We start from the raw sequence: 108233 nt of genomic DNA, 5'->3' as shown, positions 1-108233 counted from the left end.
GCAAGCCATGCAGGAGCACGTAAGGATTTGGATATGCACATCAAACATGTGCGGTTCATCTGACGTTTGCAGGGCGGCGGGGGAAATTGGGTGATGTCACAGCCTGGGCTCGGCATGTATTTCCTGTGCGGGCTTTGCAGGCGGAGGGGAGGGCGGGAGGAGCTGTGTGCGCACAGGGCTGCCTGCAAGGGGGCAGCTGCTCCCAGCTGGCGTGGGTGCAGGCAGGAACATGCCGGTTCTGCTTTAAACGGACCTGGACCTCAGCGGTTCCCTGGGTGAAATTTAGCAGCGTCTGGCTGTTTTCCTCATGTGGATGGAGTTGCCAAAAGGTGAGCAGAAGCTTAAGTTAAAAAAACCCACCAAACAACCCAAGCCCCTCTACACCCCCAACTCCCAGCATTGGTACTTTTGGTACATCGATGCCCTCGGCTCCCGAACCGCTGCTGAGCACAAGTTTATAAACAGGGTCTGCACGGGGGGAGAGCACTTTGCTCACAACCTCTCTGTAAGGTGCTGGAAAAAAAAGTCACCGATCAGCTCCCCCCAAACCCCAGAATTCCCCCGCAAACGCTCCCAGGGCGGCGCCTTCCTGGGAGAGGACCGCAGATATTTGCAGATTTTCCCGGGAAGCAAATCCTCTCTGTGGATAGCTGCTGAGAAAAGCTGCTCCCTGGCCTTGAAGGTGTTTTAAGCGGTGGCTGGGGTTTTTTTCAGACCCTTTCCTCGCCGTCCCACGGTGGGTGATAAGCTGGGCTGCGTGACATTGCGCATCGGCGGGTTCCCACCGTGCGCAGACGCGAAGCGGCTTCTGGCCGAAAGCCAGTGGGATGGGACAAAAGCGTGTAAACGTTCGCCTGGGCAGGGTGTTTGCAGCTCTGCTGCTCGGGGGAGGACGAGGAAGGTGCATCAGCCTCTGGCTTCCCCCTCCCAGGGCTTCTGCCTTCCCGGCGGGGCGAGGAATTGGAGTCGCACCGTGACCGGGGGGTGCTGCGCTGCTTTTCCAGCCAGGAAAGTATCATTTTATTTATTACATATGTGACAAAAGGCATGGAAGTTACTACCAGGAAATGAAATGCACTAAATCAATAGAATGCAGTATTCGTTTCCTGCTGGGTGGGGGAGGAAACCATCCATAAATGGTCCTTGACTTTCCTGAGGGTGAATTCATGTAAATTTGTGCTTTGCCTTTATACCTTAAGAGTTCTCTGCCCCTTTTCTGATTTGCTTAGTTAATTTACTTCCATTTCAACTTGTCAGACAGTGATTCCTGAAAGTGCTGGTCACTTGAACCAGCCTTTGCAGTCAGGAAAATGGGTTTTGGAGTTCCAGTTTTTCTATGTATTAATACTAAATAGATGTAGATAGATCAGATCCTTCCTGGTTAACCTCTTAATGTTGTGAAAAGTTTGGGAAAGGCTTCTGGTCAGGCAAGGTCTCCTAATTGCCTGTGGAGGCAGGAGGGATGAAGGTTGGCTTTCTGTCTCATTCCAGGTATCAAATCAGGGACTTCCCAGGACTGTGTGTGTTGCTGCCATCCAAAACTGGAGGGGAATGCCCATCTCTGCCTGCCTGCTGCATTCTTCACCTGAAAACATTGCTGGGGGCTGGCTTATTAGGTAACTTGTAATAAATTGCAGATAACATTTGTAGCAGGAGCACCCTGTGTTCTTTCCTTGGTTCTCACATAGACCTGGGTTCTCACGTAGACCTGCAGGACATCAAATGTAAATGGTGAGGTTTCACAGTCTAATAAACCAAGATTTTCTCTTTATTAATTAGGTGAAGACCGTGGAGCCCTTAAAGTATCAGCCTGTCCTGCCTAGTACGTTTTGTCAGCTGAACTCAGAGCATCCCACACAATGAAGGCGTTGGGCGTTGCACCTCTCCCATCCTTCACTGGCATCCCTGGGCTCAGGTGAGGAACATCAGAGGTACGGAGCCCTCCCGGTGACCCTCATGGAGCCCAGAGCTCCCAGCCAGCAGGAGACATCGACCCCTTCCAGCACAGAGAGAGCAGAAGTCCTTGCCCGCAAGTTAAATACTGCTGTGAGGGACAGTAATGTAGAATATGTGCTGGAGCTGCTGAAGGAAGGGGCAGATGTGAACTCCAAAGCAGAAAGTGGCTGGACGCCGCTGCAGAGCGCCGTGCAAGCTAACAATGAGGAGCTGGTCCGGCTTCTGCTGGACAGGGGTGCTTGTCCACATGCCAGGAAGGACAACGGTTGCACTGCATTTATTGAGGCAGCGATAGTGGGGAACGTCAGTATACTGAAGCTCCTCCTTGATTATGGGTTAGATATTAATGACCATGACGACAACGGCTTTACAGCTTTCATGGAGGCTGCGTGGTATGGGAGGGAGGAAGCCTTGGAATTCCTGTATAGCAAAGGAGCAGATGTGAATTTGAGGAGAGCAGTTAGTGAGGAGAATGAGAAACTCCATAAAGGAGGTGAGACAGCACTGATGGACGCCTGTAGGAGGGGCCACCTCTCAGTTGTAAAAACTCTTGTCCAAGAAATGGGGGCTGATGTGAACATTTGTGACAACAAAGATAGGAACACCTTGATCCACGTCCTCAGAGAGGGTTGTGCCAAGAAAAGGTACGAGTCGGCAGTCTCCATCGCCCTTTTCCTGCTGGGCCCTGGTGGTATTGATGTGAACAGCAAAGATGAATGTGGGAAAACTGCCCTCATCCTAGCTGTTGAAATGCAGAGTGCAGATTTGGTGAAAGCTTTATTGGAGAAGGGTGAAATAGATATTGATGATGCGGATGAGGAGGGCAACACGGCGCTGATGGTGGCTGTAGAGAAAGATGATTGCGATATAGCAAAGTTGTTGTGTGAAAAAGGAGCAAGGACCGATGTTGGGAACCTTATCGCTGTTGCGAATAGGAACCACGCTCACGACATGGCAGGTCTTCTTCGCAAGTATAATGCTCGGGTTCTAGAAACCTTCGAAGACTGGGAGCCAAACAGCAAACGCTGGAGGGACCAGCTGAAAAAACTTCATCAAGTCTATCGCCCTATGATTGGCAAACTGAAGACATTTCAATACATCCAGCAGAGGATCCAGAACACTTCCCAGGGTGGCATCTACCTGGGGCTCCATGGTGGGACGGAGGTGGCAGTAAGAATATGCCGCAGTACAGAGGGTGACAAAGAGAAAATGTTCTTTGAACAATGTGGCAAGTCTGAACACCTACTGAAGCTCTTCCAGTTTGAGAAGGCAAGGGGCTACATGTACTTGTGCTTCCCCCTCTGGGAAAAAAACTTTGAAGAACATCTGCAGGAACCAGAAGGCCAAGTGGATTACAAAGATGCTCTGAAGATGATCTTCCAGGCAGTGAGAGAGCTCCACTCCCTTGGATTTGCTCACCGGGATCTGCATCCCAGCAACTTTCTCACAGGTTATTTTTTTTGCTTTCTCAGTGTTTTAATTTTGCTTTCCTGTTGCCTGTAGCGTAGAGAAGAAGATTCTTCATATCTGTCTGTAAAACAAACAAACAAAACTTATATAAAACACCACTGCAGATGCCTTTATGCAGAATGAGGTGTCTGTGGCATTAGATCTGCTCTTTGAATAAATATAGGTATGTTCACAGACAGCCACAGAGATATGAACAGAACAGCTTTACATGTCTCATTAGATCTGCCCTCCTTTCCAGGGCTCTGCATACAGATCAACCCACAGCAGATCTCTTCAGAGAACTGTTTTCTACAGAACGGGCCACCCAGAAGTCAGTTATAGAATGTATCGAGGTTTTCCACAATTATTTGTTAACAATTTTTCTTATTTCCTCAGATTTAGGTGGCAAAATTTACTTGGCGGACTTTGATAATAAAAGAACGTTGATTGAAGGCAAAAAAGAACTTGTAAACTCAGATTTAGAGGTAACTTCCCTGCAAATCAACGCATGGCTTCAAATTTCAGGATCGCTTGGATATTTTCCGTTGCTGTGAATCCTAGGGGAAGCCTTTCTGCATCCTCAACCAGAAAACACCTTGATTTGTCGGAAAGCCCATATAAGAATAGATGCTGCATAAGAGTGATAGTGATCAGGATGCGAGGCTGTGGCTGGTGCCGGGATATGCACAGATACCCCGTGAGCATGGTTATAGTGCCTGTCTCCTCTGTCTTTGTGCACGCAGCTTCAAGGTTTGTGTTTCTGTGTATCTGTGTGCTTCTGCACAGCCACAGGTGTGTGTGTGTGTTCACAGACAGGCTGCTCGTGTAGGGATATTGCTCCTCTTCCATTTGGGGAGATGTTTCGTGCATCTGGCATTGATGTGTTTCTTTGCAGGCCCTCGGCCGGCTCGTGCTGTATGTTTTAACAGGGGGTAGTAAACCCCTTCAGCAAGTCAGTCCCGAGGATTTGGCTGCTGATTCCCCAGATTACAACGAGGCTCTGGACCTTGTAAGTAGCCTGGGCTCTCATGATGATCGAGGCTTGGAAGGTTTGAGCAAACATCCCTATTTCTGGAGCAGACAGACGTAAGTCCTGGGAGTCCGAAGGAAGAGCTTTCAGTTCGGGGTTTCCCTGCAGTGCTGGGAACAGCGATGTCCTGTTGCAGCTAACAAAGCTCCTTGTTCCACAGCAGGTTCAAGTTCCTGAAGAGCATATGGAATAAAATCAAAGATCTCCGGGACCGACAAGCTATCTTTGAAGCTCCTAATATTACTCAAGGTTTTCCTTACCCATCATGGACCAAGGCGGTAATCCTGTTCTTTTTGGATTGATAGGAGGTTTGAGTGAGGCATGTAGGCAGAAGCTTGTCCTCAGTGTTTCACAGGCCTTGTTCAAAACCACAGCTGGTAAAAGTAGCCCCATGCAAATACAGATAAATGGGGGAAACAAATCTAGGCCTTGTAGTCAAAATACGCCAGGATAAAGACATTTATACTGAGGGGAACTTCTGTTGAGTGGGTTGGTAGTAGGAGATGGTTGTTATAGAATTAGCTGGCAAACCTTCAGGGGTGTTTGTTGGTGACCCCTTAAGATAAGGACCTCTGGGCCTTGTTGCCAGTACATTTCTGGCCAAAGGTTTTGGTTAGATTGGCTCAAAAGCAGTGAGGCCAGTCCTAATATGAATGCCACGCCTTGGCAAGGCAGGAGAGGGAACACTTAGCAGAATTGGGGTGGTCTTTGTGTTGCATGCCCTGCAAAGTGAGCTTTTCTGCTCACGTTGGGAAATATGCATTGAAGGGTAACAAGATTTATCCGTGCAAGGGGATGTCCCTGCAGAAAGGCAGCGGCTGTGGTGGGTGGAGGTAGATGAGCTGTTTTCAGAGTGCATGAGAGGCGGAGAGTGATCTCTGTGCTCTTTTTCAGATTGACAAATATGTTCTGAAGATCATGAGAAATCCTAGGAAAGGAATGTCTTTTACGTACTATGATGACGTCACCGAACTACTGAGGTTCATCAGAAACATGGATGAACACCCAGATAGGAGGTACAGATTCACACCCTTGCCTCTGCCACCATTGTATCACAGGGAGCAGCTGGGTATCTGCAAGTGTCAGTGAGTCTGAGAGCAAAGTCTTCTTCACATGGTTTTCCAGAAGGGTAAACACAGCTGGGATGTGGGAGAAGGTCCGTTAAAGCTCACCTCATTAGAGGAGCTATCTCCTCTGGCAGTGCAGTAGCATGTGAAAAATTGTGCATCGTGGCACAAGCAGTCTGGAGCCAGCCCTCAAAATCACCTTCCTGAGGGCAAGAAAGGGAAGTGAGCTCACAGGATTAGACCTCAGGTTTTGAGCCAAAATCTGCAGGCTGGTGTTTCTTGCCATAACTCCAGGAAGGTTTTTAAATCACTCTGAAATATTTGTATTATCCTTTATACCTTTAAAAAGCCTCCTTATCTACCTTGCTAGTATTTCCCAAGTGCTGATGTTTACTGTGCTGAAGTGCTTTGAGATACAGATCAGGAAGCACCGGTCCTGTTAGAAGGTCTTGACTCCTAAAGAGCTGTCAGAGTCTCCCGCCCTCCATGGTCATAGACATTTACGTGTGAGGTTAGAGGTGGTGCTAGCTCCTAATGGTGGTTTCACTGATGCTGGTGACCAGCGCTGCTCTTCAGTGAAGATGCAGGTGGGATTAGGCAGATGGAGGTGCTGGAGGATTAGTGAAAAAACTGGAGTGAGGAGCTTAGGGAAGGTCTAGAGAAGTTACAGCTCAAAGATTTGTAGGAAGCCTTCCTGTGTTGTCAGAAAGCTTCTGGAATGGCTTTTTCTCTGTAAGGGAGGAACTAGGGCATCTTGGATGCTTGACTCCTTGGGAAAGCTTTAGAAATCCATTTTGTTCTTGTTTTCTTTCAGGATCACCAACAAAATAGGAGACCATGCTGAGTATTTCTTGAGGCTTTTCCCAGCACTTACCATTTATGTCTACAACAGTTTACGCCAGCAGCCCGAATACAGTCACTTTGTAGACATTCAGGACACCTCTCTGTAAGATGTCATATCTCGTGTCTGATCCCACCATCACTGCCACCTTTTATTCCCTGCTTCTTCAGCTGCAAAAGAGTTGAAGAAAGTGGGTAAGGAGCTGGGAGAGAGCTCATGCAGGGACAGAGCATGGAGGAATTACACTGAAAAATGGAAGATGCTTCAGAAGTGTTTGGTGTAACAGCTATGGCCTTTGGAGAGGAACCAGGTTAAATGCCAGCCCAGGTCCTCCTTGGCTACTTCTGTCCCTCTGGGCTTATCGACCTCTGTGAGGTGGAGATCAAGGCTCTGACCCTTACGGGGAGCAGGGAGATACACCCAACGCATCTAGGAGGCAGGAGAAGACCTCAGACATTGCCAGACGGCGTGGGACATTCTGATAAAGGAAAAGGAGTTTGAGCTGCTTGCTCGGGCCAATATTCCCTACAGGTTGCACTGATGAGCTGCTCATCTATCCCTAGAAAGACACAGATTTTCTCTTTTCAGTCTTTTTGAAACACAGCAGCCAGAAAATGAGATGCCTAGGCGATGGTCTGGCTGCAGAGCTGCCCTTGGCCTGTTATCCCTCTGACCTGGTCGAGGAACGCTCGGCCTGGCCTGCTGGGACCGGAGGGACTTCTGTTGGGGGACGGAGGAGACGTTTCCATGAGGAAGGGATGTAAGGAGCACAATCTCGCAAAACGCTGCTCCTGTGAGTAGTCCTGAGTCACCTGAAAAAGGTCGCTGATGTCGAAGGGACTGCAGGGACCGGTTCCTCCTGGAGAGGACAAGTTCTGCCCTGGCTGGCCGCATCTGCGGGGCCGGGCTGCGCGCGAGCACTTCAAACCCAGATTGACGGTGGTTTTGATTTGCGTATGGAGAACCAAGCTTGGAATAAACCTGCCTGGAAAACTGACTCTACGCTCATTGATGAACGATGTCCCCATCCCCTCTGCACAGAAAGAGATAGCACTATAAAACACCTGACAGGCTGGGGTTTCTGGCCTCTCTGGGCAGGTGCCCCTTGGTTGTTTTGGTAAGGTGGTGGTTTTGTCACTGCTCAGATGAAGTGCATCTGGGCCATATGAGTATCTTATAGGAAAAGATGTTAGGAAGTACTGAAGGCTTTCTGTGCTCGGAAGGACATGGGAAATAACGGGCTGAATGATGGGGGGTTCGCACTGTTTCTGTGGAGTCAGGGTGAGGATTTCATGGACGAGTTTAGGTGTGTAGGTGAGCATTAATGCTTGCACACATGTGTTTGTGTACATGTGGAGAAAATGCAACCAGGAGAACGCCGACTCCTCCTCTCGTGTCAATATTTTTATTTTTTCCTTTCCTCTCTGCTCGTTTTTTCTTGCTCGTTATGTGTTTCTCATGCCCAGAAGGCAGGAGGACACCCAGAGATGCATGTCCAGGTCTCAGCAGCGTGGAGAGCAGGGTGCTGCAGGGAGCACGGTGCTTCCATGCCGCAGCAGCACATTTCTCCTCTTGCACAAGGAGAGGTGAGGCCACGGGCTGGGCTCCTTCAGCCTCTTGTGAAACGCCTCTTGCATTGCTCTACTGTTACGCTATAGGGCTGTGACTTAAAAGACCATGGAAACGCCTTCCTGAAGGCAGAGAGCGCTCAAGGATGCCCAAACCAGGGCAATAATTAAACCCATGAAGCTGTGACTGGTCTCTCTGGGGCCACTAGATGACTGGGAGGAATTTCCGGGGAAGGCTTGTGTGGTTTGCATGGCTGTGTCCTGCTTTTCGAGAAGCCGGAGGTGCCGGCAGGCTGGTGTCAAAGGAGGAACTTGATCCATGCACAGCATCTGCAAAGCTTATTGCTCGCAGAGCATCAGGCTCCCCATCCTCAGGAAGAGGAGGGGATGTGGTTCTGGGACCAACGCTGGAGAAAACAGCAGGCTGGCCTCTCCTCCTCGCAGGACCGGGGAGGATGGGTGAACAACCAGTGGCAAGGACAGCTGGGCGGTATTGCAGACTGGGTGGTACGGCAGTGCCTGATGTTGCAGCCCGGGGGTGAGGATGTCGTGGGCAGCCAGGAGCAGAGCTGGGGCCGGAGCCAGCTGCCAGAGTTAGTGCTGCTAGACATGCTGCTGGCTCCCAGCACCACTGACCCTCTGGGAGGTGCCGCCTGCCTTTCCCTTGTACAGGGGCGCTTGCAGACCCTTCATGGTGCCCAAAGGCATGCTGATTTGGCCCTACATGCTTCATTCTCCTGCTGTCGTGCCTGTATTTTATGCATTCGCTGGGCCTCTGCCTTTTTGCTGTGCTGCTGACCCCAGGGGCTCAACCCGATGTTCTGGGATCAGGTGCTCCCCATCCTGTCACTTGCGTGCTGGGGACATGCTTGTGTGCACAGGGATGGCCCCAGGATGATGTGTCTGGTCTGCTGCGCTGGAAAAAAAAAAAATAGTCCTCAGAAGAGTGGAGATGGCTCTTGGCTGTGGCTTTGCTGTGATGAGCTTCAGGCACAGCTGTGAAGCCTTCCAGGGACTGGGATCAGCTGGGCTCAGACTGTGGAGCCTGAAGTGTTAGTGCAAAGCACACAAAAATGCAGCCAGCTTTTGGGGCTGAAAGCTTTCGGGGCAAAATCAGGTTAGAGCGCCAGGGCAATTTTGAGGAGCTGATGCCAGTCCTAAGTGCCTCATTTATAGAAATGTTGTTGGACTTTGGATTCGTTTCATTGTTTTTGATCCTCCAGAAGCAAAACATTGATAATCATAACTGACAGATATTAATCATGTCATCACCTGCCTTAAATGCACCTGTGTTATTCCCAGGATGCAGTCTTCTAGGATCTGAGGGTTGAAAGTAGCTAAAAAGAGCTCAAAATTACACAGCTGAGAGCTTGTGAGGGAGCTGTCAGAGGCAAATGCGATAAAGGTCATAGTCTTTTCTTTGTGAGGTCCAAAGAACATATGAGATTTCTGCAGCTTCCTGGTGACTTGGTGAAGCCATTCTGTCTCAGCGTCACCTGGGAAGATGAAGGTCTTTGATATTATTTGGTTAGTGCTTTGTAAACACACTGGCTTTTAAAAAAAGCATGCTGAGGCCTCAAGTCAGTCACGAGCTGATTTTGATTGGAAAATCAGGCTCTGGCAAGGCAGGCGCCATCTCAGCACTCAGGGACAGCTGAGTAGGAAACCAGGTGGGCTCTCAGCCTTGCCACCCACAGGAGGTATTTAATTTTTATGGAAAGTGCGGAGGGGTGAGGAGGTGAGATAAGGCTGTAAGTCATGTTGGGCAGAGGAAAGCAATCCCAGTCCTTGGGGAGAGGCATGGTCCTTGCATGGCAGGGCTGGAGCATCTTCTAGGGTTGGGTGGTCTTTGAGGAGCCCCTTCCTTGGGCGAAGTATTTACTGTGGTTGCTTTCTGCTTTAAGCACCTTCCAAATGTCTTGGGAAAGACCTCAAAGGTGGTGTTGTGTTGTGCACCCTGTGTGATTTATTTGCTGTTACTGGGTCCCAGCTATGGGCAATGCAGTCTCTTACAGACACGTGTGAGGAAGGAGGCTGTTGTGTGGACAAGGGTATATTCTCAGGTGGAAATGCACGTCATGACGTGTCCCTGTGATAGTTGCAGAGGTGCAACCTGCTGTGCTATGTTACCAGGCAAGCTGGAGGATGCTGTGAGTTGCTTTATTTTTAGGTCTGTAAACTGCAGGGTGTCTGGGCTGCTCAGCTTCCTTGGACCACAGCCCTGTCCTGCTTGGCATGGACAGTGTGTTGGGAGGTCTGTTCTTTCTTGGAGATCCGTCTTTCCCTCAGTGCCTGCAGGGAAGAGAGAGATGTTGCATCGGTGGCTGCTGCTGATGGAGCCAGGGTACGGGTGATCAGGGATGGACAACACGGGTGTGTGCTCCTGGGGAGGTGTTCAGGGCATGAAGAGCTGCAGCAACTGGGGTTTTTCTGTGCATGTCACTGGAGATGGTGACCAGCATCATCCTGCACAGAGCCACCCAGCTGGCCTTTGGGTTTTAAGGGGAGTCTCCTGCTCCAGGTGCTTGTGCTGGTGTGGTTTGAGGGAGGTAAACGGCCTCTGTGACCACCTACCTGCTCTGCAGGACGGGAGGCAGACTTTCCGAGTGAGAGCCTTTTCTCAAGGTTTTTACCTGAACCTGGGAAAAACAACATGTGTAGACTTCACATCATGGACTGATGCAGGGAGCCCTAAAGCCCAGCTCCCCTCCCAGCAGCTGGAGCTCCCCTCGGGAGCAGGAGAGCTCCTTCCACCACTGCCTCACCGTTGCGCTCCTCCGGTGGCTGCGGTTTCTCCTGGGGCTGCGGCGGCGTGATCTGCGCCCCTTTTAGGAGTGTAAAAACAATGATGGTGTGATTGTCCAGCAAGGGAGATGAGATGAAGCCATACTGTGGGACAAGCGCTCCGGTGGCAAATGAGAGAGGGCAGCAGGACATGTTGTCCCCTTTGAGTCCCATGGGGCTTGTACAGCAGTCAAGGAAGGGTGGTTGAGCAAGGATATGAGTTACCCACATCTCAACTGCAAAGCTGTTTGGGGGCTGCAAGGCAGGGACTGGCATGTCCCACCCAGCTGTCCCCATACACAGATGTGCTCTCAGCTGCATGGGTGGCTTCTCCCCAGAGGAGCTCGGTGCTTATGCCCATGAAGATGACCTTTGAAGGTCCCTTCCAACCCAAACTGTTCTATGATTCTAAGTGGGGTGCAGGCACCGTGTCCAGTTCTGCAGGACCAGCCCTTCTGCTCCATGTAAAGGCACAGACGGTGCCACAGTGACGCCTGGTGATGGGAGATGGATTCACATCTGGCACCTTCCCAGCCATGCATGCACCGCGTGTGTGCAAAGCAGCGACCCTCCGAGCAAGAGAAATGCAAGACGTGGGCCATAGGAGGGCTCCTCTGGAATTACAGGTATTTTTGCCAGCAATTTTAGTGCCTTTTAAAGACAACAGAACCAATTTTTCCCAGCTGAAAAGCAAGCTGTTTATCTAAAGGTCAGAAAAGCAAGATGCTTTTGCATTAAAAGACCTATGTTTGAGAAGGCCCTAGAAGTGCAGTGAGGCTCTGTAACAAGACAGAGACTCCAGCTGAATATTCCGCGTTTTTCAGGGGAATGCCCAAGGTGTGGGGTGGTTTAAGCCAATAGACATGGCTTGGCAGTCTTGCAGCACACCAGCACAGGGGTGTCGTACCCCAGCTCAGCTGTGGAGCTGTAGCTCATGCACCTGCCTGTAGGTATCAAAATCTTATAACTCTGCTGATATTTTTAACCAGAACTTGACAGCGATAAATGACAGAGAGCAGAACACCAGCTTGCTAACACCCACTCGACCGTCAAAGCAAGATTAGTTTGTGCCTATTTTGCTTTTGTCTTTAATAAAAAATCAATTAGACAATTACCAAATGAATATTCAGCCAGGGAGCTGGGTTGTCAGGCAGACGTACAGCACTTGAATATTCAGCCAGGGAGCTGGGTTGTCAGGCAGACGTACAGCACTTAGCATCGCTTTCTTTATGTTTTTCAGCTTGGAGTTATTTGGTGTATTGAAACTAAACAAGTGGATGAGGAAGAGAAAATCCCTTTCCCCAGAGATGTCCTAGTGTCACCTCAAATCCCAATGAAGTTTATTCTCCATTCCGGACGTTCAAATCATCCTTCAGGTAATGCCGCTGAGCCTGGTGTATGGTTGCATGGTTGTTCTCCTTTTCCCGCTCGCATCTGACTTGCAACCCAGAAGATAAGTTGCTTTCTTTCTGTTTTAGGGTGTGTGCGAGGGTATTTTTAACTTGTTTTTTGAAGTAAACAAGAGTTATGCAACATCCCTTTGCTCATGAAGTCTCTGCACTCACTTCCCTGTTCTCCAAAGAAATGTTTAAAAACCCACTGGGCAATTTGGACTGAATTTAACGGGAAGGAGTGGTTAAAAGAGGCTTCATTTTTCAATTGGCCTGTACCACGTACATTCTCAAAGCTTTATGAAGGAAGGAGTTTGGCTCTTTTAAGTGAAACCTCGTGGGACATCAAAAACCAAGGTCTGGACATCTCTGTATTGAAAGAACAAGCCTAAGGACAAACGTGGAGCAGGGGGTCAGGCACTCGGCTTACTTGGACTGTAGTTGTCAGATGATTCGGAGGCTTTTCTGCTGGTTGAAGAGGCTGACACCCTGTCCTTCCTGGGGACCTGAAAGCTCCTCATCACCTTCCAGATGCAGTACCTGTACAAGAAATAGTGAAGACAGCAAACGTCCAAGCAAACATCTACAGCTGAGCTCCCGGGGAGTGTCTCATCTGCGTTTTCATCATGTCATAGGAACAGATGGTTGGAGAAAGAGGCTGGGGTCCGCAGAGCCTCCCCACCTCAGGAGAGAGGGGATGGGTACCTTCTCCAGTAGTACATCAGGATGGGGAAGATGGTGACCTTGGCCCTATGGTAGAGGACACGATTCAGTAGCCCCTTGGAAGCTAAACTCCAGATGAGATCTCTGTCGTCCTCAGAAATGTTTACCTGCCCACAGAAGAGACCTTGCTTAACCAAAGCAGTTTGTGGTGCTCCTGTTGGGCCCTAGAGGCGTGTTTCTCTTTTCGACCCCACCCTGCATTTCAGCAGTCTCTGGGACAAGATGCTAGTTACGTCCTGGCCAACTGTCCCAGATACAAGGGTGAGATCTCCCCTGTGTTTCTGTGGAAAGTACTGTGCTCTGCTCTCCAAAGAGAAGGTGGGCAGAGCCATGGCTACTACAGGGGAAGAAGTGGATGCAGTAGGGAGGTGATGATGGTGATGTTGACCTCTTAAGAGTTAAAAGACTGAACTGGTGGAGCGCAGCACCCATCTTGGTGCTTCAGCCCTGGCATTTCTCCAGCAGGCAGGAGATTTCACCATCTCCTTGTCCACACACTTGTTCCAAATCCATCCGAGTCAAGTGCTAGTGTGGGTCTGGTGGTGGATCAGTTCCCATCCCGTGGAGCCCAAGTGAAGGTCCCAAGCTCCAGAGCATGCTCTTAAGGTTCACAGCATGCTTGGCTGGAGCAGATCCAAATCTCTGCTCGGTTCCCTTTTCCCCACAACTGCTCACAGCTGTGATGCAGTGGTCTTGAGCAATGAGCAGACAGCAGCTCTCAGCCTTCCTGGGTGGGTTCTGTAGTCTTACCCGCAATTTGGGGGGAATATCAGAGTTCAGGAAGACTTTGTTGATTATGGCGACTTTCTTTTTGAGAAAGGCAACTTCCTTTTCTGGTTGCATGTTGCGATCTGCCAGAATGTCAAGTGAATCAGCCAGCTTGGAAAACCTGCAAAGGCATGTGGGGTCTTGCTCTGAGACAAGCACTCTTGACTGCTAGACTAGGCAGTAGTGTTCTTGCTCAGCTCTATTTACTGGGCCAGAAAAAACAATCCGCGAGGTGTCAAACAGTAAAACAGGAGGGTTGAAAAGCCACTTCCCTCTTCTATCACCCTCATGGTCATGGCATTCACCTGGGGATGCGATGTTTGCTCTTTTTCAGGAAAAGAGGGGAATTGAAACATGGTCTCATGCAGGTGGGGGTGTGCTGACTGTGGGGTAGCATGCATCAGCCATGGTTTGCTCTTATGGGTTTGCCAGGGAATGGGACAAAATCAATGGAGAAATGCTGCAACCGGCAGGTCAAGAAAGGTGTAGGCAAAATGTTAGATTGCTTGGGACTGTCAAACCAAAAGTACTTCTAGGATACCCAGACAGGAACCCTTAGTCAGGGGACATTCTCTTGCTGAATTGCAAGGTTTTGTGGGCTCCAGGGGCAGGTAACCATGAGCAGATTAGACGCAGACAGCTCCAGGGTGAGACTTTGGTTGTTTCACATGCTGCAGTGTGGTGTCCAGACACTGGCCTTGCAGAGACGTGCTGACAGGGCTTTAGGGCTGGCAGCACAGACCTTAGTGTGTACTAGTGAACCCGTGGTCCAGGCTTATTTTTTTTCCCTGCTGAGAGATGGGCACTATGCACAGGACGGGAGATTGGTGGTACCCGAGCACCCACTGGAAAGGGAACTTACTTGTCAATCTCCAGATAAAAGTGGAGGTCGTTGACGAGGAAGTTGATGGTGATGAACTTGGTGTTAAACAGGCGACGTCTCACTAGTACCACCTCCTTCTCTGGCAGGCTGCTGGGAGAGGCTGTGCGGGATTGGGAACTGCTCCCGCTGCTGCTGCTGCGCTTCGAGCCAATGGGCGAGTCTGAGAGAGGGAAGAGCTGTTGTGTCCTGCTTCTCCCAGCGCTGGCTTCGAGGCCAGCTGGGCGTCTGATGCTGAGCTATACCCCGCTCCTTCACCTCGCCTGTACTTGCTTTGCCTGCATGCAAGTAATTTGTTGAGGGTTTTTCTACCTACGTGGACTACAGCCTTCCTGCAGCCAGGCTCTCCAGGGAATTTGGACCCATCCAGTGTGCAGCTTTCCCCCTAGCTTGGTTTCTCCATCCATCCTTCTCTTTACACCCATGGAGTGCTTATGTTTTCATAAGGGATGGCCACAGTAGATCAAAAGTCTACCTGTCTGTCTAGCCGTTATTCTGCTCTGACAGGGGCCACAAGTAGATAACTAGGGAGAAGGAAAGGTAAAATCATCTGTGTTACTTCCCCCATATACAGTATTCTCCAGCTTCCAAACATTTTCATTTCCAGGGACTTCTTGACCTAGATGGGGTTTCTGTGTATTTAGCAATTTCAGTGGATTTCTTTTCTAACAGCTTTTTCAGCCTCCTCTTGATCCTGTGTGAACATTCAGCATTTACGTTCTTTGGAAAAACACTCTGTAAGTCAGCCCCTGTTGCATAGCAAACAATTTCCTTTGGTTTATTTTTTGGCCTGTATCATCTTAGCTTCATTTAGTGCTTCCCATTTTTTGTGGAAGGGATGCAAACTTGCATATACGTTATCGCTTGAGAGACATGCAGCAGCATCATGGGGCACCCGTATCAGAAAACCAGATACTGCATGAATGTGTATGTGTGCATGTTGCCTGTGCAAAATTCCAGACCTCATCTCCTGACTCCAGCACCCAAGTGTGCAGGTTTCTGCACAGCAATATCTGGCATCCTGAGGTGCCTGCTCTTCTGGCTCTTTATATGCCTCCAGCAGAGAGAACTAAGTCAGCATATGGAGATGGGAGATGAGCCACATGTTTCCTCCATTTACTTCTCTGTCTAAACCTAGGACTGGCTTGGGGAGGGAGGGAGAAGGGGTGGAAGGAGTCCAGCCATACTTTCCTCCTCGTCTCGTAGCTCCTGCCGGAGAAAGTCCTCAAACTCTGCACGGCATTTGTCATCGTACATCTCTTTCCGGAATTTGCAGATGCTCCGGACAATGTCGCGAATGCCATACCAGGCAGACCGCTGGGGAGACACGGCACAGCTCACCTCAGCAGCTGCAGGGCTTGCTCCCAGACAGAGCCCTCCTGTTTGGACCCACCACTGGGAGCTGGACCACCAAGAGTCGAGCCTTGGCAGTGGGATTGGTGACCCAGCCATCACCTTTGCTTTCTGGTGTTTCTTGGTTTCACTGGTGGCCATGGGTGATTGTGTGAATCACTTGGCCAGTCCTGACCAAATCTGATGGAGTCTACATGGAGCAGGACTCCAGAGCCTGTAGGAATGAGGCTTTACCTATCAGCTGCCTTTTTGCAACTCTCCATGTCTGACCCTCCCACCCCATTTATGTGAGCACCACTTGGCCTGCAGCATCTCCTCTCTTTCTTGCCTGGACAACATCCCCAAGCCTGCTGACAGAGAGGATCTTTCCTTACCAGCTTGCTTGTCTTGAAGTCCCCCATTTTATACTGCAAACGAAGGCTAAACTTAGGTGTATCACTTGGGGGGAACAGGTCCTGGTACTCCTTAAACCTGCCAGGTGGGAGATCAGAGAGAGAGAGCATCAAGGGCAGCCAGGTGCATGAGGAGGGCAGTGGTTTGGTGGGAGGGTGGCTGAGTATGGGGGAGCAGCTGGCAGGGATCACCCTGGAGTGAGGTTGCAAAAATGGACGGGGGCTGGATCCTTTCCCTTGGGCTCTGTTCTTGCATGTAGCAGGCTCGGGAGTGCCTGTTCTGCTTATCTCTAGTATACGTCCTCCTCCAGCCCTGCACCCAAGCCCAGCAGTGATGACCTACAGGACAAGCCCTGCCAGCCTCACACACAGAAACACCTCAGCAGCTGCAGCAACTTTTTTGCTGGGGTGAGGGTCTGGGTGGGATTTCAAAGCACTGGCCGATAGTTTATAGGGAAACATAAAAAAAATGGGGAAGAATTTTTTGACACTGAGGGTGGTGAGAGCCTGGCCCAGGTTGGCCAGAGAGGTGGTGGATGAACCATCCCTGGAGACATCCCAGGCCAGGCTGGACGGGGCTCTGAGCGACCCGAGCTGGTGACGATGTCCCTGCTCATGGCAGGGGGGGCACTGGGGGAGCTTTGGAGGTCCCTTCCAACTCAAACTATTCTATGTAACAGTTGGTGCCTGTCACTTTGGGGTTCCCATGGGCAAGATGTGTTTGTGTAACCACTGGGCTTAGGAACCACCTCAGCCCAGGTCCTCACCATCGTTTTTCCATTGCCTTCTCGACAAAGATTTGTGCTGTCATCAACATGAACGGGCTGACTACTTTGGCCTCACTTATTTCTTTGATGATTGCAGTGTGGCAGTCCAGCTGCTCCTCTGGAAGAGAATTGTGGTCACTGTCTGCCCCTGTCAGCCACCCCCGAGCCACCATGACATCTCTTCCTACCCTCACACCTGGAAGTGGCACCTTGTTCCATCTCTCCCTGACCTGTTTGCTGAATTTGGTTGTCTCATCCCTTTTCCTTTCTATACTGTGCTAATTGCATACTTTGGGAGTGAGACTGTCACTCCAAGAGCTCTCCTCTATCTTGTATCCAGGTCAGTAGATCCTGTCAAAGAAGCAGGCCACCTTCCTAGAAATGTAAGTGGCAGTAGAAGGCCACAGCAAATAAATGTTCCACTGGATAGCAAAGGAGAATTGGCAGGTCCCTGCAAGATGACATAAAATCTGCAACCAGCATCTAGCTCAGGGAAAAGAGGCTTTCATCACAAATGGAATAAAGTGTAGCGTGGGAGGGCACCTACCAGCTGGGATTTTGCCACGGAAGTAAGTTTTGACAATGTTGTTAACGAGGATGCTCTTTGCCTTGGAGTTGGTCTCGGAAGCTAGCTTCTCCACAGCCATCCAGAAGCGCAGCGGTTCATCTGCACTGTGCTCCTCGAGGAACTGCTTGAAGTACTGCAGGTGGACAGGGTTGTGCAGGACTTTCACAAAGTGCCTGCAGAGGAGGAGACACCAGGAGATGGGATCTCCGTGCCACCTGTGACCTGGAAAATAGCCAGCACCTCTGTGCTAGTTTCTCCAACAAGAGACACCCAAAGAAGATCTAGAAACATGTGGATGAGTATTGAGTGGGATCTGTGAAACAGATGGGCCAGTAACGGTACTGGTGGAGCACAGCCTGCCTTGTCTGTCCTGCCCATCCACCGAGCTGTTGCGAATACAGGGGGGAAATCTCATGACAAGTTATTTCTTTTCTGCCATAGGTGCACCTGCCCAACAGCTTTGCTGCCGTGTATCCAAAGGAACTGGTTTCAGCCCAAAGAGGAGGCTTCGCCCAGGGAGTCAAGAAGGAGACAGGACCTAATGTCCGTGCTGGAGACCTCAGAACCTGCAAATGGAGTGGGGCAGCCCTGCAGAGACCATGGAGGGAGGCAGGTAAGGATGGGCCACATGGAAGGACTGGTGGGAGGAGGAGGTTGTGCTCCCCTCTGGTGCTTGACGATAACGAGCAATAATTTGCCACTGGATGGCAGAGAACTTCATGGGTTTGGCCATGGAGAGGGTGTTCTGGAGTGGAAAACCCTTGCCACTTGCAACTGGTAGGTCAGGAGATTGTAAATAGACTCAAGCCATAGGACAGCCACATTGTGAAGATTCAGCAGAGCTTTGGAAAACCAGAGCTGGGAGTGGACTGGGATTTTGGGTCATTAATCAGATTAGAAAACCCTTATTTGAAGATCCGTGGGCAGGGTCAGATGTTTTCTTTTTGCATGGCTCCTGAGACTCACTTTCACAACAAACTATAAGAACTGCTCCTACTCAGGACTTGTGTCCTGGTTACCATTTATATCCTGATGTGGAGCTGCGAGGACTCATGTCTGGAGGTTTCCCAGGAGGTGAGTCATGAACCACAAGGACATTCACGCAGTCAGTGAGGACAGAGACTTACGTGTGGCCACAGAGTGGTTTTAAGTGATTTTTTTCAAGAATCTGAGAGCTGCTTAGCTGTGGTACAGGCAGCATGCCAGGGAGGGATTGAGGATGAAGTGCATGAGATGTGCACAAGATGTGAAGAGTAAATGTAAATGATGAGATGGTGGATGTGTTAAAACATTTTTCTCCTTTCCCTGGTAATTCTACAGTTCAGACCCATGGGCCACCCATGTCCACATCTGAGAGGGCCCGATGATGAAGCAGGGAGCACTGGGAAAAATCTGTCTCCTGAAAGAGTGGAAGAATCAAAAACCAGCAAAACCCCGTGCTACAAGGTGCCAGACCTGGGTCTTCTAGGCAGCTTCTCTGCTGAAACAGTGATGGACTTCATGGTGCTTGATTCCTTTTTGCTCACGGGAAGTGTTGTCGTCTTTATTTTCTCACGTTCAGCAGCTGTGGGGACAGAACGTGGTTGGTCCCTTCCACAGGTAACAGCCAGAGCCTGCTAACAGCTGTCCACAGGGCAGAGCACCCCAAAGAAACACAGGCTTCTCCAGAGCCACCATGCTGGTGTCTGCATGGTGAGCCCAGCTCAGGAGATGCTGAAGAACTCTGCCTCTGTGTGGTTTGACCACCCTGGTATCTGCTTCAGAGAAGCCCTCCCAACCACACCCTCGCTGGCTGGATTAACACCCCAGAACATATGCCTTTCAAGGGTGGCTTGGCCTCTCATTCTGGAGATGTTCTATGGGATGCAAGTAGGGAAGACCCCTGCTTGTCCAGTCCCCTAAGGGTATGCTGGAGCACCTCCAAGGGCGTGATGGTCGAGAGCCCACCCTGCTTCTGGCCTGCTTTGACTGGACTCACCAGTTGATGGGGTTTTGGGACACACAAGCTCATTTTCCATGTTTGGGCCATCCCCAGCCAGCAAGGGTTTCTGAACAGCCGCCTTATTTGATATCCACTTCTGGGATCCTTCATCTGAGGGAGAAGAGGGGAGAGATCCAATGTCCATTCCTCCTGGCTACGACAGCACTTGCCCTGAGTGCTGTGTGGTGATCACGCCTCGCCTTTCCTTCCCCCTTCTCCGTCCCATTCCCATGACCTACCTGCGACACCGCATTTCTGAGCTACGACTGAGGCCCCACAAGCTACCTAAGGGTTGCTACAGGTGACTACTGCCACTCTCAGTGCACCGGCAGGTGCCCAGAAACTCCATGTCATTCTCCAAAAATGATGTGAGAAGACAAAGCTCAGATGTTACACCAGCGTGGCCAGTCCCAAGGTCCACAGGAGAAGGTCAAGTTGTGGAAGTGGGGTGACAGTGGCTGTTGCTGGCTTTGGGTTTCAGTCACTTCGCTGCAGCCTCCATTTGATCTGGTGACCCAGGCCAGTGCAGGGATGTGGCATTTGGTGCCTCTGGTACTGGCAGGAGGGAATTTGGCCCATAGGTCACTGCTAAAGCTTGGATTACAGCTGTTGGCTCCTAAATACCCTGTCCCATCCCACTCCATGACGTTCATGCGCTGCCAGCAATGCACCAAAGCCTGTGTGTTAGGGGTGTTGGTCACAAGTGCACAAAATATGCTTTATCATCTTGAGCCAACATGAGCCCTGGCAGAAATCTAGAGTCTTCTCTTACCAGTCCTGCACAGGAGAGGTTCCACCTCTGCCTGGATGGAGCCCCCTCTCTGGATGTCCCAAGTGGCGATTAGTTGCCAGTGCTCGGAGGAGAGACCTTCCAAATTCCTCGTGCCATGCAACGCCTGGCTCAGCTTCAAGGACGCGTTTATCCGCTGGGACAGGAGGAAACATTCATTTTTCCTGACAGCATGGCCTTGTGTCTTGGGCATCGGGACATCACGCTGTGGAGACTATGGTGAGAAGAGCAGAGGGTGACTGCACAGAGCACATACCCCATCCAAGGAGTTGCCCTTGCCCTGTGCCCAACAGGCTAGCTGCATGTTTTACTGTTCATTGGAGTACAAGCCTACCCAAGACAGATCTCTGCTTTTGCCTCAAACCATCTGGAAGAAATCTATGTGAGCACAAAGCTCAGCATAGACCTTGATCCCACCCATGCAGCTGCTTCAAGCTGGCCCACATCTGCCTGCAGCTGGGACACACGGGGGACGTGCCACAGGTCCAGACAACGGCTCGCTAAGCAAAGGCAGCAGCTTTCCTCAAGAGGTCAACATCCACCCAGGGGGCTGAAAACAACCCCTGGCAGACAGGGAACCTCATGTGCGTTTTTGGTTGGTTTGGTTGACCCTCCTGCAGGCTTTGGGCCCTCCACACCAGTCAGCAGTTTGCACAAGTCACCACGCAGCAGCGTCAGAGTGGCTGGTTTCTGACCGAGATACAAGCTGCCGAGAACAAGCACCAAAAATAACCCTGCTAAGCCCCCGAGCAGTTCCCCCGACATCCATGCAGCGAGACCCAGGAGGAGTTTGGCTCAGAGCATGGTGCCTATGGAGAGCATGGCCTCGACACCTGCTGAACCGCTAATTGCACTCCTGGAGCAGGGCTGTGCTCTGAGGGGCAATTTCCTTGACAAGACATGCTTAAAAACCCAGGCAGCTAATTAACTTGCAACCAAGAGCATTGAATTAATCAGGGTCAGGAGCTGCCAGCTGACTTTTCCGAAATGCTCGGCTCTCACCGACTGAGATACTGGCATCTCTGTGCGCCAGGTCTTTGGGGGCACTAGCCCTGGTGGCCTCTCCTTGCCATTTCCAGGATCAGATGCTTATTTTTACATTGCAGTTTGGAGAAAAGCCCAATGGTTGGTTTGAAGAACACTGTCCGCAGTGAGCAAAACTACCTGCATAGGTTGTGCAGGGACCGAAGCAGGTGGGATGCTTGGGGGTTTCAGTTTGCGAGGAGGTTTTTGGGTGTAAGGTTTGTAATTTGGGTGTTAATAAACATGAGGTATTAGTGAGATTTCTGCTGGCAGGAAGGATAATAGTCTGGGAAGATGACTGTTTGTGTGACTCAGCTTTCTTAAATCATTCCTTTACACAGAGGAAAAAAAAAAAGTGCAAAGCTTGAGCACAATTGAATCACAGGCTAAAAGGCTGCGTGCCCTCTTCCCCTAGTGTGTCAGCCAGCCGCTTGTGCTGGGACAGGAACGTATGCATGTGTGTCTGCACAAGTCACATTTACAGCAGGGTTTGCTGCAAGGATAAAAGGGGGAGAGTGCATTCCCAGAAGTGTTTTGCCCATGAGGCAGTTACCCAGTGTGCTGCCTGCTGCTGGGCTCACCCCCGCCTACCCTGGAAGACTGGTTTGAAGTCTCCTTGCTTTTGGGCTGGGTCGTGGCTTGTCTCGGGGGAGCTCTTGCAGGGCACACCTGCAGTGCTGCTGACTTACGGGACGCTGCGGTGGAAGAGCTGAGGATCATTGCTCAGGACAGGCACAGGGGACACCATGGGATGGGTTTCTCCTCCCTCCCTCTCTGCAACTTTTCACATCCCGCTGCTGCCTGCACGCCCCACGAGGATGCCCGTGTCCCCTGTGCGTCCCCTTTACCATGAACTGGAGGAACGTCCTGTCGTCATCAGCCAGAAATTCCTCATAGAAGAAGCAGAGCACCTGCGGAGGAGCAAAGGTGGGTTGTCCTCAGCCAGTGCTCCAGGAGCAACTGGCACCCCCCAGCCTCGCTGTACCCTGAGGTTGCAGCGGTGATGCTGTGGGCAGGTTACACTTCGCTGAGATGCCCAGGACAGCTCTGCTGGCAGCTGTACACCTGGTTGGTTTGTTGGGTTGCTCAGAGGCTGCCAAAAAGTGTTTGGGCTATAAGTGTGTTTTACTTGTGTTGTGCTGGCACCAGTGACCCAGATGTGAAAGAACAGCTGCTGCCCTGCCATCCCCTGGCCATTGGCATGTGCATCTAACAACCGAGGTCACCATCTGCTAAATGACCATTTGCCTCTGCTCCACTACCCAGAAAACCAGCAAGGATGTTCCCCACTGGCCTGGCACATCTTGATCACTGGTTCCAGCCCATGGTGGCTTGCAACTGCAATTTTTTTCCCTTCCTAATCTCTGTTCATGTTCAATTTCCAAATACTTCTTTTCTTAAACATGCTTACAGCCCTCACACCTTCCTAGGGGTGCCAATGACAGCTGTACCTCCCAGCCTGACCACTGCCAGCACCTTGCAAATCTCATTCTGGACTCTGAATATCCAGGGGGAGAATTCTCCAGACATCAGATGGTACCGCAAGCTCCTGAGAGTCCTGGTCTCCAGGGGAAGCTGATGAATAGTACCCTCCTCCAGGTAGGTCTTGCATATCTTCTGCCCAATCAAATGACGTAGGAAGAAACTGTTTTCTCTGCTGGGGTCCAGCCCCACAGGCAGAAATTCCTCCAGGTCATGCCACAGGTCCAGGAGAAGAGCCTCCATGGAGCAGTTCTGGCGCTTCAAGAAGTCCCTGAAGGGCCGTCCCGCACAGGTCTCAGCGCTAAGTGCCCAGGGAAGGAAACACAAGGTCTTAACCGGCTCTTTCAGGGATGGCAGCTGGACAAAAGGTGTAGAGGAAGACAGGTTAGAGAGGACTTTCTCTTCACAGAGGTCTTCCAGACGAAGGACCTGCTCTGCATTGGGTCTAGGTCTTTTGGGAGAGGCTGCTCCTCCTTTGCCTCCAAAGGCAGTGTTTGCAGGATGCTCTGACTGCGGAGGAATTGGTCCCAAAGCATCCTTCTCCAGATGTGATTCCTTTGTGCTCTCAGCTGGTCCCGGCTGCCTTTCTGGTTGCACCCAAAAACTGGACATCTTCATTTCTTGGGTGTCTCTTCCCTCCTTGGCCACAGTCCAGATCTCCGCTTTGGCCTTCTTGCTGCAGTAGGGCCCTGACAAACCCTGGCTCCTTTTAATATGCATCATGAAGAGACTCTCCGAAAAGCCTGAGGGCTCCTGCGAGTTGGCCCATAATAAACGCTCCTGATACTCCTGCAGCAGAGGCCAGCACGACTGATCTTCCTCCATGCCCTTCTTGCAGTGGATGAAGAATTTAGGGAGCCAGTAACTCTGAATCATAAAGAGGGCTCGTTCCTGCATCTTGCTTAGGATCTCCCTCCTGGTGCTGGTGGGCTGAATGTGCTTGGCTTTTGGCAGCGACCCTGTAATGGATGTAGGGGATTCTGATGGAGGGATGGCTCCATGCAGACCATTTCCCACACAAGCAAAGCTGGTGGTGGTATCCCATCTCCCTGGGAGCATCCCGGAAAGGCCACCTCTCTGGAAGGGCACTGCTCGTTGTCAGCTTCCATGTTTCTTACCAGCCATGGTCCTGCAGAGAGTGACGACGCTGGAGCCTTCACGCAGGTGAGTGGCTTTCAGTCTGTGGAACAAGGACAGGTAGAGGTCTCTCTGCCTCGCGTCTGACTCATCAAGCCCCAAGAGCCTTTCGGTGGTGAGCCAGAAGTTGGTCAGTTCTTCCCCTATGGATCAGACATAGGATGGGAGTTGGAGGGAGTCCCCGAAAGCCCCGCTGATGAGCAAAGCAGCCTGTGTTGTGGGTTTTGTTTGTTTGGTTGGCTGGTTTTTAAACAAAAGGAAAGAAGAAAAGATCACCTGGATGAACTGGGGAGCGGTGTAGAGAAGAGCCAGGGTTGTGCATCTCCCTGGTGTGCAGCGCCCATGCTGGGGCTCTGCTGCTGGCTCATCTTCCAAACCCACGTCTGGGGTCACAGTGTCTCCTGTCCCACCGCTGCTTACCTGTGGCCCCAGCTCTGTACCGGTGTCCCACCGGGCATCTGGCCCGTGGCTGGCTGAGAAGGGGCTGCGGAGCACCCTGTGCCCACCTGCCATTCCTTGGATGAAGGCCCGAAAATGCCACATGCCCTGGGTCCCGCTGATGAACTTCTCCAGCAGCCACTGGTCAGCACTTTGCCAGTTCAGCAGTTTTGCTGTCAGAGAGTGCAGAGCATGGCATCAGGGGGTGCATGCAGCAACAGCCCCCGCAAAGCCCTCCAGACCCCACCAGCACCCCCCAGCCCCCCGACACAGGCTGCTGGAGGGCAGCAGTGCTGTGAGACCAGCAAATCGCACTGAAATGGGAGTTTTGGCCGGGATTGTGGGATGCACATGTGGTGTTTGCAAGGATGCAGTACAACCCACTCCCATCAGGGGTGGGTATGCCCAGCTATTGTGCGTCTTCCTCTTGCAAATGTCCATCTTTTTTGCCTGCATTTGGGGCTTGCCCTCAACCTCCTTGAGCTTGAGGTTCAACCTGACTGGTAAAAAGGCAGCAATGCATTCAGAAACGGCACTGGAGTAAGCCTGGATGAATTGCTTATTTTTCCGAAATGAAAATCTGCATCCCCACTGCCATAGCTTTCTTTCCAGTGGCTTTTCCTTGTGTTGACACATAGGCTGACAAAGCAGTTGGCTGGGCTGACATGGCTCGTTTTGGGTTAAACTGAGCACAATTCAGACTTGTTGCCGGCAGGACAGACCGCAGCATAGACCTATTTTCCCAGGGCTGACAGGTAAAGCCTCGCTCATCCTGTGCAAACCCTGAGATCTGCCGCATGTCTAAAAAATGGGATGTGCGATGCCTTTTTAACCCGGAGCAGAGGCACGACCCACTGGGCAGGCACCCGGTGGTGACAGCCCCGGGTGAGAGGAAGCCTTGCGGTGGTGACGACGACGAAGCTGCTCCGATTTCCTCCAAGCTGCGATGACTCACCTGCTTCCCCCGACCGAATGAAACCCAGGAGCTTCTGGCAGAGGACGAGGTGGAGGCACAAGCTGGATTTGCAGAAGTGAGGCAGACGGTGCTTTTCCAGCCACGCCAGTAAAGCCGGGGGGCTGGGATCCTGCGTTGCACCCCCCCATGCCCAAGAAGAGGATTAAGCTGTGAGCAAGGAGCCGTCTCTTGCCTGGGGATTAGGGTAAGTAACGGGGCCCTGCTATAGGGGAAGGAGGCAGGGGAAATCACCCTGTTGCTAAATGGCGATGCAAGTCATCCCCATGCAGTGAAATAAGGGGGATTTTTGAGCTATAGCCCCTGCCCGTGTCCCTGTGAGCTCTGCCTGCAAACCTGGGAGACCCGGCACTGCAAGGCTGCCTCCCCTCGCAGCCTACCTGCTTTCCCCGAGCCCAGGCAGGGAGGCACGGCAGCTTTTTGGCAGCACCAAGAGGAGTTAAGTTCTCTTTTGCAATGGGATCTGAGCACCACAAACAGCTTTTGTGGCTATGGGGAAGGGGGATGTCCATGGGGAGGGCTGAGCCAGTTTGAGGATCAACAAGACCTTGGTTCCCAATGAACTGAGGAGGAATACAGGACACACATGCTCTCCTTAACTCCAGCTATCAGTGTTTACTGACCCCATAACTTGCCTGTACACCAGGACTTTAAATGGCTTGTGTTCCTCCCAGAGCTGAAAAACAAAATACTGCCTGGGTTTGAAATAATCCCCTGGCTGCATGAACAGGGGAGCCAAACAGTGGCCTTGGCAATGAGAAACTGGCCCCTTCTGTCTCCTGCCCCATGCCCTTCCTCCCTCCTCCTCACCCTCCTCGCAAGGTGCATTTTCTCACCAGGTGGCTCGGCAGCTCTGGCCAGAGGTCCCACCGGCCCGGGCTGCTGATGTAAATGGGTGTTTGGCCAAAAACCTGCATTGAAAGGAAAGGGGAGAGCTGAAAGAGACGGAGGGTGGCAGGGGAGCCCAGAGCCCAGCTGTTCTAGTTAGTCCTCACTACAGAGAAGCATCGTCTTTCCCTTTCAGACCTCTATCTCCAAGCTGAGGTCCTCAGGTTTCCCTCATTTTCCAGCCTGTGTGTGGTGTATTCCAAATTTTCCTGGGGCATCTGACACTACAGAAGCTGAAAGTTCACCTGAGAAGAGCTCAGAAAGGTCCTGGGTGCTTTATGGTGCAGAGTGGACTTACGGGAAGATTCAGAAATGTGTTGAAAAAGTCGACAAAAACATCATCTCTCAGCAGAAGCCCCATGTCCGTGGAGGCTATGGTTGCTACAAGGGGGAGAAGAGAAAGTTACCTGAGCTTTGTGTTGCCAAATGTGATATAAATGTGAACCAAAGGATGAGTTTTGAGAGGGACGGTTCTAGGGGATGTGCAGTATGAGCTTGTCCCGTGCACACATAGGAGGATTTGGACCTGCGACAGTCCATGAAATTTGGGTCCCAGTGCACCCATGTGAAGCCTAACCCTGCTTTTTTCCCTGCTGTCCCCTTTGGGGTCTGCTTAGAGGGGCTGAAACCCCCAGCAAAGGTAACTCACCCGTGGCCATCATGCTGCTTTGTCCCAGGGACATGTTCTAGAATGCCACGCTGCTTGTGACACATGTGTCCTGGTGATTCTTCATGGGGGGCTGCAAGGGCTCTTGAGGACCACAGTGCTCTCAGCACCTCCCTCTTTGCTGTCCTTCAGGGAAACAGCACTTTTCTAATCACCAGCCCTGCAAAAGCACTTGGGCATTCCCAAAATGAAACCTTTCCCTTCTCCGCACTTGGTCAAACTTCTTGCCTTCAAACCGCGTTCTTGGTAGCACCTCAGCACTGCATGTGGCTGCTGACAGTGCATCTGTGCAGGCGGTGATGGAAATTTCACAGGAGCCCCTGCTATAGCTGTCCCAGACAGATCAACCCCAGGTTTCTTATTAGCTCTCCTGCTTCATCAGATCTGGGGCTGAAACCCAACCTTGGAGACCCTCCAGTGGGAAAAGGAGAAAGAAAGAAAGAAGGAACCGCAACTGTCTTGCAGCAGCAGTCATCTGTTTCCCTGGCAAGAGGAGGAATCTGCTCCCCAGGTGGGTATTTGATCCCCTGGTTGGTAATGCCGTGGTGTCAGACCTGGCAGGGCTGCTGGTGCCCTCCATGTTTTGGGCACCATGGTGCCTGGGGTCCCCAATGTGCCTTGCAGCAGAGAAGTGTGTCTGCTTGTCTGTGGCTTGGTAGGAGAGGGAAGGGTTTCGTGGCCTGTGGAGAGTGTGGAGCAGAGGTTTTGAGGCGTCTTCTGCACTGGCCATTTCTTCTGGGCTTGCCTAAGCGGGGGGCTGCAGGATAGAATCTGCCAACCTTGTGTTTCTGGGAAGCCCTGAGCTTTCTCGTTCTGACCATTAACAAAATGCAGTTGCATTATATTGAGGGTCATGTCCCCTTCTGTCGCTGTGGCTGCAGTCCCTGTTAGTGTCCCCTGCGTGGGCACGGGCAGGTTAAAACACATGTAAGGGTGTGCGGCTTCCCCAGAAGCACCTTGGTACAGGCAGCGGTGGGTGCAGGCAGCTGCCTGCACCCCGCAGGGTCCCCAGGATGGGGACACCTCACGAGGTGGCGCTGTCAAATCAGGAATGCGAAGCCGTCCCCAGCAGCCACAGGGCTCCGCATCTCAGCAGCGGGCTTGTGACTCCACAGCAGCAATTAGTACAGGGGTGACTCCTAATTAATTGTCGGGCTGGTGCTGGGGACCCCAGGGTGACAGTCCTGGGCTGCTGGCACTGGCGCTCTCCATCACCCTGAGCAAGTCAGCTCATTTCTTCATGCACAGCTGTGCTGCCCCGTGCAACTTCACATGTGCACACTTCATTACTGCCAGTGGTTTAAGCTGTTGGGTGTAACAGCAGTGGGTGGCGTGTACGTCCTCGTGGTGACAACGTAGGGATGTTGTCTTTTGGGTGAGCAGCTCCGACCACAAATTCATAAAGATTGCTGCTGCTAAGCCCAAGAGAACAGGGAGTAGGGATGAGCTGGTATGGCTGTATCACACAGGAAAGGCTCAAAAGTCCTTAGGGAAAGGCTGCAACTGTCAAATATGTATATTTTCCAGTTGTTGACAGCAAGCTCTTCAGAGGCCGGTGTAGCTCCGCTGGTGCCCAACCGGCTCTGGACTGACCACAGCGCAACTGTGCTGGTTTCTGCTGGGAAAGGACCCGGGTTGTGAGCAGGAACAGCCCAACGCAGTTACTGTGGGAATGCAAGGGGCCGTTTCCAAATCCCTCCCCATGAGGTAGAATAGAATCACAGAATTTTTTAGGTTGGAAAAGACCATTAAGATCATCAAGTCGAACTGCTAACCTAAGTCTGGCAGGACGGAGCACCGCTCAGCCCGGCTGCACCTTCCCGGGGTTTGCTCGGTGCGTCCATGGGTATATTTACCCTCTTTGTTATGCTGCAACGGCTCCTCACAAAAGGAGCTCACATGAGCTGTGTGGCTATTAAACAACAAAACAAAGCTTAATAAAAAAGAGGCTTAAAAAAAGAGGTGAACGCATGAGCACAACTCACATTTAGAAGGGGGCTTGGAGAGGAGCACGGAGGGGTTGGACTCTTTGTACAAAGATAAGGGCCAGGTTGCAACACCAAACATGTCAGAAGAGCTTCACTCGCCCTCAGTCCGAGCCCAAATTACCCGTGTCCTCCACCCCACTGACATGGGGAGCAGCCCACCCTTGACAGACCTGAGGTCACCCCTGCCAGTGGCAGAGCCTTGTGTTCCCGCGGTGGCAGAGGGGACAGGGCTGGGTTTCTTATCCTTGCCCAACATAAACTGGCACGGCTCTCCACGGCGGCAAAGTCCAAGCCTCCCCATCAGCCCAACCTGTTCTTTTCAGTGCCGTGGGGGGGATGAGGGTTGTTCCCCCTGAAGCTGCGGTTGGTCCCCACTGACCCCCGGCAGCCCCAAACACCCTGGCATTGTTTTTGGTCTCAGGTGATGGTCCACAGCCCCTGCGAGCTGGGAAACTCCAGCGCGAGGGAGCGGCGCAAGCACCTTGCTGCACAGACCTCCTCTCCTTCTAGCATAAGTGTCATATGCCCTGAGTGAGCTTTTGGGGCAATACTGGGTTGCTGGTTTTTTTCTGCCCTACATCCAGCCCCAGCCTGTTCTCATATAAATAGTTTAGGATGTTTCAAAGACTGTCAGCAATGAGTTTGATACTTTTGGGCCCGTAGCACCTTAAAACTGGAATTGTCTGAGGTCTCAGGTATGGCAGTTCAGCTTTAAATATTCATTCCTTTCTTGAATATATTAGGATTACTCTTTTTAATGTGATTTTCGTGCTCAGTCTCCTTTGCTCAGCGAGGATGTCTCTGGTGTTTCCTTACATTAATTAGAAGTATTTTTGAGCCTATTGCCATCTGTCTGTAGTTTCCTTGCTTGGGATTTAGGGTGAAGGCTGGGCTCCAACCCGTTACACCTGACAGCCCTTGCAGCAAGCTCTGCGCTTGCTTGTCTCTTCTCCAGCCCAAGTGAAATCGCTTGTGTAACCTTATACGTGTGTCTGGGTCTGTTGACTTCACCAGTGCAGGTTGGGCATGTGCTGCGGCAGGACGGGGACCTAATTCAGCCATAGGGAAGGGACACAGACAATAGCGCTTTGCTAGTTACCTTTTATAATTTATAAGGTTGGGTCTGGATCCTACTATTGAACCCACTTGAGCAGCGCTTTGAGGATTTCTGCACGCTCACTTACGGAGCTGTGAAGGGTATTAGGCTGAAATTAATCTGCCAGCCACAGCTAACACTGCCGTGACCTAGCTGGGAGCGCATTTAGCAGCATGAACAGTCTTAATTAAAAAAAAAAATTAAAAAAAAAAAAAGACAAAAATCCCCAACCCCAAACCTGCCAATGCACACTGTGACCAATTTCCAACTGCAGGGAAAGGCATGTGCTGAGCGCTCCCTGGGATATTCTCCACCCTTGCACAGCGAGCAAACCCAGCCAAGTGATTTCTAGGTCTCAAATCCCGCCTGCCCCGACGTGTTCTCATCTTCCAGCTTCCCCGGGTCACTTTTTGAAGGCGAGCACGTGCTCCTCGGCGGCGGCCCCGGCTCGCTGAAGACGCTCGGCCTCTGCGCAAGGTCTGCAGGTGTGCAGGGCAGAGGTAGGTGCTGCTTGCCAGGGTTGCTGCCAGGCTGTCCCCGAGCTGGCAGCAGCTATGTCCCTTCTGCAAAGAGCCCTCCCCTGGGGGGAGCCGGGGAAGGGGGCTGCTCGGGGACGATGCAATGCCACAGTTCGCCGCGTGTGGTGGCAAGGTGGGCATCGGGCATGGTGACCAGCACCAAAGGTGGCTGAGAAAGGGGTGGAGAAGCAGTTGCAAGCAACTGGGGAGGTTTGCACGAGGCTGCTCTGTTCCCAAGGCCCCTCTTCCCCAAAATGTGTCATGGGTGGGTATTGCAGCCCAGCTGCATAGGGAGGGTGTTGGTTTGTTTTTTTTTTTTTCCTTTGTGTGTGCCTCTGCACTTTTTTATTAATTGACTTTCCTAAATTGCTCTTCTGTGCAGCCTAGGTAATCAGCTCAGCCTCCAAAAGCCCTCTCTGGCCACCACCCCTCCACTAACCTCGACCCTGGCAGCACCTTCAAAGGGAGCATGGCTGTGCTGCGGAGCGTGCAATGTTTGCTCACTTATCGGGCCAGCAGCTACCGCCTCCCTGCCCTGGGGGGTTTCGTCAGCCTCTTGCAACGCTCCGGGGGAGACCGGTCGGCCACCGCTGCTTGCACAAGGTCAGTCCCGGCCCAGTGCAGACGCTTCCCCCACCCGGCGCCGAGCTCCCTGTCCTCAGTTGGTGACTGCTCTTAGCGAGGCAACTTGTTAATTAAGGGCTTGCTCGTTGTGCTAAGGTGTTAGTTCATTTTTCCAGTCCTTGCTAATCATGAGCGCTGGTCCCAGTGGCGGTGGGCATGCTGTGGTGGGTGCAGGCAGAGGCAGCTGTGCGCAGTGGTGGGCAGAGATGGAGCCAATGCACCGTCAGGACATCCAGCCCATGCCTGGTCTCGCTTGGGTGTGTTTCTCCTTATCCCAGACCTTGCAGCCTAAAGCGCATTCCTAGATGAGTCTGAAAATGGTGTATTTGAGTTTGGGAATGTCTTAGCTGTTGGGCATGGAGAGATGCTTGTCCTTGGTCCCTCCCAGCAGCTCTGCCATTGCTAGATGTTGAGGCATTTTGGGTGTATCAGACCTCCTCCTAGGATCTAACTGGTCACAAGAAAGTGGACCATTCCTCTTCCCTGTGTGCCATCACAGTTTTAAAAAGAAATCATTAATTTATATTCAAGAAATTGCATTTAGTGCTGGTGAAAGGCAAATGAGTACCCAGGCTTAGCGGACCAGGTCTGCAATCTGCTGGGGCGGAGATCTCAGGGATGGCCAGCTCTCCAGCTGCAAGGTCTGCAGTAAGGAGCCACCCTTTGAGATGTCCCCAAGGTGCTGGGAAAGAGTCCGGCACTGCAGGAGCAAAGCCAGTGGTCACCTGCCCCAGGACCTGAGAAACAGGGAAGATTCATATCTTGCCTTTTTAACCCTTGAATTGCTCCCTCCCTTTTTTTTTTTCCCCCATTGTGGTGTGGCATTTCTGCATTTTAAGACATTCTCAAACTAATAAGATTACACTTTCAGAGGGTCCCAGCAGCCAAGCAGGGGTGCAAGGGCCCTGTGCTAAGAGCAGGTTGCCCGAGGCAGCTGGGGGGTTGACATGGGGACAGCGATGGGGGGGACATGCGGACACGAATGGGTCACAGCAGCCCCAGCAAGGCACGGTGGGAAGGGAAGCCACGGCCTCTTGTTGCTGCCTGGCTCCTGGCTGGGGTCAGAAAAAGAGGTGCCAAGGTGGTGTTGGATTGGGCACACATAAAAAAGGGCACGTCTCATGCTGTCCCCTGGTTATGTCCTGTCCCTGCCAGGTTTGCCTTGCTGCCTTGGAGGCAGAAAGCTGCAAAGTCCAGCCCTGACCGACCCTTCCAGCCCACCAGGCACTTTCCAACCCTGGCAATTCTCGCAGGATGTAAACTGTGCCGGAGGGAAGTGTCAGGGCAGGCGAATAAAGGTGTTCCCACGAATTAAAAGGAGGGAAAAAGAAAAACGTGCCAGTTGGGACTTGCCCCTGGAGCGCTTCATTGTCTCTGGCCGGCTCACTGCGCACTTAGCACGGGGCCCTTTGAAGGCTGATTTAAATCCACTGCCGGGAGGTGTCACCTGTTGGCATCGTGCCTTCCCCCAGCTCCCCCGTGAGGTTTTTTGTCTCGTCGAACGGCTGGTGACAATAAGGGTCACTGGAGCACGCAGCTGGGCAAAAGCACAGGCTGAGCCGTGTTTCCCAAAAAAACTCCAGCAGCCTGCAAGGGGAGGAGGGGAAGCCAGGCAGTAAACAAGCTGTCGGGAGCTCTGCGAGCCGGCAAAGGGACGTTTCCCTCCCCGCCGGGTTCCCGGGAGAGGGCGCTGGCCCCGCGGCTGCAGCGCCCGGCGCGTCTCGCTGGCTCGTAAACATGTTGTGCAGGGCGAGGGCATGGGGCTGTCACCAAACCTCCCCCGGGGCAGGGGGGACATCCTCCCTCTCCCATCCCAGCCCTGACACCCTTGCCCATGCCGGGGGTTTCTCCCTGGGCAGGGGTTTGCTAGCGGGCATGCATTTATAGGAGGGAGAGGAAATGTTTTATGTTGCAAGCTGCTTTCGCTCCCCGCTTCCCTTCGGGGTCGCTTGGAGCTCAGCGGGTGAAACGAGGAGCTGCTCGGATGGGGTGAGGGTCACCCCACGCCACAGGGACTCCCTCACGTAAACACCCCAGGCTTGTTTGCAGCCAGCTCTGGTGCCCAAAGTTTCTGGAAAATTTGGAGGTATCAAGCACATTTCCAAGAACTGGGAGCTATGAGAGCTGTCAGTGTCCCGATTAAACAAATCCTCTCTGCAAACCTAGGGAAAAGGGTTGATCACGGCTTTACATTGCCTGTGGCTTGCAAGTTCTTCTTTATGGGAGCTATTTTGCATCTCTCCTGACCTGGCTGGGTCTCGGCATCAGCTCCTGCCTCCTTTTTCTTCGGCTGAGCCGTTAGATTCAGGTGACTGCAGCTGCACTTGGTCTGAATATGGGATTCTGAGCTAATTTGTATAGGTATAAACACAGCATTTGTTTGAAATTAGTTTGAAACCTTTGCTATGTACATAGGGTGCAGGAACTGGGGTAATGGGGAAGGCAGTTTGTGTTGTATGTTTGGTGGCTTTGACTTGCCCAAGCAATGTGAAGAGGTAGAAATCACCTGAATTTCACCTTGGTCCTGGACAGCCTCGGAGGATTAACACACACTTGTGGCTGCTGTGAGGTTGTGGCAAAGAATGAGCCGGCTTGTTCCCAGAGGCAGGCTGCTGATCCAGCTCTTGAGATGGGCAATAAATCAAGGTGAGGCCTTAGCCAGCACTTCCACCTCCTCCTGGCTGAGGATCCAGCTCTCCCTGGCCATTTTCTACCCAGCTTCTGGCTGTGCTGAGGCTGTGTCTTCAGTAGGGCAGTAGGTCAGGAGAGTGTGGCTTCTCGAGGAATAGCAATTTTGGTGTCATCCCTCCAAGGCTGGCATGGGGCAGCCCAGGATCCTGTCACCCCTAGACAGGTGTGTGGGTGGCATTTGCTTGGCCTTGTGTGTTTGAGTGTGTGTGTGTGTGTGTGTGCAGGCGTGTGCACACAGGCAGCAGCAGCTCCTGCTAGTGCTGGCATCGCTCTCCCACCCCTTGGGTGCAGGCTGGGAGGGTGGAACAGGAACTGGGGATGGGACGGCAAGCCAGCTGCTGGGGTGGAAAAATACTGGGCAGTGCCTGGAGTTTGCTGGGTGCCTCTGAAGTGGGTGCTCTTGCTGGGTAATTTCTCCTCTGGTCGTGTGACAGTGACTGATCCTGTGCCCTGGAGCGAGGGTCTCGGCTGCAAATCCAGGTGCTGAAGCCTGTTTAAGCTGCTGCAAGGGGGCAAAGTGGGGCATTACAGAAGCACTGCTTATTCCCCCACCCCCCAAAATATGCACCAAGCCAGAGCCTGGGCTCAGGGCTTGCCTGGGGATTGCTCCCGTTCCTCTCTTGCCCTGCTGCCCTGTTTACCCAGGGCAGCTGATTACCATCCCTGTGAGTTATGCAAAGGCAGCCGCTAATGTAAACGCTGCGGAAAGCCCTGGATTTGCTCCCGCAGCCGCTCTCTCAGAACTATGCGAGGCGAGGGGTTGTTTTTTTACGGGCTGGTGGGGGGGGGCGGAGGGGTGGGTTGCAAAATGGACCTCAGCTCCCCCTGCCCCCCCTCCCTTCGCTCTGCTTTCTGTCCCCTCTCCCTCTGTGCGGAGCGAAGCGGGGGCTCCCCTCCCTTTCCCGGGGCCTGGGGGGGGGCGGTGACAGCCCATCCGCGCTGCTGCCGCCGGAGGAAGCGGCGGAGGGGGCGGAGCGGCGGCCCCGTGTCCCCCCCGGCCCCGTCCTGCCCCCGGGCCCGGCCGCCGCTGCCCAATCAGTGCGGCGGGGCCGGCGCGGCGGCTCCATAAAGCGGCGGCGGGCGCGGCCCCGGGAGCCGAGCGTGGGAGCTCCGCCGAGCCCGCTCCAGGTAAGGGCCCCGCGGGGCTGGGGGTGCCCGGGGTCGGCAGCTGCTCCCCCGCCGCCGCGGCCCCTCGGGGCTGCGGGAGCCGCTCCGCCTTGTGCCAGGACCGGGGCTTCCCGGCGGCTGTTTGGCCAGACCTCGTAGGGGAAGATTCCTGCTTCGCTTTTTTTTTGTTTTTGTGGCAGGGGGCGTGGAGAGGCAACTTGAGTTTTCTCTTGAAAACAGATGCTTTTTGCACTTTTTTTTTTTTTCTTCACGAAGCTCTCTAGCTGCTTGCTTAAATACGGGTGCCTTCCTCCCTGCCAGCAGATGTACGCGTGGGTGATGCTGCTTGCGGTGGAGTGGGACCTGTGGGGACCCCCCGGGCAACGCACGGGAGCCCCCCATAGCAGGGTGGGCTGGGGAGGGCTGGTCCGGGCGGCCCAGGTCTCCCTGCAGAGGGGTGTAGGGTGTTGGAGTGACTTTTCTAAGTCGCTTCAAATTTTCAAATAATTTGCATTTTGCGTGGGCCCCAGGCTGCCGTGGTCCTGTCACATGTGGGCTGGTTGTCCCTAGGAGCTCAGCTCTAGGCTCTCCTGGGCTTGGCAGGGATGCTGCTGGTTTCCCCAGAGCCCCTTTGGCCTCCCCATCGCTGCCTGGGTTGCTCAGGGGTTGCTTATGTTCCTTGTTGATTGCTTTTTTGCTGCCTCCTGCCTTAGACAAAGTTTGGATAACATCAGCTGATCAGAGAAGGCAGCTGGGGCTGGCAAGCCCTCCTTGCTGAAACAAGTATATTAAGAAAGCCATTATCATTATTATTAAAATGTATTAAGAAAGCTTTCATTGTGCATTAGCCTTGCTCCAGAGCAGCGGTGAGCACAGAGGTGAAAAGTTCCCATAGGGCAGAGGAGCACTTTTGAAGGCTGTTGCTTGGTGGATAAGATCTACGTTTTTGGCAGGAGTTTGGGTATTAACGGGATGCTTTGAAGGCATCGCTTCTGGAATAGGGCTTTCCTAGCTGCCTGAGCTGCTGTGTTTGCTGCCTGCAGAACGGCATGGGACTGCTGGAGATGGCAGCCAGCCCTGTGCCGAGCTGTCTCGTGCTCCTCCCTGGTTTGAGGGGGTGAAAAATCTGGGAGCACGATGAAGGGCTGACGATTTGGGTTGTTTTTTGTATCCTCCCTTGCAGGAACCCCCTTGTCCGCTCTGCAGCCATGGCCACCTCGGCGAGCTCCCACCTGAGCAAAGCCATCAAGCACATGTACATGAAGCTGCCACAGGGGGACAAGGTCCAAGCCATGTACATCTGGATCGATGGGACGGGGGAGCACCTCCGCTGCAAAACCCGCACGCTGGACCACGAGCCCAAGAGCCTGGAAGGTGAGAGGGCAAGTGCAGGATTCGCTGCCCCTTGACGGGTGGAGAAAGCAGCTGTGCTTGGCTGCTGCGGAGAAAGGATGCCGTTTTTCTCTCTTTTTCATGGCAGAAGGATGGTATTTGGGGAAGGCACCGCTCCTCACCCCCTCCCAGTTACCTCCTTCCCCAGATAGCCCAGGGGAATGTTCCCAGCTCTCCAGATGTGGAGTTTCAGTGAGATGCCCAGGGGTGGGAGCCTGTCCCTGGCGCTGCCCCTGCTGCGGAGGGGGCTGTTGGCAGGGGCTGGGGGCTGTTGGCAGGGGCTGGGTGGCCCATTGACTCTCAAGTGCTCATTTTGGCCGGAAGTAGTTTGGCAGAAGAAAGTGGAAGGGAAAGAATGGAGCTATCCGGTGTAATTAAGAGCTTGTGTCCCTCAGAACAAACAGTCCCAGCTTACACAATAATAGCATTAGGATTTTCCCCAGGTTGCCATGGTGCTGACTGGAGACAGTTATGAAATGAAAATACTGTGTGCGACTGAGCAGAATTATCTTTTTTTTTTTTTCTTTTCTTTCCCCTACCTCCTTTCCCCTTTTCCCTCTAAGGGAGTGGTTGGCACAGCTCCTTTTAAATCTTTGTGCTTCCCATCCTCCCACTTTCCCCCCAGGATATGGAGGAGATAACATTCCCGGGTGGAGTTCACCGCTGTGCTTTGACCTGGAGGGCAGTGCGGAGCCAGGAGGGGTCGGCAAAGGGACCGAGCTGCCCATACTCCTCCTCCATATGAGGCCCCACATGTGATATTTGCTTTCCCACCTTCTCCAGGCTGTACAACGTGGATAAGGATATTTTGTGGTGCCCCTCGTTCCTACAGCTTGAAGCTGTCTGGTGCTCTGGCCTCTCCCAGCTTGCCCAGGTGTCTCTGCGAGGGGAGTGGGATCTCTCCTCATCCCCCTGGGTTGTTGCGACATGGAAAACATCCCTAGTGCTGCTCGGTTTGCATGGGCTTGGCCAGCAGCCCAGCTCCTTGTGTTTCCCAGGGTGGCTGGGGACGTGCACTCCCCTGTTTTTTACTTGTTTTGGTTTTTTACTTCCCCCATTTGGAACAAAACCAGCTGAGCTGGGATTAAACCTATTGTAGGTCTGTTCTCTACAAGCATCTTCCCCTCTGTAATACTGGAGGGTGGTGGGGAGCCCACCCTGGTGACCAGGGACCCTCGGTCACTGTGCCTCGTTCCTCTCTCCACTCCAGATCTCCCTGAGTGGAATTTTGATGGCTCCAGCACCTTCCAGTCTGAAGGCTCCAACAGTGACATGTACCTGCGACCTGCTGCTATGTTTCGGGACCCTTTTCGCAAGGATCCCAATAAACTAGTTCTCTGCGAGGTCTTCAAATACAATCGCCAGTCTGCAGGTGAATGGACCTTCGCTCTTCTCCTGGTGGAGCTGGTGTTTCTGGGGAGGGGAAGGGGAGACCTGTCCAAATGCCGTTCATGCCCTCGGTGTTGTGCATGGCACAAAAAAAATCCCGGCCCTGAAAGTTAAAGGGCTGGTGGTGGAGAAAGTGCTGGTGGTAGAGAAAGGGCTGTTCCTGGGATTCTTCACCAATGCTGCTGGGACTCAAACTGTAGAAAAAGTGGAAGGAGGGAGTGGAGGTGGAGATGCTAATAAGCCTTGTGTCGTCTTTTCATTCTAGAGACAAATCTCCGCCACACCTGCAGGCGGATTATGGATATGGTGTCCAACCAGCACCCCTGGTTTGGGATGGAACAAGAGTACACTCTTCTGGGGACAGATGGACATCCGTTTGGCTGGCCTTCCAACGGCTTCCCTGGACCCCAAGGTAACCTCTCGGGGAGTCTGTGCTGGACCAAGTCAGGATTCCTTAGTGCCGTGATTGAATTGTATTCTGTGGGATGCAACTTAACTGCTTTGGGCAAGCTGAAAGATTTGAGGTGTTTCTAGAACTGAGGGTGGACAATAGCAAGCAGGATATTGGCAAAAACTAACCTGTGAAATTGAGGTCATTGCGGAAAGGTTGAGATGGTGATTTGCCACACACAAATTTGCTGCTTGGTTTGTTAGTCTGAAGGTGATTTAAAAACTTGGCTAGCATGAGCAGAACAGATTACAAACCCAGACTGTCAGAGGGACCCTCTCTCCATCAGTGCTCTGCTAGTGCTACTGTGAAAAATGGATTTGGGGGCTTTTCTACGCATCACATGCCTTTGGAGAGTTTTTCCTTGTGTGTGCTCTGTTTTCACTGAGTATGAGCCTTTTTCCTTTCTGGAAACTCATGTTTTCCTTGCTGTCCACCTGTGCCGTTGCAGGTCCGTACTACTGCGGTGTAGGGGCAGACAAAGCCTATGGCAGGGACATTGTGGAGGCCCACTACCGAGCATGCCTGTACGCTGGTGTGAAAATTGGAGGAACCAATGCAGAGGTGATGCCAGCCCAGGTAAATTGTTTTAGGTGCCTCGTGGAATGAGACAGAACAGAAAAAACCCAAGCAGCGGGAGCGTTTGGGTCTGAGCCGTGTGGTTTTGTCGACAATCAGAGCATAAGGGGGTGGGAAATGTCCCGCTGTGGGTTGTCTCTGCACCACTGAGCCAGTGACTCCTCCTTCTTGTAGTGGGAGTTCCAGGTGGGACCATGCGAAGGGATTGAGATGGGCGATCACCTCTGGATCGCACGCTTCATCCTCCACCGCGTGTGCGAAGACTTCGGTGTCATCGTGTCCTTCGATCCCAAGCCCATCCCTGGGAACTGGAACGGTGCCGGCTGTCACACCAACTTCAGTACCAAGGAAATGAGGGAAGACGGAGGTCTCAAGTAAGTGTTTTGAGATGGGCCAGCAGTATGCGTTTGCTAGGCAGCAGGCTGGACATGGTGGCAGTGAGCTTTTTGCAGAGTTTTGGCTACATGGGAGACATCACTCTGGTGCTTGGTGTTATGTTTGAGCCTTTTCTTCTGGATTTTTTGGTTTTTGATATATAATTTTATATAATGATAGACTCCCATCTTGGTGTTGGGTGGGGAATTCAGCCAGTGTTGATGGAAGCATGGGTGGCCAAGATGCAGCTATTCATAACAGGCTGCCCAGCTCTTGATCCGCCGTTGCTCAAAACAAATAAATTCAGCATAGGCCTTTTTTGCATAACCATGATGAAAGAGAAACACCATTTGCTTCTGTCTAGGCCAGGCTGTGGAAGCTAATGACATGTTTTCTTAAACAACAAGATCCTGGAAATGTAAAACACTAGTTCCCTTATGGGATTGATGTGCTGGGACCTTACAGCACTGGGTTGCAGTGGAGCTTCATGAAGGGATTCTTCCTGGCAGCGGTGTTTTCTTGCCTTATTCTTAGTGATGCTCTGAGATAATGAGCCGATAAGAGCAGGTTCCTCAGGGCAATGTGTCTGTGGGATTTGGCCATGGGTCAAACTGGTGGTGTCCCACACACAGCGCTCCCGAGGGATCTTCTCAGGCCATGGAGATCCATTTCCAAGAAGCAGCCTGGGTCAGGAGTAGGAGTGAAGAGAATCCTTGTGTTGAGATGGTCAGAAAATTGGGCTGTAGGGCGCAGTGTAATAGAATAGAATCATAGAATCATTTTGTTTGGAAGAGACCCTCAAGATCATAGAGTCCAACCATTAACCCAACACTGGCACTAAACCATGTCCCTGAGAAGCTCATCTATGTGTCTTTTAAACCCCTCCAGGGATGGTGACTCCACCAGTTCCCTGGGCAGCCTGTTCCAATTCCTGACGACCTTTTCTGCGAATAGATTTTTCTTAAAATAGGCTTCATCATGAAGTGGTTTGGGGACAGCCATGAATCTGCTGTGGCTTGGATGCAACAGCCAAGAGTGGCTCAGCTCGTACTGCCCATCCGACACTCACTGTGTCTTCCCCTCTTCCTTGCTCCCTTCGCAGGCACATTGAAGAGGCCATCGAGAAGCTGAGCAAGCGTCACCAGTACCACATCCGTGCCTACGACCCCAAAGGGGGGCTGGACAATGCCAGGCGCCTGACGGGCTTCCACGAGACATCCAACATCCACGAGTTCTCGGCTGGGGTGGCCAACCGTGGCGCCAGCATCCGCATCCCCCGGAGCGTGGGCCATGAGAAGAAGGGCTACTTTGAGGACCGCCGGCCTTCCGCCAACTGTGATCCGTATGCTGTGACAGAGGCCCTCGTCCGCACGTGTCTCCTCAACGAAACCGGAGACGAGCCTTTCGAGTACAAGAACTAAGCGGACTGCGCCCACAAACGCCGCCTTCCCCCTGCGATTCCCGCACCCCTAAATCTTCCCTTCTAGATGTAATCCTGAGGGTACAAGATAACACATTTTTTGTGTCTCAGTAACTCTTGTTGTCTTGAGGTGGGGAGGAGGGCAAATTTAGTTTTATCCATGTCTGTTTGTCATTGACTCTTCAGAAGATGAGAGGAGGAAGAGGGTCTTTAGAGAACTTTTAACCACTGTTTTGTTTTTTTTTTTTTTTTTTTGTCTAATTCATATGTACATCTGATGGGATCCAGTGGCTTCCAGGGACAGACTGCACACACAAAAAAGCCAGTTGGCAAGTGGAAAGCTTAAAACTATAGCTGACTCCCCCAAGAGTCAGGTTTGGGTGGTTCTCTAAGGTTGGTTCCCTGCTGCGGAGAAGGGAGGATGGAGCTGTGATGGAGCCCTGCCTGCTCCTGCTTCTGTGGTGTGATGGGGAGATCTTTACCCTCTGAGGTTTCTGGGAATCTTCTGGCATTGAGCTCAGCGTAAGAGCGTTGAGAACTCCCGGTTCTGTCACTGGAAGTCAACTGATCTCTGGCTCATAACACAGAGTGAAGTAGTATTTTTCTATTTAAATATAAAAAAAAAACACCAAAAAAATTGTATACGATAGTGTTGTTTTTTTTTTTTTTAAAAAAAAAAAAAAAAAAAAGAAAGAGATGATGTTCCAATGACTCGCCTGGCTAGAGCAGGCAGAGCTCCTGAGGATGCTGCCGGGGGGCCTCCAGGTGGGACCGAGGGTGAGCTTGGAGGGCTTGGTGGAAGAGACTTATTTCAGAGATTTATCTCAGCGTGGAGTTTGCAGGAGGCGGTTCCCCGACCCGGGAACCCCGCAGAATCATTTGTCACTGTAACTCGAGCAGCCGCGACGCGCTCGTGAGCGCGTTCGATCGAGGTGAGGGAGGTGTCCTGAACGAGGAGTTGACCGCTCAACTTAACCACATTCTGGACAGAGCTGTGAGTGTTTTACCTTTCCAGCGGGGCTAGCATGTCACTCAAGCAGGGCTGTTGATAAAGGAAAAGAAAAAAAGATTTAGATTTTTTTTTTTTTTTTTTTTTTTAAATTTCCGTAATGTTCTTAGTTGCTAAAACGGAATGGTTTTACAGAGACCGTTGGTGTCACTGTTGTGTCCTGGCTCTCGGGCTGCCTGCCATCCAGCTGTGATGGGGGCTGGGAGAAGGGAGAGGCCACCGGTCCGTCCCCGCCAGCCCTGACACCTCCCAGCTCATGCTGGGGGGTTCAAACGTTCTGGGATTTTACACTTGGGTATCTTAGATGGTGCCAGTTCTATTCTGTTGTATTTGGACTTCTTCCGAATAGGGTTTTTTTTTTTTTTATAATTAAAAAAAGCACAAAACCTTAATTCTGACTTCTGCCTCCTTTCTGTGATGACTCCTGTCAGCTTCTCTTGTATGTGCCTTGCCTTCACCTTTTGAAGGGAGTTTTACCCTGATAGTGGGTAGGCTTTGGCTTTTCTTTAGTGGGGTGAGGTTTTTTCGGGCAGGGGTCTTGCAATCCCTGTGGGCTCTCCGGGTTTGTGGTGGCGATTGGTTTGTTTCTTTGTATGTATGTTTTTTGTAGCTGCCGTTGATTTTCTGGTGGCAGATGGTCTGTGACTGGAATTTGAGGTTCTCTCCATATGGGAAAGGGACTGGGCTTGTGGGTGTCCATAGGGAGGGCTATGGGGTAAGCACAGGTGTTTGTGCATCTCCTCAGCCGCCTCCACAGGAATTCTACAGGATGTAGAAATCCCACAGAAAATAAAATTCCAGGAAACTTCACAAAAAAAGGGGCTTTGTGGAGGAGGACCCTTTCTTGTTCTCTATGTGGAAAAAAATGCTGCTCATCCACCTTTGGTATAAAACCAGACATTCAGAAAAGTAAGCAAGGTAGTAGAAATGTGTTACGTTGTTCACACCGTCCTTTATTTAGCTTGCGGTGCTGCTTCCCAGCTCTCTGAGAGATCCTTTCTTCATTCCCATCTTTAGATATGGATTAACCACACAGAAGCATCCTGCTGGGCTGATGAGGCTGTCCCTGCTGTCACATTGGGGTGGACCAAGTGGTCTTTTGCATCTCCCTTCTGGGGAAAGTTCAAGACAGCACTTTTCACACCATGATCCCAAAATTACCCTTTCTGTGCCCGTGTGGGGTGGAGTGTCACCGGAGCAGAAGTGGACACTACGTCCTTTCCTCCGATTGTGACATGACCGGGAGGACTTGGTCCTCTGGGCTGGAGGCAGAAGAAACTCGCGGTGCTCCGGAGTAACTCATGAGCCCAGAAACATTGGGGTTTTCTGCTAAATTTGGGTGCAGGGAGGACAGCTACTGATCTTTCTGCCTTACGAGAAAATGTTGCAGAGGGGGGAAAAAAAAAAAAAAAAGGATTATGCCTAAATTAAGGAAATTTCTGTAAGGGCATTTGCACAGAAGGAGGGACAAGACATGCCCATCAGGGTGATAATGGGAATAAGTGTCAGTTCTTTGCTTCTCCAGCTGCATTGAACATCAGTTTAGGACAGGAGCTCGATGCTTAATGGTTCCTCTTGTTCTCAGCTGAGAAAGCATTTACCCACTTGCTTCACAATTACCCAACTGACAACAAGATCGAAACAACATTGTGCTGCAAAATGGCTTCTCACATAATTATTGAAAAGATATGTTAAAAAATATGATAATGAATTAGAAGGAAAAATAATCCCTCCTTTCCTCTAGACATTTTTTTCCTGACTTTTTGCCTAAAGGCTCCTTGCTGCGTCTGCTTTGCAGTTACCTAAACAGCATTTCCCAACTATGCAGGATGGAAAGGCCTCCTCTTAAGGCTGTGGGGCTCTTCAAATTGAGCCCAAAACCTTCAGAAGCTGAATTTACTGCTTATGTATGTACAAAACATTTTGGCTTTTAATCTTAGCCTCTCAGGAAGCAGCAAATCCCTTTTCTCTGTTTACTCACACATCCTTAAAACGTGAATAATGATATGGAAATGTTTACTGAATACAAGAAAATGCAAGTATCAGCCCCAAAGCGTTTGCTAGGCACATTGCTTCATTCAGAGCAGCTCCTGATGCTCCAATCAAAAATAGCACCAGCTTTTTGAAGTGCCTGTTGGTTGTGCTCCCTTTTAATCAAACACCAGCTTAGGAAACAAGGCTGCTCCAAAATGATTAATATATCTGCTCACAGGCCATGTTTTTTCCCTGTAACTGAATTTTAAGGCAATCAAAATACGATTAGCCGCGGCTCCCTTCAAATATAGCCTGCAGCAGATGAGTTAATCAAGATCACACTTGCAGCATCTTTTACCATGGGGCTGTGCCAGCCCAATTACGGCGAGGACATGGGGACTTTCCCTGAAAAGCCTGAAGAATCAGGTGTGTCTGGTTGGGTTTCTTCTACCCTTTCTCCCTTTGAGTGCCCTGGTGCTGCTCCAGTACCCACATACCGCTTCTATATTTTTTTTTTTCTTCTATGTGGTTTTTAGTGCTCCTCGATCTTCCTAGACGACCCTTTTTGGTAGGTCAGCATTCACATCCTGGAAGCCTCCAACCCTGGCGGTGACCACCTCTCCCTTCTGGAACGTGGCTTCTGGAGCAGAAATCAGCCAGTCTTAGGTGGGTACGGTTTTGCTGAGCTGTCTTTTGCACGCCATTACCTGGTGGGGGGAGAGGCAAAATTGTTTTAATTTCTCCGAGTCTGTGTTTTTCTTTTTTCCTGGGATGTTGATATTGGCCCGTTTCTGCCTGCGGAGGATGGGAAGGGATGGTCCCAGGGAGGGAACCAGACGCAAACTGCTGAGGGGGTGATTTGCCAAGCTCTGCAAGATCTTGTGTTACCAGAGCAGCCCCGCTTTGCTCTCTCCAAGCGTCTCCTGGAGGTCCAGCATCTCCTCCGGTGTGGTGTTCAGAGAAGTCCTGGCTGAGACCTACGCTTGCTGTTCATCAGCTGCGTTGTGAACTGGTGCAGAGATGTAGAAGAGGGGCTGGAGGTCCTTTGTCCTCTCGAAGGAGGCCACGGCTTGCTCTGGAAAGGTGCTGGAGCCCAGCCCACTGGGAACAGGTCAAGTGTGGCTGGTTGGTATAATAGTTTTTTGTGTGACCCAGATGCGAAAGCTGGTGGAGTCGGGAGGGGAATCCTGCCACCATGGATGTTGGTAATTTGGCTTTAGCTGAGCCAGTATTTCATCCCGCTTGTTCAGTTACTGATTAAACTGAGGACAGTCGCTTAGGAAGTAAGTGGAAGCTCTTGAAAGGGAAGATCTCCATAGGTCTGCCTGGCTTCCCTGGCCAGCTGGATGCAGAGTCAGGACCGGGGCGGCTCCTGAGCGGGTCCTCCACCCACAAGGGGTTCACCTGGCTCTTCAGCTGGGACCGACCACCTGTGTGCAGCGCCCGTTTTCACCATTCTGGCTCCTTCAGCTTTGGAATTGTGTCCTGACTCACTCTGCTTGCTGATAAAGAAGTCAGTCCATCTGCAGGATTTGCATTATGGAGAGACAAATAGCTGTTCTTGAGGTCACGTAGATTATGGCAGGTATCAGTCACCCATCTGTATGCCTAAAAGCGTCACTTGTTAATTGCCTGGTTCGTGAAGAAATGATGATGTCAATTTGCTCCTTGTGACCCTGCTCTGAGCCAGTGCCGGGTGTTTTGGGACTGTCCCCTACTCTTGTGCAATGACCTTGGATGAGAAGGTGTCCAGCCCTGCTGCTCTCTGCACTGAAGTGTCTCCAGGATCTCCATCCCCAGTGGGAGATGACGTGGATCAGAGCCTCTCCCAGCTGCTCCTGGAGGTGCCTGGCCTGCATTTGGAAGGAATGAGATCTGGGGCTGGGTGCTTCTTGTGGGTTAGTCCCCCAAAACCTGTGGTGGCCTTGCATGCAGAGCATGCATGGCTTGACCTCAACAGGAACCTGTCTGGATGAGGAGAAACCCAGGGGTGGAGGGGGAATCTGGGTGGGGAAATCCATGTTCTGTGAATTCTGAATGAGCACCGGGGCTGCTGCTCTTCATAGTCTTGTAGGAGGACCCAGCCCTTTGCCTGTCCCAAGCCTTCTCCCTTGCTGCTCCTTTCCTCCCATCCCTGGTGAGATGGTGCAACACTTCTGGGGTAGCAGTGCAGGGGGGCAGCTAGGCTTTACCTCAGCCAAAAAATGTATGTTTTTCCTCCATCCTGGCCTGCCCACAGGCTGGCACAGCTGGGTTATTTTGCTTTCATAAGCTGCATTATGTAAGCTCCGTCTTGAGTGGGGCTGCGGTGCCAACTTGGACTCCGCAGCGGGAAGGAGCCGCATTCCTCTGCCACTGGGTTTAATCCCTGCCTCCAGCCACGGTCGGTTTGCTGGAAGGAATCAGAGAGCTGTGCTGAGGTTTCTAATCCCTTGCCCCAGGTGGAGCCAGCTTGTTTGTCCTGCTTTCCTTTTGTCAACAGGCTGTGGCCACGACTCCTCTTAGCAAGCCCTTTCTTGGCTGCCAGGAGGGTTGGCCCAGGCATGCACACCACACCTGGGGACCTTCCTCTCCAACCCTTGTTTGCTGAACTCTCTGTGCTCTGTGGCTTAGGTTGCACTTGCTCAGAAAGGCCGGGGATGCTGGAGAAAAATGGAAGTGGAGACTTGTACAATTCTAGCCCCAAAAAACACAGCGGCGAAGGTGGGTTGCCAGGCTGGCGTGGTGAGCAGGTAGGCTGCAGAACTCGGGGAAGACCATGTCAGTGCCAACAGCTTCTCCATCTGTGCCACCACCGACTGCCCTCCCAGGGTGCCATGTCCATAGGATGTGACCATCAAAGATCTGGGGGAGCCCTGGGGGCCCTGCACCCCAGGGGTCCTGTGGCACCAGCCTGGCTGGGTGTAGGGTGCAGGATAGCAATGGGTGCTTGGCAGGGCGCTGGTTGCTTCCCCAGTAGAATTTATGATCTCCAACACCCCATTTGGCTGGGCATAGCTCAGGTGGGTTCAGAAGGAAAGGTCCTCTTTCTCTGCTCGTGTTTGAGATGAAGCTGACAGCGGCAATGCCTGGCTGTGTGTTTTCATGTCCCGTGGGTGGATAAGGCACTAGACTCCACAGTTTTTGCTGGCAGCTTTCCCCACTGCCAAACATGCTGTTAAAATGAGAATTATTAATCAGATACAAGTTTGGGCTGTTTTTTCTTATCACAAAGCTGGGTGGCTCAAGCCCTTCCCCATGGCTGATGGAGATGCTGAGCAGCTGGCTGAATTGCCCAGCTGCTTCTGTCCTGAGCCGAAGCTTGGCCAAAATGCCTAAAATATTGGGAGAGACAGTGAATAGGATCCTCCTCCCCTACTGAGCTGAACCTGTTGGATTCTGGAAAGCACGCTGGCCAGCAGGTATTTGGTAAAATGCTAGGATCAACATTTGCTTCAACCACAAAAAGCAATCTGTTCAACACCTCTCCGTGTTTAGGGGATCCTGAGCAAGCCACCAAGTCTGAGGTGGGAACAGCCGTGCCCAGCGCTGTGCTGTCTGGATGCCGTTTCCATTTAGGAAGCTGCCTGGGAACAGCTGGGCTTAGAGCTGGGCTTAGCCTGTCTCTGAAACTTAGAGGCCAGGGCTTCAGCTGGCTGCATCACCGAAAACTATGCGCTTGCTCTGAAATACAAGATATTTTCAGCCTATTTTCCACCCAGACAGATAACACATGCAGGGTGATTAACTGGCTCCATTTTTTCCAGCTCCACTTGCGGTTGGCTCTCCTGGCAAGATCTCCTTCCGCTCTTTAAAACGCTTTCCCCGTAACATGGATGCCTTTCCTGCTGGCACGTAATCGTGCCAGTGCTCAGTGGGTGACACCGTCACTGTGGGCTGGAGAGCTATGAGTAAGCATTTCATTAAGAGAAGAGATTGCTTCGGTGTGTTAGCTTTTTATCTGTAATCACTCTAGGATGAAGAAAGCTGTTTGTGAAGCTGGCTGGGGAAGGAGGTGGTCTCTGGCAGGGCTGTCTTCTGCATCGTTTGGGGGCTGTGACCCATGTACAGGAGCCAGGGACACTCCATGGATGGCGGTTTGGGACCAAAGAGCATCCTAAAGGTCTGCGGCATGCTGACAGTCAGTGCCATGGAAACGTTCTGGTCAGAGTAAGGTGTTTCATCTTGGTCATTTGGTCTCTATTTTCATGTGGAGGGAGGGAGCACAGAGTCTGGGCTTGCTGGGTGAGCTGGCGCTGGAGAAGGTCCTGAAGCTTGAAAGATAGGAGCTTGTGCTGGAAGATCTGGTCTTGGTAAAACGGACATCTCTTTGTGAAGGTTGAGGTGGGGGAAAGGCGCTGACTCCCCGTGGGTTCTGCAGAACACCTGCAAGACCAGGGTGAATGGGTTTCTAACGGGCTGTAGCTGAGCTGGATCACTCCCAGCGTGTCCATGCAAACAGCGTGACCCATGGGACATCTTGGGTGAGAGCTCGTGACATCCTAGCCCGAAGACGTCTCTGACACCCAGCAGCTCCCCCTGCTTGCCTCTCCCTCCTATCCAGCCAGTGGGAGCTGCTCACATGAAAATGCTGCAATACTTGTCCTTTTTTTGCTGTGAATAATGTCAGGCCTTTTTCTCTGTGCGCTATTGAAGCAGCAGCTGTATTTCAACCAGCTGGCAGCTCTCTGGGAGGAGACCAAGTGTTCTTAGCAAAGTTGTGCCAGGTCTCTAGCTGGTGGAAATCAGTGTAATTCTGAGCTGCTTTATACCAGCTTTGAACTGAGCTCCCAGACCAAGGCTTTGGGGGATTTTTGGGGGGAGGAGAAGCGCTCTTTGTAGAGGTGAAATAGTTAGGTGTGCTGTTAGTGGTGTCTGATGGAGGAGGAGGATGAGCAGTAGCTGCTGCCAGACAGGATTTCGGTTGTGTGGGGAGGTCTCTGAGCACTTGCTGTTCTTGTCCTCTTCTGAAGCATGCAAAAAAACCAAACCCCGAACCCCAAAAAATACTCTTCTGTGTTTGGAGCACCCGGAGCTGTGTATGTGTGTATTGCTCCACTCTGCTCCTGCGTGCTGCAAGACCAGAGCACCAGCCCTGCCAAAACATCCAGCCCTTCTGGGAAGCATCCATGGCACCGTGTGCTCGTCCCGTGGGATGCACAGTGCCTCCTGCTGCCAGGTACCGCGGGGCAGGCGCCAACCCTTCCTCCGGGCTTGGGAACAGCTTGTTTTGAACATCAGTGGCACGGAAAGCAGGAGCAGATGTGGCTGCGGGCACTGCTGGCCCGTCTCCCTGGCACGGGCAGGAGTGGCTCCTCTGGCACTGCTGCCTGCAGGGACCTGCCCCGGTGCTGCCGACCCCCGAGACGTGCCAGGCACCCCAGCTGCTCTGTGTGCTGGATTCGTTAAAACAGGGTCTTCTCTAGATGCTCAGCTCATCCCTTCCACCCCTCTGCTCTGTCCATCAATGGGTAGCTCAGCATGGAAGTGGGATGAGAAAGATGTGAGGGACCAGAGAAGGCTGGGAGGAACTGGAGGGGAAGGAGCATGCTTGGATGAGAGGCGGGTTTGTAAATTTTTTTTTTTTTTTCTTTTTCCTTTGGGCCATTTGTTATAGTCTAGTAATGAGGAAACATGCAACCTTGCTGAGTAAAGAAACCCTGGTTGTTTTTTTTTTATTATTTTTTATTTTTATGTTGCCGTTGTTGCACCCATGTCCTTGTTAGAGCCCTTTCCTGTTACATTCAGAGATTTGGCTCTTAGTCCTGAGGAATCGTGGGGACCTTTGCTGACAGAGGCACTGTGTCTGTCCTCCTGCTACCATCAGAGCTTTTTCTCTGCTTTGCACCTCACTCTGCCCCTCATTGAAAGAACAAGCGTCTGTGTCCCAGCTGTCGCAGTCCCCATGCCGGGTAGGTCCAGCTTGCTGTGCCAGCGAGGACTGAGGTTGCTCCTCTGAAGCAGCACAGATGTGCCCTCAATGCAGCGGCAAGTGGAAACAGCAGTGATGGGAGCAGCGAGGGCGAGAGGAAGGCACTGAATAAATCATGCCCGTGGATGGCTTTTTCTGCCTGACTTGGTTTCTTTCCACTAGGAGCTGTGCAGAGTTTATTTTATTGGACATTTCTGTGCCATCTCATTTTGTTGGGTGTGCTGGGCTCAGGACTCATTTGCATGGGTACGCTTTTCCAGTGCTGTTGATATCTGCCGATCTCAGATTGCTTTCCAACCATTAAACCCTATGTGGCAAGAGAGAATTGAAAGAGAGGAAGACACCTCATTAATTTTTACTCCACCCTGCGTCCTTCCCATCTCTTTCCTCTTGCGGAGGCAGGGAGGAATATTGTTTTTTGTCGCCCTAGGGGGAAGTGAGATGCAATTTAATTGCCTCCCAGCACGTAGCACGGCTGGTGGAGTCAGAGGCTAAAGGATGCTGCGCTTGGCTGTCCCTGCATGGCACTGCAGGTGGGATGGTGTGCCCTGAATTACAGCCTGGCCTCTGCCAGGGCTGCTGCACCGATGGAAGTGGAGTGGAATTCGGGCAAGGTGCTGGGTCACCTCCCTGAGCAGCCAAGTCCCCGGTGTCGGTCACAGTGAGCCATGGCTCCTGTTTCTGCCTTAGGGCAGAGCCACCAGCCTGATCTACCAGCCTGCTGGGCAGGCTCCCAGTTCAACCTCCTGCCTTCCTTGGTCCCGGGGCTTGCAGGATGCTCGCACAGCGGCCAGCCCAGTCCCAGCTGTCCATCCCCGTGGGGGTGGCCGGGTGCAGGGAGGTTCCCAGGGGAGGAGGAGGATGGGGAGCCACCGAGTAACGAGGCAGGCGAAGGGCAAGCTCGTTTCTGTGGTCTGTCATCAGCGGGAGCGATGGAATGATTAACTTGGTGGGGAGGTCGGGGAAGAGAGGGCGCTGGGAAGAAGTTTCTTGCCCACTGCTGGAGTGATCCTATGTGAGCAGCTGGCTGTGGGCTGTGGTTTTAACCCACGCTAGCACATGGCGCTCAGCCCTTGCTCCGGCTTCTCCTGACTACACATCTCCAGGTTGGCAGCAACCACCTCCTCCTCACACCCAGCTGTGTGTGGGGCGGGCTGAGCCCCAGGCATCCCCCTGCAGCCATTTACAGCTTTGTGTAGAAATCAGCCTTCCCAGGGTAAATTGTGCCCTAGCGGGGCCATGTCCTTTGCTTTTTGGTGTTTTGATTTGTTTGTTTTGTTTTTGAGTCTGGTGTTATTTCCCAGGTGCCATAGCAGAACATTGCTCTGCAAAGCTTCTCTGTATTTAAAAGCAAAAGCGAGGCATAGGGCACACTTTTTAGCTCCCCAAATACATTGAGATCAAAGGCAGTTTGCAAGGACAATGATGGTTATTGCCACCTCCCAGGGTGCCAGCGCAGCCTGGGATCAAACAGCCACATGGTGCATGACCCTGCTGGGTCCCAAGTTGGCTCCGGCTGCTGTCCCAGGCGTGGGACAGGGATGGGGATGGCCAGGAACTCGTTCTGGTGGAGAGGCGTGAGCTTCCAACCCAGCTCTCAGCTTCCAAACCACCTGATGGTGCTGAGAGCAGCCAAGCAAGTCTCGGGCAGCAAAGTCCCCCACTGATGAGCATCTACTTTCCTTTTCAGTGCCCCCAGCTGACGTTTTATAGGAGCTGCAGATGTTTAATATCCAAGGGCTTTGTTGTTTTTTTTTTTTTCCCAGAGTGGGCTTTTTTCTAAGGGAGTTGAGAAGGTGAACAAAAAGCATGATGATGCTCTAAAAGTGATTGTATTTTGTTGTAGCTAAATCTAGCTGTTGTGCCAAGCGGAGATTTATTTCTCAATGAGATCATCTGCAGGAAGATGGATTGTGCTTTCCGAGCAGTAGTGGTAGTATTGTGGTTGCTGGGCTGGTTTCAAGTGATGGGCAGGGCAGTGTTTGTCAGGAGACGTAACGCCTCTCTCAGATGCAGTGGATTGCTGGGAGAAAAACAGGCAACCTGCTGGCACAAGGGAAAGAAAACACAAACTGTATAAGCAGAGATGTGGCCAGCTTCAAACTAGGTATGCGGACTAGCTTTGCTCCTGGTCCGTCCTCGGTTTGAAGGTTTCTTGTTCAGACATAAGATGGATTTGGGCCAGCATCTTTTTGGGGTTTTCCTAGCTGTCTTGCTAGAAGATAACTCCTTTCCCTGCTGACTTTAAGGACTTGACACCTGTAGTTTATCCACCTTAATTTTCCCTTTGTAAACAAGGCTGATAAAAGGAGATAAAACGTGTACGGTGCTTTTCCTAGCTTCCCACTCCACGGTGCTGGGGAAGGGGCATACTGGGTGGGAGGTGACCTGGCTCTTGGGAAGGCAGGCAGGGATGGGGATCTGCTCCAGGAGGGATTACTGCAAACACCTGGTCGAGCAGACAGTGGCCAAATCCCGGCTCCTCTGCTCCGCTCTTGGAGTGACGTCTGGGAAAAGCGGGGAGGTGATGAACCCGATCCTGCTGCAGCGACGCAGCGTCCGGGAAAACGCTCCTGGGGGTTTTCTGTGGAAAGGTGACTCCACTTTCTGTAGGTGTCACACCAGGGTGAAGCAGCAGCAGCAGACGGAGGAACAAAGGTGCCTTTGTGAAGGTTCCCCTGCCCTGCAGAGCTGCCTGGCCCTGTGCCTGCCAGGTGCCTGGCTCGCTACCGACACCAGAGGTTTGGGGGAGGCTGGCTGAGCAGCCACCAGCTTCCCAGAGCCGAAATTTCGTGGTAGATCTCTCTCACCTAGAGATGCAGCAGCCTGATGGGGCTCAGATGGGGTAACGCTTGACATTACCAATGAGGCCAGCACCTTCCCTCCTAGCCCACCTCGATGCAGCTGAGATGCTTATAGCAGGATGGGTGGCCTCTCGAGGTACCGCGGTGCAATAGCGGGGTGCAGACGTGCCCGTGTAGACAGGCTGCTTCTGAGGATGGGGCAAGCATCTGTGTGGGGATTTGTGGTGGGCAGGTAGGCACGCTGCCAGCTCAGCGCTGCCGCCAGTCTCTGACCTCGGGCGCCGATGTCCTTGCTCCCTCCTGTGACAAACTGACCTCCGCAGGGTCACCCCCACGCTGGGCTGAAGGGAACGCTCGGGGACCCACGTGCACGCGTGTCAGGACTGTATACTTTGCTCTGGAAAGGGAGGAGATGAGTCCCTCCAAGTCTAGAATGCACCCTTAGAAATGCCAAATTCTACCCCAGGGATGGAAAATTCCCATCCCTTGGGATCTCCAAGCAGCTTGTTCCACCAGCATGAAACCCATTTAAAATCCATCTCCCTTTTTGGGGGTAGGAGAGGATGCATCGATCTGTAAGCACAGGTTTTTTTTCTCTGGTTCATTGCTGCAGGGCAGGTGGGGAATCAAAACCATCTCAAACATCTCCCCCTTCCCTGCGATGCTGTTTGCATCGCAGGTTGTTGCCCCTGTTTTGGAAAGCCCCTGGGACTGTGAGAGTTAATTCTTCGTCCTGGCTGCTTTCCTCCTAGACCTCAGCAGGAAGAGGGATTGTGCTAGGCAAGGGGCACCACTGCGTAGGGGGAGGAGAAAAAATGTAAAGCTTCGTGTTCAGACCTTTTACCTAATTTCCAGAGGTTCAGACCTGAGGGCCATAGCAACGCGGGGTGATTGGAGGCACCGGGCTGTGCTGGGCTGCCCTCCCAACAGCATCCTCACCGCTGGGACCAGTGTTGGCTTTCTGCCTCCCCCTCATCCACGAGACGAGCTCCAGGCTTGCAGTTGTGCTGCTTTTTGTTTGGTTGGTTGGTTTTTCTCCCCAGCGGATTTGTCTTTGCTTGGTTCAAGTGTGTTTTCCCTGATTTCTAGGAGTTGCTTTAAAAGTTCCCAGCACTTGTGAAATCAGATGGCATCTAGGAAGGACTGTGCTTGTGAAGACCTACTTAGAAATTAATAGGGTGGTTAAAAACCCAGAGAGCTGTCCTATTATGTTTGTATAGCCATGTAGAAGTGAGAGGGGGTGGCACTTTGCAGTGAGGGAACAGTTTGGCCTGAAGGAGCCTGAGTCCAGCAATACTTTACTGAGCTCAAATAAGCCTTTGCAAAAATATCAGGGATTCCTGCAAACCAGAAGCAAAGACATGACTTTAGGCAATAAAAACTGCAAAACATTCTCGTTTTGCCTATACCTTGCTAATTCTTCTTTTGGATTGATTAGTTTTCTTCAACTACCAAGATCATCTCCAAGTGCAGTCAATCTTAGAGAAACATCACACAGTGTCAATGGGGTAAAGACCCAATTAAACTTGGATCTGCTCCCTGTGGGTTTGCTGAGCAACAACCACTTGCTCTGGTGACACTGTCCCCTTTTATTCCTTGGTAGTACACGATCTGGTTGAAGATGTCCCTGTTTATTGAAGGGGATTGGACAAGATGAGCTTCAAAAGGTCCCTTCCAGCCCAAACTATTCTATGATTCGATGGTGCAGCCATGGGCTAAGTTTCTGCAGGTCATTGAGATCAAATCACCCGCAACACTTCCACAGCTGCTCTTCAATGCAAAATTACATTTTAATCCGAAGATGTGAGCATTTCTGACAGTGCTGAATCTGTTAGGGCAGCAAGTCACTGGGAAAGGAAGCAATAAAAGTGGTTAGAAGCAAAAGCACGTGCTAGGGAAAGGGTGGGTATTGTGGGAGCAACTGTGTTGATTTAAATAGAGCTAACCTGTATTTCCCAGATCTTCAGGATCACTCAAAGCTTCAGCAGAGCAGCTATGTTTGCTTGTGTCTGTGTTATGGTTCTTTTGTGCAATAGGCAGCATCTTCCTTTGATCCTTGTTCCTTGATGAACCACAAGTTTAGCAAAGCACATGCTTAAGCAACTCACTGGATCCACTCAATTCCCATTATGATTCCCTTTTTCAGGGGGAATAGTTTTTCAACACAAATCTGGCTGTGTTTCTGTTCTTCCCAGCCCGTGCATGGCAGCCTGGGTTTACGGGTCCTTTCCTAGAGAGGAACACATCTTTCCGTGTGGGTTATATATTTATCTTTGAGTCAGAATTAGTATTTAAGAAAAAAGAAGGTCGATATACTCCAGACAAAGCTATCTTCGTGTTTTCTGGAGACTTGCTGTGCTCAGAAGCTTTCTGTGCATCCCTGTAGCATTGGAACCCTGCCACAGAGCAGTGAAACACAGTTTATCCCTGGGGACCTGTGTGCAGAGAGGATTAGCTTCCCTGGGATTTTAATAAGCCACAGAATTGGGTATTAGGCTGTCTGCATTATTCTAGTACTGTAATTTGTGTATAAAGAAATCTGCAAGTTTTATTCCATTCATCTCAGAGCAGAGCTATGGTTATATTTCTATTCCTATGTGTTCTTTGAAATTAAGATTGTCCCTTCAGCCACATCCTACTCCAGTGCTCATCAGCCAGCTAATGGTCCGATACAGCAGCTCTGCACAAACGCATAGCTCTGGATTTGGGGCTGAATAGCTTTTTTGGGAGGAAAACAGTTGCAGGAGAGCTGCTGTATGAAATGACCTTGTGTCACATTATTTGGGAGTGATTCTCCACCAATTTTCCTGTCCTAATTTATAGGGTATTTATCATGCGCCACCAGATTTGTGCAGAAGAGCCTTGAAAGCTTGGAGCATCTCTCTTTTCCCAGGGGTCTGAACCTGCAGATGCGTTTCCCTTGCAGGCGACAAGCAGCCAAGAACTGGATTGCTCACTTGCATTCAACTTTCTGTTCTTGAGGAATCATTGGAATATGAATAGGATCCTTATCAAACCAGGTTCATCCAAAGGACAAGGCCATATTAATTGTTTGCAGAACTCCAGCAAATAACACAGCATTCCTCCCGATTCCTTCTTTGCCTGCTTTAAAGTCCAATGGCCAACTCAAGCAGAGGCCACAGGGCTCAGCAGCGGGGGGTGACAGCTTTTGGCAAGTGTTGGGCTGTGCCCAGCTTCCCAGGTGGGATGATCAAGCACTATGGAAACAACTTCTGTCTGGAGCCTTTAAATTATGTCTAAATGGAGAGGGGAGACCTGCTGTGAACAAGGCTTTTTCCTTGAAGCCATTTACCATGCTCTGGAGTAAGGTGAGGAAAATTGATAGCAATAACAGTTATAAAATAGAAATGTGGGGCTTGGCTCCCTTCCCAGGCAAGGACTGGCGGCTGAAAGGGAGTACAAGAGGCCAAAAGCTGTAATGACTTTCTGTGCCCCAGATAAAAAAGCAAGTGACACAGGGCATAGCCAGAGCTCTCAGCACCTGACGTTCTTAGGGACAAGGTTTAGTGACAATGTTAGGTTAACAGCTGGACTTGATGATCCTGAGGGGTTCTTCCAACCAAAATGATTCTATGATCTCCATTCTTCTGGAAAGTCCTCTTTGGTCAAGCTGGTCATCTGCCCAAAGAGGAGAGAAACATTTGCAAGTATCTTCTTTTGTCTCAGTGCACACTAGCTGGCCGAAAACCCTTGTTATTCCAACCAGACTGCCTTGTCCAGCCATCGCTGCTCTCCAGAGCACTTCTGGGTGCTTTCTTTGCTGATGGGCATCCAGGGATCTGCCCCACAAGGCACGTCACTGCTGCGGCTGGAGGCTCGGAGCTCACAGGGAAGGGAAGGCGGGTGCTTGCTCCACGTGCGGCATGGCAAAAGCTGGTGTTGATGCTGGCCATGCTGCTGGCTCACCACAAGGGCTCGTGTCTGCAAAACTGCAGTCTAGGGCTAAATTTAAACACCAGAATGTAGCATTTATAAGCCCAGAAAACAGCCCAGCCCTCGTCTCCAGTGGCTGCCTCTAGCCAGCCCTCCCTTTGCCGAGGAAGGAGCTTTTGTTTTCCCTGGTTTTTTGTTTTCCTTTTGTTTTCCCTTTTTGTTTTCCCTTTTGATTTCCCGGGCCAGATTGGAATAATAACACCAGCGAAACCCTCCCTGCCCCAGCACAATGAAGCAGCGCTCTCCGTTCCCAGATGTGCAGGAGGGAAGTGCCCAGCGTGTCTCCTCCTGACGTTTCCCTTCCAGATGTGAAGCGGCAGGGAGCCGCAGGCAGCCCATCGTCAGCCGAAGGAGGACTGGGGAGTGCAGGCGGTTGAGTTTGCTTCTGGAAACTCTCTGGATCTTGCTGCTTGTGCTCAAGGGAAGCGGTTGGGCTGCCCTGCCAGATGTTCAGTTGGTTTGCGACACCCTGATGGGCTCCTTCTGTGCTGCAGTGAAGAAGCACTCCTTCAGCAAAGGTGAGGATGCCTTCCCTCCCAAACACATCTTCCTCCTCAATCAGCCCTTGGTCCCCATCTCTTCCTCCTCAAACATCCCTTGGACCTCGTCTTCTCCTGAGCAACACCAGTGAGGCCAGACTCTATGAAAACCCCTGCAAACAACTTGATGGGACAAAGCCCCATCACCAAAAGACCCATCACTTCTCAGCCCTCGTGTCCCAAGGGTGGGGATCAACGTGAAACCACCTCATGTGTGAAGCCTCGTGCCAAGGTCATGACAAGCAAGTCCTAACTGAGCTACGAGCCCCGTGGGATGAATTTGGAGATTGGAGCCTGCCCCGCTGGGCCAAGAACAGGAGTGTTTGGGGTTTGGCTGGCCCACGAAAGGTGCCTTTATGGGGCCGTGGCCCAAGCAGAGGGATGCAGGTAGCGCAGGACGGGGCGGCCCGTGGGCACAGCTGCCTCTCACGGTGCTGGCGGGCGATACAAACCAGGGCCCCCCATCCCGTGACCCGGTTTGGCTGTACCTACCCGGTGGAAAATTCCTGCCCATGGGCAATGTCCTCCTGCCTTTATTTTTAAGCAGTTCGCTAAGGACGTGGCTAACACACAGAGATAATAGGTGCTGACAGGAGCCTGGCTGTTAATTGGGTTTTTTGCCTGGGCTTACATGATATTTGTAATTAAAGGCAGGTGGGAGTGGGGGTTGGTAGAGAAAAGGGACCAAAAAAATTACAGATCTGATGGAGAGATGGAGCTTGCAGAAGGGTTGAGGCTCTCAGAGAGAGCGAGAAGGGATGCTTACACTGAAAATCAGCATCAAGATTACTCATACCCACAGCATCAGCATGGGTCCCCTCCCAAAACAGTGATGTGTCAGAGAGGCTGGGGACAGGGTGTTCTCATATGTGGGATGGAGATCCAGACCCCGCATGGTGTCAGAGCTGATCCATCCCCATGTGGCAACAGTGCTGAGCAATGGGAGAGGTCACCTTAAATCTGGGGGGGGGTTCATGGCATTTTCCTGCTGTCCTTCAGAGGCTCTGCTCTTCCTTCTCACAGCCTTCCCTTTCTCTTTTCCTCCTATTTTTATGCAGCAGTACTCACTACCCATGTTCACAGAGCCCACCCAAATGGGGTCGATGCTGTGCTAACCCTTTGCAAATAAAATAATTTATTTCCCAAGCTTTTTCTTTCCCCAAATTGAATTTTCCACTGGGTAGCAGAGGTGCTTTGTTTGGCTCTTTGTTTACAAGGGAAAAATGTACACCAGGGAAAAAAACCCAGTAGGTGTAGGTTAAATTTCAGCTTGTTTCTCTTGCCATGAAGGAATGGTGCAGGTGTCTCAAGCTGAAGATGTACACGAGTCTCTGCAAGATTAGATCTTGTAGTTTGTCTTCCAGAATGTGTAAATGTATCTAAGGGAAACCTTTGCCCTGGTGGCAGCTCAGGATCGTTCCCAGCCTATCTCAAAAAGAAATATTGAATAAAAATAGAAAGATTTAGACATGCAAAACCCTCCAAAAGATGTAAACAATATGTCTTGAGAAGGTATGTTTTTAGAGCAAATTGGTGAGCAAGCGGGAGCCCTGTGGAGATGCTGGACATCTGAAATCTCATGCTGGAAGACGTTACACAGATGAGCGTAATCCAGGTGGGGCACCAGGTAAAGTTTAACTGTGGGTGATGCTGTTCCAAAAAGGGAACAGGATCCGCGTCAGGGAACGGGTGAACATGACACAACCGCTGGCCTGTAACTCAATCGGCTCCCTGCATTAGCTGCTCCCTGCCCGGGGACCTCGCCAGCCTGACGGCTTCTCGGGGTGTCACTGCATGGGACGGCGTGTCCCCGGGCATGGGCCATCGCTGGCGGAGGGATCCAGAGTGACGGGAGGGATCAGAGGAGCTTGTACCACGGGTCTGGGGACAAGGGGAGGGGTGGATATTCCTCGGGTGCAGCCCAGGTCCAGCTGCTGCTTGCAAACCCTCTCTGGCCTCAGCTTCAGGCTCCCAAATCAGAAATAGCCACTTGGCTGAGAAGCAAACATCTCCCCGACCTCCCTGTGCTGGCTGCGGGTAACAGCCTGCACCCATTCACAGATAACACCGTGTGTCCTGCCAGCATGTCTGCCTGCTCGCAAAAATATATCCCGCATGGGCTTTTTGCCCCCCTCCCTTCCCTGCCGCTCGGGGGAGGTTGTTTATTGCTGGGCGTAGGGAAACCGTGACCTCCGCTGCCTGCTGTCGTCTCCGACGTGTGCTGGCGTGCCGCCGGGGACACGATCAGGGGACACCCACCGCTGTGCGGGGATAACGGCAGGGCAGGACGCCGGGGTCCGGGTCTCACTGTGTCCCCCGATGCAAGGGCAGGGGTGTGGGGAGGGGATTTTGCAATCACAACAAGTTATATGTACGGATGGCTTCTGCTAACAACCTTGAGACGGGGGCTGAGTATTGATGAGCCCAAGTGTGAGACCTGGGGAGTTAGGAATGGGGGTGAAATTAGTTAATATGGTAGATGAGATTCTCAGGGACATGGTTTAAAGGTGGACTTTGCAGCGTTAGGTTAATGGTTGGACTCCATGATCTGAGAGGTCTTTTACAAGCAAAATTATCCTATGATTCTCTAAAGCTGCGAGGTGAGGATGGGGAAGAAAAGCTCCTGCTGCTGCTTTGGTGCTTGTCTGAAGTGGCAGAGGAGGAGATGACGGGGACCCCCTGAGGGTCAGGTGCTCTCGATGGGTGGGGATGGGCTCCCCATGGCATGGGGGACCCCTGTGTCCCCCGCACCCAGCCTGGTCTGCCTGCAGCTCACAGCTTTGCATGGGAGTGGCAACAGGATGCTCAGAGGGCAGACAGGATGAGCTTGGCTGTCTGGCTTAGCAAAGCAGGGAGCAGAGCCTACCCCCGCATATATTCTTCAGCTGAGACCATCGAAGAGCAGTTTTTTTTTTTTTATTTTTTTTTTTAATCCCAGGCCATCAGTTTAATTTCTTTCACAAAGGAGGACACAGCCAGGGGAGGCAGGGCCTGGCGCAGCCGCCCTCTGCGGGAAATGGGGTGGGTTTCGTGCCACCCGCCGGTTTATTTGTATTTTTAGAGCGTGCCGCAGGCAGGAGGTCACCAAAGTGAGTGAAATTCCACCCCGGAGTGGCTCCCTGTCCCACTCCTTGGGGACAAGCTGGAGCCAACAGCTGAGCCCGGGCTCAAGTGTCCCAGCAGAGGGAAGGGGCTGGGGGCAGCTGGCTGGCTGGGTGGAAGAGCTGGGGACCAGCAAGGCGGTGAGCAGAGGGCAGCCCTCCCACCGGTGTCATGCCTAAAAGAGCCCCTGGGAGCCAGGGTCTGGCCGTGCCACGTTGGAGACCCCGGCCCAGGGTGGCACGGGGTGCCCGAGGGCTCTTGGCGCAAGTGATGTCAGCGGAGGATTCGTTTGGTAGAACGGTGGGTGCCATTCCCTGAGGGATGCTGAGACTGGGACAAACTGGGGAGAGGTGGAAAATGTCGAGGAAGAGGCCAGGGTGTATCCTGCTTGCTCAATGGAGTGATGAGTTGGCAATGTGGCGAGTCAAGAGCTGAGAAGTGGGAGAAAAAACCTAGCAAATGGGAATGTGTGGGGGCTTAAAATGGCACAGCACATCTCCTCAAGAACATACGTCAGGTATCTTCTTCATCATCTCCAGCAACAAGGGATGTATCTCACTAGGGCTTGGGCTTGACAGTGAGTGAGTCAAATAGAGGAAAATCGTCACTTTATGACCTAAACCTGAAATAAAGAGAAAAACTGTCCCCTGGGATGCTGACCTCACCAGAAAGGGTAGCAAGAGATGCTCCAAGAAAGAGCAGAAAGTGTCAGATCCTCACTTTTTAAGGCAAACAATCTGCATAGCAATTAGGGCAAGAAGTGCTGAGAGTCATTTTTTCTGAGAGCTGCTCTTCGGGAGGCGGGAAACATCTTTCTCTGCTTTTTCTGCTGATGATCTAGAAGATGGTTTTTCTCTGCCTGAGCTACCCAAAAGTCTGGACTCACCCAGTTCAGGTGGTCAGAGCACTCAGTCGCTCAACTGGAGTGAATGCGCCATGGTGCAGCACTGTTTTTATAACTTTGTAAGGTTTTGGTTTGGTTTTAACTGGCTTTTCTTTTTTTCTTCAGTCCATTGAAGGGAAGATTTCCAGGCCTATAGCAGTTTGCTCAGGGCTTCTTGGAAATTAGGCCAAGCTGTCGGTCCCTCGGATGAGGGATGAAGCAGCGTGTTTGGAGGCAGCAAAGCTGACAGTGCAGCACGTGGCCAGAGGAGCTGGTGAGCCTTAAGGACACTCTTACTGCTTCTGCTGGGCTTTTCTCCTGCTCTCTTTTGGTCTCAGACTTGGGGACTCTTTTCCAAGACGTCTTTCCCTGGGGTGGTGGCACAGGATGATGTGATAAGGAGATGGTGGCCTGGTTCTGCTGGGCAGGAGATGCCCCTGGGTGTGCTAAGCCCCTTCTGTCTGTCTGTGCTGGGAGCAATGTGTGTTTTGTTCTTCTCTTCTCTCTTCTCTTTTTCTTCTCTTTTTCTTCTCTTCTTTTTCTCTTCTCTTCTCTTCTCTTCTCTTCTCTTCTCTTCTCTTCTCTTCTCTTCTCTTCTCTTCTCTTCTCTTCTCTTCTCTTCTCTTCTCTTCTCTTTCTTCTCTTTTTCTTCTCTTTCTTCTCTTTCTTCTCTTTCTTCTCTTTCTTCTTTCTCTTCCTTTCCTTCTTTTTTCTTTTTCTTTTTCCTTTTTTCCTTTTTTCCTTTTTTCCTTTTTTCCCTTTTCCCTTTTTCATTTTTTCCTTTTTTCCTTCTTTCCTTTTTTCCTTCTTTTTTCCTTTTCTTTCTTTTCTTTCCTCCCCCCCCACCTTCTTCCCAGAAACTCATCTTTTTTTCCCCCAAAGCAGGCTGTTTCCCTAACAGCAAGTGCCCAGCAGCCAAGTGCTCACTTGCTTTCCCTCCTGCACAAAACTTTCCGCTTGTGCTTTTCATCTTTCCAGCAAGGGAAGCGCCTGCGGGAAACGTCTGCCCTCCTGTGTTCAAAGTCCCTTCCAAAGAAGAGCCAAGGGTGCACTGACCTCACAGAGTAAATATTTTCCATGACATCTCCTTCCGACATCTCCTGTCGGGCTCTGTACCTAGAGCTGCCGCAGCTCCGGGTTTGCAGCCAGCCTGCCTGATGTGGGGAACGGGGCTGCATTCTGCCCTCTCCTTCCTTCCCTACACGTCCCCAGGCAATGTCACTGCAAACTAATAGCCTCAAGGTTTTAATAACCCCTCTGGGCCCCGCTCCAGGGACTCTGCTGGCAAACGAGGTGGCTCGTGGGCCAGTGCTGCTCCCCATAGATGCTGAATCCTGCCGGCTTGCTTGGATGGTTTCTCCACCACCTCTAAACCACGGCTGTGGCTCTGGGCTGCTGCCGAGCCAGCCGGGATACTGGAGCCAGCAGCCTTAGGGCAGGTGTGAAGCATCCGTGGGCCAGAGATGGGATGCAGGGAGGTGGGGTTTTTTTATCAACTGGGAGCAATTTGTCACCAAGCAAAGGTAACCTCGCTGCTCACCCCTGAATGGAAGGGGGTGGATGACCCAACAGATATTTTCCACCTCAAGCCTCTTACCGTTCTTGCTGTGTTGTTCCCCCACAGGCTTCTTCCTCTGTTTTTCTCAAGGGGACAGTCACATCTGGCACTGATCAGCAGCTGGATTTACAATGCAGATACTGCAGAGCTCAGGGCTCTTCATGGTCAAGGTCTATTTTATTCGCAACCATAAAAATTCAGTGGTTTTCCCCCACTATTTCTTCACTAGAGGAGATGCTGTGGTCGTTCTCCTGCCAAGGCTTTTCAAACCACGTGCACAGTCTCTGGAGAGGAGCAAGGGCATTTCATATAGGATTGGATCCTTCCCACCCTCCTCTTGTGGAACATGGAGAAAACACAATATACTGCCAGAACTCATGCCAAGCACGTGGCACGCACCAGGCAGTGTCAAAAAAATGCTCACATCTGCCTCACAGGCAGCCCTGTGCCTTCTGCATTGTCTGTCTAGCGAAAATTACCCCAGCAGTTTGCTGTGGGCATTTCAGAGCCCTTTATTTCTAGGGCCACATCTTACCTACAGGTAAAAGTGCCTCTGCAGGCGCAGCAAGAACAGCTGTGCCCTTGCTCTTGGTCCCTCCTCTCCAGTTTGTGTAAGAGATACCAGTGTTTCCCAGTTCTTCTGCATGGGAGAAGTGATATCCTTATTTATAGAGTTACTAGTGCTGGAGAGAAAATTAATACTAAATGTCTATTAACCTGTGCATCAAATGCGCAGGCTGCTTTCAATGAGCTGGAAAAGAGGATGACCTAATTTGCCTGTGCATTGAAGATGCACATGTTGCTGGCACATTTTTGCATGTATTTTTGTCTGTTCTTTGCAGGAGACGTATTCTGGCTCTTGAGCAAGTGCCGCGCTCCTCCTTGCAAACACCGGGGTGGATCTCTGCTCCTGGGAGGATGTGTAGGCTGTTACGGCGCATCCCACCCGAAGGCGACAGCTCAGCGTTGAGGGAAATGGGGCTCTGCTGGACATGGCAGGCTTTTGGGGGATGGTGTTGCATCATATTTCAGCGGCTGACGCTCATCTGGATGTATAAATTTTGGCTCTCCTGGAGGCCTGGGGCTTCCCTGGGGCTGCTGCTCTGGCTCCTCACATTTCTGGGGAGAGGAAGCTGTGGCCAACCTCACCGTAAACACAAATTAGCTGGTTTTTTTGGTTGCTCTTTTTTCTTTTTTTTTTTTTTTTTGGTTTTGTTTTGTTTTGTTTTTTTGTGTGTTCAGTCTGAACAATAAAACATCTGTCCCTGAGCCCAGCAGCTGGACCAAAATGAAATGACGTTAGCATGAATTATCCTCTGGGATGGGGCGGCTGACGGGAGAATGGTGCAGATTTTTCTTAACACTGAATAAGAAATGAGAACAACAGCTTGGTTAGGTGCCTCGTGTTCCCGGAGAGGCTGCAAACAACCCACCTGCTTGAGCAGTTTGGGCTGTTGTACATCTCTGCTCCAGGTACCAAACATCAGCCGTGGGGTGAGTGCGGGATATGCAATAAAATAAACCCCATTTTTGGTGGAAGCACTCATGGATGCTGCGGCAGCAAAGATTTTTTTTTTTTTTTTTTTTTTTCCTGAATGCACCAACCCAATACAAATACCCTGATAGAAAATGAAAGCACTTTGTTTTTGGGGCCAGCACGGAGAGCCCCAGCTGGGACATCATCTCTGGTGGGTGCAGGCAGTGGGATGGGATGATGCAGAATCACATTCCCTGGGTACAGAAAGGGGCTATTAATGGGGAGAAAGGAGAGGGAGCGATGGAGCACAATGGCTCTGAGTTGTTGGCAGCCGTGACCTGCAGTCCCTGGCAGCACCTCAAAGCAGCTGCGAGGTGCCAGTCGGTGGTGATGCTTCGGCGCGTGATGCGGCCGCCTGACCCTGGTGTCCCCAAAGCCATCTGCCCTGCTGGGGGTCAATTTTTACCTCCTACAGGGCTGCATACACAAGAAAAATAATCCTCTCATCCCATCCTGAACAAGCTCACGAGAAGAAGGTTATTTCCCCACGTCCCGGTGGTGCAGAGAAAAACTGTGACTGTGGGAAAACACATGGAAAATTAATACAGAGCATCATTTTTTATAAGTTACTTTATATTTGGTTGGTGCATAAGTAATTGCAGTTTCTGACTGTGAATTTTGAATCATGGTAACTAGGCTCAAACACATCTCATTCAGCACAATAGGAACTGTTACAGTCAACACATTTTTTTGCCAATAAGAACTAAGTTTGTTTATTCCTGTAGTGTAAAAATCCCTGCTTCAGGATTCGAGGAACTCTTGCAAAGCATTTTCTGCATCCTGGTGGTTGTGGAAGCGTTTTCCCTGCAAAAAGAAGTTGTCAAGATGCTTGAAGAAGTGGCAGTCAGTTTGCGAGAGGTCAGGTGAATGTGGCAGATGAGGCAAAACTTCGTAGTCCGATTTGTTTCACTTTTGAAGCGTTGGTTGTGCAACGCGTGGTTGGGTGTTGTCGTGGAGAAAAATCGGGCCCTTTCTGTTGACTGATGCCGGCTGCAGGTGTTGCAGTTTTTGGAGCATCTCACTGATTTGCTGAGCATACTTCTAAGATGGAATGGTTACACTGGGATTCAGAAAGCTGGAGGGGATCAGAGCAGCAGTGACTGTGACCTTTTTTGGTGCAAGTTTGGCTTTGGGAAGCACTTTGGAGGTTCTTCTCAGTCCAGCCGCTGAGCTGGTTGTCGTATAAAGCCCACTTTTCATCACATGTCACAATCCGATCAAGAAACGGTTGGTGGTTGTTGCATAGAATAAGACGACACTTGAAAAAAACCGACGATTTTTTTTAAAATTTTATTTTTCAGTCACCTCATGAGTCACCCACTTCTTGAGCTTTTTCACCTTTCCAATTTGCTTCTAATGCCGAACATCTGTAGAATGGTCGACCTTGAGCTCCTTGGCAGCTTCTTGTGTAGTTGTAAGAGGATCAGCTTTGCTGATTGCTCTCCATTGGTCATTGTCACCTTCCCACGGCCGCCACTACACTCCTCATCTTCAAGGCTTTCGTCTCCTTTGCAAAACGTCTTGACCCACCACTGCTCTGTAGGTTCGGTAGCAGTTCCTGGGCCAAACGCGTTGTTGATGTTGTGAGTTGTCTCCGCTGCTTTACGACCCATATTGAACTCCAATAAGAAAAAAAAAAAAAAAAATCGCTCAAATTTGCTTTCTGTCTAAAATCATTTCCATAGTCTAAAATAAATATAAAATAAACAGCAAGTAATAAGTCAGTAGTAAAAAAAAAAAAAAAAGAGAAAAGCACATTAAAATGATTTATAACATAACCACATTTATTTAAGAATGTATTCCAGTATCAAACAGCCAATTTCAACAATGCAAAAAAAAAAAAAAAACGCAATTCCTTTTGCACCAACCTAATACCTGCAGAGTCAGCTGCCTGAATAACTTAATGCAAGCTTTGGGAAATAATTTGGGCTGCCGCAATTTTTGAAGCCTCAAAAAATAGCTTTCCTGCTCCCTGAGGAGCTGTGAATTTTTAGGCCTGACAGCTTCCAGCACCCCACGGGGGAGGAAAAGATGCTCCTCACAGAGGAGCTCCCTATGGGGCAGGGATGGGGGAAAACAGTGCTGGTGGGGCTCACCAACCCAAGTGATGCTTGTCGTGATTCTTGGAAGGCAAGTGAGGGTTTGGGGTGAGCAGCAAGGGAGAAAGAGCCCATTTAGGAATAACAGCTTGTTCCAAAAACCCGACAGTATCAAGTGACCGTTTCGTCCGGCTTCTTCCTTCAATGTCACGGGTACCACCATGGGACAATGTGTCCGTGATGGGCACATGTCCTGGTCTCTGTTCGCTGCACATCCGCACTCGAGCGCCGTGGCTCTTGTGGGAGCATCACACATCACTGCTGAGAAAAACCCCTTGCTTGCCTGAGCCGTTTTACTCTAATCCCTTATTGCCTTTGGCATCCAGCCTCAGTTAAATCAACAAGTCATCCTGGGCCAAAACCAGCCCAGGTGTCACGTCCGATGTGCATCACCTCTCAGCTCTGAGTCTGGGCTCCGCAGGCGCTCCTGCCCTGGCCTCTCCTACCAGAAAATGGAATCCAGATGGGAAAAATCTCCAGAACGTCACTCAGAGGGGACTTGGCAGAATTAGAAGGAAGTTTTAGCTTTAAAAAGAAAAAAAAAAAAAATCACTTTGTCCCAAAGCAACTGAACTTACCCCAGTACGTCTATTTTTTTGTAATTTCATGTACTGTACTTCAGTCTGTTTTCTCAAGCCTTACAAAAGTGAGTGTGTCGTCATTCTGTTTGCTTGTCCCTTCCCTCGGTAACATGCTGAACTGGCTGATTTTGAGTAAGTCTGGCAAGGACATTAATTCCTGGCCAATATTCAGGTTTTTTCTGGCAGCAAGGGGAGTGATCCGGCATGCCCCGAGCAGGACAGGGACGGACGACGGCCTTAATAAGAAAAGCTTTTCCCCACTCCAAGGCTGGATTAGGGAAGAGTTTGTCAAGCAGACACAAAACTTGTGAATCCCCCTGTTTCGGGGTGAGGAGGGCTGTGCTGAGAGCCCCGGGGGTACCTGCGCGACGGGGCTGCCACAACTCCGGGTATTTCATCCCCTCCCAGCCTGGAGACAGCAGAACCTTCTGGTGCATGGAGATCTGGAGGGATGGAGATGCGATCAAGCTCCCTGCACCTTGCCCGATTCGCTGCTTCTCTCTCCCTTTCTTCTTTTGACCCAGTTTGCAGTGGCCTGCTTTTCCCCAACTTGCTTCATAATCTTAAATAAAGGGTGTTTCAAAAAGATAGCCCCAATCACTATACCTCTTTTTCTTGTCAGGATATGTCAAAGACTGTGTTTTTGTGCCACCATTAGCGACTAATCTGTTTTACTAAAACTTGATAACTCATTATAAACCATTTATAATTTTTTGTATAACTGTAACACACCGTCGTTGTGAAATATACTGCTTTGAAAATGGGTTCGCCTTTTTTGAAACACCCTGTAATAGGATGCAGATACCTAAACATCTCTTGAGGAGCTGGACCTTCATCCTCACATACAGCACTGACGCTCTGGCTCCCTGTAAGCCGTCTCACGTCTCTCGTGCATCACCCTCCCCTAGCCGGGGCAAAAAGTGCCTTGAAGAGCACGGAATGATGGGGAACAGCGTGTTGTGGTCACCAGGCAAGGAGCCAGCAGGACAAGGCTGGGATTTTTTCACAGCCATCTATGGGTCATCACCCAGAGGCGGCTTTGGAGAGCCAGATGGGACAGAAGATGCCGAACAAGGTGCAGGAGGAGGACGAGGCGCGTGCGATGCATCTGTCTGCCTAGGAAAAAGGACGTGAGGTAGGCGAAGAAAAGGCAAAAGCCCACCCTTCCACCTCCGGCTTGTTTGCACAGCTCAAAATGTTCTAAGCTTTATCAGTGTTTGCACTTTTGCCACTGTTTGTGCTAGTTGCACTTTAAAGGCAATAAAGTCAAGCATTGTTTGCTTACAAGGAAACTTTTTTTTTTTTTTTCACCCTCAGACAAACCAGCACTTGCCCTAAAACATGGCACCAACCACCCCTGTAAGCCCTGGGCCTGCTTGGGCTCTTGGGGACAATGTCCCGGGAAGAAGAGGGGCTTTATATGTGCAAACACATTGGGCTCATGCTGTGTATCACCCCACAGCTCTGCCTGCCCGGCTTTGCACTTCTTGGGGGACTGAAGCCAGCATCCCCCCCCCCAACTTTCACCTCTCAGCCGGTCCCCTGAAGCTGGTACTGAGATATCCTGGGTCACACAGCCCCGGCTGGCCCTTTTCCAAATGAACTGGCATTGCCCCCAGCAAACCCCCTTCACCCCACTACGTCCCGGGGCTTACGGGAGCAGCGCGGGGCCGGGTGCTGCTGGCGGCACCGGGTGATGCCGGTCCCACCAGTGAGGGGAGGTGGCCTGGCGTGTGCCCGGCCACCCGCTGCTGTCCCCGCGTGCTGACACCACCTCCCGTGTGCTGCCTGCGACAGGCTGTCCCCATCCAGTGGGTTAAACATTAACGAGCTGGAGCCAGGGCAAGGCCAGAGGAGCCTCAGGAGTAACTCGGGGAAGGATGCTATTTCTGGAGAAAGCAACGCTAAACGAAAGCGCCCTCCCCTGTGCTGCTCGGTGACCCTCTCCCGTGTGGCTGCTCCTCCATCCCTGCTCATAGAAAACCTCAGAAAACCGTCATCCTCCTTGGCTCCCCACCTGCTTTCTCCATCCCTCGATCTGTTTGAGCAGGGGCTTGCTGAGCTGCTCAGCAGAGTATTCCGCACACTGCCTACGGCTGCCCTAGCCAGGAGGTGCTGGAGGTGCCTTGGCTGCAGCTCCCGTTTCCATCCTGCCTCTCCCAAGCAGCAATTTCCCACCTCCTGCCTCTGCCAACAGCTCTCCCCGGCTCACAGATCCAGGCCAACACTCCTTGGAGTCCTCCAGGCTGTGGCAGTGCTAATATCCCTAAAAAACCGTGATGCCAAGGTATTGCAGGCACCGCAGCACGGTGCAAGCCCATGGGACTAATCCTGCCCCAGCTCAGGTGGGAGACATGCTCTGGTCCCTGTAACGCAGCCCAAAGCCTGCAGGCAGGGAGCACAGGGCGACACAAACATCCTCGTGGTGCTAATTGCCGCTTGTAATCCCAGGATTATGTTTCACTGCTCGTTATATCCCTCTTACAGCTCCCAGCTTCGTCCCCTGCCCAGGCCAAACCAGAACACAGCAGGCCTTGGGATCCTCCTAATTAAAAGCGTTGTTGTTGTTGTTTTACGTTGCATTTTTAAATGCAATTTAAAACACATGACATAAAGACACAGAGACCCACGACTTTCTGCCTCCCAGCCTCCAGTACACCCAACGTGTCCTTTGGTGGGCTTGGTCCCTCGGGTCCCCCATCGGGCTCATGCTAGACCCCCTCAGCACCATCACCCGGGATAGGTATAAAGAGCCCAATTTGGGGTGCACCTTGAGCTGCTGGGGGCCATCCTGCAGCGCTGGGCTTGGGCAGAGCAAAGCCCTGCTCATCCCATCCGCGGCATCCATCAAAATGCAGGCGCCTCCTCGGGAATGACCGTATTTCATCCCTGGATCCGGAGCTGTTTATAGAATTACCAGGGCTAGACAAATGCTAATTTTTGTTTCAGTAGACACCCTGCACTCTGGGCACCTTGTGGGAGACAAATCGATGACCTGGTAATCATATTTCTCTTCCCTCCTCTCTGCCTGGTTTCAAATAAATGAGTTTAAACTGGTGCCAGCTCTCTGAAGAGGCGATGCTGAGAGATGGAAAGAAAGGGCAGCAGAAGGCTCTCCCAGCCCAAATTTTGGAAGGTTTCACCATGAAGCCAGGTGCCTCCAAGATGCTGCAAGGGACTGCATCCGCTTATGGTCTTCCCTCTGCCCACCTCCATGACAGACAGAGAGAGGGTCGGCTGAGGCCAAGGAGGTGGGACTGGACAAAACCTCTCACCAGCTCTTCAAGTTCTTCTGCAAACATCTTTCTGGCACCAGCAGAAGCAGCCAGCTCTAGATTTTCTGCCTGTAGCTTTCTTGCTTTATTTGATTTTACTGGACATTTTTGCCCATTATGTGGCCAGTACCCAGAGCAGCTCGTTTGGGAGGATGCTTGATCCATATGCAGATCTCCATGGACAGTACAAAAGCATAAGGGGACTTGGGGTACATAAATGTGGGATTTGATTTATACCCATGCTGTGGGCAAGATTTTAGGATCTGTTCAATACAGGCTTGGAGGCTTTTAAAAGGCTATTGAGGGTGTCTTTCCTGCAGGTCAAGAGTCCTTCTGAGCTTTGCTTTCAACAGAGCAGAACTCATCAGGAAACTGCAATGCAAAGTCACACAAATGTCTCCCTAGAGTAGGGGTTAAGTAGTGGGGGCTTTTACAGGGCTTTGTGTTTTCCTGCCTGTCTGTACAGGCAGTAGACTGTTTGGTCCATGGGTGTTTTGTCTATAAAAAAGAAAAAAAAGAAAAAAAAAAAGGGGGGGGCAAAAAACATAGTTTGCAGAGGTTCACTAAAGCATGAGATCAAGAACAAGGGCTCACCTGATGACAACAGCTGCCTGCCTTCCTGCTTGCTTGGTTTGGCCATGCCAGTTAACTTCTCAAGTTATGAAAGGTTTAGAAAGCACTTCTCTAAAAAAGAAAGAATAAAAATTCATACATTGATATATTTGCATAGCAGTCAATGGACATGAGCATCAGTTTTCAGCTCAGAAAGCCATCAGGGTGAGTCCCTGCTCCCTCTTCCTGCATGTAACAAAAATTATTCAAATTCTTCTCATCTAATAGCCAGCTAGCGGTATTGCGCTTTGTCGGCTGAAAAGCAGATGCAGCCCTGGCAGGCAGTCAGAAAACCACTAAATGAGCAAGTTTTTCTTCTGCTTCTCGCATCCGCACCATTCCTCGGTGGTTGCAAGTGCGTGGTGTAATCATCCTCCGTTTGTTTTTACGGCTTCAGCCCCAGAATAGATGGGAACAGAAGCTACAGTAAACTCTGTTCCTGCTGCCAGGAGCCACAAGAAAAACGGAGACGAGTAGGGGGCAGTTACTACTCTGTCCCCTGGAGCTTTCTCTGTAAAGCACTTAATAACCAAGATAGCCCAAATCAAGCATAACAGGTGCCAAATAGCAAAGGTGCCTCTAGATAAACTCTTCACTGCAGAAAACATTTACAGACGTTTGCTATGGCCTGAATATCCATGAGCTCAGCCCGCTTCTCTGGCTGATTTACTTCACCAGCTAAAATATATCACCCTTCCCGACTTCCCATCAGCTGGAGAAGAGAATGGGTGGAAAGCAAGCAATATTTTTCTCTACCCAGAGCACTATAGCACAAACAGCATGGGAGCATTGGTGAGGTTGTCAGACACCAAACACATTCCCCCAAAACATAGTCTGCAATAGCACAATGTGCAGGAGCACAAAGTAAAAGATCTCCTACGTGGAAAAGAAAAAAACCCAACACTTCTTGCACCAGCAATTGGAAAATTATTAAAGAAAAAACTTGTTTTTTTCTTTTTAGATTATTTATGTAGTTCCCCTGGTACCTGGGCAGTGACAGAGTGTGTTGGTGTGACCCAGGCACTGGAGGACACGGCGCAAATATTGCACAAACAAAAGGCAGAGGGTCCCTCCACTCTTACCTTTGCACATCGCTGGTTTATGCCCCGCCTCCCTCTTCCAAGGTACCACCACGCTGCTGCAGACTGCCTCTTTGGTTTAACTCTCCATCACCTTCCCTCAGGACCAAACAGCACAGGGGGTTTGCTCGTCTTCCCACCTCAGCCAGGCAACCATGCAACCTGTGTGAGTAGGCTTGGCACGCCGAAAGTGAGCTGTTTGCAAACACACACAGCCAATTTCCTCATCTCCTGGTGATTTATCTGCAGAAGGAAAAGCTAAGCTCAGCCTTGACATCCTGCCTTTTATTCTACTCGGTTTTCCAGCCAGGCGAGCCGGGGCCCAAGTTCAGTGAGCCAAGGTCAAGACCACAAATCAGGGCTCAGTCTGCCTGGGAGCCTCCCGGCCGGAGGCTCCTCCAAGTGATTTATTTTTCGCCTGCTGTTTCTTTATTTTTAGTGCATGTGCTGCAGTTCCTCATTACTTCCAAAGAGCTTATTTGGGACTCCCTGTCCCCATGCTGGAGGGTCAGTTGCAGCCTTGCAGGGCAGGCTGGTCTCTGCTCTGCACGGTGCAGCACGGCTGGAGGATGCCCAGGCTCTCAAGCAACTGAGGTGCCTTTGCTCTTCCAACTGCCATCGACAAACAGCCAGACACCCAGGAAAAAGCTGTTTCTTTCCTTTGCATTGCCCACAGCAAGAGTCCCCAGCATCACTCCAGAGCCAGTTTTTGGCTCCGCCACACCATATCCCTCCCCAGCACTCAGGCAGCTCTGGCATGTGAACCGCCCCAGCTGTGATGAGCAGCATCCCCTGGTCACTCACCCCACAGGGTTCCAACTCCAGAGACAACCAAGATGTTACAAAGAAAGCACTTTAAAGATTTCTTTTTCCCAGTTTCTAGGCTTGCAGGGACTGACGGCCATATGAACTGCCCCCTCTTCAAGCAGAAGGGTTTAAGATCTTCTCCCTGGCCCAGTTCCTCAAGATCAGAAGATTTTGGTACACTACACTGCTATCAAACACAATTTGAGGTGCAGGGAGGTGGGGTTTCTATTTGCAGTGCCAAATGCTGCCCTGCAGCAAGGAGTCACCAAGGGGCCCTGGAAGCGCTTGTACCAATGGGTGATGCTTCACTTTATCCAGGGTTACTTTGACTTACATGGTCCAAGGCTCCAGCCCTTAAAGTTGTAACTTGACTCAGCAGCCCTATAAATACGACCAGAGCACCCTCTAAATATAACCAGAGCAAAACAGTAACAGTAACTGCAGTAAGAGTCATTTAATCCAGTTAAATATAATGACTATAATCCAGCAGATTAGCTGAGCACGGATGGGGAGAAAATACTAGAGCACATTGCCTCGCCGGTTCTGCAGCACATGCAAAGCAAGCAGGAGGGATGGGAGCAGCAGGGAGGAGCGGGCAGAGCAGACAAAAATCTTACCCCAAGCAGAACGGTGCGAGGGCTGGGCAGAAACTCTCTGCATGCCATTTTCCAGAGTCATCTTTGCGTCCCTGGAAATAAGCACCGGACCCTGGAAACGCTGCTGGAAGAGAGGGTGTACCATGAGTTTCAAACGTAAGGCAACCCTGAAAATGCAATAAATATGTTTGCATGCGCATCCATATGCCAACTTTCATACCTCTTCCCACTCTGACACCCAGACATGGTATCCGATTTCTGGGATATATCCTGCCCCAGAGGCCCCACCAGAATCCTGTCCAACATGTCATTCCCAAAGTTCACCCTCCTGCTGATGTTATTTCCCTCTCTGATCCTCCTGCCCTGCTCAGGCTGGCTCATGTCTGAAGGTCCAGGGCAAAAGATGCCAATCAGAAGGGCATGGGAACCACAGGGCAGACAGCAGTAATGTATAGGTCATACTGCAGTGGGTTTGAGTTCAAGGGAGTGGCTGGAAAGGCAGTTTAATGACATACAAAGGAATGGGCAGCATGAGATACCGAAGCTGGAAAAAATACCAGCCTACCACTAAATAATTTCTTTCCGACTGGGCATGTCCTGCAGTCTCTAAATCCTTCTTCTGAAAGATTTAGTAAGTGCCCTGCTTTCCCTATACCCCCAAACCAGACATTCCTGTGTGGAAGGTGGGTCCATCCACCCACATCTTCCATACTCCGCAGCAAATAGATGGGAGCTGGTGCCATGGTCACCCTGGTGGGTCCATCATGCTGTTGGCCAAGGAGGAGCAGGGAGCAATGTCCCAAGAAGGTCATTGCAGCAAGGCATGGGGATGGAGATGGGGAGATCCACTTGTCCAGCTTCCAAGTTGCTTTGCAAGAGAACTGAGATGGAGATAAGAAGTTGGTGCAATGAACGTGCAGCAGATACCACACACACCTTTGATCCTGTCTTGCTTCCAGTTCCTGGAGGAAAATGGTCTGGCAGACACTGATGGGATCCCCCATCTGCTTATCAGCTCCTCCTGATCCTGCTTAGCCCATAAATTCAACTCAGTCTTGCAGCTGTGGACAGCAGTTTGCAGGCCAACAGGGTAGAGCCAATATATTTGTTCCAACCTTTCTTTGTGCCTGCATTGGAAGGAAAGAAACGTGAGTGGTTCCCTTCCCCGTGTGCACTGAGTGGGGAGGTTATGCAATGCCGTGGGACGGTGGTGGCCTCAGCAATACCCCTTAAAAGCCTGAGCAAACCAGAGGCCCTTCAGAGCAGGCACCCGGGGCTCCTGGCTGCTGCCTTGCTTTATGCCTTGGATTTGAACAGATTTCAAAGCTCTTGGCACCACCTCTGAAGGGCCACAAAGACCCGGTTCTGGGAGAAGGCTGCGGCTAGAAAAGCAGGTGCTGTATCACTCCTCTTTGCTGGAGGACGGCTGGGAAGAGGAGGCCCGGGAAACGAGGGGGTATTTCATGTTGACTTTGCTATTTGGTGCGATGCCAGAGTATTCGGCAGTGAGGGAGGAGGGGAAGATTATCTCTGCTGCAGAGAAAACTGAGTTGCTCCGTGGGGGAAATCTCCTCTGAGATATATAAACCAATGGGATGGTTTCACTCGATGCTCTGGACCGGTGTGGTGTGCCTGTTTTCTACCCCTGGAGCTCTTGGCAACATCCGATACAAAATCCAGCTCTCGAGCTGTTAGCTTGGCTGATATTTTCAACTGCAAGCTGTAGACTGTGTCTGTATCCTATACCATGCTATCATACGGGATATCCTACATATTGTACCTTCATCCTACTTCTCACTAAAGCCCGAGACTGAGGGAGCAGATGCTCGGGATGACCAGTTTGCCCAGTGAATCTTATAAACATCCCAGGGGCAAACAGCCCCTGCCCTCTGCCTGGCTCTGCGCCCATGGGTGAATCACAGAATGGTTTGGGTTGGAAGGGACATTCCAAGCTCATCTAGTCCAACCCCCTGCCATGAACAGGGACATCTTCACCCACATCAGGCTGCTCAGAGCCCTGTGAGTTGCTGGATGAACCCCAATCAAGCCTACCAGTAGGCTGTGTCTGTCCTTCCTGTCTGACACCAGTCACCCTCCCAGCTCTGCTTCCCAACCTGTCCTCGCTGCTGAGGCCCTGGCTGCTCCTGTTATCTTCTGTATCCACAGGTATAATTCAGAAGGGCTGTGAGGGTTAAAGCTTGGGGCTTGGATCTTCCAGACACTTCTGGAGGTGCACAGAGCCAGGAAGCAACGGTGGTGCTGGTTACCCATGCAAGATACGTGCTTTTCAGGCCAGATAGAATTCAGTGGAGTCAATGAGAAGGGCAGAAGCTGAGGACAGATGAGGGAAGAGGGACTCAGGAGAAAAAGACTGCAAAGTACTTTCAATAAATAACACCCATTGATCTATAACGTAGCCTGTCCCACCCCTGCGGGAGGCTGGGCTGGAACAGGAGAGCTGTCACAGGACATCCCGAGCTGCTCTGTGTCCCCGGGCCCCAGCTTTCCCCATCCTGCACAAACAGTTTGTGCAAGAAGCCCCAGGCTCAGCCTCTCCCCGGGGTGGAGCACCAGCAGCACACAAGGGACATGGTGTCCTTGCCAGCCCCTCCCAGTCACCCCCCAAAGACTGGCACAACTTTGCCTGCTGTTCCCCAGGATTTCTGCAGTCCAAGCTCCGTTCCTGCAGTTTATCCAGCGTCTGTGGGACCCAGCCTGCCTGCTCTTCATTTGCAGTAATTGCAATTTTCTCCCCAGCCATTTAGGACCCCTGGAACCAGGAGGATGTTTGTCCCATCCTCCCTTCAAGCCGATACTGTGTAATGACACCCAAAACAACCAGGGGAGCGTGACACATCTCTGGAGGTGCCTGCAAAATGTTCGGATGTCAGGACAATCCCATCTGGCTGGTGGTATTGCTGGCAGCAATTTTCCTTGGCAAGATTTGCCTTGGTAATTTCCCTTCCCAAAAAAGTGGCAAGGTATATAAGCTGTGCGGTTACCCAGCCTACCTCTTTCCACCTTTTGCAACAAGGCCACTACCTTCAGGCCCTCAATTCATTGAGTTCCCACAAGAATTTGGTCGCCTTAAGCCAATACGGTCCTTCCTGGGCCAGGGCTTCAGCAGGATGCAAATCAGCAGAGCATCACTGCCATCAACTCAGTGATGCTTTTCCAATTCTCATCGGGCATCGCTGCATCTCAGCACAGCTCTGCATCTGAGCAGGCAGCATGGGACACATAATACTGCCTGTCCTCCTGCCAGTCGCAGGTCCGAACACACATCCCTTCTGTCAGGGATCACGAACATCACCAATACCTGCTTTTAAGCGCACCTTGGCAAGCTCATCATAAGGTGTTGCCCCTTGGCAAGCTCGTCATAAGGTGCTACCACATGAACATGCTAAAAAAAGACCAAAATGTGTTTAATTATTATTTTGCAGGCAGTAACTGTATGGCTGCTAAGCCCAAGGGACCTGCAAAACACCCTGATGCATAGAGGAGGCACAGGGACTGGCAAGCCCCCTGCAAGGCAGCCGAAGTCACAGAATCATTTAGGTTGGAAAAGACCTTTAAGATCATCAAGTCCGACCATAAAATCCTTCAGTTAAATCCCCTGAAACACAGTATGTTCAGTGTTTTTATCCCTGCACCTACCCCAGCTGCTTCCCAGGGAGGTTTGGGGGGCAGCAGGCTGGACCCCAACTGGCAGCTGCTACCAATCACCCCCAGCACCCCAAGACTGCTGGATTTACACCAGTCCAGCCTCCTGCTCTGCAAACATAGCAGCTGCTGCAAGCATGGAGTCAGAGAGAAGGAAAAAACAGCAAAGCGAAGAGGAGGGGGTGTGTGGAAAAGTCCCTTTGGAGCAGGCAGGAAAGCCTGAAAAGCTCCACTTGGACCCGGGTAGGAAACCCTGCTTTCCTTGCTCTGCCCCCCCTCCTTTCTCCTTCGTCCCACCCCTAAAAAAACCACTGATCTGCCTGCGATTAAAAACAAGGCTTCCTTGAGCAGCAATGAAATCTCATCTTTTTTTTTATTTTTTAGGGGGGTGGGTAGGCTGTGTTCCTGGGAAAGGATGGGGGTTGCCTCCAAGCTCTGACCCACGCCTCCCCTCGCCGGCCCCGAAATTAAAAAACAAGCGGTTCGGGAGGAAGAAGAGGAGAAGGAAAACATGTTGTTCCCTGCAACCCTACCAGCTCCTGCCCCTTGCATCCCGGCAGCGGAGGCCCTGGCGTGTTGGCAGCCTGCGGATTGGCCAGGGGGGGTGGGAAAAGGAGCCCAGTTTGGTGTTACTGGGCAGACTTGGAGATTTTTGGGGGGGATGGAGGGAGGGGGACCCGCACACACACGCGCCTGCGTCGGGAAGGGAGCGTGCACAGGGCTTGTTTTGTGATGCTGGATTCCAGTTCGCCTCCGCCAGCGTGCTGGGACACGGCGTCAGCTATTTTCTGTCTCACCACGGCGATAGGGGTGGACGGGGATGGCGAGGGGGGGTCCTCTGGGCTCTGGGGTTGGTGCTGGGCTACGTGGTGCCCGGCTGAATGTCCCCATTGTACTACTTGGGGGGGGAGTGGGAAGCGCTGCCATCGCCCCCCTGCACCCCCGGCACCCTGCCAGGATGGGGGACCCCGGGAAAGAGGCCGTTCCCCCAGGGGAATATTGGGGGGGAAGGAGGGGGGAATAAGAGGGGAACAAGAAGGAAAACAACAACAACAACAAAAAAGAACAGCGTTTGGAAGTAGAAAATGTTACTGTGCAGAAAGGGGATTGAAAGGGAAGGGAAGAGCACAGCCAACCCCTTTGTCTGCTACGCTTGGGCATTAAAAAAAAGGCATTTTTCTTGCGGAATGGTAAAAATATCCCCCTGACGCTGCCCCACAATGCTGATTTAATCTCAAAAGCTGCATTTGTGCAGGTGGCTGGTCCTGCACAGGTCTAAACTGATGCCAGCAGGCAACACATCAGGATGTTTCACCTGGGTACTTCTGTCCGCAAATGCCACCTCTGACTGGTCCCTGGAGCTACCCCTGTGCTTCACCACTGGGGCTCTCCCCATGTCCAGCCCCCCAAACTTCCCCCTCTCCCCTCTCCTGCCAGGCAGGGGCACCCTGGGCACCTACACTCACCGTGGCCATGTGCACCAGCCCAAAGAGCCTGGGTTCAGCTGGACAACATCTTCTCCATCGCCAGCCCAGACTGAGAACCTCCAGAGCTGCTCAGCGCTCCCACACAGCCTGACAGCAGAAAATTAAACCCAAAAGCAGGAGACAAAAACCTAAATGGCAGCAGGAAAGGATTTTTTTTTTTTTTCCGTTCCTTAAAACGTGTGAAAGCCAATTGATTTCTCTAGGCCAGAGCCCAAGTGCAGAAATGAAATCCTTTTCCAGCTCGCCGTGCCAGGTGCCTGCTCCATCCTCCTGCGCAAGGGGCTGGGGTACCTCTGGACAAAGTCTGTGCTGAAGGAAGGATGCAGGAGTCGAGGATCCCTGCATGGAACCAAGAGGGGCTTTGCCCCTCCAAAAGTTACCTTAACAATCTTAGAAAAAATAAAAGATATTCTGGAGTAACGTTTGGAAGAACATCTACATGGCTTCAGGGCCCTGGCGCTGTGTCACAGGGTAACATGGGCTGGTAGGGTGGTAGGGCCCTCATGTTGGCCTTCATGTGGCAAGTTGGGGGGCTGGCACCCATTTGGCTTTTTTTACATCTTGATTTGGTTTGCTCGTGAGTATGCAAACCAGAAGGTCCACTGCCCCATCCTGAGCAGGGGAAATACAAATAGGCCCACAGGGCTGGCTACCATGGAAGCAAGCAGGACTTGCTCCATGTGAATGAGAGGGAAACCCATCCTGGTGCCAGTTTCCTAGCGCTTACTATGTGATCTTTGCATTAATTAATGGGCTTTGACAACAGGAGGAGCACACACTTATTAATTAGAGTAGCACCTGCAATTACAGCACTGGTAGGGAACCACGCAGGCTATGGAACATGAAGTTTGTCCAAAGCCCAGCATATCACAGGCAAGTGGATGGAGGACAACTTCCACCTGGGGGAGACCAACTGGGGCCCACCACACCCCCTGAGGGGGTATCTCACCTTCCTGGGGCTTCGCTTACCCACTCCACTGTCATAAGCATGCAGGGTCTGCCCTGGCCACCCGGCAGAGTGAGGCACCTTCCCCGTGGCCATCAGCGAGAAGATGGAGTAGGTGACAGCAGCTTGCAGGCCAGTCTGGAAGACGTAGCCCTGGGCACCTCTGAAAGGCAAGCAAAGCCCAAGACAAAAGCGTTTGGAGAGCTGCGCTCATTAGAGAAGAGGGTGAGGTGTTTTTCACTTGTGTGATGTGAGCTTCTATTCATGATTCCTCATTAGGACTCAAATGACCTGTGGACCCAGCCCAACTTTTGGTTGGCAGTATCTGTGCTCCTATCAGCTTGCAATTGTCCACTGGTCAGATCACTCGAGACAAAAAAAAAATAATAAAAAAGCCTATGCAATTATAAAGCAGGTCCTTCCTTGTGTTCAGCCTCGGCTCAGGGGACACTCTCCTAGGGTGACCCAAGACACTGACCTGGGCCTTCTGCCCTCTTCCCATTCACTTCACAGTCTGGCCAAGGCCAATACCAAGGGATTTTAATTAAAACTTCTTTCCAACCACAGTGGTGGGCATTTTGTCTGTTAATTGCAGAACAGACAACCCCTCAGCAGACCAAGTGACCATCCAGTTGGCCAGTATACCCTTCCCAAGCCAAGAGCTGGGAACATTAGCACCAAGCACAAGAACAGTCTTTGATAGTAAGGACACATACAAAACACGAGGTGAGTGGTCATCATTTTCATTAGGAGGCAAAAATGAGAAGAACATTTTATTCTACTGGGTAGGGGTGGAAACTGGGCTCAGAGCCTGTCTCTGCCGTGTTGAAAAACCAAGATGGAAGAAGGACAATCATGTCTAACCCTCACACTCATTTCACTCTTGAAGCAACCAGGACAGTGGTTGCTTTGCACTTGCTCCACTCTAACATTTTCTGGGGAAAGGATGATCAGATTTGTACCCACTGTTCCAGTGGAAGTTTTGGTGGCTCTTGCCATGAGGATTTTAAGGTCAACAAAGAGGCCTTGTCATGGAAGTCCCCCAACGGATGCATCTGCTGTTTGCACGCCCATGTTCAGGCAGTGGCTCAGAGGTACTGTGTGAAATCAGTGGACAGTCCAAAGTCCTTCTCTATCACCCCTCCAGGCAATGTGAAGTCCTATCTTATCGTACGTTGTTGCTTCTCAAGCTCAAAGACCTTGCGTTTTATACTGATGAGCTTCGTATCATTGTCGTCACTTCTATCTTCCAGGTCATCCAATTATATTTTTACAACACCCAGAACCTCCTCTATACTGTTGATACCCTTCAGCTCTGCCTCATCCACACATCTCAGCGTTGCTCTTCTACTTTTTTGGGTCATTCCAGAAGTATGAAACAAGACACCTGGGGAGCTCCAGGGGAAACCTTCCCTTCTGCATGATACTTCCCCTTGCAACACCAGCCATGGCCGCCTGATGTGCAGGCAGGCCAGACACACCTTCATCCCACTCTCCAACCACATGCAGATCATTTTGTTCTTCAAAATCCATTCTAGACCTTGCAGCCTTCCCTGAATGACAACAATTTGGCTTCTCCAGTGCAATCCAACCATCCACAGCAAGGATGGGCAGCCTCTGCATCAGAGGACAGGCTTTGGTGAGGATGTCAGAGATGAAAGGAACCTTCCGCCTCTGGCATTTCTCTCTGAAAACGACCCAAGGCATGCACGTGGTAGACTTGGGCTTCGTTGAGCAGCACCCAGCTCCTACAGCATGGACAAAATCCACACCACCCTTGCAGGAAAGAGTGTATTGTCGCTTGCAGTAACAGCCCACCTGGGCTGGACACCACTCAGTTGCCAAACCCTCCAGCCATCCCCTCATTAGGCTGATTACCTGTCAACCTAACTGCAGCCTTTCCTTTGGGAGAAGCTCAGAGATACTGCTCCTACAGAGCAGCAGAGATTTGGCAGTACGATGGGAAGCTATTGGTAATTAGAGGGATATTTTTATAACCTCTACTTAAATCAAGAGAGTGGATCTAGGCATGCAAAAAGCTGTGGTGTGTATCTAAAGCGTGCTGCTCATGCTCCTCACAATTAAACATCCTCATTAACACAATTCACTTGGCAGACAGGAAAACCCCAGCTTCTGTTTTCATGGCAGAAGCAAGGGCTTCTGCAAGGGCTATAGCTTCAAACGTGCCACAATTTCAAGGGTGTCCTGGCTGGTTGGCTTGCTCAGAGTTTAAGCCTGGTTTTTCCTATAGTGGGTAGCACAGAAAAATGTTGTATTTTTTAGTGACGGCATAAAAAAACCTCACCCTTAAGATGAACAGACGTCTTCTTTTCATTTCTAAGCATGGCATATGCTTCAGGAAGCCAAATCTTCATCTTTCTGCCCTTAAATCATCACCGGCTTCCCCCTGGAAAAAAAAACGTGAGTGTATTTGTAATTGAAAACAAACTGGTAAGGAAAGTTTTCATTTTCAAATGTTACGGCTTTGCTGTTTGGAAACTTTCTCTATTTCATGGTCTCCTTTCCAGCCAACCCACATTTTTTGTTTCAATCTTTATAGCCCCAGCCAGGCACTTCTGTGCAGAGCTGTTGTTAGCGTGTCATGGAGAGCAACACATACCTAAGGGAAGGAGTCAACGTTTGCTGGAAACGGGCCTGGCTGAACTCCCTTTCCCCCCTCCCTAATCCAAACGGCCCCCAGCTTTGGAAAAAGTTTGCCTCCAACGCTGAACTTGCTTGACCCCAACTGCTATAAATAGTCGGAACAAAACCTCCCGGGCCAAATGCCCTGGGTGTTTAAGAAAGCTTTGATCCTGTGCTGCTTTTTAAGAGCTTGAGCCTTTTCAACTCATGCAGCTTAAGCCCATATTGTGGCTCAAAATGGGGCCAGGGAGACCCAACCAGCAGGTTTGGAAGCGGGAGAGTGTCAAGCCCTGTGTGCACCCCGAGCGTGGACCATCCTCATCTCCCCCATGGTGAACCAGCATCAGTGCAAGACCAGAGGACAGGGCACTGAATTGGAGCCACGCTACCCGCTGTGATCCACAGACCACCCTAAGGAGAGCCAGCAAGCAAATCATCCTCCTCGTCCTTCTCACTTCCAGCCACCACATCTGCTTTCCGTCCCTGTTTTCCTGCGGGCTGAGGGTGCTTTGCTTCCCCTCCCTCTGGGTGTGCCTGGCTCGTGTGCCTTGGCACCGCTTGCCTTGGCCAGAGACAGAAGTGGAAAGACACAAATATCAGGAAAAACGAAACAAAACAGAAAAAGGGGCTGCTCCTGCAGGATTTCCAACCCATCAAGCCCGGAGTGGGAATCCTATGAGAAAGCAGGCTCTCACAAGACCCCAGGCCAAGCAGTTTGGATAGGTGGCCCCAGGGTTTACATCCACACCTCCTGCCAAGATCCCGATGGTTATGGAGGAGCACAGCTTGGGTGCTTGCAGGGGAGCTCAGCACCCACAAACTGGCTGCTGGAGCAGGTACCTGCGCATGCTGCTCCTCAAGCATGGGGAGGCAGCCCCATGTACCTCCCCAGCCTTCCCCGACCCCAGTCCTCACACAGTTCCAGCCACCAGTGTTGTTGTTCTCATCTGGGCACAAGAAAGTGACCCTGAAGGTCAGCCCAGCCTGGTTTTCCAGGCTCAGTGCTGCAGTGGGCAGCACCTGGCCTTCCCACCTCTGTATTTCCAGGGGGTTTTTACATGCATGGCTCAGAGTTCCCAGATTCCAGCCAGGAAAACAGCTTTCTGCTCAGGTGGCCTTTTCCCCACCAAAGCTCTTCCTTTTGCGAGCAGAAGTTGTCAAGGACAGACAACCAGGACAGAGGTGCAGCAACAAACCATCCTCCTTTCATGATGCTTCAGCAGCGATAGCATTTCTGAGGAGTTTTGCTGCAGCCTCGCACTTGGTCAATGTTTTTTCCCAATCAAGTGACTTCAAAGTGGTTGCAGGACACTTTGCTGCAGAGCAAACTCCACTTGAAATGCTTGGAAGTGTTTCAAACCCCAACAGCGAGGGTTTGCTCCCTGCCTTCTCACCTTGCCCTGCAGCAGCGTGGCAGCAGTAAAATGGTGGAAATTCAGGGGAGCTGGCATGGGCTTGGGCTGGTGTGTCTCTGGGGAGCCGGCTTAGCTAATCCTGCATTGGGAAAGGGCTGAGGTCAGCCCCATTGCCCTCTGTCACTTGCAGGCATCAAGCACAGGGGCACGAGAGCCTGGAAATTCCTCCTTAGGGGAACTTATAAATAAAGCAGCCCAGCTTCAAGGGAGCAGAGGAACCCCACGCGCAGAGCCCGTTGCAGAGAGGACCAGCATTCGACCCCCTCCTGCCCCACTGTGTCCCATGATGTGTCACACGGGGCTCGGTCCCACCGCCTGGGACTGTGCCTTGTGGGGTAGCCAGGTCACAGCAAAACCCTTGCAGGGGACACACGGTGTCCAGCCTGGAGTCACTTCTGGAGCACCCACTCTCGGCTCTCCAACGCCATGGAACTTGCTGCCTGAGCCCTACTAGGGAGCTTTTCCCCCTTTTTCCTGCTCGTTCCTCACCACCACCACGGAGCAACCCTCACCCAGCCACAAAAATGCCTGCAGCACCCAGAAACCCCCCGTGGGTGGGCTCCCATCTCTGCCCTGTATCCCAAGCTTGGGTGGCAGCTCCCCAGGAGCAGCCGGAGGGGACGGGCTGTCCCGCAGGGAGCTTGGCAGCACACCGCCTCGGAGGCGAGGGCTGGCTTGGGGCTTTGTTTTATGTCCTGTTTATCCCGCCGAGAGAAACAGAGGAGTTCAGTGTGCAGGAATCTCGTGCCCTCGCCCCGCTCCCCCCCAGCCGCATGAAAGCTGCTGAGCAAACAGGAGAAAAATCAAAGGCGATTGCAGCCCGCTGGGTTTCCGCACCGCCGGCCCCGCTGCCAGCCCTTACATAAGGCGCTGGCTCGGCCCGGTGCTATGCTCGGGGCTTTTTTCTTGTAAAATAAGCAGCTGCCCCAGCCGAGCCTCCCTGGGACCCTGCAGCTGTGCTACCCCCTCTGCTCATTGGGGAAGACCCTTCTCCTGCCTCCTCTCTAGCCTGTTGGGTTTTATTTCCCCCCTGTCAAATAAGATGCGAGACTGGGCAGCCCCTCGATACACAACCATCCTACATTCAGCTGGTTGTGACAGCCAAGCTGGGCTGTCCCCGTGGCATCCTGCCGTCCCCAGACTCAACCCAGCACCATGAGCTGCCACCATCCCATCCCATCCCATCCCCTTCAAGACTCAGCACTGGAGTAATGTTACCTTCTCCTGCTGAGAAAAAGAGGTGCTTTGGCCCAAATCTGAGCTCTGTAACATCAGACCTCGCTGCTTCTCTCTGCCTCGCACCCGGAGCGCCGCAGCGGTGGTCACAAGAGGTTCAGCACTGGTGACATGGGTCTGTGTCCTCTCCACCAAGCACAGCCTGAAGCACCAAACTGTCCCTGCCTTTTGTAAGGCCATCTTCATCCTGTCACCTTCAGCTGTCAAGCAGTCCCCAGGCATAAGAGTGTCCCCAAACACAGGCCCTGCATGGGTTACAAGGACTCACTTCCCCATCTCTCCTGGGCATGACCTTTCAGCGGAACAGGTATGAAAACCCTGGGGATATAAAAACAACGAGGAAAGAATATTAAATTACCTATACACACACCCCTCACCAGTCCCCTCACCCTGTGGGGTACCCCCAGGAAGGGCGTCCCAGACCATTGCTTCAGCAGCTCCATCCAGCACTGCCTAGACCTGCCACCCCTCTGTCTTTGGCAACATGTGATCATCCTCTCTCATAAAAAATATTATTTCCTAGATTTTTTTTAAACATTATTTAATAATTTCTGATTAAAAGCAACTAAAAAAGCATCAGACCACCAGTTTCCTGGGTTGTACCATCATTAAAAACTAACAGCACAGCAGCCCTGTTTACCTGCACACTCCCTGAGCCCTCAGTAGGGAACTCCTCACTTTCTAGCACACACAGCACAAGGATTAGATCAAATTAACTCCTACTCAGAGCTGTGGCAGGATCAGGCAAACCCTGGCGTGGATACCTCTCTTTAGACTACATCTTGCAAACAGAAAGACTGGAAACAATTTTGCTTTAATTGCCTTTTTTTTTTTTTTTTTTTAATGCAGCCAGCAGACGGTTTGGTAACCCGAATTCATGACTCTTCCCACAGCTCCAGGCTGCTGGCTTGGAAACCAAACCTGAGTGACCCAGGTAGCGAGGGACCCATCCTGCCCATTTTACCAAAGTGCTGGCCATCATGCCCAAGACAGGACTGCCCAGGCTGGCCAAAAGGGACACCTCAAGGCTGCCAGGCCACCAGCTGCCTTTGCTACACGTCATGCCTCAAGTCCCCAGCCACCAGCACCAGTGGAAAGATGTCTCTGCTTCTGGCCTTTGGTCTCAGCACAAAGACCAACCAAAGGGCACTGGGGCAGTCCAGGGCTGGTAGGAGCATTAAAGCAGGCTGGTCTCTGGTCCCAAGTGTTATTTTTTGGTTGAAGGAACAACAAGGCAACAGGCTGGCTGCTCCTGAAGAGTATTCACCCAGCGTAGGGCAGCTAGAAATAAGGGATTATTTGTATGAGCACCACGGCTTGTGGTGTCAAGGGCACCGTGCTCAGAAATACCCTGGTAAGCCTGGAGAACCCGCAAGAACATAACGTGGCCTGTAGCTTCGCTGGAGAGCATGGCATGGACTCTCCAGGGCACGGGGGGACGTGCCCTGCCCACATGTCCCCTTGTCACCTGGTCCTTGGGGGCTGCTCCCATGGGCCCATGCCCAAGAGCATCCCAGCTGCTCCTGAAAGGCTCATGGGTGAGGCAAGCAGAGTCCTTTTCTCGCTGGCTCTCACCCTGACCTGCCGTGTGACTTCGCACTCGTCCCTTCACCTCTTCTGGATGCATTAAAACCCAGCTGGGCCGACTCTCCTGACTCGAGTGGTTTATTCTTCACCTGTAACCTCCACCTCTCTACAAACACCTACACGCTCAGCATCCCACCATACCCAGCCGCAGAGCTCTGCCCCAAAACCAGCCGCATCACAGTACAGAGGAATTAAGGCTGTCCGGAGAACCTCGCAAACATCCTCCTGAAGCAGGCTTGTTTTTCTGTTACAAAGTAATTTGAAATTCTTGGAAGGCAATCAGGAAAGTACAAAGTATTCCAGCTCAGGACAGCCTGGGACTCATTCCTTAGAGGCACAATGGTTGTTTACTCAATCCCTCATACATTAATATCTAAAAATTCATGAGCTCAATTGTAAACAAGAAGTACTGGCTTTAAAGTGTTGTCTATTTAACAATAGTGGTTCCAGCCTGAATGCTAATTTTGTTATCTTTCTTGTAATCTTGCTATCAGAGGGTCAAGATCTTGCAAAATTATGAAAGTATTTCAAGCCCATTTATTTCTGGTTTATGAAATGCATCCCTCTGAAACCCAAGGCCAAAGAACTACTATTTCAAATCAACATGGAAGAGTACAGGCAGGGAGAAGAGCTGTTTGTGCCAGCACTGTCCTCTGGCTCGAGAACAAATGAGGAAAAAGCCGGCCACAGCTACATTTGTGCTGGAAATCTGCAGCAGATTCCTAACAACGGAGAGGGAAAGTCCCCCAAGTCTCCTAAAGGGACAAGTGTACACAAAACAACCCAAACCCAACCTGTTTCCAGGACCTCTGAAACTGCACCCTGACAGCAAGCTGGCGAGCCCAGCTCCCTCTTCCAGAAGGAGCTTTTGGGGATGAGGGTGAAGAGGGTGGACATGGTCCAGAGCTCACTGGAGCTCATCTCCCCTTCCATCTTTGCTAACTGGCACTGCCACAGCCCCTTCTCATGTCAGGTCTGTGCAGCCTCCAGCTCCCCAGCTGGTCCCACTTACAGACCTTTTGGGTCTGATGCTTGCCAGAGGGAGCGAGCTGAGACCGTAGCTGTGGGCTCCAGGAGGTTCACCAGGACGTTTCTGGCCAGGCTGGTGGCATTTCCTGGCTCCTTTACAGTCCTGCATAACCACACCGCTGTTTCAGGCGTTACCACGCCAGGGAACATGGTTTTCACCCAGCCTTCTCATCTCTCCTGAGCAACAGCTCCTTGTTTAAGTAGCGTAAACAAGATGAGATCTATCCCCCTTGCTTGCAGAGTCAGAGCAGATCCGCCAGCTCCAGCCTGATGCCTTCTCTCTCTTCTGCAGGCCTCAGACACCTCCACACAAGCCCTTGCTCCAAGTGGGTGAGGAGAAGCAAGTCTGGGAGTACTTTCATGGGTAATAAGGGCTGTGTGTGAAACCCCAGTGGCTTCTTCTGGGGATAGAACCTCAGGCCATGAAGCAGGAGACTGCACGCTAATCTCAAGGAAGTGGTGCAAGAGGAGGAGGGAGCTTCATGTATCTTTATCTTTGCTGCTGTCAAAGGGCAGTAGCTGAGATTGCAGTCTTCAAAAGCCTCCATGCAAGCAATCTCCTGAGGACACCAATAAGTCTGGAAAAAAATCACCTTCACTCTCTTGATAAAGGTTCCAGTGAACGAATGAACTCCACAGCAGGTTCCCAGGGAGCAATCACCTCTGCTGGCTAGAAATACAGCAGCTTACGTTTGAGTGAAGACTTCAGTTTGCTTGAGCCACAGGTGGCACTTGGAGATGCAGAAACCTGCTCTCCTGTTGGGGTTAACCACTGTCTCAGCTGTAACTTCTGCTCTGCAGAAACCAGCCAGCCAGGCAGGGTTCATGGGGTGGTCACCCAAGTGCTGCCAAATCACTATCCAAGGGCAAGAGCTCTCAAACAACCCCAGATTTCAACCAGGGAAGAAACTGAAGAGGAAACACTCTGCAATTCAATCGCTGTCCCTTCTTGCCCCATAGACAGCAGGACATACCATCTGAGAAAGTCCATAAGCCTTTGATCTTTACTGCTGGCTCTTCAGCTGAAGAGACCTCCACTGAGGAGCAGTCACTACTGCATCAAAACCTGCAGTGCCGCAGCAATGCAAGAGGGAGCATCTGGCTCCTCCAGTGAGCAGCTACTTCCACGGGCATCATGGGACGTTTATCCCTATGTTTGCACACAAATAATCTCATTGGAAGAGCCCAAAGCCTGTCTCCAAACACTGGCCCCCCAGCCCACCTCACCAAGGAGGACACGCTCTGCACCAAACCCATCTGGGACAGCGCTGATGCCACTCAGGCTGATAATATCCTGTTCTGATCAAAAAAAAAAAAAAAACATCCATCCGATTGATTGCTTCAGGTTATGGTGGGAAAGGCTCCTTCTGCTCCCTGCATGGTCGAGGGTACGTCCTGCAGACCGTGGGCAGGGTGGGAGTTCCTCCCCAGCCACCTGCAGTCACCACAGCAGAGCACAAAGCCAAACCGCTTTGACGGCTTCGCCTGCCCAGATCCCTGGATCTCGCCCATCCTGTCGGTCGGTCGGGCAGTCTGCCCCTGTTTGTCTTGGACGACCTTCTGCCAGACCAGAGCTTTCCACAGCACGGCACTTCTGCAGCTGCTGGAGAGCGGATTTCCTGCCGTTCGGTCTAAACTCACCCGTCGTTTTCACCGAGTGCCTCCTGGTTTCCTTCATCGGCCGTGATCTTTCCATCAGGGAGGTGACTCCACCAGCCTGGAGCTCTTTGGCAGGGAGCTGGGGGAGAAGCCTGGTGCTCAGAGAGCTAATGCTGCCGGTCCATGGAGCTGGAAGTGTGGAGAGAACCTTCCCTCAAGCGTAGACATGCAGTGCCCTCTGCCGATCTGACCAAGGGAGATGCAGGACGGAGCAGCATGTGCAAGGCTTGGCAGCTTTGCAAACCTCTGAATGGGCAGCCAAGCCTCCAGCCTCCCTGCTAGCTCTTTGCTGGCAGAGCAGAAACAGGACATTTCCCTCTGCTGATAAATTGCCATTAATCACAGGTCTTGGAGCAGCTGTTTGAGAAGCTGAGCTGGTAGAAGAGGCTCAGGTAGTCCCATCAGCCAACTCCACACTTGCAGGTTATCGCTACCTAAAGAAATCAGGACATCTTAACTACCCTCCGCAGTCCCACCCACCAGGCTTGAACAGTGTGCTCAATGGAGAGGGAGACAGCTGGGCAAGATGGCAGAGCATTTAGGGACGAAGAGCCAGTATAGGGGACAAGATAATATTCCCTTTCCCCTTGAACAGAGGCTCCCTTTCTCAAAAATGTCCTGCTTTATCTTGAAAGGAGGTTGTAGCATGCAGGGTGTTGGTCTCTTCTCCCAGATAACAAGTGACAGGACAAGACGAAATTGCCTCAAGTTGCACCAGGGGAGGTTTAGATTGGATTTCAGGAAAAATTTCTTCCCAGAAAGGGTTGTCAGGCACTGGAACAGGCTGCCCAGGGCAGTGGTGGAGTCACCATTCCTGGAGGTGTTTAAAAGACTCATAGATGAGGTTCTTAGGGACATGGTTTAGCACCAGTGTTGGGTTATAGTTGGACTCCGTGACCTCCTCTTAGAACCAAAATGATTCTATGATTCTGTGAAGTAGTGGAGGGAAGCAGCTGCACGGGGAGGACAGGCTGGTGGTTCAAACTGTCTCGGGGAGCAGAAGAGCCTTACCAGGAACTGCACGGATCATGTGTGAAACAGAGACATTGCCCATACCAGGACCTCAGTGAATTACTGCTCCTGCTACAGAAGCCTTCCTGGGAACACAAAAATAGACGTTAATTAATTAAAGGCCCAGAAAGGTCCCTTGCGATGTTCCTGTACTGTAGGCAAGGTTAGCTGTAGCCCAGTCCACTACCGATGGACTCAGTGGCTGTGAGGAGTGTGAGGTGTGCGAGTGCCTCTGCTGAGCCCCTCTGAACCAGCCTGGGGAACCGCAGAGCAAGGGCAGCCTCCTACTGCAAACTTGGGCAGAAAGAACTTCCCAACTCATTTGGCTGGAGTCGGCAGAACCCTGCGGAGGCCCTGCAGGTGCGATGGACCTGGGTTGCTCCGGTGCAGAGTAGAAGCCCAGAGCTTGGCAGAGCCCCCAGACCAGCCTGGATCCCTGCCATCACGTGGCAGTAAACCTGGAGCTGCTCCTGAAGCAGCACCCAGCCATGGGGCTGGCAGGACAGCCATGGCTCAGGGCAGCTCACACTGGAACAAACCACCTTGTCTTACTTTTCTTCTGACCTGTCAAACCCCCTCCAATTCATCTGAGGATGCAGAACCTCAAATGAGGTTTAAAGACTACAATACAGGCAGCAAAGTCCGCTCCTAGTTAATAAGATTCACTTTAGGAGATAAGGCCTGTTGGTGTACAGAAAATGATAGAGGTTTATAATGCTGACAGCAATCTGACTCCCAGCAGGTTTACGTGGCACAGGCAACGTCCAGCTAGATAGTCATGTCCTGGCCTGAAGCTGGCTCCTTCGCCTGACTGCAAAGACTGCATATTCCTTATCTCTGCAGCAGGGGAAGGTCAGCACTATCCTGCAATGCATCCAAGTTCTGATTGCTGTCCCTTCTCCATTAATTTTTCCGGGACTTCTAGGTGATCAGGACACAAAGCAAGTGGAGAAGGATCTGGCTCAGTTTTGCATGTGATTCCAGGGCAGGGTTTCCTTCCTCCCCATTTCTAGCCAGGGCTTTGCTAGCACTGCCAGTCCCCTGCTCTGGATGCCTGGACCCCTCTCTGCCATCAGTCCCTGCTTGTCACATACCACACTTACCATCCTCTTCGACAGAGAAGACCTCTGCACCTCCACACTGTGCCTGGGTCTCCCTGGTGCTCCTCCAGTTGAGACCAGTGTCTCAGCTAAGGGCTAACCCGAAAAGTCATGTCTTTCCTGTAAACCAAAGCATAATTTCAGAAGGGAGGAGCACATGAAACCACACACAGTATCAACACAGAGGCCAGCTTGAAAACTCAGTGCCCATCTCAGGACCTGGCATTCGGTCTGATTTCTCTCTCACAAGCACCATTTGTGGTGTTTCATAGACAAATCAGCCCAGGACACTTCTCCTTCCCCCAAAAGGCAGCTGCTGCAGCAGAGCCTGGCCACTGTCTAGCACACACCACCACCATGCTTTAGGGAAATGCAAAAAGAAACCAGAACCACACAAAGTCCTAAATGAAGTAATAAGTCTCAGGCCAGGCAGACCTGATGCGTTCTGGCATAAAATTAAGGAGCATCCCAAAACCAGCACCTTCCAAGGCACCCGCATCCTTTAGCACGGAGTCGGGGATACAGCTAAGGGTTGGTGACAGGGGCACCACAAGGACCCATCCCAGTTTCCATGACCCACTTACCCTTTTGCCAAACCTTACCTCTGGCTGCAGCACACTGAGAGTCCATAGCAGGGATTTCTGTATTGCATCTAATCAGGAGATACCCAGCTGGGACAACCGTCACCCGTCTGCACACAGTGTCTTCTTGTTATCTCACACCTGCTGTAAAGCGCTGGCAGGGGAAATGCTGAATCAGGAGCGCTCGGCTAGAAGACATTAATTTGTTTTTTAGCACTGGCAGGGCCCTGTGCCAATTTGGGGCGTTCCTGCTCGGGAAAAGGAGGATGGCCCTGGTAAGCGTGGTTCAGCACCTTGCTCCCCGGGGAACACACTGATCCCAAACCAAGGTGACACGTGCTGGAGCCGGGCAATGGGGAGGCCAAGGGGACCCAAAGCACACCCTTTGACAACACCAAATTATTTCTTAGCACCTTCTGGCCTCTCCTTCACAAGCTCTTTGTTGCGGATGTTACTTGCAGTGGCAGCACCCAGGGGATCGCACCTGCACCCAGGGCTGATGCCAGGCCCTTTTCCTGTGTCACTGATGCAGTCGCCAGCATCTTGTTTGCCCAGGAACGTCAGCAAACCTCACGGCCACTCCTTGGCACCCTGCCCCGAGCAGGCAAACAGCTCCCATTCCCCTGAGCTCAGCAGCCCCGCCTGATAAAGGATGGGATGGAACCGCTCAGAGAAAAAGAGATGAAAATGCTTTCAGCACTGGCTCTCCTCCCATCAGATAGAAAATGCACGGCCGCACAAAGTCCCCGAGGTACAGCTCTGGGACAGCCCCATGGCCCCGGGACGTGGGGCAGTGATAGATGCAGGAACAGTCCAGCTTTCCATCCCACTGGGCTCTGCAGGGCACAAGAGCAGTCCCTGAGTGGCCATCTGGGCCCCCCAGCCGGCTGCACCACAAAAATACCCGCTGCCACCTGCGTGAGGCAGGGAGACAAGGCACAACACCCTGCTGAAGCTCATGTCCCAGGCACACCAAGCCTTTACCTCGCTCGGCTGTAGGAGCAGCTTCACCCCACTACTAAAAATAACAGCTGACCAGCTCCATAGTGTCTCCAGTACCTGTTCACAGGCACACTCCCTGCCTCAGTTTCCCCAGATGTCAAAATCATAACCCCGGCAGCCTGGCAAGTGCCAGTCTGGGCTATTTTACATCTTGGGGCTACTCCAGCTGTGACCGGCTTGCTGCGGGCAGCCTCACAGCAGCCTTTGCCAGGCGGGATGGGACAGCGACAGGTAGAAGGGGGTGTCCCTGCCTGCCCCCTCGCTCAGCTCTCCTGCCTGGATGGCCACAGGGAACAGGGAGCCGAGCCAGCCCCAGGCCAAGGTGCAGCTCTGCCAGGCACCCAATGCTGCCTGAATCTCTCTTCTAAAGAAGCTGGACCCACTGCCAAGGAGGTCACTTTGTCCCCTATCCCCAAGCTGCCAGTACAGCAAGCACCTACCTGCATCCCTGCCTGCCTGCGGTTCTCGCAGGGTGACATTGCCATCTGCTGCCTGCTGATCGGCAGGACATGCCAGCCTGCCTCTGCCACCCAGGCTGGGTCCTCCTCCACCCCAGCTTGCTCAGAACCACCGTGGAGCAAGAGCCTGGCACCGAGCGCTGCCCTGGGCTCTGCTGGCGACTCACCTGCTGTGCGCACACACACCTCCAGCTCCCTCTGCCTTGGGTTCATCATCAGGAAACACAAACATGATATTTTTTTTTAACAGCCATGCTAACAGACACTCACTTATTTTAAACTTTAAAGCACCCACAATACTGTTTCTACAGCCTAAGTCAGAAGGGAGGAGTGGTAATTATCTGCCGTTTGGAAGTTTAACCTTTAGAGAAGGAATTTGGTTTGAGGCTATAGTTGTTAAATGCTTCTAAGCTGATATTTTCTAAGAGGCTGGGCAGTTTATAATTGAGATTACCCACCTGAGACAGGAGATTTCCAGAAGCAGGACTGGGTTTATACATCACCAACACAGACGAAGGCTGACACTTGCCTTGATCTTTGAGAGGGACAGGGTCAGGAAAGATGACATGGTAACACATTGCTGGAGGTCACTGCAGGCAAAAAACCAAAGGAGAAATGCAGATTCCCCTTCCCAATTAATGTATGATGGTGGGGACTACCCCTGAAGCCTGTCTGAAAGTCAACAGGAGGCATCGCATGATAGGACCTCTGCAGGGGTCTAGATGACTTCTTACGTGAACTTACAAACACAGCAGTGCTGCTGTAGGAAACAGAGAACAACATTATTTCTTGCATGAACTAGAGAATGCTGGGCTGGGGGGAGCAGGTACCAGAATTTCTTGCTGGACAATACAAGCTGTGTCCAGCAGACTTTGTGTAATTGCTATTGTTGGAAGTGCAAAGTGGTTAGATGTGAGGGATATCCTTCATAATATATAACCTTTAAGGTATGTAAAATTTATAATATATATCCTTTATCATATGTAACCTTTAAGATACATAACCTTTATCTGGAATAGCGGTAAGGGCTGAGAAGAGCTCTAGCATGAACTAACATAATCATCATTATCAATTCCCGCTTTATATTGGAAGAGCAGTTGGATCCACTGAGGTGAGACCTGCCAAAATACAGAGTGCTTGAGGACCAGCCAAGACCAGCAGGCCCAGAAGGCTGATGGCTCTGCTTTAAATTCCGTGGTAGGATCTGAGACAATCAAGTGCTAAGCAATACACTCCAAAAGAAAAATTATCCAAGATGTGGGTTCCAGCCCCTGGACCAAGGGGGCTTGTTTTGAGGCCAGATGCCATGGCAGAATTTGGAAACAATGAAGGATCTCTAACAGAGCAGGAGCGTCAGTACTAAAATAGTCATAAAGAAAAAATAAAAACCAATTTTAAGGTGTTTTTCCATCACCAAAAAAGAGAAAGTGCTTTTCTGCGTGGGGATGGCTCTGTCTCCTGTTATCGAGAGTGAGCACAAATCTAACGAGTGCATCTGCCACCTCCGCTTTAGGGCTGCAGCGAGTTATCACAAGAGATCCACAACATTCACGCTCCAGGATGCCGAGATTAACCGAGGTGTCTGAGCTCACATCGCTGTCGAGTCCTAAAGGGTGCAGGAATGCACTGTCAAAACCAGCACGGGATCACCCAACAACTGCGGGCTTGGAGACCTGAGGGGAGCTGAGAGCCAGTGTCCCTTGTCCCCGCGGTGTCATAGACAGCCCATCCGGACACACGCTGGCTGCTGGACACGCCACGTATCCATGTGTCCTGGTGTTGGTGTGGCTGTGAGGAAGAGTGTGAATGAGCAAGCCAGGCTTGTTTAAAGAGCAAAATCACCTTCCTCTCCTGTCAGGTCTGGCACTGAGATTTGCTGTGCCCTTGCTAAATGCTGCAGTATTATTTCCTACATTTTCCACCCACGTGGCCTCAGACGCATGGTCTGCCAACTAGCTGCTCCTGGATCCCAGTCTTCCCAGTTGCTGGCACCTGGATACGCAGCTGTGGCACGGACTCCCCAGGAGCTGGCCTTGGACATCCCCAAAAAGCAGGGACATCAGTGTCAGAAGTGTTCAGGACACCTGCTCCACCTGCCTCAGCCTGACAGCCCGTGAGACTGGGGGTCTCCTCAGACAGCCCCAGGGGAGCCCCGCCAGGGTGTCCCCTCCTCTGAGCCTCTAGTTTGGGTTCCCATCTGCCTTTGTGCCTCCGATGGCTCCTCCAATGGGCCTGGCAGCAGTCAGGACAGGGTATTATTTGGGTTCCCTCCCACCATTGCAAGCAATGCGGTATTTATCCCATAATCTAACACAAGCAAGCAGGGAAAATACCAGGCGGATCTCAGATCAGTCCAGGGACTGCAAGGAAAAAGGGAGGACTTCCCCCTGCCCCCCCTGCAAAATGCACTCACCTGCACACTGTAGATATTGTGACATTCTTCTCACATCACCATTTTCTCACCCAGGTTGTACAACTTGATGCTTTCTTAGTATATGGCATCTCATAAGGCTTTTTCTTGGCTGCACCTTCAGCACAGAGTGAGAAACCAGCCTGGGAGAACACATTACTCACACATCCGAGCAGGGAGGACAGTTCATTGTATTTTTCCCTGACAACATTTATCCCCTATTTCAAGATCCTGAAGGAGAGAGCAATATTGATCAAAATTACTGTTTTCTTCTGCAGTATTTATTTTTCCCTTGGGCCTGCCTGCCCTGGGCAGGGATGGAGCTGTGCATGGGGAAGGACCCCTCCAGATACCCCAAAACACTCAGCATGGCTGGAGGGGGACCAGCAATGCCAGGATCACCACAACACTATGCCAGCCCGACACTAATTTAGCAATCTGTGTTAGGGATGGAGCTCCAGCCCTGGTCTCTGCTCTCTTTGTTGCTTGTGAAGGGGCCTCAGCTGGCCCCAGTGATGCTGCTCCTCTCACTCTAATGAGCTGAACCTGCCCCCAACCCCTGCAGATCTCTCCCCATGACTTTATAGAATCACAGAATGGTTTGGGTTGGAGGGGACCTTCAAAGCTCCCCCAGTGCCCCCCCTGCCATGAGCAGGGACGTCTTCACCAGCTCAGGTTGCCCAGAGCCCCATCCAGCCTGGCCTGGGATGTCTCCAGGGATGGCGCATCCACCACCTCTCTGGCCAACCTGGGCCAGTGTTTCACCACCCTCATTGTAAAAAACGGAGAATACGGTTTGAGAAGTCAGTTCATTTATACCACATCCCTGCAATAAATAATGGTTTCAGTCCTCAGGGAAGCAACAGGGCCCTGCTGAAGGAGCCTGCTCACATGTGCTCACAAACACTGTCACTCAGCAGTGACCTCGTGGCCCACTTGGCTCCCACTCCAGAGAAATGGGTTTGCATGTCTCTGGTTTCCTGTGGCCGCCGCAACATCAATTCCTTCGAGTTACTAGATCTAGAGCTGTCTCCAAGACACACACTCTCATTTACTGCGTGCATGTTGTCCAAGAGAGGAAAACCAGAGGAAACGAGCACCCAGGGAGCAGGCAGTGGGATGGCAATGACTTTGTCATGCATCCAACTTGGCAAGTGGGACTGTGCTCCGGACCATCTTCAAGATGGTCCGAGTGCAGCCTGGGGGTAACTGCCCTCTGCCATGAGCTCCCCCAGTTCCTGAAAGCAGGATCATATTCTTGTACTTGCACGTGCAAAGCTCTGATCAGTAGTACAGGATTGAAGGCTACTTCATAGTGTTTTTGTTGAAATATTACCTGTTGCCAGGGCTTTTTGAGATTTAATTTCTGCTAATCCTAAATAAAGAGCCCTCGGCACTGGAATTGCCTACAAAGTGAGTCAGGGGAAAAAGTTTGATTCCGGTGCCAGAGAGGAGACAGAAATCCCCACTGTAAGGAAGGAAAAGCTGAGTAGCGTGTGCAAGACAGGCAGTAAGAGAAGCAGGGAGAAAATATCCCTGCGGGAAAGCTTCTGCACCGGGGAGAGACAGAAACACACACGCTGGACCTGTGGGGAGGGAGAAACTGTTTGCATGGTGGCCAAGGAACAATCAGACAGTGACAAAACCTTCTTCAGGGAAACATCTTCATCCTCGCTGTGTATATGAGTGGCTGAGATGAACGTTGCAAAACACAACCCTTCCCTTTCACACCGAGTACACAGGACACAGTAATTACAGGCAAAATATTTTCACCCCTCGCTCTCCTCCTGGGAGAGCCCCTTTTCAAAGCAGAAGTGCACTGCGTTTCTACAGCAATAAGCTGCTTTTTGAGAGCAAGAACAGGGACTAGACATTTGGGAAAAATGGTTTTTCTCAGCCACCTGATAGCTGAGGCAATTAAAAGAATATTAAACTGACATTTCTAACTTGCAGTGTAAGAGAGATGTGCAGTAGTGAAATAATGAAAAGTTACTGCTGGGAACATCCTGTTCTCGCCCATCTCTTATGAAGAACAAAAGGGCAAGAAGCATTTCTTCCTTTTTTTTTTTTTTTTAATTTCTTTCTTGATAATTAATTGCTAGTTATTGCTGCATCTCCAAATGCCAGAACCCAAGGGTTTTTCAAATGACAGCAGAGATATCCAGGCCCCAGGATGCTCTTCACATGAACCTCATGCTTCTTGACACAACCTCAAGTCACCCTGGCCCTCATCATTACCTCCAGCGTACGCTTCAGCCCATCAACCAAGGGCACCCATCTCTGGCCCTTCCTTCCACCCTTTCTGCTACGCCGGGTTCATTTGCAGCAGGAGACAAACACCACTACAGGAAAATCTCTGATGTTTCCAGAGTCAGAGTATCCCCAGATTTTAGTCTCTCTTATGCATAGTGAAGCTGAGTATATCCTGGGCTGGCATTTAGCACTGAGCTTCTGGAAGGGAGAAGAGGGTTCTGTGGGGTTTTAGGATGAGCATCCCCTTTGCCCATAAGGAGGGATGAAGCCCAGAACCATAGTGGGTATGTGCTGCTCCAGAGTCTGCCCCATCAAAAGCCCTTCAGAAACCTAAAACCATACTGGAACTACCTGCAGAGGGGAGTTTGGAGAAGTTTCATTCACAGATGTAGTGAAGGGTCCAGAGCCATCCCGGCAGAGATATCTGCGTAACAAAAGTACATCATTTCAGAGACAATATAACACATCCCTAAGAAGTGGGATGCTGATCAGTTCCCTCATCTGGAGACTTTTTTGAACAATGAAATTAAAACCACCCATTCATGAGGCCAAGATAATTACTCTCTCATTCACAATCAAGCTGAAGTGTTGCTGCGGACAGTGGTTCAGCGTGATCTGAGCCAAGGACCTCACAGCAAACACCACAGAACCCACAACTGTGAAACACGTGCTCAGCTGTTGTGGAAGGTGCTAAGCTGCCATCACCCACCAACGACATCACATTCAGCTCAAGTTCTGAGACACAGAGCTTGGACTTCATAACTGCGCAGAAATCCAGGGGAATGCAACAGTCATATTTTTTTTTCTCTGTGGAATATGCAAACCAATGGCATAATCTGTGCTTTACATTAAATAGCCTGGTAGTAAATGTAAAGGTACATTATCCCAAAGGTTTACTTTTGCCCTGCTGCACAACTTCCTGTTAAACGGCAGAACGCATTAGAATGAAGTTAGTGAAATTACGGCAGCTGGCAGGGGAAAGGCAGCAAAGCTTTCTGACACAGAAAGGAAATTAGGGCTGCAGCTTAAGGACAAACTGAATATGTGTACCATAGTGGTTAACAGTACATTAAGTGTCATTATTAAGTTTCAAAGTGAAAGAACCCCACTGCCATAACTGAGGCGATACATACCCCTTTGGAAGTTACAGCCTTGGCGTATTTAGCAGGACCCGCCTGAGTCTGCAGGGCTAGTTTCTAAGGATTTTTTCTTTTTTCGCTCACCATTTGAGTCTAAATCAAAGTGAAGATTCTAGCAGACACTTTGGGTAGTACTCAGACACACTACAGAACACGGTTTTGTTATCAGAAGCTTTCTTATGTGAGAAAACATTTAAATGAAGATGACTCCTGTGAAATGAGTAGCAAAAGTGGCTTAAATTTGGTCTTTCTCCTGCTCTTTGAATTTTGTGTTCTTAAACATTTACTACTGTAATACTCAGACAGATTTAGAGTACATGGTTCCATCAGAGACAAAAGTGTATTCAAATCTCTCACCCCAAGAACACACACCATCATAGTGAAAATAAAACTCTTTCCATTATTAACAGACAATCAGCTAATCACACGGAAGTGCATAAGGGATCAGTACTCCCTTGGATAGAAACATTTATGAAATACAGCTGGTAACTGTTGAGTTTATTAAGGAACTGTTATGTGATTTTTTTTTTTAAATAACCAACATGATACTTCCCCTCCAAATTTAAAAAAAAATAATAAATAATGGAAAGAAAAACTCAGCAGAAAGCAAGGAGAGAAGGGATAGAGGGACAACTCTGGATTGTTCTGATTTAGCAAAGACCTGCAACAACAGATCTCCAAAGCCAGTGCCAAAGAGCCATCAGACTCAAGAGGGCAGGGCCAATTTACCCAGTGACCAAGACTGAAGAGAAAAGTCTCAGCCTGTGCATCCCTGCAAAAAGCTCAAGCTGGTGCATCATCAGTTCAGCAAACCAAGACAATGCTAGCACATGTGAGTGATTTCAGTCGTTACAAGCCTCTCATTTCATTACTCAGTGGTAATTAGGTTATTTTTTCATACAAAGCCAGTTTAAAGCCAGCAAGTGCCATCTCTATCAGTATAAGTTCCAGAGATCCTCGCGATGCAGTGTTCCCTGACAGCCACTGCCGGGAAGCAGGTCTGGACTGGGCAGAGCACATGCGGTGCCTTCTCCAGCCCAACCGAGCAGCACTCATTCAGGCAAGAAGCAACCAAGGAGACCACAATCACAAGTAAGCTTCAAAATTAAGATTTGTCCAACTTGTGAGTGCGTTCGTGCCTCCGTAGGGTACCTGACTCAGTGAAGCAATGACCACAGTAACTGCAAGAGTAGGGCTTCTCTCCAGTGTGGATGCGGTGATGGCGCTGGAGCGATGCCAGCCGGGTGAAGGTCCCTCCGCACTCCTCGCAGTAGAAAGGACGTTCCCCAGAGTGAGTCTGCTGGTGTCTTTTCAGCCTGAGCAGCTGGACAAACGCCATGCCACATTCCTGACACTTATAGGGCTTGTCTTGCCGGTGGATCACCTTGTGTTTGGAAAGCAGGTTAGGCTTCTCAAACCCTTTGCCGCACGTTGGACAGGCATAAGGTTTATAGTCGTCTTCCTCAGACTTTTGGTTTTCTGCACAAGGCTGGTCAGTGTACTCAACGGTGTGCTGGTTACGGTGCACTATCGACCAGGGGTTCCTGGCCATGCCGTTTCCCAAGATCACCATGGAGCGCTCGATCTTGTGCACGTTGCGCAGGTGCCTCCAGACATCAGCTGTGCGAATGAAACCCTTGTCACACTCTGGACATTTGTGTGGCCTGTCGCTGGAATGAATGAGCTTGTGCATTCGCAAATTTGCCGCACGGAAGAACTCTTTGGCACAGATGGGACATCGGTATGAGTTTTCCACAAGGTGGGTTCGCTTATGTTCCTGCAGCTCACTCATACCCTGGAAAGGAGAACTGCACTTCTTGCACCAATACGACAAAGCTTCCCCAGAGATGGGCTCCCGGTCTTCACCAAAAACAGCTGCGAGAACAGTGTTTTCATTATCATCACGCAGTCTTCTCTGTGGTTTCTTGGACTGCTCAGAGGAACATCGCTGTGAATTTTTATCTTCACGCTGCAGGTCAGAGTTGGTACTGGAGGAGGCAAATATCCCAGCTGTAGTCTCACCTTGTTTCTGGTAATAGATCTCAGAGGTTTCTTTGTCTTCACAATGCAACTCTGCAGGAAACTCCTGCTTACCTGTAGGTCCAGCAGAGTTACACCAAGGACTGCATGTCTGTGAGTAATTCAAGTCTACCTCCTTCTGGAGGCTAGACGCGTGGCCCACCAGCCTAGTGGTCTTTCTGGAATAATTTGAATGCTTCTCACCTGTGTCACAAATGTTATTCTCAGAGTCCCAGTCCACATTCACATCCATCCTCTGAGGCGCACGCTGTGCTCATCTGCAGCTCATCAATGATGTGTATACCAAGAGCTTCAGGTCTTTCATGGTAAAGTCCATCTCATTCTCAGCTCTCTTCACGGTCCTCCCTAGAAAATAAAATACCTATTTCATCAGTAATTTCTTCTGGTATTAACAGAAGACAAAGTTATGACAGGCAAGATTTTTTCCTGATTAAAAGAATGGGACAGATTACTAGTTATTCAGTAGGAGAAACAGAATCATCTACTATTATGTATCCAGAAAATCAGCATTCAGCATACAAAACACAGACTACATTTAAAGAAGTTAAATCCTCTACCATAATCCAGCCTTCACTACAAATATAAATTGATAAACAATTTCCATTTTAAATTCACCTACAGACAAGAAACCTTCATAACTCTGGGGTGCAAACACTTTAGGTGAAGTCCTACACCACAGCTGCTCCCAACACAGGTCTTTTTCCAAAGATTCATGTTCAATCCTTGTTTTTACCTTGCTAAATACAAACTAGGAGCAGCAGTCACAAGGTGTTTTATTTCAGAGACTAGTTAGGTAACACACTGAGATCCAGAAACTGCATCAGTCAAACAGCCAAAACCAAAAGCAATGTCTAGAGGGGAGGTCTGGAGAGCTTGAGAGCACCTTTAGCCTCCCATCCTGACCAGTGTTATTGTAATTGTCTTGAGGATATTTGGGGTCCCTGTGCCACTACCAGCTAGCACCATGCAAAGAAGATACACGCAAGGAAAGGGATGAAAGAGCTGTCCAGAAAGCTCACTAATCGTCCTCCCAGGCTTCAAAGCACAGCTTGTACTCCCCTCCAGCGCTGATACACTGGAACAGCTTCAAATTCTCTGGGTAAACTCCATTTGCAGACCAGCCTCACCAGCAGAAAATATGAGCATTTGGTCAGAAATACCTGAGACACAAACTTTCATGTGAAGAAGATGCTTTCATTTATGCCCTACCAAAGTGTGGATTCGCAAAAGCTTTTCTAGATTTGTCCCAGCAGCGCCTGTTGATAGCAGCTCCACAGGGAGCTTTCACCCACTTAGTTTAAACTTACATTCAGGTTTAGACTTGCTACTCTAACCTCACAAAGTGCTTTTTTCCCATCCTGATGGATACCTTGGCTGCTTGTCCAACCCCCACGTTCTCCTTCACACCTACTTTTTCCGTATTGTCTTTGCCCCCACTGTTTCTTCACTTCGACTGGTTTTGTTTGGGTAAGACTTCTGGAAATAGGAGCATGTATATCTATACAAACATGTATGTAAAAGTGGATATATTTCTGTATTTACATGTGTACATAAATATAAAGCTTGTCTATTTAGTTTCAGTAGGTTTAAATAATTATAAAGGCACTATAGCAACATGCATTAAGTGAAAGGTCTTCTTCACATCTCAAAAAGCCCAGCTTCATTCAAGACACAAGTTGTGCTTTCTTCTGCTGTGATACAGAAAACAAGCTGAATTAGTCGTCTTCATTACTCACTGCCTGGAACAGAATGGCTCAAGCCATCACACTCCCCCCTCCCCAACGTTGACTATTCCCATTAATTTAATAATTTAATAGAAAGAACACGAACTGTTCCTCACCTCCTGCACGGGGCTGAGCATCTCCAGCAGCACACCGCCGCCTCCCGACCCATGTAACTCATCTGCTAGCGCCTTGGTTGCAGAAAAAAACCAAAACAAAACCAAAAAACTTTTCAAGGGTGTCTGGCGTTGCTCGGTTTAAGAAAACTCGTGGACAAAGGCCCATCTGGTTTCCACAGGGGTGGGAGAGTATTTAAATCCCGCTGTAGAGTTTAAAAGAATAAATAAAAAGAATAAATAAAAAGAAAAAAAAATATTTTTTTTTGTCTCCTCGGCGCAATCGCAGGCAGCACAATGGCCGGGCCTGCAGTGGCCGGCAGTGCCAGCAGCAGGGAGGGATCCACGGAAAACCACCCCCCCGAACCAGCCCCCACTCTGGCAACACCAAGTGGGGCATCGGGGAGACATCCCAGGGGGGTCAAGCGCTGCCCTGCAGCAATTCATAGGGTGGTTTTCATTTTTTCTTCCCTAAATAGCAATAAATGTGCATCTTCCCACGGAAGTTTGGCAGTGACTGGAGTCGCTTTCAGGCTTTGCTTGTCAGGAAGACTCGATCCATATCCCTGACTTCTGTGCTTCACGTCCAACTTTAATATTTCTTCGCCCCAAGTGCCCAGAACCTCTCGATGATCTTCAGTGAAGTCTCTCCAGGGCATTTCACAGCATCACTATTTCATAGTGGAAGTCCTTTGCCCAACACATCTGAGGATCCTATTTGCCTTTTTCAAAACCACAGTACAGAATCTGTAGGTGTTCTCAGGCTCCTTCCCTCCATGCTTTTATCAGCTGATAACCCACCAATATGGAGCAGAAATTCTCACCATTTCTGAAATTTGTCTCATTCTTCCGTAGCTCTGCAGCCCTCCCTCCTGTTCATACTCCCTGCCAGCCCATTTCACTCCTGCATGTCCATTTTTACATTCCCATCATTAAAATAACTGCTCAACACCGGCCATCCAAGGTCCAATCCCCACAGCAGCACCGCTGGGAAACTCCCAACAGCTGCTGTTCAACCAGTGACTCGGTCCCCTCGGCACTCTGCATTTGTCCCTTCATTATCACACAGACCAGTCCTGCGCTTTCTGCAGTCAAAACTACTCTCCAACATCACTGTGCAATCTTGCAGAGGTTGCTCCTGCGTGTAATGCTGCAGCGTGCTGCACACTGGACAGCTAAACAAAACTCTCACTTTTGCAAATGGGCTTCTGCAATTAATACCAAATGCAGAACTGAAATTAAAAATTAACAAGAGCGTGCATTACTAGCAAATTATGCAAATGTAGTATATAAAAACGTCCAACGTTCTGCTTTTTGGTGATCTCACAGATCTCTAAAAATGAACATGAAACCAGAAACTACTCTGCTGGGAGCTGAGGGTGAGGAAAATAAATGTACCAACTCATTTCACACAGAAAAGCAAGCCACTTTTGAGAGCACAGTAAGTGGCAGTTCAGTTTCTTCAGATGAGGCAGTTAAAAAATAAATTAGCAACATTCCTTTAACAACAGCCCTTGAATCCATGAGAAACCCACATGCTGCTTAGGATGGTGAACCTTGCAGAGAAAGAACCGTCATTGCAACTCTCACAAACTACGAAAAAAACCTCAGATCATTTTCATTATTTTTATTATCTTTTTTCTGAATATAAAATTCTCAGATGTTTCTTACTGCACTGCAGCAGCTGGGCAGGGTAAAGGCTTTCTTCAACCTAGCGCCAAGACTCACAAATCACCTACCCCTTCCACCTCCCTTCTGGAGGACAGGGACACAACCCTCCCCTGGGTTCATCAGTTCTCATCAGGAAAACTCCAGTGACATATAAGCACATTTGGCACCAGTATCTCCACAGCCAAGCACACTTGTGTGGGGTGCAGGTGATAAATGGCCATTTTTTAAAAATCCAAATCATGGTTTATTACAACTAATGCATTAAAACATGAGAGGATGTACGGAAAGAAGAGAAGGATGAGTCATTCTGGCCAGTGACACTCCCGCAAAACCAGCCCAGAGAGCGGTGATAATACAGACAACACCACCGTAACTTGGAGATCATGTGTACATGAAAGCTCTAAATTTAACATGTCAACCTTAGAAGCGGAGATGCCCAGGTAAGTCCAGCCAGTCCTGATCATATCCACCAGCTGCACATCTCTGTAGACTTCAACCTGATACAACAGCAGTATTTCCTCCTGCAGCTGCCAAGGAATGGCCTCATGTCAGCAAACAACGGTGTTCCTCACAGGGATTGTGGAAGAAATGGTCAAAGTATCTGCAGATATGGGTTCCAGACCCTCCTCATCCTCCTTCTCCTCAAAAGCATCGATAGGAATGATGCTTTCATCATCTTCAGTTATCCCCTCTTGAGGCTCCTCAGTGTTCGAGGGAAAAGCATTCTGACCATTCATCTTTGCACTACAAGTCAGAGTTGGGGAGTTGGTTGAATTGTGCTTCTGGTAGGAAGTTTCAAAGGTCTCCTCTTCATAGCGCTGCAGTTCTAGATGGATTTTTTGTCGGACTGAATATCTAGCAGGATGTGCCCAGGACTAGAAGGTGACGAGTAATCTTCCTCCATCACCAGCTGCAGACTGACTTTGCAGCCCACCCTTTCTGAGGCTTGTCTGGAACCACCTGAGTGTTCCTCACCTGTGCAACAACCATTGTTAACAGAAACCAAGTCCACCATATAGTGCTTACTTGTTAGCAACTGTGGAGACAGGCAGTGCAAAGTCCTGGGACCTCTCATGGTTGATTTCACGTCAGCTTCCTTGGAAAAGAAACAAAAATTTCATTATCTGCCAGGCAAAGTTAGCATTTAAGGCGTCAGTTTAATTGAGTAGTAATAAATGATGCAGAACACTCCAAATGGTGTCTCCTGGGCTAGATCAAAGACTCTGGGCAACTCTATTCAGTGCATCATGTCTTCTGTTGTTGGTGCAAGATGAGACACAAAAGGGCTCCTATGGCAAGGTAATAAAACCAGTATGTACACACCCCAACACTTAAGACTGACAAAAGTGTCAACACAGTCATAAAATTCATGAGCACAGACCCAAAACCAGCCTCTTGCTTTCAGTAATGAAGAACAGGCCACTTTACTAATGTTTCCCTTTTAACCTAAAATAAAAAATGAATTTTGGTGGTCTTGCCTCATGTACATTAGTCTTCAGACAAATGTACTTAGTTCTATCAAGTTCCAGATATTTTAATTTTTCCTCCTAATACCAAGCTATTTGGAAGGTACTCTGCCTGCTATTTCATCTGTTGTATTTATGAACACATTTCATTAAATTCTGCATTCTAAGCCTTTCCCATCAGCCTTTCCCATATAGCACACACAAAAAAACCAGGCTGTAATCCTCAAGTGGAAGGAAGCAAAAAAATAAGTGAAACACCTATCTTTTACAATATATGATCCCTATTAAAATTACATTATTGGTGCTTTGCACTTGTCCTACATTTATATTCCCAACACATGTATACGGATCCCAAATCCTTCTTTTTCTTTATGCTACCTCAATTTTGTGTTTTAAGTGCGAAGAGCCTGTCAGATCAGTATCTGTAATCTATTTGTCAGTTAGATCTGCTTTGGAGTAATTTTTAATTTTTTTTTTTTAAAAGGATTAGACTCTACACTCATATTTCTGTCCAATTCGCTAAAAAGTGCAAACTTACTTGCCGTCCATCGAACTCTGAGCAGCTCTACTTCACTGGCATAAGTTTGTGCAAAATCCTTTTCCTTTGGAGACCATTTTTAAGTGCCTTAATCGGCTTTTCCCAGTACCTTCCCCTTCTATCAAAGGCAAAGCTTAGACTCTGGGGTTTTAATTTCTTTTTAAGAGGTGGCATTCCTGTTTAAATAAACCATAGCATGGTCTTTTTGTTATTAGTCTGAACAACACTGGCTGATCAAGTCACGGCTCCCCCTCTGAAGGAGTTGAAGTTTTAAGCTCCCGCAATGGGAGCTTAACGTATTTTATGAAGGGTTTAAAAATCATATCCCATCAAATTTGAATTTTTACTGGCCACATAGGTTTCTCGCCCAGCTACTTTGTTTTAAGACTGTCACAAACACATTAAATACGCAAGAGCTTTAGAATCTTTTACATAAAACAACAAGAAAAGAACAAGTTTTCTTCTAAGTAGGAGCTAAATTCAGCACAACTTAACTGATATTTGGTTGAAGCTTGGACTTTTAACTCCCCAGGGGAAGGATGGGCTGTCTTTAGCGCACTGAACCCTGGTAAAAGTCTAACAACAGCTGTTTGGAGTTAGAGATACTCATTTTGCAAGAACGCCACCAGAGCTGATCGTACCCCACGCTACACTCACAGCGAGGGAGAGCGAGCAGCCAGCACTCCAGCAGTACCCTGCTGAGACAGTGATCAAAACAGAGTTCAGGATCTCTGATGCTGTTCTCTCTCAGATCACCTGGAGCAGGGAATCGTTCCACTGCCTCTGGCCAGCTCCAGCCTGTTAGCATAACACGCTTTTTCCTGTGAGGCTTGCCAGGATCTTCAAGGTCTTTGGGTCCCAGTCAACTGGCATCTCACAAACAACGCATTCGGAAGAAAGAATACACTGAGAAAACGACCCATAACCACAGCCAAAGTCAGATACAGCTAGAAAATCTAGAGTCAAGCTGTAAAGAACATGAAACAATTAAAAGGAAGAAAGAAACTAAGCAAGGACTACAAGAAGCAGGCTACTTGAATAATAACTTTGTGGCATGCTTTAGTTTCTCAAACTTTCTTTTACACATTTTGATCTAGATGGCCAGCAAATTTCTATGCAAAACTACTGTTTGATTTCGCAAACACCCCCAGCCCAACTCTGACTGCTCAATTCGAGTGCTGGACGTGCAAGACCGTAAAGAAGCCTGCAAAGCAACAAGGTGACCCTTCTGGTGCAGGTCAGAAGGTGCGTATGCAAGAACATCCATTCCCTATTGCCTCCTGCAAAGGCTGGCCACGGTTTTAGACGTGTATTTGTCAAATGCACATGTTCCTGATAGGTGCTTAGTTCTGAAATGCCACAGAATGCACAAACAAGCTTGTTAGAGAAGAAACTCGTAACTGCTGAACAGTTATCACAATAACCCTTGGTCTGTACTTACTTGTTTTTATTGTAACTCTTGGTTGAGTCAGAGAAGCAGTTGATAATCTATGCAAATAACCATTCAGCATAAAGGACTTTTACTGCAGTACCTCATTAGGTGTAAGGGGGATGTTTCCAGGGGTGCCCCAGGAAAACATACACCCTCTGCAAGCTTTTGATTAAAAAGGAAACCGAGCGAGCGGGTCTGACTGAAACACGGCACGACACCCGAGACACCACAAAGCCCCCTGAGGGGAGCTCCCCGGCCCCTTCGCCCCTCTCTCCTCCCAGGGCAGAAGGGCGACGGCCATGAGGGAGCTCACACCGCCCGCGGCCCGGCCCTCCCCGCAGCGGCCCCCGCCGCCCGCACCCCCTCACCGTGAGCGGCGGGGCCGGGCCATGGGCTGCCCCCCGCGGCGGTCCCGGCCCCGCAAGCGGAGCAGCGGCGGCCGCCGCGTTCCCCCCGCGCCGGGCGAGGGCAGCGGCGCTCAGGGCCCGGCCCCGCCGGCTGCCGCCATGTTGCGCCGGGACCCTCCGCGGGGAGGAGGGAGACAAACCGCCCCGGCTGATGACGCAACATAGCCCCGCCTCCACCTGACGGACAGCTCCTGCCGCCAATCGGCGGCCGCAGCTCGGCTGTCGGGCGGCGCTTGCGTCATCAGCGGGGGCGGTTTGTTCGTGCTCAAAGCCCCGGTGACTGGCAGAGCGGGGGAGTGGCGCTTGTCACACCCTCAGTGACACACAGACCAGAGACCAGCCCCTGTGACACCCCCAGTG

General features: G+C 50.9%; 4 protein-coding genes across 30 annotated transcripts; 2 read left to right on the top strand and 2 right to left on the bottom strand.

Annotated features, from left to right (window-relative positions):
• Positions 1–227: 227 nt before the first annotated feature.
• Positions 228–7311, top strand: RNASEL (ribonuclease L). 2 transcript variants are annotated; one of them, XM_065649012.1, is made up of 8 exons: positions 228–329; positions 1492–1616; positions 1780–3406; positions 3802–3890; positions 4301–4491; positions 4599–4713; positions 5330–5451; positions 6317–7311. In XM_065649012.1, exons 3-8 carry the CDS (start codon positions 1957–1959, stop codon positions 6450–6452), a joined length of 2103 nt encoding a protein of 700 aa, XP_065505084.1. In that variant the 5' UTR covers positions 228–329; positions 1492–1616; positions 1780–1956; the 3' UTR covers positions 6453–7311. The 2 variants fall into 2 exon arrangements, with proteins under 2 accessions (XP_065505084.1, XP_065505083.1); XM_065649011.1 differs by having other exon boundaries at positions 4596–4713.
• On the bottom strand, positions 6967–26932 carry RGSL1 (regulator of G protein signaling like 1). Its single transcript, XM_065648906.1, has 21 exons — positions 26899–26932; positions 26548–26630; positions 26198–26272; positions 25344–25473; positions 24457–24561; positions 23932–24093; positions 22808–23772; positions 22180–22242; positions 20291–20522; positions 19516–19629; positions 18993–19101; positions 17517–17710; positions 16970–17087; positions 16185–16281; positions 15645–15774; positions 14440–14620; positions 13560–13698; positions 12792–12916; positions 12516–12626; positions 10677–10771; positions 6967–7202 (listed from the first exon to the last, which is right to left on the bottom strand). The coding sequence occupies exons 1-21, from the start codon at positions 26930–26932 to the stop codon at positions 6967–6969; spliced, it is 3498 nt and encodes a 1165-aa protein (XP_065504978.1).
• A 7952-nt stretch (positions 26933–34884) lies between these two features.
• Positions 34885–41944, top strand: GLUL (glutamate-ammonia ligase). Its single transcript, XM_065649182.1, has 7 exons — positions 34885–34961; positions 36124–36314; positions 37543–37704; positions 37987–38133; positions 38621–38748; positions 38923–39122; positions 40226–41944. Exons 2-7 carry the CDS (start codon positions 36149–36151, stop codon positions 40542–40544), a joined length of 1122 nt encoding a protein of 373 aa, XP_065505254.1. The 5' UTR covers positions 34885–34961; positions 36124–36148; the 3' UTR covers positions 40545–41944.
• A 22426-nt stretch (positions 41945–64370) lies between these two features.
• ZNF648 (zinc finger protein 648) lies at positions 64371–107985 on the bottom strand. 26 transcript variants are annotated; one of them, XR_010607336.1, is made up of 19 exons: positions 107835–107985; positions 105057–105126; positions 102363–102565; positions 99635–100867; positions 97695–97767; positions 95094–95321; positions 93139–93270; positions 91242–91408; positions 90643–90759; positions 89540–89625; positions 84236–84571; positions 81265–81366; positions 78983–79122; positions 73800–73990; positions 72885–72987; positions 71464–71703; positions 70364–70453; positions 66856–67610; positions 64371–65433 (listed from the first exon to the last, which is right to left on the bottom strand). XR_010607336.1 is itself a non-coding variant. In XM_065649174.1 (6 exons), exon 6 carries the CDS (start codon positions 100752–100754, stop codon positions 99588–99590), a length of 1167 nt encoding a protein of 388 aa, XP_065505246.1. In that variant the 5' UTR covers positions 100755–100867; positions 102363–102565; positions 105057–105126; positions 106791–106907; positions 107476–107522; positions 107835–107985; the 3' UTR covers positions 98804–99587. The 26 variants fall into 26 exon arrangements, 11 of the variants coding, with proteins under 11 accessions (XP_065505252.1, XP_065505246.1, XP_065505244.1 ...); XR_010607337.1 differs by having other exon boundaries at positions 67300–67610; XR_010607330.1 differs by having other exon boundaries at positions 65424–65500; positions 66307–67610.
• Positions 107986–108233: the final 248 nt, after the last annotated feature.

The sequence above is a fragment of the Caloenas nicobarica genome, chromosome 20, assembly GCF_036013445.1.
Source record: "Caloenas nicobarica isolate bCalNic1 chromosome 20, bCalNic1.hap1, whole genome shotgun sequence".
In the NCBI taxonomy this organism is placed as follows: Eukaryota; Metazoa; Chordata; class Aves; order Columbiformes; family Columbidae; genus Caloenas; species Caloenas nicobarica.
The sequence above is the reverse complement of the archived record's forward strand: the minus strand, read 5'-3'. Positions and strand labels throughout refer to the sequence as shown.

Excerpts from the sequence above, each read along its gene's own strand:
- GLUL (XM_065649182.1), top strand. The coding sequence starts at position 36,149 with ATGGCCACCTCGGCGAGCTCCCACCTGAGCAAAGCCATCAAGCACATG. Across the intron at positions 38,749-38,922 it reads CAGAGGTGATGCCAGCCCAG|TGGGAGTTCCAGGTGGGACC; the intron begins GTAAATTGTTTT and ends TCCTTCTTGTAG. Across the intron at positions 39,123-40,225 it reads AGGGAAGACGGAGGTCTCAA|GCACATTGAAGAGGCCATCG; the intron begins GTAAGTGTTTTG and ends CTCCCTTCGCAG.
- RGSL1 (XM_065648906.1), bottom strand. The coding sequence starts at position 26,932 with ATGTCCCTGGGACAAAGCAGCATGATGGCCACGG. Across the intron at positions 24,562-25,343 it reads CATTCGGTCGGGGGAAGCAG|CAAAACTGCTGAACTGGCAA; the intron begins GTGAGTCATCGC and ends ACTCTCTGACAG. Across the intron at positions 17,088-17,516 it reads CCGTGGCAAAATCCCAGCTG|AGGAGCAGCTGGACTGCCAC; the intron begins GTAGGTGCCCTC and ends ATTCTCTTCCAG.
- RNASEL (XM_065649011.1), top strand. The coding sequence starts at position 1,957 with ATGGAGCCCAGAGCTCCCAGCCAGCAGGAGACATCGACCCCTTCCAGC. Across the intron at positions 3,407-3,801 it reads TCCCAGCAACTTTCTCACAG|ATTTAGGTGGCAAAATTTAC; the intron begins GTTATTTTTTTT and ends TTATTTCCTCAG. Across the intron at positions 4,714-5,329 it reads ACCCATCATGGACCAAGGCG|ATTGACAAATATGTTCTGAA; the intron begins GTAATCCTGTTC and ends GCTCTTTTTCAG.
- ZNF648 (XM_065649174.1), bottom strand. The coding sequence starts at position 100,754 with ATGGATGTGAATGTGGACTGGGACTCTGAGAATAACATTTGTGACACA.